The sequence below is a fragment of the Mchenga conophoros genome, linkage group LG7 (assembly GCF_057382185.1).
Source record: "Mchenga conophoros isolate Kocher_MC1m ecotype Shallow Benthic linkage group LG7, M_conophoros_male_GT1.1, whole genome shotgun sequence".
NCBI classification, from domain to species: Eukaryota; Metazoa; Chordata; class Actinopteri; order Cichliformes; family Cichlidae; genus Mchenga; species Mchenga conophoros.
Window position 1 is genome coordinate 48,957,520 of NC_140532.1, and position 120,272 is coordinate 49,077,791.

A 120,272-nucleotide genomic window follows, 5' to 3' on the forward strand; every position below is an offset into this window, starting at 1 on the left:
TTCAGTAGATGGGATTATAGTTACTTAATCTTAAATATTTGATGTCTGTACAACAGAATTTCTGCTTGGCTCACCAGTTTAAAAGCCACTAAATCTGATTGTAAAATCACATTACCATACACAGTACATTCATAACAAGGTGTTTCCATTTAAATTGCTGCACATAACTGACACATAAAAAAGTCAGATATTTGAGAAGATATTTCAAGCTTAACAATGCAAACCAAGACATTACTTGTATTCCACACATGTCTTTATTTGAAGTTTTCTCAGTGTAGCCACCATGTGTGTTTTAAGCGTTTATGAGCATTGCTTTTATTGTAATGATTTTGAAATTACAGTTTGTGCAAATCTGCAAACGTCTCCGCAAATGTGTCAGACACAACAGTTTTTATTACAACTATAATGTCAAAACTTGTAAAGATCACCTTTTGTAGTAACACCGACAGAAAAAAAGACTACATTTCATTAGTTCAACACCATATACAAAAGAAAAATCACCATGGAAAGTGGAAATACGCAGACAGGATTGGTTTAATAAGTCTTGGTTATTTTAATGAACCGCAAAACAATTTTAGAGATTGAACATTTAAATTTTTTGATAAACAGAGAAAAATATAATATATTATATGACAATTACAAATTTCGAAATATATCAGGGCCTGTAGCTTTATGAAGGAGTTATGAAAAGAAATCAACTGTGGCAGTGGATCAGGAAAATGTACTTTTCTAGATTTCTTATCTAAACGGGGATGAGGGGGAGGGAGCGGATAGGGCACTCAGCACATGATTTCAAATAGTATTATTTTGTTTTTATGGAAAGTTGGAAACGATTACCCACCGAGTAATCAGCTGACATGGAAACCTTTAATGTATATTCTTAAATAGATGCAGACTGGTTGTGGTAAAGATATAACACCCTGGTGAAGATAATGCCTTTTCGTTCTTATAAGAAAAATGAATACTTTGCAGGCATTTTTACGTTTTGACTGTATCCCAGACGTGTTTTTTCCCCCAGGAAGTGGTGATATTCATTCCTCTCTTCTCTCTTCTTCTTCTTCCCGACTTTGTGAACACACACGCCCTCTCTGGCTGCTCACATGACGGAACACTTCTCTTCTGCTTTGGTCTTCAGCTCGGTGACCGTCGCCGAGGCCTTCTCCTTCAGCTGGTCCATGTCCATGTTCTGCAAGTTTTGAATTTGACCCAGGAGGGAGTCTTTGCCTTCCTCCTCTGTAGCGTCCTCATCCACCATCTTGAGCAGCTCCTCGGGCACGTCCACGTCATCCCCGGCCATCTCGATCATGTTCTCATCCTGCTCGCTCTGCACAGTGACAACATCAGAACAGAGAGCACGGTCAGAATCCAGGAACATCGGTGCGTTAAGGTGAAAGTTGATTTATAAAGCGAGCTGGATAATGATCACTGCATTTCTACATTTTATGTTGAATTCTTACAAAGAGAATTGAACAGGCTTTTTAAAGATCTACCTTTTACCCCTTTATTTTCAAATTAGGCACATTTTTCTGGGTTTGAAATCAAATTGTAAACAAGCAAAGTTAAAAACAAGGCAGAAGACAAACAGATAGACTCTGATATCTGTCTTAATCCACGTTCAAGTAACTGCACTCGAGGATATTCCGGCTGGCTGTGTTTTTATCAAGCAGGCATGAGTCTCATCTGATGTTATTATCCACACTGCCACACTTCATGTGTCACTGCATCAGAAAAGATGTTAAATTTAAAGCCTTTTTTTTTCAACAAATAAAATCTAATCACTTAATATCTGGAATAGTCATGCAGTAGGCACTGTGCTGTGACTACAGGTACTTTAAAGTTCAATCTGAGGGATTATCGCAGACCTGCTTTATCCTTTCCTATTAGAATCTAAAGATATCCTCTATAGCCTTGCACGAGACCTCATTCCTATTTCTTACCACACCAATGTTTTTATTCATATTGTCTGCTTCACATAATTCAAAGAATGTTTTTGCTTTTTTCTTGTTGCTGAAAAATCTATTTCAAATGCTAATCTCCAGTAAAAACACTTTGACCTTTGTTCCCTTTAAGAGTGATGAGCGATGTAGCCATCATTCTCCAAGCATAATTACATTTGCACGTACTTCTTTCAGCCATTATCCTTATCATAATTATGTGGTTTCAATTTAGAAGAGAAACAGTGCTAAGAAATCCATTTGCCGTTTGAAACACAAACACAAACAATGACATGCCTGCTGCAAGAGATTGTTAGAAACACCTCCGGTAGCCAAGGTCATCACTTCATTTCTTCATTTAGATAAATAACAATCACGATGTTAGAAAACCTGTAACAGAAACTTATTTTGCCATTTCCACCAAAGAACACATAGTTAATCACATGTTTATCAAATTAAAGGTCCCTCTTTTGGTCTTTAGCTCTAAATGGTGTTAAAAAAATCTACCATACCTTTTTTTCTCCTTCCATTACAGTTTCTTTTTCTTTTCAGAGTCCTTGGAAATCCTGGAATAGCTCACTTTGAACACTCTAAAGTAGATGCTGCTGTTTCTTAAAGCCAGATCACTCTGAATAACTTTGGTGCTTCCTGATGAGCCTGGGACACCTGTTCAGTGGCAATTGGCTTTGTCCGACTCAAGGCGCAGTGCGCAACACATAGGTTAACATCTCCGGGACACTGGCTGAATCTTTTTCCACTAATCTACTGGCATGACTTCTACCTCCTGTTGTCCAGGCTGGAGTTGCCAAGCACTACTATTAGAGTAAGATAGCCTAAACTAACCATGAAGTAGCTATTTCTACCTACAGACAGGGCACTTAGCTCAGCCATCTAATTTTCTTTATAAAGCTTAATAAAGGGTTGTCAATTATTATTACCTGCCCTAATCTTTAAAAAAATCCCTCATACATACCTGTAATCTAATTAAAAAATTACATTTAAACAATTTAAAACACATTTATTGTAAGCAGATACAGTATAAGCATGTTTTAATGTTTTTTAAACCAAAACCACCAGGGTCTATTAGGTATATTAATATATTTATATTTGCAATTTTAATTGTACTTACCTCTGTTTATAGCTAGCTTCTATGAAAATATATTGAATGTTAATATGTTTATAAAATGCTTGCAAAAGTGAACTCTTGTATTGAAAGTGCATCTATTAACTCAAGTAAACCAATAGCTGTAATTTGCTATATTAGTAGACAATGGTGTAAATCACCAAAAAGCAATAAAAATCATTCAGATTTCATGGAACCTGACACAGCCTTAATTAATATAATGAATCTGTATCAAATTTGAGTAAGTCCCCAAAGTAAAAGTAAAAAAATGTGGGTATACTTACCTTTGGGAGTCTGTATTTATCTCTGAGGCACACCCTCAGTGTTGCCCTCTCTGCCTTCTTATGCAAGAAATCTGCATCTCTCTCCATCCTTCCGGGACAAAAAAATGTTATTAGTAAACTATCCTTCAGTGTTGGCCATTAGTCATAATTAAAAGTTTTCCCGAACCACGAATGTGCAAGAAATCTGGTTTACTTTTAGATTTTCTTTTAAATTCTGACATAACTACAGAAAAAAAACCTTTAAAGTATTTTATTCTGCTTTTTATTGTTTGGTGTTCATCAATGCTCAGTGCCTTTAACATCCTCCAGTTAATTTCAGTTTTATGTACTAACATGGTTCATTCCACCTACAGGCTCTCAGTATGTAGTTTAATATATAAAAAATAACATTTTACTTACTGCTAGTTTACCTATTAGCTGTTTTTGGAACGCTCATGCTGTATGTAATAGCAGCTTTAATAAAGTTACGTTTAGTAGACATATGTGGTATAGCTGTTCTTTTTTAATATTTAACATGTAATTTTTTTTCTTATTTTGCAGCTTTTAAAAAATATGTAAAATGTGTAAAATTAATATTTCTTATAATAAAAATTATACAATATTTCTTAATGTATGCTGCCCAAGTTTAACACTTATAACTTTAAAAGATGAAGTACATGCTGAGACTGCTGCTCAGCAAGAACATTTGCATATTTAATATAAAAATTATTACACTGTAACATTATAAACAACATTTAAACTTTTTTCTGAATGATGATACTTTGATCTTTGAATCATGATTTTCAGATTATCAGTGATAAGTTAAAAAAAGTTAAAAACGTGATGATCGTGATTGCCAGACTCTGCATATTCCTGCATTTTTGAGACAAAGCTTGTGTACTTTCCCTCAGCCAATTAAAGATGGGATTATTGGGCTAGACTGAGTCAAGCAGGTTTGAAATCCAGCCAAGACACCACAATATAAACTATAGTGAAAAAAACCAAGGTGGTTAAGGTTAAGATTTCCAACAAACTCCCATTTATTGAAATTTTATTCACAGCAGTACAAGTTACAGATGGCCTATTTTTGCTTTGAAGAGGTGCTTTTTATCTTTCGTTTTCTTTCTTTAACAAATTCTGTTTGTGTGTGAATCATCATTTTGGAGAATTTGATCAATGGTAGGATTGTGCAGTTAATACAGATGTAGACATTTTCTGATGCCTTTCAAAATTAAACGGATTTAAGTACCCAAACATGGGAGTAGAGAGGCAGGATTAAACTTGTTATATAATACAGGCTGCATGGATCTGCTTCATGCTGCAGAATCTGTGCATTTAAAAAAAAAAAACTAATTGAATTTAATTATTTGTAAACTCACATTATGCCATTATTTCAATATTTAATGTAGCAAAATTATTAATGTTACTTTATTTTTAAAGACAAGTAAGAAAGTGAAAAGAAAAAAAGTGAGAAAATGCTCTTCACGCGGTAGGTTTTGCTTGATTATTTGTTTAAATTCAAAATTTGAATAAGTCACTCAAAATGTCAGCAATAACTGTTCTCGATGCAGAATCAGATGACAGATTATAGAAGATCACTGAGCTGGGTCCATTATGACATATAGCCCTGACGGATTATATTGTAGAACAATATGAATTAAAAAAAAAAAAAGATTAAATGTTACAGCATTTTTACTGTGGTGGTATGATTTCTGTGACCTTCAATGACAGATCCACTGCTCAGAAACACACCTTGCTTATTGTAAATTCAAAAGAAATAATATCCACATTGGCATTAAGATTTAGTGAGGCTAACGTGTGAAGATTAAAGTCATATATTAAGATTAAAAAGGGAAAACTGTGAAAGAAATGAATGAGATGAAACAGAACACAGCTCGTCAAGGTCAGATTGCACAGTCAGCAGCCATACTGTTTTTGGTGGGCCCGTGACAGCCGTTAAGAAAAAAACAGGGGGTACCCTCCATGTTGCTACTTACTTTTCCTCCACCAACTGTTTTTGGTACTCTTCATACTCCTCGCGTGTCATCCCTGCGGCTTTGGCAGGATCTGAGGGGGTGGCCTCCTCTTCTTTGTCACCTCCACCGCCAAGACCCATTCCTGACAGGGGGTTCCCAATCATGCTCTTGATCAAGAAAGCCATCTTCAGTTCTGGGACTCTTTACCCTTTACGGCTACGAGGAATTTTGAGCTGATGAATATGATCCTGCTCCCCTTCGCTTCAGCTTCCTATAGCTGTCAAATCCAGTGGTAGCTCTCTAGCTAACCTGCTGCTTGTCTATGGACCCAAGGACACACTGGCAACAAGCAACAGAAACATACACAATACACACACACACACTCATGCACACACTTAAACGCACACACGTATTGCCTCGTCCATAATCTGGATTTAATCCTTCCTGCTTCACTATACTAAGAGGCAGATGGCCTGTTTTCTCTCTATTTTTAAATCATGCGGGACTTTCTGGATGTTTTTCGAATAACTCTGACACTGCGGGGATTCTTTGGCAACAGTTGGAGACGCGCTCGTGTCAAAAATCATTTTGGAGTGGGGCGTCTTCAGTTTATCACCACACATATGTGGCTTCCACCCACTGCTGCTTAATCATATTAGTAAAGTACGGGTTGGCCCGTGTGCAGCTCATACTGCCAAGAGCAGAGTAGCAGGGTGGAGAGAGAGGAGCAGGATTAGAGTCTTGTTTATCCCTGTGAAGCCATCCCTCAAGCAGTGCTATTGTTCCGTGGGAGGATGATTGACAGGAAGGGTGGGGACCTTTCATTTCATTTCACTATCACGCAATCAAAATTCAAGTTTGGCGAGGAACCTGTACACGAATGATTGCACGCTGAACATTTTAGGAAAGCTGCTCTGCTGATTTAATAACTCGGTGGTGCTCATACTACCAAAGAGAGTACAGTGCAGATTGTAAGAGTTTATTTTTTTGTTTTTAATTTCATTAATACAATCAAACAACATCATAGAGAACTCCTGCACAACATTTAAACCACCTGCCTGATTGTGGAGGCCTCATTCATGTTGGATTCAAAGCAGCTCTCAGCCATAGGAGGATGGATATGAGACCTGTCATGGTGGCCTGTGATGTCTGGCACCAGAGGATCCGTACAGTTCTTTGAGTTGTAGTTTTGAGCCTTGAGTACTCCTCCAGTCTGCGTATCGAGGTATCCTTGGGCAAGATGCTGCACCTGGAGATGAACCTGCATTCATCAGAGTCTGAATATGGAAAATAAAACCACTTGTGTGAATGCGTGTATGATTGGGTGAATGAGACTTGTTCTTTGAATGGAATGCTTTTCTACTCAGTTGCAGCAGAGAAGTGCTTTATAAGTACCAGTACCGGTGACGGGATGTACAATCCTGCTGATATATTTTTTCAAAATATATTGAACACCATAAAGGAAAGAAACAGTATGATAAACAAATAAAGAGAAATTATTGCTATTTAAAAAATAATGGGGTCATAATTACCCCACTTGTAATCACTTTACCTGCTCAGGAAGCAACCACCATCCCATGTTTATAAAGAGTGTGCTGGTAATGAGCTGGATGTTCCCCCTCATGGTGTCCATCATTTTTGAAAGTGCTTTTAATTTGTTGGACCAGAGAACAGTTTCCTTCTTCACCTTTATTTCATCCTGCATGACCTGCCCAGAGATGGGGGGGTTTCTGTAACTATTCACAGTTGTTTTCAGAAGTTGATGGCAAATATGAGGTTTTTTTCTTCTCGGTTTTTACATTTTTTTAAAACCCAGAGAGGTAAATCTGCTCTTTCTTGCCTCCGAAAGAATTGAATCTTTCACTTTTTATACCAAAATATAAAAATTAATACAATTTGTTTTGGTTTGTTTTTACACAATGTTTTGCTTGTTTTCCAGTTTTGCTCTAGTTAACAAAGTCATCTGGTCAGCTGCCATTCTAGTCTCTGTATTGAAACTAGTCAAATAAATATCCAATTTATGGATGGCCATGAAATTGATCCGAGGCCCACAACAACTACATTTTGTGTCAATACATTTTGCACAACTATATCTAGAGTTTACAAAGAATGGTCTGGAAAGGAGAAAATCTGATGAGTCTCAAGTTGTGCTGCAACATTTGGATGGTAGGGTCAGAATTTGGTGTGAACAACAAAAGCATGGATTTGTCACACCTGTTTCATTTTCTTAGTTGATAGGGGTTGCACCTGATGTGGTCTCTTGCTGCTATAGCGGATCTGCTTCAACGTGTTGTGCATTAAGAGATGCTCTTCTGCATACCTATGAAGGGTTCCGGCTGCTGGTGTCAAAGATGTTTTCTTCGCACACTTTGGGCCCCTTAGTCAATGTCATTTAAACACTATAATCTGAGTACTGTATTGTTGCAGACCATGTCCATCCTTTTATGACCACAGTGTACCTATCCCCTGATGAATACTTCCACGAGCACATGATACCATGTCACAAAGTACAGATCATCTTACATTAGTTTATTAAACATGAATGTGAGTTCACTCTACTAAAATGGCCTCTAGACCCCCCGATCACAGTCCAATCGAGTCCAGTCGTGGATGTGCAGATGTCTGTTGAATGTTTTAAGCATCTTGTTAAATCTGACATTTAGAATTAAGGAAGTTCTGAAGGCAAATGAGGATTCAACCCAGTATTAGCATGGTTAACCTAATAAAGCGTCCAGGAAGTCTTTTGCAATAGGTGGGAAAATTGTGATAATGAGAAATTAACAGAAAACAAATTATTGAGCATAGATGCACCATGTATGAAGTGTGGAACAATAACCAGGCATGGTGCAGTTATTTGTTTACAGTCGTTTATGTAAATTGTTCAGGTAGAGGATATGTCAGATTCTGACTTGTTTGACTCAACTGAAACAGATAAACAGTCCCAGAAATCCAATGTCTGGGTTTACATTATCAATAGTTCTGCCGTATTTTATACAAAATTGCACATTTCAAAACACAGGTTCTGTTTCAGGGAATGGGACTGTGGCAGATTTCTCTCTTTTTAAAAAAAAAGAATCTAAGGATCTGACCAACCAGGAATACTGTAAGTAACATGTTGCATCATGTTGGAAATCCAGAAGTGTTACACTGATCAAATTACAAATCTGCAATGAATTAAAAAAACATCTACAGCAAAACCAATTTTTTAAGTAAAATAACTTACACTGAAAATAATCAAACCCCATCAAAAAAAAAAAAAAAAAAAATGGAAATGGACATTCCCTCATGTATACACTTTGGCTTTATGAAAGTAGGTCATCAAAAGAACTTCTTAGCTGCTGCTTCTTGTTGACTTCTGCAAAAGAAATAAAGAAAAGGATGCAAAAAAATTAGAGGAGTGGTTAGATTTCCAGGCAGATGCAACCCAAATTACAACCTGATATCTTACTTGTACATGACGTAGCAGAAGAATAGGACTGACTGGACCACGACAAAGATTGCAAAATGAACAGTGGATAAGCAGGAAGGCATGGGAGGCAACTCGGGACACTTCAGGACCTTGTCAGCTGGATTCTAAACAACACAATGCAGATCAGCGAGTTCAGTCAACACTTTTTTTGTTGTAAAACAGATCAGAAGAGTTCAGACTCCGATCCATACCTGAGCATTACGCTGAACCAGGTGCTCCACGTCCCTTTTGACGGTGTGCAGATGTTCCTTGATGTCGCTGAAATGTTGCATGGTCTCGTATGTCCCCATAGCGGCTTGATTACCCTGATTCTGGACAGAGCCAATCTGTCTCAGCGACTCGTGAAAGGAGCTTCTGCAGAAGGACAGAGACATCATGCTTACTGACTGGACATTAACATTAAAGAAACCTCAAAAGGACTGAAATAAATCACTGCTGATTGAATTCATGTGGGGAAACATGCTGAACAGTAAACATGCTGTGAGGTGCTGCTTATTTAAAGTCATATAAATTGTCTAAAAATTAATCTTTTAATCCCTATTCACTGGAGGCTACATATTCTCAAACTTTGAAAAAACAGAAAATTGCCATCTGATAAAAGAGGTCATGATTGCTAAATTAATCCCTTATAAAAACATGTTCTTACAACAGATTACAAGTACAGAGGGATAAGAAATGGCTCAGAAACAGGGGGACACCACGTGGATTATGCATCTATGAGAGGGACGGCTAACATGCTGAAGACAAAATTAAAAAATTGTCTGAAAATGTAACAAAGCATCTGATAGCTGGTCCCCATTAATGTGGATGTGCGTGAAATTGAGAGCCTTTCTAACTGTAATTGATCACCCGTGGAAGCATTTTACCGTCTCAATCTTTAAATTGCTCATTTATATCTGGTAGAAACACTCTTCTATAACTCCTGTGCACCACTAACTGAACAGTCAGGGTCAAGAGAACATATGCTGACCAGTTCAGACTGGTTTATCCTGGTCACTTCATCATCTGTCTGGAAGATTTGTGTCAAGCTGCCATTCACCCTTGATTTATCAATGGAAATTAGTACAAATCATTTCTCACATTCACCCCGTCAGATAGCAGAATAAACCAGTCTGAGGTGCTAGTGCTTAGGCCCACCAAGGACTGAATGTGAAATCTGTAAATCTGCATCTTCACTTTCAGATTAATCACTAAAGGAAGACTACATTGAATGCAAAGCATTCCCAGAAGAGAAGAAAGACTTTAAGCCAGGATCACATTTCTCAACAAAATGTAATTTCTAAAAGTTGATTACTTACAGGGAGGAAGCAACTAGTTTCCCCTCTATCATCTTAAACACGTCTAAGGCGATTATGAAGGGGAAAAAAGACAAATGAGCAGAATTCCACTAGTGTAAGCAAGACAGCCCTGAGGGAGATTGTGACAAGAAATCAAAAGGATGGGACACTGTATTTTGCTTGTATATGACAGATGTATTTAAAGACTACTAAGCTGATAAGGGCAGAACGGTGCTAAGAAGGGGCCTTTTCTTGCTCGGCTTGGTCTGAAACAAGGACGACATACAAACAAAATCTAATTTGTTTCACGGACATGTTGGGGGGGGGGGGGGGGGGGGGGGAATCTCCCTTGAGGAAGTAAGTGAGCATTTATTAAACCCTACGTCTAATCTTCGTCTACTCCAAGTGACCCATTTATGAGCAAAGAGCCCTCTATGTAGGTTTGGAGCGAGACTAAGTCCTATCATAAACTCTGTGTTTAAGACGGGTCAGGATAAACTGAGCACTTAATCTATAAAGTAATACAGATCAGTTGCTCACATTAGCACATTAGCAGAAGCTGCTGAAGCCTTTTGCCAGCAAACTTATTTACTGTGCCAATCAGCTTACTCCTGTGTAGCACCCTTAATATTCAATTATTACATCTTCCCACTCACTGCAGGATTAAAAAAAAGAAGAAGCAAAAAACAAAAACTGAGAGTGCTTGGGTAGATTTAGCAAACGAGTAACCAAGAGTCGAGTGCCACGGGAATTATGGGTCAACAATATGATAAAGAAAATCATGTATGCAGTCATCTGAGAATGAATGTCCTGTTGGATTTAGGGCATATAAACAGCTTGCTTTTTTGTGATACATGAGAGATTAATGTTACATAAACTACAATCTTTAATATCTTGTCATTCTGATTAAATCTTTATGCAGATGGTGTGTTAAAATTAACACAAGACAAATATGCATTAATAAAAATAAATAAATCCAGTTTCTTTGTTCGTGCAGCTCGATTTTAAAAACACCCAGATTGAATCAAACTTGTCAATCAAGTTTTCCTGAAAGGAAAATAAATATTTGTGCTAAATGGCTGACAAAAGAGTGAGTAAGACTACGTAGCTGTTTCATAAGTCAGTCATAACGACTCACTCATCAAGCAGCAGACATACACTCAACAAAAATATAAACGCAACACCTTTGTTACTGCTCCCATTCCCCATGGGATGGACGTAGAGACCTAAAATTCATTCCAGATACACAATATAACCATCCCTCCCAAACAGTGGTCACAAATCAGTCCAAATGTGTGGTAGTGGGCACATCTGCTATATTGAGATAATCCATCCCACCTCACAGGTGTGCCACATCAGGATGCTGATCTGACATCATGAGTAGTGCACAGGTGTACCTCAGACTGCCCACAACAAAAGGCCACCCTGGAATGTGCAGTTTTTGCGCTATTGGGGGTCTGGGGACCCAGAACCGGTCAGTATCTGGTGTGACCACCATTTGCCTCATGCAGTGCAACACATCGTCGCATGGAGTCTATCAGATTGTCAATTGTGGCCTGTGGAATGTTGGTCCACTCCACTTCAATGGCTGTGCGAGGTTGTTGGATATTCGTGGGAACTGGTACACGCTGTCGTATACGCCGGTCAAGCACATCCCGAACATGCTCAATGGGTGACATGTCCGGTGAGTATGCTGGCCATGCAAGAACTGGGACATTCTCAGCTGCCATCTGCCCTGAACAATGTGAACCATGATTCATCCGTGAAGCGCACACCTCTCCAACGTGCCAGACGCCATCGAATGTGAGCATTTGCCCACACAAGTCTGTTACGGCGACGAGCTGGAGTCAGGTCAAGACCCCGATGAGGACGACGGGCATGCAGTTGAGCGTCCCTGAGACGGTTTCTGACAGTTTGTGCAGAAATTGTTTGGTTGTGCAAACCAATTGTTCCAGCAGCTGTCTGGGTGGCTGGTCTCAGATGATCTTGGAGGTGAACCTGCTGGATGTGGAGGTCCTGGGCTGGTGTGGTTACACGAGGTCTGCGGTTGTGAGGCCGGTTGGATGTGCTGCCATATTCTCTGAAACGCCTGTGGAGACGGCTTATGGTTGAGAAATGAACATTCAATGCACGGGCGACAGATCTGGTTGACATTCCTGCTGTCAGCATGCCAATTGCACGCTCCCTCATTGCTTGTGGCATCTGTGGCATTTTGCTGTGAGACAAAACTGCACATTCCAGGGTGGCCTTTTGTTGTGGGCAGTCTGAGGTACACCTGTGCACTACTCATGATGTCAGATCAGCATCCTGATGTGGCACACCTGTGAGGTGGGATGGATTATCTCAATATAGCAGATGTGCCCACTACCACACATTTGGACTGATTTGTGACCACTGTTTGGGAGGGATGGTTATATTGTGTATCTGGAATGAATTTTAGGTCTCTACGTCCATCCCATGGGGAATGGGAGCAGTAACAAAGGTGTTGCGTTTATATTTTTGTTGAGTGTATTTAAAAATGCTGGCATGCCCACAATGACATAGTCCATAAAGAGCTTATGGTAAACAATACATAAGCAAAGATATGTTATTGACCTAATATAACATTGAACCTACACACCAAATCAGACTCACTTATTCTAAGTAGCAGAATCAATCATTCTCTGCGAAAAATGAAATCTGAGCACAGGTGACTATTTTTATGGTTTTAAAAGAAGCACATTAGAGCTGGATATCAGTGTGCACTTTGAGCTGTAATTGTGGTATGACAGAATTCCTAATCAGCCACCTTTTGGGTTTCTCTGCTTCCTGATCAGCTGTCAAAAAGTCTGTCCAAACGACTGCAACACTATCCCGCTCATGCGGTATTTCTCTATCATGCAACGGATTCATTGCAAATGAGTTTTTTTTATTAGGTAATTGGTATTAGGTATTTGGGCACTCTTGTCTCTGTGCCAAAACCCAGTTTACACTGGCGCAATGCATCAGTAAATCTGGGCCTAGAAATCGAGCGTTACCAACTGTGGAGGAAGCCGTTACAGCCGCTGGATTATCAGGACACCTGTGATGTCGCAGCCAGCCTCTCCTAAGATTAAATGTGATGTGATGGATTTAAGCGGCAGGATTTCCCTTGTTTTTCTGGAGTATCACGGATGTGTCTTTATGTTGTTTTTTTGAAAAAACAGCTATTTTTTAAGAATAACTGATTGTCAACAACAAACACTGTTGTTACTTACTTCAACTCGTTCAGGCTTTTGAGAACCTCCTGCTGTGTGGCTACGATGGAGCCCAGCTGCTGACCAGCAGAATCCAGCTAAGAGAGAAATGAAGCACAATGGTCTCAAAGTTCATACTGTTACAGCTGTCATATAAAGGGTTTCCTATGTTTTGATAAGTGCTCAGATGAAAAGTTTAATAAGGTAGGAGTTCATAGAAAAACAGTCCAAAGTCCCGACACACATTTTTAAAATGTAAAAAGAAACAAAAAAAAGAAGAAGAAAGAAACATGCTTCTCCATTCGTAACAAAATCTAAAAATCTATCTTGCAGCTTTACAGCGAACACCTTTAGCTTGCGTAAGTTTGCTTCTTGATGACATGCCCACCTGTCCTGACTCAGTGTTTGCCCCCTTTTTGGCGACCTCATCCGTGATGACGGAGACGTATCGACGCTGTTCGTCCAGGATCATAGCGAGCTGCCGGTTGAGCTGTTTGATTTCCAGATGGATCCGGTTCTGGCCTTCAAACACCTGACGAATCTCCCGGTCATTCACACTCTCATACAAATCATCGACTGAAAAAAGAGACTGCAGATTAAAACCTAATTATAGAAAAGAAATTTGTAAACTTTTCATGTAGATTTACAAAAGTAATATTTGGACATATTTGTCTTGAATGTATTCTGATTCATATTTTTCAAATAATTTAACTTTTTTTTTTAGGTAACACGTAACAGATTAATATAGAATATAAATAAAAACAAATGTGTATTTTTCATTCATTGTGTAATTTTACACAACTGTTTGGACCATCATGCTTCAGAAAACTAACTTGGTTCTCCTTGGACGTCCGGGTGCTCCTTCTGAAATTCCTCTTTCTTTTTATCGAGCTCTTGCTGGAAGTTCTGAAATTCCTCCTGGTACTTGTCCTTCTCTTCTTTAGGAATCTCAGATTCAACTGGGGGCTTCAATGGGAAAGACAAAAAACCCCTCTGTGAACTCAATAGAGGCTCTGCTTGGGTGTATAGTGCATATGCACGCACACATGCACGTCCACACACACAGACAGACACGCACACACACACAACTACAGAGTGAGTAAAAGACACAACGGATTGGAAACGTATTAGGAGTTCTAGACAAAAAAAAAAAAAAAAAAAAAAAATGTAGTTACCGGTTGCTGGCCAGGCTCTGTGAGTCTGAATAGCAAGAAGGATAAAACATCGTGGTCATCTGACGGACAAAAGAAAATTTCAATGAGAAAAATCACAAACATCAGAAATAAAATTATTGAATTACCACATTTTAAGACTATAATATAATATCTCAGAAACAACTGCAATAAGGTAATACTATCATGCTATATTAGTAATTAGCAATTACCAATAAGCAGTAAGTCAAATAGTGATACTAGGAACAAGGACTAAAGGTAGCACTAATAGGCAATAATGTTAAGATGGAAACAATTTAACTAGTCAAGACCAGACCAGCAAAACTAGTGACGTCATCATAAGACTGAGGTAATGTTTCAATAATGTTTTAACTACAGAAAATTACTAGACAGTACAAATGAAATTAAGTCTTTAATAGAAGGCAGACCTGAAATATTTCTAGTGCTACTACTGCCACTGCTCATTAATACAAACATCTAATTAGCCAGTTAAATCGCAGCAAGAATTTAGATGTGTAGACATGGTCAAGAGGGCCTGTTTAAGTTCAAACAGAGCATCAGAATGAGGAAAAAAATGTGATTTTTGGCATGGTTGTCGGTCCCACGCAGTCTAATCTGAGTATTTCAGAATCTGCTGATCTGCTGGAATTTTCCAAAAAAAACATCTCTATGTTTTAATGGTCCGAACAAGAGAGAACATCTAGTGAGTTCCAGTTCCAAAAACTGGTGAAATGCCTTGTTAATGTCTGAGGTGAATAGCCAGACTGCTTCAAGTTGATAGGAAGATGACAGTTAACCATTTTTACAACCAAGAAATGCAGAAAAGCATCTCAGAATGCACAAGACATCAAACCTTGAAGCAGATGGGCTACAGCAGCAGAAGACCACACTGCTAAGAAAAGGACTGTACTCAAATGACCTCCACAGTCACTGTTTGGGAAATAGTGGAACAAAAGATTCAAACCGTTTCTGTGCAGCCAACAAATCTGCAGCTGTGGTGTGAAGCTATCACCTCATATGGATGGTTTTGAAGGTAAAAGGAGGAGCTAAGTCAATAAGAGGAAAAATATGCGGCTGATAAAATGCCTGTGAGCGTGGCTCAGTTTAGAAAGTGAGCTAAGAGCGACTGCTGGGTCGAATATGAGTTATTACAGAGAAATCCGTTGCTTACGAAATTTTGATTTTGTAGACAGTAAAGACTTTTAACAGCAAATAGAATAATACCTGCTAAACCACCGGTAGCAGCTGAAATGCCAAAGAAACCGTCAGATGGAATGACCATGTTGTCCACCTTTGTGCAGAACTCGTAGTCCTCTTTGTCCGGAGTGAAACCGTTGTTGATCAAGACCTGAAGAGGAAAAACAGCAAAAACAAAAACACAGCTACATTTTTACTGTCTCAAAAGTGCCATTGTTTTTCTCTTACTTCACATTGTGAATATATACACACTTAATGCTAAAAGGTTCATGTTTTCTCCTACCGTCAGTGTCCTTTTGTAGTATGTTATTTTGGCTCTGACAGGGTAGGGTTTATTGCGGAAGTCTCGTAAACATGTACCGAGGGCCTGCGTGGAGCCATCGCTGCGTGAAAACAAACAAAAAACTATTACTTGCACCTCATAATTACGGTTAAACTTTGAGGAAAACACACTCACGTTTATTAGATAATAACATTCATGCCTGCGTATATACTTTATGGTACAGTAGGCACAGAATTTAAGATTTAAAAAAATGATTTAAAGCTTTCACTCGCCCAAGGGAGATTAGGAAGGAGAGAGGATTATTTACTTTCCAAGCAAATATAATCATATTTCCTAATCTTCTTTAAGTTGGTAAAATTCGAGTTGGTGATGACATCAGAGGAAAGCGCAAGAAATGTTTACTTACTTTTGATGATCATAAACAAGGTTGCCATTGTTTCCCACGATGAGAATAGCTGGGTTATTTTTCTGGAAAGATTCCCAGAAAACAAAGAAAAAAATTAATCCTTTTTGTCATCTAAAGCACAGAAATAGATTTGATGTTTAGGTAATCTTATTTAACTAAGTAAAATTTAAATTTCACATAAACAAAAAGCTCTGGGTTCTTAATTGCTAACATGATTCCTGACTGAGAAATCAAGCTGTTTGTTATAATATAGGCAGAAAGTCTCTCAACCGACTGCTCCCACCACACAATAACAGAAACAAATGTGAATAAAGCTATAGTGCTTTACACTTTACGCTTATTACTCATTAAGGTTTTACCATTATTAAAAACTATAGCTGACACCAACCTTTCCGTCATTGTCAAAAGAATCAAAGAAGACTCCAATTCCGTTCCACTGATCAGCAGCTCCGTACACTGGACCCTCAAGGCCTTGTGTGCTGGTGAACCACACGGCCTGTCAGCCATAAAAATAAGTCAGTAAATAAAATAAAAAAAAACAATAAATAGCTCATTTATGTAAAAGAACTTGTTTGGAATCCATGGGATTAGAGCTGAATAAAGAATATCTGATTTAATATTTAAAGGAAATTTGATATATGGGTGATTACATATATACAAACATACACATATATTTGTTTTCTATTGGAAAGCAATTTTTATTTTGATGGTTTGGCAATATTATTTTAAGACAGTGTGATCAGATCAGATCAGAGCCTTTTCTGCGTGCCCAGCTGAGTTGAGTGTCATACATTTATCTGTTCTCTTTTTGATTTCCTCTCTCCTTTTTCTATCTCTACACTGTCACTATCTAATAAAGATTAAAATGCCACTTACTGACTACACAGTGCACCATTTCTCTACTCCAGTTTCTTGTTAACAACTGACCTAAACGGATACAGTGTAAGTTCATTTCATAAGCTATAGTGTCCTTGTCAGAACACTTTGTTCTCGGAGTGCTGGTTTACTTGCGGTTCCTAGAGTATTTAAAAATAGAAGGAAGCGCACTTATTTAAGATTAGCCTTAAAACCTCTGATAAAGCTTAAAGTTTGTGTCAGATGACGATATGGTGTAACAGGCCAAGGTTACTGGGTCTATTGTGATGCATTGTGTGTTTCTTCTTTATTCACCTCTTTTCACTCTTGACGTGTTTACACACAACTCTGTATTTACTCATTAGTCACTATTAATCTCTGATTGTTGGGGTTTTCTTTCAATCTTTCAATATAAAACATCTTGAGATTATTTGTGATTTGGTGCTATATACATGAAACAGCACCTAACTAAACTGCATGAAATACTGCTACATCATTGACAATATAAAAATCTGCAATTTTACATATTTGTAGCATGCAATTGTGTATTTGGGTGAAGTGCTTCATTTAGGCTCCCCAGAGAAGTTTAACCTCTTACAAGGTTAAACTTGTTTTTATGTTTTAGTTTTTCTGTGAAGCACTTTGTGATTTTTGTCTTGAAAGGTGCTATACAAATAAAATTTTACTTTTATTTTACAAGTAAAATCAATATCTTTATGCTTCACATTACACTTGTTAGGCAGTGTTTGTCATACAACCCTATGGGTATGACACACCTGAAACAGGGTTTGTAGGTGAAACAGGTTTTGAAGCAAGTTTCTTAATATCTACTATTAGATTATCCACAAAAGAAATATTGGCCTGTTGTACAGCAACGGGGAGATTTCTTCCATCCACACAGTCAATACTGGCTATGAGGGAAAAATTATTATTCCTCAACTAGTTATTGGATGTTGATGGTAGTTACAGGGAAAATGATTGCTAAAGTCCCAGTCACACAGACCTATGGACTGGTCAGTGACCCCCTGGCAACCCTTGTTGCTAAGTGAAAATGTGTATTGCACAAGCAGTAAGATAAACCCTCATTGTGACTGCTTTGGTTGCTACCATATTGCTACAGTCTTTGTTTCAATGGAAGTTGCGGTCTTGTCTACAAACACTGCCCAGCTGCTCTCTGAGCAGTAGTGAAACTGTGAAAAGTGGAAATGGAGAAGGTTTGCCTTCAAAGTAAAAGATGTGCCTTTTGAAAAATGCTGGCTGCAGCACTGAGCCAAAACTTTATTTTGAAGGTGAACCTTTTTCATTTCTAATTTGCATTGGACCTTTTGACATTTTACTATCACTCAGCTAGAAGTTAGCAAGTAACTGCAGACAAACGTGAAAAACTACTATTTTGGTGCAGAAGATCTGCAACCAGTTTCCCGAGCAACAGCCATCCACCTCAAGGAGTTACCACCATACGTGGTTGTTAAATGTCCAATATAGAGGAGGGGGTTTAAGCTGAGCTGAGCCAGAAGCAGTGATAATCAGTGTGGGATCACTGAGAGTGTTTTTCCTCAGCCATTCATGTGACTGGTTAAGGTCAGCTAACAAACACACATTTTCTTATCATCTTTGAAAAAAATTGTTTCCTATTGGCTTTAGAAAGATTTCTCTTTATGTTTATGCTCATCATGAGGAAGAGACTGGCACAGGCTAGCTTGGAGTATGCTGGAGTAGACGGTGGAAAATTAAGCTAGACCCTCGCAGCTGCACAATCAGCCCACACTGAGGTTTTTCCCCTTCTTACCAAACCGTCAGCTCCCATTCTTCCTCTTCCAGATACCCTGAATGTCACCTCGGCCTCCCAGTGCTCAAAGTTGACTTTGTTTTTCGTCCAAACAGAACCCCTCTGACTCCTGAGGGATGGCGTAATGCGCACCTGGTCTGCGCTAGGAATGGCATCTAGAACAGAGAGAGGACGCAAAGTGAGTTTACTTACTAATTTATCACAAACTTTCTACTATCACAAATCTGTGGAAAAGAACTCAGTGACACAATAAATGTTGTTTTTTCCCCCACTACTGCTGCAGAGGTGTATTACTGTTATTACACGTCAGCATTATCAAGTTGTACCTACTTGATAAGCTCTTTACTGCCTAGCACCTGATTTGTTTGTACGCTTTTTTCCCCTCTCCAAATGCTACACTGCTTCTACTTTGTACCAGGTCAATAAATAAATAAATGAATAAATATTTTTAGCAGTTTTATATCACAGGAAGTATGGCTTTGGAGCTCTTGTAAGACAAAATGAGCAAAGAAGAGCATCAGCTTGTGCTCTGGGAATGTGTAAAAGGTCATATTTAATATGCATTCAAATGTGACAGTAATCTTTGCAGCTGTTGGGGGACAACAGAAAAAAAGTTTATTCACAATATGTTGGGTGCTCTGTTTTCTCTCTCTTTGCTTCCTGTCAACCTCTACTCACACACTTAATGAAGCCACCAATAAACAGTTCACTGAGGAAATAACCTGCAGAATGCTAATGAAGGTGGTCTTCATGCAGTGTTATTTAGAGAGAATGCAGTGTAAGCTGGTGCAGCTTTCTTGTATCAGCAGGAATACTCACAGTGTGATGCAAGACTCCAAAGGCCTATTTTTGCAAGAGGAAAGTTCAACAATGAGGAGGCCTGTGTCTGCACACTCCCCAGCGCCAGTCAGGACTTCGAACTTAACTCTGACTTATTCAGCTCTGCACTGATTTGAATGAAAATGAGACTGGGAGTCGAGTGCTAAAATCAAAGCATTTCCTAGTGCACTTGTGAATGAACAAAACAAGCCGCTGTCGCCTCTGAACACCCCAGAGCCGAAACAAACCACAAACAGGACATGGCCTCAGCCGTGCTCGTGCCAGCTGGACAAACGGCTGTCGAAGAGATTTGACGAGCAGCGGTTCAGTGATGCTGACAGCTGGACACAAACTTACTTCCAGTGTGGATCCAGAAAGGGATACCGCCGTCACTCTGAGACAGGTGCGGCCCTTTGAAGCTGTATTTGTACTCAAACCGGCGGTGTGGAGCCTCCTCTGTCGTCGAAGCTCCCACGGCGATGTCGGCGACACTGCTGTAAAATATTAGCGTCGTGACAAAAGTTGTTATCAACAAACGAGCGCCGACAGCCGGGCTCTCCGTTATGGGCACCGCCATGTTTCTGTATCACTGCTGACGTAGCGCTGAGTCCGCGAGCATGACGGGATGCCTGTTGGGCCAACAGGGCGTTTTCTCATTGGACGATGTTTGGGTCCTATTTCGTCCCGCCCCTTCCTCTCTGCGCTATCTCAACACAACCAACAAAAGTAAACGACAACATGAATAATCAACGGCGAATATAATAATAATAATAATAAAAAAAGCCAAATAATCAGACAACAAATAAATAAACGGAAAAAAGTTACAATAAAGCTTCCAGGAACAGAGGCAGTATACCACAGCAGAAATTCAAATGGCCACATCCTTGCTAGTGATAGGCTGGAATTGGCAATTTTTAAAAAAAGAGCTGTAATGCAAATTCAATTTAAATTTGACAAAAATGGTGAAATAGCATTTACATGTCAAGGGTGGATTCACTCCGCCAACATGCTTTTGATTAGAATGCCTTTTCATGTGAGATATTTTGACATTTTACCATGCAGTATATTTGTAATAAATAAATAAATAAACAAAACACTGATTCAAGTCACAGAGGCCTATAAACCGACCAGCAACCGTTAGACAAAAATGTGCGTTCACTGGCTGTTTGGTAAGTTGTTGTTGGCAGTTGCTTTGAAATTCATTGCTACAATCTCATTCTGAAGGTCTAGGGAGTGGTCAGAGCTGGTAGCAAGTACCAGTTGCATCTGTTGCAAATAGTTTGCATGGAAGAAACCACAAACTGCCCAGGTGCCACTTTGGGAATGCACAGGCTTTTTATTTTTTCATTTTTATTTATTTATTATTATTATTATTTTTTTATAGATTAATTCTACTAATGACAGCCCAGGACACTCTTGCAGAAGACTCTCCGAATCTCAAGACTCCGCCTTTCTTGTCAAAAAAGAGGGGTATTTCAATATAACTGATAACGTTGTACTTTAGTAGTAATGTTAACTAAATCGGATCAGCTTATTTATTATTAATACTAACTGTAAGACTAGAAAACTTTATTCTTCTTACATGTTTGGATATTTCACTAAATAAACCTCTACTCACAAACACACAGGTACACACATAGAGAGGCAGAGTCCTGCTGTGTGTAACTGCTGCTGATTGCGGGCAAATAATAAAATCATGTTGCACTGTCTGACCGATGCTTAGGAACTTGACACAATCCACTAAGACTTTGGGGCATAATAGCACATATTTACCCCAGGGCAGCATACTGGGTCAATGTGACCTTAATATGTGCAGTTGTCACTACATTAGGTCTTGCAGGTGATTATATGAAGAGGATGAACATGATATAAACTATTAAAACATATACCGAGGCCTTGATTTACTTCAAAATTTTCCCCACTTTCCCCCAGTTGCCTCTATGGGTGCTGCACCACTACAAGGGCCCGTTTGGAGCCTTTTTCTTCCTGTGAGTGAGCCACTGAATTATTTGGCTACCTTTGCAAGCAACATGTGAAAAGTTGGTGAAGCAGATGAAAAAAATTCAGATGAGCTAAAGCTTTAATCGTGTTTTTGGAAACAAGGTTAATAGGAGATCAGCTCCTCGAGCAGGTGAAAGACGTGAATATTGTTTTTCAACTCTGTGTCAACACAACAATAAAATCCATTATATGACAGGTATGCACAAGTGTTGCCAAACCAGATCTGTTTTGCATGTCTTTAAATAGCAGAAAACTGTCATGTGGCATGAGGCTGTGGAAAGAAAACTCTATTAGATTGATCTATTATCTACTATAAAATATACTATTAAAATACATCTGTAAAATGCTCTCCCAAACAAAACACACACGAAGGAGAATATATGAGATTGTGAAAATGTCTGGTGCAGGCTCTTACCACTCGTGACATCTTTCCAGTGGATTTGTAAGGGCAGAGAAAATAGAGACATCTGTCCTTTGTCTGAGGAAGTCCTCATTAGAGAGTTAAACCACACTCTTTGTGGGGAAATGCAGGATTTGAATAACAAAGGCGGTGCTAATAGATCCATTTAGAAGTGGACAATAGGAAACCGTGGATTGTTAATGGGTCAGTGAAACTGTGAATAGCCTATTGCATGAGTCAGAACAAATATTTGGCCAGCGAATTATACAGTACTGTACTAAATATAATCCTGGAAATGACAGCGAGCCTCTGCCGTTGAGCCACATGAGGTTTGAGGTGGCACTTTTTTGAGGGGCATGTTCTATCCTTGTTTTGACCGCTGGATGTCCTCCTATCATTCTGTGTGTTGTGGAACCAGTGGCCTTAACAGACAAAACAAATACCTGTTGTGTTGTGCATGGGGCCATTTGTTCTTGGGGGATCTGGGCATCTAAAGCATTAAGAGGAAAGGGAGAGTGGCTTGTCAACGCCTGGTGTGAACGATGGCTTAGTTAAATGAAGCCTGTTGCTTCATGGCGTTTATTCATACCGGAAAAGCACAAAGCAATCCATTATCACGTAGACTAAATATCCGCTGAGGTGACAGCATGCTAAGGAAACGTCCCACCGGGCTCTTACTTTTACCACCATGATGCAAATCGCTTCTCTCCTTTGAGGACCAGGGCACTCACTGTTCTTATGATTTTAATTACGATCCAGTGAGCCTGATGCTGACCCGATGCACAAGAGACACAGAAGCTTTGCTTATCACGCCTAGAAGCTTTGAATGTTTTATGATCATTTAAGCCAATAATGCATAGATTTGATCTGCCGCTGTATTATTCGCAGGCTTGGCTCTGTGCATACAGGCCACACACTCACCCCGGACAATGCAGAAAGGGGCTAAACCTTCATTTCAGATTGCTTTGACACAGTCCAGTGTGGTCTGGGCAGAAGAGGGGGCACTTATTGTCCACTAAGGACTTTGCCACATTCATTTGAGGAGCAGCCCTTTCTCATTATTAACAGACACACTAAACGATGGGGCCCAAACAATACAGAACAGATCCCTTTATGCAGACAAGTGCTCAACGTTTCAGCAGCCACTGTGTGCCCTCCACCACTCCCGCTCCCTTTTTAGATACCTGCACATGAGTGAAAGATGTGGAGGACACAAAAGATATCCTCAACTTTCCTTTTTCTCCCATTCTGTGAAACAGGCCCATTTTAAAGCCTTTATTTGTGCAAAGCCTCTCATTAACTCCGCTCATGCTGCCTCACTCGGTTTGCCATTGCTTAAGTACCGGGTGTTGTAAAAAAGCTACCAATTAGTCACTCATCAGCTCCAATTAGAGGAGACAAAGCCCGAGTAAAGATAACTCAATGAGAGGGAGAGGTGGAAGGGTGAGGGCTCTCAGTATGTGCATGTGTGATTGTGTGTGTTTTTTTGTGTCTACACGCATAAGTGTGTGTTTGCGTACATGTGTTGAAGCCCGGACCGGCACAACATCGTTTTTAATCAGTGGAGAACTTGTGGCCATTCAGTCTGACCCACCACGGCACAGGTCCATTCACTCTCCAGGCCCCTCAGCGGGCCCTTTTCTCAGGGCCAAGTGTTGTTGTGCTGGGAAGACAGGCCCCCCAGGAGTCCCAGAAAGAGAGCCATTCAATCCTCTCTACCTGTTTGCAGCACATAAAGCACTTAGACCCTGGCCGATCTCTCATCATTGTCTCCTTCACTCTCAATACTTCCTTAAACTTAGGCCTCAACAAGAGCAAGCCCTTTTATAGAGGGGGGAATAGGGGATGTATGTTAAGGGGGTGCCTTTCGCCTCATTAGAATTGAATTTGCACTGTCTTGTAATTACGCTGAAGGGCAACAATGTATTTTTTTTCTTCCATCATAATCTTTGCTGAATGGAAGATTTTTTGGGGCAGTTAATTTGCTGCCCACACTAATGCATTAATTAATGAATTGGGTAGCACTAATTTTCTTTATGCTGCTCCTCTCTGTTTGTTTCCTCCATCTGTTTCCAACAGTCCTGGGCAGCCGCTACTAATAAAATTACCTCATTAGGGCTTTTTAGGAACACAGTAACTCACTCATCCTTTTTGCTACTAAACATTTTCTTTGGGGTTTGTGTGTGTGTGTGTGTGTGTGTGTGTGTGTGTGTGTGTGCATGTTCCCATTTAGTGCTGCATATTTTTTGTGGACAGTTCTAAATAATGAAGGGGGCAAGCAGAGAGATATAATTGGGAACAAGGGGCCACTTCAGCAAATATTTGAAATCCTTTTAAAGGCCTGTCCTTGTACAGTGGTGATTAATTACTTCCAGAAGAGATATTTGAGAAATTTATTGCCAAGATTTCCCCGTGTTTTTGTCTCTTTCTATACGAGAGGAGCCCAGCTTGTTAAAAAGAATCGCCCAGCACTTCAATATCGGTCCCTCTTTAATCAAATGCAAATCATAACATACAGCGTTGTGGGAAAATGGGCTCATTGTGAAACAAATACACAACGTGTTAACAATGATGTAGTGTCTAATGAGGCTGGCATCCAAAATCCAAAACTTCCAACTATCTGAATGGATTTCGGTTTTGATGTTGTCAAAGAATGAACAAATCTGCGTTTGTCTTTTGGGAACGACATAAATGTTTCTAATAGAAAAGATAACGAATGTGAATATGATTTAAATGAGGGGAAAAAAGTTCTTCCAGGAACAAAATGATCACTCTGACGCCTGCAGGTCAATCTTTGAGAGAGAAGAAAAGGTAATGTCACAGAGTCCCAAAATAAACAAGCATGTACACATTACCCATGCTGAGTGAGCATTCCCACACAGCTTTATTCATCACGGTGTTTTGATTGCGTCTGTGTGGATCCCTGTGAACTACACGCCAAAGTCTAATGAGTTCAGTCAGCACTCTGTGCTGTGCATCATTTAATGGGCTGAACTCAAACAGTACACGCAGTACAGGACTGAGAAATTACTGCCATCTAGTGGATTCATAAGGGAATGCTTGATGTAAAAACACAACTAAGTAGTGTATTGTCCTTTTTTCTGGTTATTCTTTATTAAATAAGGAATGGATAATAATGTCATATAAAATCAGGTTAACTCAACCAGAGAGTGAGTGGCACCACATAATGGTAATATTAGGTGGTAATATGTAAGAGTATGCTATCAAAATCGTTCATAGTGTGTGGATGTGGCTGGGATTATTGTGGATAATGGCAAAAAACAAACAAACACCAAATACCATAAAATAAATAAAACAAACAAACAAACATGCACAGATGAGTCAAGTCAGACGTTTCTTTTCTCTTTTTTTGTTTCCTATATGCCTGATCATCAGACAGAATTGATATTGAAATCCACAAAGATCAGGAAATAAAATTCTCGTTTTGGTGATTATTAGTCTCATGATGTTCATCAAGGATGAACAGTTTTTTTATAAATTTTCTGCCAACAAATCAACAGGTCGGTTAAAAATAGGATTTCTTTTTAAACATCAGACTGCTTTGGATCTCTTGCTTTGAGAAGGTCTCCCTCTGGTGGAGAAAAAAATTAAAACATTTTAGAAATTCAGTCAGCTGACATTCACACTGCCCTCTGAAAGTTGCCTGCTTGCAGAGAAGGCTTTACTTTGGTTGGTTTATTATTAGATCAGATATACAAGCGCAGTGGTTTTTATTCCGAGTTTTAAACAAGCCACAAATGAGCTGTAGGCACAGAAACTTTTGTCTGGTGTAGAGATGGACCGATCCGATATTACGTATCGGTATCGGTCCGATACTGACCTAAATTACTGGATCGGATATCGGAGAAAAATAAAAAATGTAATCCGATCCATTAAATATCACGAAAGCACCTCACAAAACTTGCAACACGCCGTAACTCGCCTCAGAACGTTAGCACGTCGGAGCAGTATGCATCACGTGATAGAGCGGCTGTGGCATGCGGGACCTGTCTCGGGACCTCTGGATAGCATTTGGAGCTTCGCTAGCAACCCGGCATTTCATCTCCGACAAAGTTATCCCGAGAGAAGTAAAGCAAGTGTGTAAGTCCATCTCTGAATGTTTGTAAAGCATTCCTGCGTTAAGCTTAACAAGCGACTGCCTCTTCTTGCTGCTACTTCAATGGTGAAACTGCTTAACGATCAGCTGATCGGCTGAGTCCGTCTCTCTTGTTTGCTTTTGGCCCACTTTGCACCAGAAAGAGGAAACCAGCGGCTGAACAACAGCAGCACGCTTAAGCTTGATAAGCTGTTGTTAGAATGTATTTAATATTACTTTCTATTCCAGGATCTTTTTCTACGTAGCTGACAGCTGGTAACTGTGCAGGGGCGGATCTAGCAAAGTTTAGCCAGGGGGGCCGATAGGGCATTAACAGGGAAAAGGGGGCACAAAGACATACTTTTCTTTCTTATTCTCATTTAAAATGTCTAGCTTTTAATAAATAATTATCTGACACCCAAAGTTTTAATTTGATGTAAAATGAATAGAAGTCAATTACTGTATATAGTAACTATTAAGTCTAATATACCCTAGTAAGCTATAGTACTTTTTCCTTTGGGAAGGTACCATCTGTGCAGTCTGCAATTTTGTTGAAGAAAGATGTTGAATCTATTTAATATTTCTTGAAAAATAATTGATTTCTGTGCATTTTTTTTCACACTGCATCAAATTAAGGTTGATTACGTCGATTAAGCATCATGAGGTGGAGCGTGAGGGGTGGTTCCCTATTTTTTTATTTTTGTTGTTGCTGGGAGTTGGAACCCTATTAGTTAGGTTGCTTAATATTTATGCTAAGTAATCTTTAAAATACCAGAATAGGGAGGATGGTGTAGGTTTAAGTTTATTAGATTGATCAGTATTGCTGAACTATGAAATATTTTTTTTTGCATACAGGTATAACAGAATAGCTTTAGTGTAGTTGTTGTTTTGAACTTGAGTATGAACTTATACAAAATGCAGCAAGATATTTAAAAAACAGTTTTGTTGATTAAAAAACACTATATCGGATTCATATCGGTATCGGCAGATATCCAAATTTATGATATCGGTATCGGACATAAAAAAGTGGTATCGTGCCATCTCTAGTCTGGTGTCCATGGCAGGAGATATAATTCAGTTTTAAGAAGTTTACTTTAAAATTATCAAGTTACAGGCTATGGTTAGGCACCAGAAGGCAGCTCTGGTGCCTAACGCAGCCCTCCAACTAACACCTCAGCGCGCAGCGTCACTGCGTATATCAAAGGAAGCTCTGATAACAAATATGCATCTGTTTTTTGTTTTTGTAAAAACTAGAAATAAATTATGAAAAAACAAAACTGTTCTCACCTTGGAGCTCTTACAGGTAGCAAAACATTACAAAACAAGAACCACTGTGACAGCGCAAACCTCCACCAAGACAGCTCACTCTCTGGGCAGTATTCACTTTTAAGGGAATATTTGGTATGTATTCATTTCGTCTTCATCAGAACAAAGTTTTATGAGAATTCATTCAAAACTACACAGAAAAAATGGCACCTCCTTGACAGAAGTCAAAAACTGTAGGAACGCTGTATTAGATAAGGTGCGGTGTCATTTCAGCGACATTTGAAACTTACCGATAATCCACAGTTGCAGCTCTGATCACAGCTGGTACTACAGCAGTATTTCCAAACTTTCTTTGAATCATTACTTTTGGTAAAACAAAGTTTTAAAAATGACAATGGGTCATGCAATAGATGAGACTCAATGCACTAAGGTTAAAAAGTAAAATTCTATATTTTGCTGCTTTAATTCTTCCTGCAAGCACAAAAATGATGCAACACATGCCGATTGTTTACAGTTAAAGAGAAAAAAACCCTGTTTTTATGAGAGACTTCTTTAATGTGCTATAAAGGAACAGTAGGTTTCTGAAAATATGCAATAAAAAAGCATGCGTTGGCACAGTCTACTCATTTTTGTTAAAAAATAGATGAAATTTTGTATATCATACAAAAATAGACAATCTGTAATCAAACAGCATAAAATATGTTCTTTTTTTAAGAAGTTAAATAAGAAGGCAGATCATTTCAATATTCACACCAAAGACAATGTATTTTTTGTACTTTTTCATTCATTCCATTTTGTTCACTCTGTTCTCTCTCGTGTTGGTTTCCTCTTCCTGTTCCTCTTCGGCCCTGCGCCTGTTCGAGGCGGCGCTTCCTTAGAGTCCTCACCCGAGCCCATATCTAAAGGGTCCTGGTTTTGTCTCCCGCTGTCAGGGACTGTGGGAAAGTCATCCTCTAGAGAGTGCATAGGTCGACCGTACACCTTGCTCTGCAGGTCTGCGATGTCATTTCGGATGTCTGCCATCAGCAGAAGCAGGAAATCAAAGGATCCTGGAGGGCCCTGGGTTTGACCAAAGAGATACAGAAAAACTGATTTAGAAATTTAGATTTTTAGCTTATTTGTGGATATAAATATAATTATTACACAAGAGTTTATTGCATCAAGGCCACTGGATGCTTGGACATGATGATAATGAATACTTTCCATGAGATACCATTTAATTTCCCAGCCATGCTGTAGTTTAACTACACTTTTCTATTTGATAGTAACGAGTTACAGTAATGTGGCCTTGGTATAGATAGCCTTAGTCTTACTGGTGGTCCAACAGGCCCAGGAGCTCCTCTGTCCCCCTGAGGAAACAAAACAAATATTTAGCTAAGATGAATTACACTGAAGGAAAATGCATGAGAGGAATTCATGATATTCTGCTACGGGAACTTTCACAAACTGGAAAACTGAGTTCAGGATGAAAGTAAACACGATTGCTTCATGGATTAAAAAAGGAATAAATGGGAGCACATTATATCAAAGAAGCATGTACTGTGTTGTTATACTGTATATATTTGCTAAAAGAGCAATGCAGCTTTCATCAACTCTGTGTAAAGTTTGAAACATAAACTATCTAAATGTCACCCTAAAGCTCATGCTCAAAATGTGAGAATACAAAGTGTGGCTCTCCATAGAGTTTAGTGTAAAATCTTCTTTTCTAGCTTTAGATAACAAATACATTTCTAAGCAAAAAAGTAAAATTAGCCCCTTTAGTAAGCTGGATCCTTTACAGCTTGACTGTGAATTATCATGGCAGCCTGGTGATTTACAGTAGCACATACACATTAAGCTGACTACCCTGTTAACCATGCTCAGGGTCACAAGGGGGCTGGGAGTGTTTTGGCAGATGGTTTGGATTTGTTACTCTGAGAGACATATTACCATAACCCTCCAATCTATCCGCACAAACATCCCAGCTGCACTGAAAAGAACACCAAGGTACTGTGTCAATAAGGCAGATGCACCTAAGTCTTTCCATGCGTTCAATCTACAAGCCAAGCAAACAGAGTTACAAGGTCCAATTTAACATGAGAATCTCTGAAGCTTTCATACCTTGCTCTTGTAAGTGATTTATTTTTCTTTTAAATAAACACAACCACCCTGGTGTCCAATCACGGGCACTGTTAAGTCTCATAATGTTTCAAGGTTTCTGCATATTAGCTCCTTTAACTACTTCACCTGGCTGCTCTCAGTCTAAATTCATTCTGACATCCTGAAGGTTCAGGATCAAGTCCCCAGTGAAACTAAAAAAGAAAATCTTACCTCACTCACTCACTGCACCACCGACCTGCTGTACTTATCACAGGCTAGGGCCAAATCAAAGATAGAGAGAGAGCTCTGTTCTATTTTTAAAAAGCTTTTTCTTTGAGGCTAATCTTAGTAACAACTGCCACAGTCACAAGTGATGTTCATACATTATTTTGCCATATAAAAACCATCATCATCTAAATGAGAGCGAACCACTGTCAAACTCAACTACAACACGGTGCAGCAAAGTGGCAGAGCAAGAGCTTCTGGTTATAGATATTGTAAAAAAGAGCAAGAGGCATATTGTTTAATGCAAAGATGTGAAAAATGCACAAAATAAATCTCACAGTAACTAGGATGAAATCTGCATTGTGCCCACTTAATCTCAGACTTAACCATCTGTCAGAGCCTTCTTTTTTTAACCCTTTGTCTTAGGCTTCACAAGAACGCAAAGCAGAGAAAAGCATTCCTGTTAGCCCTTTAAAATAACATCTCCAGCTGGCCAATCTGAATAAATCCAGGTGATTCCAAACAACCAAAACAGCCCAGAGGTATCTATAGTGTTCACATTGGTGGTCAATGACATTTCTGTGCTGAAGTCACGGGCTCAAGTCTGACTTGAGAAATTTCTTTCCAAGTGAGCAAAATCCTGACCCTCTCTGTAAGAATATGTAACGCATGTTTCAAGCATCGACCAAAGCTTGTGTTCATGTTGTACACAAAACTGTGAAAACTGCCTATAAACTTGTAGCAACTTGCAGTTAAGTAATCCCCTCATGTGCCCGCGCAGCACCCAGGTGAGGATTAACAAGTATTCTGGCACCTGCCTTGTGCTTTTCATCCTGAACAAATCTGGAGAGGGGGGGAACAATTTAGCTATTGAGAAATTTACTTTGATTGATATGATTTTGGCAAATCTATACAGCCGGTGCTTTCTGCACTCACCGCACCGACTTCTTTTTTAAAATAGGATGCAATATGTCAATGGTGATGACTCCTCCTGCTCCCTAAGGGATCAATGTGATGGGCAATTCTACTCTTGTCTATAGTAATTGCCTTGTAGAGGAAATTTATACTTTAAAATTCCCCAAAATGAAGATTTCTGGTTGACTAAATAGCATCTGAACTCACCTTTAGACCGTCTTTTCCTGGTGCTCCTGGAGGCCCCTGTTCAATACAAAAAGTAGTTCAGATATATTTGATTTTTAAACATATTTTAGTCACTTTTGTTTCAAACTCCAAAGGTATGAAATTATATTTACTGCTTTAAAGTATTGTTCTGTGGCGGCTTGTTGAATTCAGTATATTCCCAGAAACAGTTTACCCAAAGCCCCTCAAAATACAAAACTACTTTATTATGCTACATCAAGTGAGAGTACCCACGATTAACTCTGTTCCTGCCTCCAGGCCATTTCTGAGTAACTTCAAACTGACAACACAGAGTGCTTTGATCTCTTTCATGGGATAATAATCTTTGTATAGGGAGTAGCGCCAATATTCAGATCACTAAAAACCTTCTGAGTCACGCATTCATCACCTCTGAAATCCAGACATGAAGTCAAACACACATGGCCTGGTGACCAAACCAAACCTAACTGCACCTAGAGTTTAACCAGGTTGTTGTGCGATGAGAGGACAACATCCTTTCAGTAGGAGATCATCAGCATGTGTACTGATGAAATGTATAAATAAGATAAAAAAAAACGCATCCACGCTCAAACACAAAGCAACAGGTCATCTTCTAAAAAACACTGCTCTACAGCTCTTGTTTTGGCTTTAAGCAGCTTGTGATGTGATTGATGGTAGGTGATGATAGTCTGATTTATCAGTGAGAAGATTGCATAAATACAAGAGCTTTAAAAAAGTAGAAAATATGTCTTGATAGCGACATCCTGCACATTCTTGATTCCAGTCCCACACTTTAACATGTAGGGTTGACACTTGCAGGAAAGACTTGGCACGGCACAAAAACAGCAAGCCAAAGAAAGCAACCGAAGCTGTTGTCCTGCCATTTCCACGTGTTATCCTTATCCACCTCGCAAGAATGAGGGTCTTTAAAAGGGTGCATGACGGGATGTATTTTGTGTCTTTCTCAGGGGGGTTTCCTGTCAATGCAGTTACACTAAATTATCTGATAATATAATAATTTAGTGAATCATTAAAATGAAAAAAGAGATTTTCAAGATTGTATTGCTTTTCATATTAAAACAGCCATTCTTCTATGTGTCACAAAGTAAAATTATAAGATAAAAATAATAATAAATAGAGGTAACTGGTGTAAGAGTGGTGCTATACATCAACTTATTCATAGGTCACAATCAGGACACAAACTTTCTGATTTTTATATTCTCCATTTGACATGAAGAATAAGACTGTTACGTGCCAAGGGGTGTGGCTTTGCTTTTGTGCTCTGTTTTGTGTTCTGTTTATCTTTCAGGCGTCAGGCCTCCTCTGATTGGCCAGTTCGAAGTTGATTGGCAGGTGTCTATTGGCTGGTCTGGGCTCAGTTGGCCAATCACACTCCAAGGAACACTACAAATGAGCCGCTCCCTGGCCAGCTGGGGCTGCTGGCTTCTGCTTTGACAAACATTTGCGAACAGGCTTCTTTATGTTGTGTGTGGTGGGAGGCTGGACAGGTAAGCCGGGGTACCCTATACATTGGTTGTAGATTTTACTCTGTTAGTCACACTAGGTTATGCGGTTGATGCCACCCTTGTATGTTTTCACTGACTTTTATCGAGTAGCTAGGTAGGCCTTTTGTTTTGCACTTTTCTTTCAGTTAGGCTAGGCCCTGGAAGCTACTGACCTCTTTTTGTTTTATTACTTTCTTTGATTTGGATCAACCGCCCAGTCCTCCTCCCCCCCACCTCTTCTCTGTTGTTAAGATTGACTGTCCAACCATTAAATTCTGCCTGATACCTAACTGCTCTGTGGTCTTCCTCCTTCATTGATTGTGGTTGTCCAGTGTTGCTGTCCCCTGCCTGCCTTTGCCCCCGCCGTGGTGGGGGGGGGACGTAACACAAATGGGGGCTCGTCCGGGATCGTTGTATGCGGTGGACAACCTATATTAATGAGGAGGGTGCCGTGATTTTAGGGTGTCTACGTTTCATAGTATCAGCCGGAGATGAGTTTTGACCTGCTTGATTTTGTTAGTCAGCCTAGCGTTGATAAGATTGACTTATGTCGCAAAGACGACCTGTTGAGTATTGCTGCCCAGTATAACCTTTCTGTACCAAAGTATGGAGTGAAGAAGGAGATTAAGCAGGCTTTGTTGGAGGGATTAATCGAGTTGGGTATTTTAATCAGCCCTGTTACAGCTGGGGTGCCTTCTCAGGACCCTTTAGCTCCCCCTGGAGCCTCTGCTGATCCAGCTTCTCCAGAGAGAACTGATGAGCAAGCGCTGCCTGCTACACCTCCGGGTGCCCAAGTTAACTCGGATGCGGCTCCCCAAACTCTGCCTCGCTTTAAGCCTTTCACTCCAGAATCCCAAACATCTAGCAGTGATGCAAAGCTTAAGGTTCGCTTACTGCGTTTACAGCTAGAGGCACAAGAGAAGGATAAGGTGCGTAAAGCAGATTATGATCTCCGGCTGGAGGTCCGTAGGCTGGAGATAGAAGCTGAAAAAGAAGTCAGGTTAAAGCAGCTTGAAGTAGAAGCACTGAGGGTGTCATGGTCCTGCGACCATGACTCAGTGACTTTATGTTTATGTTCTTTATTGTTATTACTTTCATTATTATTCATGGCTGTTTTGGGATGGTTTGTGTTTGGGATTTTAGACACTGGGTTCTGGGTTTGTGCTCCCTCTGTTGGTCCCTGGTGTTAGTGTTCCCCTGTCTCGTCAGGTTAATCAGGTCCAGCTGTTTCCCCCACCTGTGTGTGATTTCCCAGTGTCTCTTCGTGTACTTATAGTGTGTGATTTCCTCTGCTCCTCGTCGCGTCGTCTGTGTTCATACCCAGTGAATCCCCTGCGTGCTCTCCCTGCTGTTCTCCCTTCATGTTCAGGTTTGTCAATAAATCACCTTCACATCTGAGTAAGTGCTGCATCTGAGTCCTCCTTTCCACTCTTCACACGGCCGCTGCCCCGGACCGTGACAGTACGACGCGACCACAACATGGACCCAGCAGCGCTTAACCCGTCCAGGGAGCTACGGGAAAATCTCATCGATGCCACACAGGAGCTCATCGACCGGTGGCTGGAAAACCCGGGTGGCACGTCCCAGCGTGCTATAGAGAGGCGGCTACAGCGTCTGGTGACCGGTCTCCCATGGCTTCTGGGCTCGCTTTGTTCGTGGGAGCGGGAGTTCCTCCTTTTGGACCTCGGACTTCACCCCCCGTCTGCTTTTACTTTCGAGCAGCCCGAGGCGGTGAGCGAGCGACATGTTCTGGCTTCCCCAGATTCCGGGACTCTGTTTTCTGGGGCTATTCAGAGCGGGATGAGAGACAGTGTAGATAGCTTACCTACCTTCGTGGTAACGGATCCTTCGCAAGTGGGCGTCTACAAACCCTCTGTAAAACCGAGAGACTGTTTCTCTGCCGCTCCTTCTGAGCCAGGACTTTATCACCATTCTCCGGCTCAGTTCTGTGTCCAGCCACAAGCTCCCAGGTCTGTGGCTCAACCGTTAGCCTCCCTAAGGGCTCAATTACCCGTTCTGCCGCCGCTCCAGTTAGCCACTCAGCCACCACCACCGCTAGCATCGCTACAGCCCACAGTTCCGGTAATGGCTGAGCCACAATTTTCGCACTGTTTTTCCACCGCTGTTTCTGGGCAGGGAGACAAACTGTTTCGCTACGGACCTGTTCCTCAAAAGCTGGCAACATTAGAGACTGTTGCTCACTCCGGGGCTTCCCCAGAGGCTGGGTTACTGCCCTCAGCTTACTCTGGACCCCTGGAGGCCAAGATGCCAGCTGTGAACTGTACCGGGCTGTCACTGCCTGAGCAGGGTCAGTGCTCTGCGCAGCTGCAGCCCTCCGTACGTGCGCCAGAGGCCCACGTGCCTACTGGTTTTGTTTCACGTGCGCCAGAGGCCCACGTGCCTACTGGTTTTGTTTCGTGTGTGCCAGAGGCCCACGTGCCTCCTAGTTTTGTTTCGTGTGTGCCAGAGGCCCACATGCCTCCTAGTTTTGTTTTGTGTGTGCCCGCTGGTTCTGCGGCTGTTTTCGCTGGGGGGCCCGAGGAGCCCGTCCAGCCTCCTGCTTCGCCTGCTGGGGGGCCCGAGGAGCCCGTCTGGCCTCATGCCACACTGACTGCCACGTCGGCTGGGGGGCCCGAGGAGCCCGTCCGGCCTCATGCCACACCGGCTGCCACGTCGGCTGGGGGGCCCGAGGAGCCCGTCCGGCCTCATGCCACACCGGCTGCCACGTCGGCTGGGGGGCCCGAGGAGCCCGTCCGGCCTCCTGTGGCTGCTTCTCCACCTGTGGCTGCTTCTCCACCCGTGGCTGCAGCGCCGCCTCCTGCAGTACCACCACCTGCAGCGCTACCACCTGCTACTACCACGCCTCAGCCTGAGGACGCAGCCTCGCCTGGCCCGGCTTCATCCTCGCCTGGCCCGGCTTCATCCACGCCTGGTCCGGCTTCATCCTCGCCTGGCCCGGTTTCAGCTTCATCCTCGCCTGGCCCGGCTTCAGCTTCATCCTCGCCTGGCCCAGCTTCAGCTCCAGCGTCAGCTTCGCCTGGTCCGGCTTCATCCTCGCCCGGTCCGGCTTCATCCTCGCCCGGTCCGGCTTCAGCTTCTGCTTCAGCCTCGCCCGGCCCGGCTTCGGCTACAGCTTCGTCCTCGCCCGGCCCAGCCTTCGTGTCTGCATCTTCGTCTGGTCCAGCGTCTTCAGCATCCGCACCATTGCCTGCAGCAGCGTCTTCAGCATCTTCGCCCGCTGCGGCCCCGGCTTCTGTGCCTTCAGCCTCGCCTGGCCCAGCCTCGTTTGGGTCTGGAGCTAAACGGCCGTTTTCTAGACCGCTGGCTAGGCTACTGGCCGGGTGCCGTCGCCTGACTGGCCGCCGTTGCCTTCCGCACGGCTGGCCCCCGGACCGCCATCGCCTGACTGGCCGCCGTTGCCTTCCGCACGGCCGGCCCCCGGACCGCCATCGCCTGAGCGGCCGCCGTTGCCTTCCGCACGGCCGGCCCCCGGACCCTCTTCGCCTGAGCGGCCGCCGTTGCCTTCCGCACGGCCGGCCCCCGGACCCTCTTCGCCTGAGTGGCCGCCGTTGCCTTCCGCACGGTCGGCCCCCTGAACTTTTTGCGCGCCGTCACGGCCTTCTTCGTGGACGGCCTCCCGAACTCTTTACGCGCCGCCACGGCCTTCTTCGTGGCCGGCCGCCTGAACTGTGTTTTGGACTCTGCTCCCCTGTGAGTTTTTTTTTTTTTTTTTTTGTGAACATTTGTTTGGGACTCTGGGGCCTCCGTCTTTGGTCTTGGCCCGGTCCCTCCGTCCTGGGCCCCCTGCCGCCCGCCCGGATCTGGTGGTGTGTTTCTGTGGCTGTCAGGGGCCAGCCCTTGAGGGGGGGGGGGTACTGTCATGGTCCTGCGACCATGACTCAGTGACTTTATGTTTATGTTCTTTATTGTTATTACTTTCATTATTATTCATGGCTGTTTTGGGATGGTTTGTGTTTGGGATTTTAGACACTGGGTTCTGGGTTTGTGCTCCCTCTGTTGGTCCCTGGTGTTAGTGTTCCCCTGTCTCGTCAGGTTAATCAGGTCCAGCTGTTTCCCCCACCTGTGTGTGATTTCCCAGTGTCTCTTCGTGTACTTATAGTGTGTGATTTCCTCTGCTCCTTGTCGCGTCGTCTGTGTTCATACCCGGAGAATCCCCTGCGTGCTCTCCCTGTTGTTCTCCCTTCATGTTCAGGTTTGTCAATAAATCACCTTCACATCTGAGTAAGTGCTGCATCTGAGTCCTCCTTTCCACTCTTCACACGGCCGCTGCCCCGGACCGTGACAGTGGGTGTCATCAGGACAGAAAACAGATGCCACTAAAGAAATCCCAAAAGTCTCCCCGGAAAGTTTTAACGTTAGCAAACATATTGCCCTAGTACCTACCTTTCGTGAGACTGAGGTAGATTCGTACTTCAACGCTTTTGAAAAGGTGGCTACTGCTCTGAAATGGCCAAGAGACATGTGGCCCATATTACTTCAGTGTAAATTAGTGGGCAAAGCTCAGGAGGTAGTAGCTTCACTTTCGCTAGAGCAAAGCATGAAATACGACGTGTTGAAGGAAACAATTGTACGTGCCTACGAACTGGTACCTGAAGCCTACAGGCAGAAATTTAGGAACCATAAGAAGTCCAGCAGTCAAACATATGTGGAGTTTGCACATGAAAAAGGGGCTCTTTTTGATAAATGGTGCGCTGCTAACTGAGTTGGGGATGAGTATGAGTCGCTGCGTGAGTTAATGTTACTGGAGGATTTTAAAAATTCATTACCTGAGAGGCTCATAATGTTCTTAAATGAACAGAAGGTGACGTCAATGTCCAAAGCAGCTGTGTTGCCCGATGAGTTTGTGTTAACTCATAAGAATGTTTTTACCCCTGTTTCCCATCCAGATAGGCCCACAACCTTGCGCTCACCACGGCTTGAGTCTAGTTGCTCTGCTGCGAGGCCAGTGAGGGTGTCCTCGCCTCCCCACGGTGAGCGTGAATGCTTTTATTGCCACAAGAGGGGTCATCTCATTGCAGAATGTCAGGCATTAAAGCGTAAACAGCAACTATCCTCACAACCAAAAGGGGTGGGACTGATTAAAGCCACAGAGAATGGGAGGGCATTTCAACCGAACACTAACCACCCTGACCCCTGTTTCAAACCATTCATTCTAGAGGGAGTGGTTTCGCTGACTGGGAATCCAAAAGATCAACAACCAGTAAAAATACTGAGAGATACAGGGGCCTCTCAGTCCATCATTAGAGAAAACGTCTTACCGTTTTCTGAGTCGTCGTTTTGCCAGTCCAGTGTTATTGTCCAGGGAGTAGAACTCGGATTTGTATCTGCCCCTTTGCACACTATTCACATTCAGTCAACATTAGTCAGCGGAGTTGTTAAAGTGGCTATTCGTTCTGCGTTGCCCATACCAGGCATTGACTTCATCCTAGGTAATGACCTTGCTGGAGGTAAGGTCACACCCATTCCTGAGGTGTTAGACAGACCCGAGCTGAGCCGGGATTCTGACCCAGCCCAAGACCAGCCTGCCATTTTTCCAGCTTGTGTAGTTACGAGGGCCCAGACAAAAAAGTATGGTCCTGACTTGGCCGATTCCTTCATGAGGTCAGATCCTGTTGGTGACGTGATTAACTTTACCTCTGGATCTAAGGTTCAGGCCACAGTTCCACCTGCTGACAAAACACAACCAGTTCTGGATTTGCCAGTCTCCCGAGAGGAGTTCATTATTGCACAGAAAAATGATGTAACCCTGTCCAAGTGTCATTCCTCCACTCTCAGTCAACAGGATGCCAAAAGGAAAAAGCTGGCTTACTTCTCTGACGAAGGTCTTCTGATGCGCAGATGGACAAGTGAGGTCTCGGAAGACGCAGACTGGTCTGCAGTTTATCAAGTGGTTGTACCTACTGCTTATCGTACCCAGGTACTGTCCTTAGCACATGACCATCCATGGTCAGGACATTTGGGGGTTAATAAAACATACACCAGAATTCTGAAACATTTCTTCTGGCCCGGACTGAAATCTGATGTTGTTCAATACTGCCGTACTTGCCATGTATGCCAAATGACCGGCAAGCCAAACCAAGTAATCCCCCCAGCTCCTCTCTGTCCTATCCCAGTAGTAGAGGAGCCATTTCAAAAAGTGATTGTTGACTGTGTGGGGCCTCTACCTAAAGCTAAAACTGGAAACCAGTTTCTTTTGACTGTCATGTGCGTTTCAACCAGGTTTCCCGAGGCAATCCCACTACGGAGAATAACAGCTCAGATTGTTGTCAAAGCACTGTTGAGATTCTTTTCAACCTTTGGTCTGCCTAAGGTTGTGCAAACAGACCAAGGCACTAACTTTAAGTCTAGAGTGTTTGCCCAAGCCCTGAAAACATTAGGCATTGAACACATAACCTCGAGTTCTTACCATCCTGAAAGTCAGGGGGCACTAGAGAGGTTTCATCAGACTTTGAAGTCTATGTTAAGGAAACACTGTTATAGTTCCCAACGGGACTGGGATGAAAGTGTTCCACTTGTTTTATTTGCCTGTCGGGAAGCAACCCAAGAATCTCTGGGTTTAGTCCCAGTGAACTTGTGTTTGGGCGTGAGATGAGGGGTCCTTTGAAGGTTTTTAAAGAAAGGCTAGCTACACCGGTTGACAACGCCAAAAGCCTTCCAGAGTACGTCAAGACACTGAATGACAGGTTGAAGAGGGCTTATTCCTTAACCAGGAAGGTATTAGCCACGTCACAAGCGAAAATGAAGAGACACTTTGATCAGCGGGCTGTTGACCGTTCATTTCTGCCAGGTGACAGAGTGCTCCTTCTCCTTCCGGTGCCCAGCTCCTCTCTCTCCGTTAGGTTCTCTGGTCCTTATGTTGTAGAGAGAAAACTCAGCAAGACTAACTACATTATTCAGACCCCAGATCGCAGACGTCCCACTCGGGTGTGTCATGTCAACATGATGAAGCTGTACAACTCTCGTGAACCTTCAGCTGTGCCATCTGTGGCTACGTTTCCGATGGCTTCGGTGACCAAGGTGGAGATTACTCCAGATGAAGATGGGTTGGTGTTACGGGGTGCTGAGCCTCAAAGTGCTCGACTAGGTAATTCTGTGATATTGTCGACCCTAACACAATACCTGTCCCACCTTCCTGCTGAACAGAGTAATGATATTATAACACTCATATCGGGATTCCCATCTCTGTTCAGTGATATCCCGTCTCAAACCTCTGTCATAAAACATGATGTGGTGCTGACTAACCCTACACCAATCAAACAGCGCGCTTATCGGGTTAGTCCTGCAAAGAGGGAGATCATAAAACAGGAAGTTGAGTATCTTCTTCAGAATGGATTTGCAGTGCCAAGCTCCAGCTCTTGGAGTTCACCATGTCTCTTAGACACAAAAAAAGATGGAAGCCCAAGATTCTGTACCGACTTCCGAAAGGTGAACTCTGTCACTGTACCGGATGCACATCCCTTACCTCTTATCGATGACTGCATTGATGAAATCGGGCCTGCAAAATACATCACTAAACTCGATATGTTAAAAGGGTATTGGCAAGTGCCTTTGACACAGCAAGCATCTGACATTTCAGCTTTTGTCACTCCTGACCACTTTCTGCAGTATACGGTTATGCCTTTTGGCATGTGCAATGCCCCTGCAACATTTCAGAGACTGGTTAATAAAGTGTTGGGAAACATCCCCAACTGCAGAGCCTACTTGGATGACATCGTTGTGTATAGCAGTGACTGGTCAACCCACATGGCTACATTGAAAGAAGTCTTCATTAGCCTAGAAAATGCATCTCTCACTTTGAACCTTGCCAAATGTGATTTTGCCAGAGGCAGTGTCCTCTACCTTGGCCAGCAAGTTGGTCTAGGAAAAGTGCGCCCTGCAGATGCCAAAGTCACTGCGATTAGAGAGTTCCCCCAACCAACCACCAGGAGAGAACTGCGGCGGTTCCTTGGGATGACAGGATATTACCGACGATTTTGTAAGAATTTCTCTTCTGTTGCTGCCCCCCTCACTGACTTAACCAGCCCCTCAAAGCCGTTTATTTGGTCTGAGAGTTGCCAGCAGGCTTTCGAAAGCCTTAAGGGCTTACTTTGTTGCACCCCTGTTTTGTCTGCTCCTAACTTCTCTTTACCATTCAAACTGGAAATAGATGCCAGCGCAGTTGGGGCGGGAGCGGTGCTTCTCCAGGAGGATACCCAGGGCATTGACCATCCTGTAAGTTACTTCTCTCGGAGGTTTGACAAACACCAGCTCAGGTATTCTACCATTGAAAAGGAGACCCTTGCTTTGTTGTGGGCCTTGCAACATTCTGAAGTCTATACAGAGTCAGGTCAGAGGTCAGTCCAAGTATTCACAGATCACAACCCTTTAGTTTTCCTCTCCAAGTTGTATAATCACAACCAGCGGCTTATGCGTTGGTCACTGATTATTCAGAATTATACCCTACGCCGTGGTGGGGGGACGGACGTAACAAAGACAAATTGGATATAAAATGCTGTGAGGCTGTTTGTTTCATCCAAGACGAACGTTAGTTTTTCTTGTTAAATTCTGCGTAAATTTTTAATTGTAAAACAGGGATTTAATAACTGACCACAGGTCCCCGAGGGCCTCGTTTGATGTGGTACAGGTCGGGTGTTGGTCCAATGGGTCCCATTAAGCCTCTGGGGCCAGGTGGTCCAGGGGGCCCCGTCTGTCCTGAAATTCCTGGAGGGCCTTCTGGTCCTGGATCTCCTGAAGTATTACACACTGATATGAGTGGGTAGGAAACAACTGAAGAGATTACACACACAGACACACACAGACTCTGCATAATACATGCTTCTTAGCTGTACTAGAGAGATTTCAATGTTAAGATGATGCCAACAATGCCTATATTATATGAGGAAAACCTGCACTGTGTGCTAACATTGTTTAAAAGAGGGATGACCACAAAAACACCCTGAAGTTTGGATTTTAGCTTTTCAGAGGTTTACAATTTGAGGTTACCTATAGTTTGCAGTTAAATATGGTACAAATATTAATTCTCTATTAACAGGTCAAAATTAAAAGTTGTCCAATGCTTTGAATTGTGAAAACTAAATACTCTTGTATTTTATTGATTATTATTGATTAATGCATTTTTACCATGCTGTAAAAAGTGCATTACCCCAGTGTGGGCTTAAACCTACTAATAGCATAAGTGCTGTCAGTAATATTTTCATGTAAGGTGTGCCTAAATGCATCTAGCCTATCAGTACTTCCAACATTTTGCTTAACGTCATGACTTCTTCATAGAGGCTGGTGTTCTCCCGTAGAAACTGAGGCTGTGTCTTACCTGGGAGTCCAGGGGAACCTGGAGGCCCTGGTAAAGACATAGGTGATAGGAGTTTTTCACTCGTCATCTGCTCAGGGATGCCAGCACTGTTTGACAGCAAAGCCATCTTAGAGGAGTTACGAAAGAAAAAGAAGAAATGGTTGAATAACACTGTAAATGCCATGGAAAGTTAACTAAAAATTGCTGAATTAATTAAGCCCTTTTTTAAGCTGATTTGGAAGTTATAAGATAAGATAAGATAAGATAAGATAGGATAAGATAACCTTTATTAGTCCCACACGTGGGAAATTTGTTTTGTCACAGCAGGAAGTGGACAGTGTATATAAAACATACAAATATCTGACTGTACAATTATGCATTTAGTTTTAAAAACAGTTTTACATACAATGACTCATAAAAGCCTGCAATGTCAAACAGGAAATGAAACTTTCACCCTGGAGGGCCAACATAAACTAAAATTAAGCTAAAATTTTATTCTCTGCCAAAGATTAAAGTTGATCATCTATCTGCACCACAGTATAAGCAGTAACCCAGCCAGATGGAAGGCCAGGCAACCCCTCTGCATTATTCAGCATGACCAGGAGCTTTCCTGCTCCTGTATACTAAGTAGCATCCTTGAGGAAAAAGTTATCTTTGATCTGAGTAGAACATCATGTGGAGCTGGTGACCCCTGGGGGTAATACCTTAAAGACCTCACCATGCTGCCAGGGCTGACAAATCAGAATTCATGCAAGACGCAGAAGCATCTGTCCATGCTGGCGCGCGCGCGCGCGCGCACGCACACACACACACACACACACACACACACACACACACACACACACACACACACACACACACTGAAAGGTTGTGGTTCACCTGCTGATCAGTAAAAATTATACAAGACTTTAGCCTGTGACCTTGGGTACAGGTGTTCAAACTGAGGGTTCCTAACCTTTCCATGATATGAATAAATGAAATCTTTACTTACTTTTTTCTGAAACTTTAAAGAACATCTACATTTTTATGTTTATTTTATTAAACAAAAACAGTTTTTTGAGTTCCACAATGAAAACTAACATACTGCTGTCATGCACATGTGTAGCTCAGTTTGCAAGATTTGTGATATTTCTGTTGAGTTTGTGGGTGAAATGGACCAATCCAATGCGCACTTTTTTACCTTCTGTTTAAGCTGTAGGACAGACATCTTAATTTGGTAGAAATCATCACACGTGGCTGAGCAGGTTCCAGTATTCATGACATTATCAGACTTCTCAAAGAGATGTACTGCTGGGAAATGGGAAAATGTTTATGTTAACATAATGCTTTTCTTAGAAAACTGTCCGGAAAACAGACTTTACTGAAGAAGCTACATCTGGCTGCTCCCTTATTCAACAAGGATCACCACAGTGGGAAGCTCCACATTTTTGATTTGGCAGATATTTATGTTGGATTCTCTTCTTGACGTAGCCCCCAAAGGGAATTGTGTCTCTTCCTGGGACCGAACCACGTATCTTTCACTTGCTTGTCATAAAGTGTAAACCAAAAGCTATGCTTTGGGAAAGTTAACCTAAAGCGTATGATTCAGAGCTGTGTTAAATTGACCACATAAAGGGAAACCACAATTGTTATTACTGTCAGGTTACATTAAATCTGTCGCCAAAACAGTCTAATAATTTAAATAGTGTTGTTATGTTCAGCAGTGCTGCCTTCGTAACTGTTCGATGGGTTTCTGATAAGCTGTGTGAGCAGAGTGAGGGATGAGTGGCTTATGTTCTGAAGGCAAAAGCAGCAAAACAGTTATTTAGTCTTATAGTTCTGTTTGTGCTTTAGTCTTTTCAGAAACAGGTATTAAAACCTGAAATGAGGAAACTATTCATGAACCAGTTCTGACTTTATTCTGATCTGATTTGTACAACCGGATAGTGACTGCTTTCTTTGTGTGATGAATATAAGATTGAGCAGTTTTGTTCTCGCAAACACTCTCTTTTTTAATAACTGGGGAAAAGCAAATCCACTAGCGAAAAGGTACATTAACCATTGTGGGTGATTTACTGAACTAAAGTTGGCAGGGGGCTGTAAAAAATGAGTCAGTCGCTGGAAAGTGCAGAATTAAAATGAGTTCAGAGTTAACAATGTGATTTAATAACATATTGTTACAACTGAAAATAACTACATGTCTTTTTTTTCTTACTTTCCTTTCCACTTTTTCAGCTTTTTGCTCGTTCGTCCAGATTTAAACGATAATATCTTTTTCTTTTTTTTGCCTGTCCCGTTTGGCTCTTTTGCCATCAGAATTATTGTCTAAAGGCCCAACGGATTTACTTTACCAAATGGACCATCCCAGCCTTGCCGTAATGGTCTATTTGATTCACCTTTTTTTTTATTGTTTATTTTATTTTATTTTCACTTGCTGAATACGGGACAGATTTGACTGGGGAAAAGAAAGGGGAGAAAGAAAGAGGGAAAGAAAAACAGTGGGGAAAAGGAAATGTGATAAAGGGCAAACAACAAAAACCAACAAAATAAGCAGACAAAAAATACATATATCAATCACCTCGGGTCCGTTCTTCGTACCTCGCTAAGTAAGTTAGCTGGATTTGATTGTTGACGATTTCGCGTGATCTTGGATCGTTCGGTTCTCCGAAGCTCATCCGGGACTTGCTGTCATAGCAACAGATCCGTAAGCGTAAACCTGCTCGGGAGCAGGCTTACTTTATGTAAACAGGATTAGATCGCGACCACTCAGGTATGTCCGCTTCATTTATATGAAAGCAACAGCGATATTTCACCACTGTTTTACCATAAATAAATATTATCAATGTAACTAAAGATAATGCAGCACTTGATCCATTTATTGATTTCACACAGATACATACAGGTCATTTCCTAAAAAAAGGGAAATGTACTATTAATCATCTTATTACATGTATGTGATTATTACAGATGTAATTCATATTTTAGAGTAGTAATTGGAAATTACTTCGTGTAATCAAGATGGGAGACCACGGCTATAAAAGCGAAGGTGGATTTGGGAAGTCTGTCGCAGCCATGTCCTGTCCGTTTACGCGAGCCACCCATTGCGGAAGGTGCAAGATTGATAAGGAGAGTTTTCAGAATTCAGCGTATATTGCGGGACAGACAGGATCCTTTAGCTCAGCGCGACAGTGTGCTCATAGAGAGATATCGATTTTCCCGTGAGGGTATTATTTACTTAACCAACTTGTTGACGAGGGGGTGCAGGACCACCACCTGTCTTTTTATGCTCTGCCCTTTTCTTGGTTGCTGTTATAAACAAACAGATTATTTCAGGGTCTCTTTTCAAGAGACTAAAAGCAATATAAGTGATAAATATTACCATTCTGTAGAATATTCTTATATATCACTTTTACTTGTTCCCACTGATCAAGCACACACATCCATACATATGCAATAATACTAAGTGCAATAATCCTTTCTGTCATCGTTGTATTTTTACTCAGTTGTATATAGTATTTGTATTTGTATTCAATTTTTATCTTATTGTATATTTATTTTATTTTATTCTACTGTATATAGTATTTTATTTTATTCTATTCTGTACAGTTGTGTACTGTATTTATTCTTATTGTATTCTAATTTTTGCCTCATAACTTTTGCACTGTCCACTTCCTGCTGTGACAAAACAAATTTCCCACGTGTGGGACTAATAAAGGTTATCTTATCTTATCTTATCTTATCTTATGTTCTAGTGGGTCCTGTTGTGGCTCTAATGTGAAAGAGGATATAATGTAATATAATATAATATGATATAATATAATAAATTTACCCTACCGCCTACTGGTGTTGGCCAGAGGGGCCGATGGCGCGATATGGCAGCCTGGCTTCTGTCAGTCTGCCCCAGGGCAGCTGTGGCTACAACCGTAGCTGCCTCCACCAGTGTGTGAATGTGAGAGTGAATGAATAGTGGCATTGTAAAGCACTTTGGGTGCCTTGAAAAGCGCTATATCAATCCACTCCATTATTATTGTTATTATTATTAAATTACTTACGAGTTTAATTTGTCAGCAACTTTCTGCCAGCCCTCTCTCCTTGCTTTTGCAGCCTTTGCAGTGTTCCCTTGCGTTTTAATTAAACTCTGAAACTCCTGAAATCCCTCACTCAAGAGTTCTTGCTCTGCTGCCGAAAAATACTGAGCGCGCTCCTTCGACATTTTCGCCGACCAATCAGAGGGTTGCCGATCAATGTTTCTACTATCGATGCATAGCCCCTGTTAAGCCACCCAGTGATCTCACATTACTTCATCCAGCTATACTAATCGTCAACAACAGGTGTGTTCGAAGAACCGGAATAGCGAGCTCAAAGTTAGCGCGATGATTTGATCTTGGATGTAGTAAGCGAGGTACGAAGAACGGACCCCTGGATCACCTGTTGAGAAAGAAAAAAGAAAACAAGCAGAAGAAAAAAAAGAGCAACATAATAAACAACATCATGATGATCTACACTCAACAAAAATATAAACGCAACACCTTTGTTACTGCTCCCATTCCCCATGGGATGGACGTAGAGACCTAAAATTCATTCCAGATACACAATATAACCATCCCTCCCAAACAGTGGTCACAAATCAGTCCAAATGTGTGGTAGTGGGCACATCTGCTATATTGAGATAATCCATCCCACCTCACAGGTGTGCCACATCAGGATGCTGATCTGACATCATGAGTAGTGCACAGGTGTACCTCAGACTGCCCACAACAAAAGGCCACCCTGGAATGTGCAGTTTTTTTGCGCTATTGGGGGTCTGGGGACCCAGAACCGGTCAGTATCTGGTGTGACCACCATTTGCCTCATGCAGTGCAACACATCGTCGCATGGAGTCTATCAGATTGTCAATTGTGGCCTGTGGAATGTTGGTCCACTCCACTTCAATGGCTGTGCGAGGTTGTTGGATATTCGTGGGAACTGGTACACGCTGTCGTATACGCCGGTCAAGCACATCCCGAACATGCTCAATGGGTGACATGTCCGGTGAGTATGCTGGCCATGCAAGAACTGGGACATTCTCAGCTGCCATCTGCCCTGAACAATGTGAACCATGATTCATCCGTGAAGCGCACACCTCTCCAACGTGCCAGACGCCATCGAATGTGAGCATTTGCCCACACAAGTCTGTTATGGCGACGAGCTGGAGTCAGGTCAAGACCCCGATGAGGACGACGGGCATGCAGTTGAGCGTCCCTGAGATGGTTTCTGACAGTTTGTGCAGAAATTGTTTGGTTGTGCAAACCAATTGTTCCAGCAGCTGTCTGGGTGGCTGGTCTCAGACGATCTTGGAGGTGAACCTGCTGGATGTGGAGGTCCTGGGCTGGTGTGGTTACACGAGGTCTGCGGTTGTGAGGCCGGTTGGATGTGCTGCCATGTTCTCTGAAACGCCTGTGGAGACGGCTTATGGTTGAGAAATGAACATTCAATGCACGGGCGACAGATCTGGTTGACATTCCTGCTGTCAGCATGCCAATTGCACGCTCCCTCATTGCTTGTGGCATCTGTGGCATTTTGCTGTGAGACAAAACTGCACATTCCAGGGTGGCCTTTTGTTGTGGGCAGTCTGAGGTACACCTGTGCACTACTCATGATGTCAGATCAGCATCCTGATGTGGCACACCTGTGAGGTGGGATGGATTATCTCAATATAGCAGATGTGCCCACTACCACACATTTGGACTGATTTGTGACCACTGTTTGGGAGGGATGGTTATATTGTGTATCTGGAATGAATTTTAGGTCTCTACGTCCATCCCATGGGGAATGGGAGCAGTAACAAAGGTGTTGCGTTTATATTTTTGTTGAGTGTATGTGAATATAACAGTAAATACTAAATATTAAACATTATTGTGCAGCACGTAAGATCGACAGTGCACAGTGTGCTTTGAGGTAGGAGCCAAAAAGGGTGTAGTTTGTGTGTGTGAGCTCCCGTGTGTACACCTGTGAGCATGGACGCGCTTGTATAAAAAGGTTCCTTCATGTAAAGATCTGTTAGAGGGTGTGGGGGGGCCACAGCCCCGTCCTCCAGGGCATGAAGCAGGTATGGAGGAGATCAAGACTCCAGACATCCAGAGGCCCTCAGAGCACAAGAGACCAAGGAAGACCAACAGAGGGGCAGCTGCACGATATCCCAGGAAGAGCTGAGGAGAACCCCAGATGAGGGGTCACTCAGCAGCCGCGGAGCAGAAGCCAGGGGGGGTTGCAGTGCCAAGAGGCCGGGGGCACCCCACCCCCGAAGTGGCCCGAGTGAGCCCCAGGCTCCAAGCCCCGACAAGCAGCCACCAGGAGTGAGCCGGTGTGTACCTGGACGCCCACCCCCGGACACAAAGAACCACCAACACACCGATGTTTGAGGGCGTCTGCCACTGGCAGGGGGAGTGGTGGGGAGAGATAGGCCTCCATACCTTGGAGGACCTGGGATGTCCCTAGAGAGGTGGCGTCTGATACCCAACCTGACATATAGACACAGACATACAGGCACACACAGATACAGACATCCATTCCCACCCTCATGCTCTCATATGCAATACATAAAACGATAATATCTAATCAATAAACTTGCACATACTTCACATTCCTATGGAAACAAAGCCCATAAAAAGCACACTGTAGCTCTTCTAGTTTGGTCTCGAGCCTGTGGTTGAATGGTGAAACTGTCTGGATATTATTTTCCCCCACTATATTACAAAACAGCGGGACATAAAGTGGCAGCATGATGTGTACCGCAGTTTCTCATTCTCCAGCTTTTTGCTGAACTATAGTATGCAATGGAAGATGAACACAAGGGAGGAAGTAACAAATCTTTAGCACTTTACTGCTTCATTGCAACTGAATCTGAGGCAAAATAAGAAAAAAATGTTTTTTTATCGCCTAGAACATTTGAGCTTTCTTCAAATACACCCAGCAAATCAGGAAAGATCAGGAGTCAAAGGGGCAGCAGCACGTTGAGGAGACAGAACCATTCTGACATGCACAAGGGTCGAAGATGTCTAATGGCTCCCAGGTGTCTGTGTTTTGCAGTACCCCTCCTCTTCCTCCGCCTCCCTCTCTCGCTCACATACACCAATAACAAGCTGTCAGCTTCACGTCACAGTCAGAGGTGCCCTTGAATAAAGACAAAATGTCAGTCTCTTTATTCAAGGGCACGTCTGACTGTGAGGTGACCTTGGCTGAAGAGAAAATGTCAATCTCACCTCTCTCCCCCTTGGTGCATGTTTTCCCATCTTCTTCCAGGAAGTAGCCTTTCTCACACTCACACCTGTAGCTCCCCACAGAGTTAATGCAGATCTGAGAGCATGCAGTCATGTTTTTGTCTGCGCATTCATTGATGTCTGCATCATGCGGTGACAAGAGGGAGATAAAAGAAAGACAAAGTGTCACTTCGGGTCACTTGGGTTTTACTGACAAGCACAACCTCATGATAATTTAAAGAAATATATATAAAAAATATTCATCATAAGGTATTTTGTCTTTGTACAAAAGGAGCACAGGCTTCTTTTAAATGACCGTTAAGATCAAATAATCAAACATTATTTTAAAAGATGACACTGATTAATATGTATGTGGTGTACCCACCCAGACAATAGGGCTTCTCTCGCCTTCTGTGACGCTCACGGTCATAGCGATAGCCGGGGTAACAGGTACACACCACTCTGCCGAAATGATCGGTACACTGCTGCTCACAGGGGGCGCCGGCGCATACGTCATAGTCTGGACATAAATGAAGCGCTTTGTCAGTATGAGCAAGAAAACAGAAACTGAGCATCTCAGATCCATCTACCATTAAGTTTTTATTATTACATATTATAAGACTAAAGACTGGATGGGTTTGGGAAGAATTCCCAAAATAATCAGAGAAGCACAGGAGAGATATCCAGTTTCATACCTTCAGGAATGCACTGGCCCAGAACAAACTTAAAGCCCTTGCAACACTTCTTTCTGTAAAATATCAAAGGAACATGTGCATAAGAAGACAAATTCACTACTTTAATACACAAAGGTGTATTTACATAAAATATACAGTACTGTGAGAATATACAGAAATGAGCTCCTCTTTTTCTCTTTGTATTTTGCTTCCAAGGAACCAGACTTACAATTCTTTTAAGTGATCTTGAGCAACACTTCTTCAGGTCGAAAAATGCTTTTCCGCTCATGTTCAGTCCACTCCTTGTACCCGAACATTTTCAGAGGAATGTTTTCGGTGTGTTAAGCCTAACACTGACCTATGAATAATTAAAGTATTACAAAAGGCCCCTAACATACAGGGATGAACCAATGTTTTCTCTACAGATAACAAAAATATTAACAAAGAACAACATTTAAACTGTACCTTTGGGCACTTTAGCAACCTGTCCCAAAAGATATAATTTGTCCCTTTCCTTAGCTGAATCGACAACAAATGCCAAAGATAGCACAGTCTGACGGGTATAAAATACTGTAGTACTTCAGCACCAATAAAACAATTACTTAAATGGAATGCTTATTGACCCTCTTAACACTGACCTATGAATCACTGAAACATAAAAAAGGCTCTTAACTTACAGGATGAACCAGTGTTGTTTTTACACATAACAGAAAACTTAGCAAAGAGCCAATTTCAAATTGTATCTTTGTTACTAGTCTGTTGTAAGAACACATAATTTGTTTCCATTTCTTTAGCTGATTGAATCCATGAAACTCCCAAAGATAACACAGTTTGACAGACATACAATAGTATTTTTTGCACAATCAAGTTGATTCCCAAAGAGCTATTAGCTGAAACGCTGCCATATTGTAGCATAATGTACAGTGTGGACTTAAAAAAGTGGACAACTGGAGAACAAAAGAAGATGTGGCAGGCCTTAAAAATGATCTACAGCAGATGAACAGTATCTAAAAGTCATGTCCTTAAGAAATAGGAAAAAATCCAGAAAACACATGACACAGGTCCTGAGAGACACGTCAGGTCCTTCAGTTGATCCATCTACTGTTGACTAAAGCCTCATTAGAAATGGTCTCAGTGTAAGGGTGGCTGTTGAGAACCCATTCCCCCAGGGAGATGGGGAGAAAAGGCTGAGGTATGCCAAATTACCCAAGAACTAGACTGAAAATCATCGGTAACAGGTCTGATGGAAAGATGGATCCAAGTGTAAGATTTCTGGGTCATAAATATATGGAAGACATCAGGAAAGAGGTAAAACAGTCATTTTCTATAGCCATCTGCTTGGCACTCTGTCATGTTTAGGACTGCAACAGCGATCTTGTGAATGCTGATGGAACGTGTTGACAACACTATTTAAAAGCATCTGATTGGCGACACCTTCATTTTTCAGCAAAATTATCCCAAACACACTGCCAGTGCAGTAAAAGCATACCTGGAAAAAAAACACACACAAGGAGCACTGTCAGTCATTGATTAGCCGCCTCAGAGCACAGGCCTCAGACTTATTACAGCAATGTGGGATCATCTTGACAGAGAATGAAACAAAAAGGCAGCCAACATCCAAAGGAGACATTTGAATGTCCTTTAAGAAGCTGGGAGAACTATTCCTGAAGACTGCTTAAAGAAATTAGAAGAAAGCTCGCTAAGAGACTTCAGGCTGTGTTGAAGAATGAAGGTGGTCATACCAAACACTGACTTTCAAGCTTTTAAGAAAAGTAAAAACTAAACTGTTCCAATATTTCAGGCTGTTTATATGAACGTGTTTGAAGAAATCTAAAACTAATTTTGTTATGCACGCACATGCACACATAACCACACACACACACACACACACACACACACACACACACACACACACACACACACAAACAGCTGTAGGCAGATCTCGTTGCTGTGTCTGTTTCTGCATGTTTGCTCAGGTCTAATTACACTTCTTTGAATTTCAACATAATTCAGAGGACTGTAAGTTGACTATGGTAGTTTTTTATTTTAAAAAAACATTTGTGACTCTTCAGGTTTCCACAGGAGGAAATTAACCTGCAAAAACCAGATTTGAACCCTTACCTCAAACTTAACACTTTAACTCATGCACAAGTGATTATCATACAAAAGGAACACTCACCACTCAAGAGATTCTTAATGGGGAAAGAGCAGGCCATGTGTAACGCATCTATGTATAAATTCAAATATGGTGCACTGATGTATTTTTCACTGAGTACATATGATTTGCTGGGTTGTTGAATTGAGTGCAGTGATTCTGAACATCAGAGAGAGGGGTTTTAGCACATAAATGAGGTACTGGTCAGTTCCTGAAATCAGTCAAGATGACCACCATTGTTGATCTGCATAGTATGAAACATACTGACTGAGGAACAGATCTATGCATGTACCACACACACACACACACACACACACACACACACACACACACACTGGACGCTGTCACAGAAGCGCTGATTAAGACAACTGGCAACTTCAAGAGCTGCTACTCTTATTAATCTTTCCTTGTCATATTTGTACTGTAAATCAGTTTGTAAAGCAGGTATGAAATTATTGTACAGAAAACATATACAGCAGATCTGTGCACATCTGTCTTTCAATTTATGTTGATTGCATCCCAGCATACTGAATGTTGGGAGAAGCTTGGATTTAGACACCCCGAGAGAGTAGATCTGAGGATGGCTTCCTGCGTGACCCAATATCGCATGTCGTAATAACATCCCCCTGAGGGCAGAAGGCACTTATAGCAAATAACCAGCTTAGCAAAATAACCAGGGTTAGCTGAACAATCATGAGAACACAAACATCTATGTCCGTCTCCAAAGGATCACGAAAGAGGCAACAGCATCCCATGGAAACTGGATCCCAAGCTGTGTTCAAGTTCATTTTTACTGAGCTGCATCTTTTGTTTTATTAAATTAGCATCCAGTGAAATGCTGATTATCTCTATCATTTTATACCTCACCGTACTGTCTCTCATTATATTATTAAATAAACATGTGTAATTGCACTGGTATTTGGTTTCCTTGCTGATAAAAAAGCACTTTAAACACAACTAAGTATTATCTGACATTTTCCATTTTTACAAATTGGCTAAATGTAAATTACTGATTTATTATGACACCACTTGGTTAAACATTTGTATTTTGACATGTGTGGACACAAAAACTAGGAGATAAAGGGTGATGGTAAAGACATGACCTGTCTAAAAGTTAAAACAACATGCTTTGTAAAGACATGGGATGATAGATGCTTGGGTTTAAGGTTGGTGCACTAAGGCTATAAAATACCCTCAAACTATCCACATGATTTATTTCCTGATTGTGAAAAATCTGCCACAACTCCTTAATGGAAGTCCTCAGAGATAAATGGATAATACATGACAACAAAAAATGTACATGCCATATAGTGAAGTACATGCTCAAAAACGAATGCACTGCGTTGATATTACTGCTCATTTCTGTCAAATTCCTACATTGTGTAGTGGTTAGGGTTGTAGCTAGTGTTTGTAGTCTACACAAGTGTAACACTGAAGCGCTGAAGTGCTGGGATTAAGTGTGATGACGGATACCTTAACTGTTATAAATGCAGCATGTACCAAGACAACTCCTGATTCACCAAAAACTATTTAGCAATTTACCTCTGCTCCTCTAACACTGTTTAATAGCAGAAAATGCTCTTATCCTAATCACGCTCCACACTTGGGGAGAGTCAGGGATCACGACATGAATGCTTCTTTGCTCTCTTACCAACAACAACTATTAAGGAGTTTGTGCACGGCCACTTAACCACAAAGCACTTTATGATTCAGCACACAAAACAAAACCCCGCCGAGTTTTGACGCACAGAGCCTTGGAACTTTTCGCAACAACAGCTTCTCTCCCCTGCAAGCCTGCCGTTCGCTCATGTGCTTCATGCAAATCGGCAAACAAATTTGAAACACATGTGGATTTCATTCATATTCATGAGTGAAAGAACAAGGGAGAAAGATTTCCCAGGTGCATTCATGCCACTTTTCTACAAGAATATCAGGGAGTCACAGGCCTGCACACGTACAATGCCCGCATGTTGTGACTGACACTTGATTTCACACACACTAGACTGTGAAAACCTGCACTTATTCAGAGTGATCAGGACAACACACAGCCTGTTTGTTTTGTCACCTGTGCCTTTTTCTTCACCACAAGGTTATTTAAATGTGCTAGTAATGCATATCTTCTTACAGGGGGGCCCCTGAAATCTAGACATAAACTAGTCTGACCTCAGTTACCCGAGGTGAACCATAAGCACTCTAATTACCTTATAAACAGAAGCCCTTCCCTGAACCAACACGGTGCACCCAGCTTGGCCTGGCAGTGCCTTGTGACACACTAATTCACCACAGCACACAGAAGCATCAACGTCAACATTTGGATACAGCAAGAAGTTCGAAAAATAAATCGATCATCGCTTTACAAAAAAGGAAAAATAGCAAACTGAATGGTAACACACTCACACACAAACACACAGCTGTGAGACAACACATGCACTCTGCTCCATGGAGGCTTATTTGTCTAACATTGCTGCCAGTGATTCTGCATTCCTCACAAGAGAAGAGGTTTCTTAAAGTGAAGAGGATGCAGCTTCTGTACTCAGATTAGCCTGATCGTGCTAAAAAGAGTGGGACATAAACGAAACCACCGTTATGACCATATAATGACTACCAGGATTTTCTGTTTTTCTTGGACTTGTGTTTATATTAATTAAAGTCTCGGTAGCTTGAAGAGACAAAACAAACAAACTGAAGACACTGATGACATTTTCAATAGTGGAGCTTTTACAAATGACTCATAAATAAATAAAAGGATGGCTACAATCATAAAAACAAAAGAACACGCTAACAGAAACATATCATTAATATACAAATGCATATAACCATCCACAACAAAACTTATTTCATCATCTACCCCATTTGACGGACTTCTGATGCAGCTATGGTTTGTTCTATGAGGTTCTTCCTAATTAGTTTAGATTTTTAGGCAAAGCTTCAGAGTAGAATAAAAATATTATGACTGTGGATGTGGGTTGTGAGTCTGATTGTGAGTAAGGTTACCTTACACCCTGACCTTCCAGAGACTCTCTGTACTTTGAAAACATTTGGTGATAAAACACCGATCTACAGTTTCTACATTAGAAACTAAAATTATCTAAAAAAAGGCAGAATTTCAGGTCTGAACTCAACACGAAACACAAAACAAAACAGACTTTATTGATTGTTTATATTTCCACTCTTTTCAGATCTTTCACACATTGACCAGTTGAATATGTATATATTATTTACACGTGTAATTTGACATCTGTGAAGGTAGTGTACATAGGTAAGGTAAACTACATAGGTTAGTGTAATTTGTTCATCGATGTTGTGTTTTCATGTATTTCTATTTGTTATTTGACCTGCCCAGGGACTGTTAAATTAAGTTAAATCTGGTACAATGCATCGTTTTCCTTAGGAGATTAATGTTTTTTGTATATGGTCCCTGACAACTAAAGAGGGAAAATTAAATGGAGTGAACGTGAGTGGCTGCCAAAGAATAGCTGATATGCTGGTTATTCTGACAATAACTTTCCCCAGCCCGCTGAGTCCGTATCTGATGATCAGTCTCAAAGGCCTCTGATAATTTGCCACGCTAACTGAACCTTCAGACTATTTATTCTCTCTGGATCGCAGACATTTTTCCATTTTTTCTCCTTTTACCTCACTCTTTGGCACTTTGGCACAGTCCTTTCAATTTCTAGTTTCTTTGAATTCTCTTCACTTTTTACTTGTTTCATTGCACCACATCACCGCCATCAGCACCGTCTATTCGCCTCACAGTCTGCATGAACGTGCTATGTGTCGTGAGATGCTAGTGTAAATACAACAGGACCTCCTGTTTATACTGCAATGAATCTGGTGTGAGCTTTAGTCAACTGATTGTTGTGGAAAACCTGCAACACAGGACTTTGCGTGGTTGCACAAAACCATCTGTTAAATCAGACGTTTCCTCATCAACAGTACCTCTGCCCAAATTCTTTTTCAGTCTTTCAGTCTCATGTTTGGACCGCAAGAGCTTCCTCTTGCAGTTCTTTCAGAAATATTCTCCTGCAGCCGCCAGTTTCTAATCTAGATCCCAAACACAGACCTCTGAAATGTTCACAAAGCAACTGTTCTGCAGACATATTACATGCTTAGTATTCCATGCCGTTCATTAACAGCTCACTTTCACCTTTACTGCAGGATCCTCTGCTGTTTAGCAGAATTTTCAAGCTCTAGCCGATATCATCACTCCCTCACTCAGCTATCAGATGCTTTAAAAATAAGCTATAATAAGAAGTTTCCAGTGAGCACTAATTTAACAGTAAGTGTAGGGGTTGTTGAAGTGTTCTGCAAAGACACCAAACTGAGCAACTTGTCCAAGTGTTTAACCCTTATCTTGAAGAAAACCAGACTTGAGTGAATGATTGTGACATGACAAGAGTAATAATTCTCACAAATTAGCAGTCAGAGGTAGTGACATGAATGTTATGAATGACATCTTTTGTTAATATTAATGTTACTGAGGTAAACTCTAAGAAATGTGTGAGGGTCAGAACTGGAGCAGTAATGGGTCACATTTCTTTGGATCAAGCTGACAGTACTTGAGCTTTGTTATGTGCATTTATGAGCAAACTCTTGGTATAAATATCTGTCCTTCGAGGAAGGAAACAGAGGACAAGGGGATAGAGTCCTCTTTAAGCCAGAAACATTCAATGTGTGTGCTCAGATGTTCGACCTTTACACTCGAGCTTCATTTTTATGGCAAAGGTTTAGCTTAGCAGCTGTTTGGGCTCTTGTGTGCTGCAGACACTTCCTGGATGTTATATCACGATTCAGTGTGTTTTTCATTTAAGTTTCGCAGAACAGTTAGAAGAAAGAGAGATGGCATATACGTAGGTCCTGAAAAACTCTTGCGGATGTTTTCCATATTTGTATATTGCTGGGAAGGTTGGAGCATTTTATTATGTCTAGGATTCTCTGGAATCTCTGTGTATCTAGCTTCCTCCAAATATTTTAACGAAAACAGCCACTCCCTTCAAAATATTCCAAAAAAATTCCCTCCCATTGATGAAGAAACAAGGAAAAAAACAACAGTAATACCAGATATTGCCTCAAAATGAAGTGAAACCTCAGGTCAACCGAGGCCTGCTCCCTTCATGTAGTCATCACAGATTATAGTTACAAATGCAGACAAATTCAGCCACGCAGACACAGGCGCACAGATAAAGACATAAGACTCTCTCTGCAGCTTCAGGGACATCACGGTGTAATATAAACCAGTTTTTTAAGGCCTCCTGGTTTGGACGTGTGTTTCTGAGCTTCATTTAGATTATGTCATTTAGAAATAAAACTCCGGCATGTCACAATGTGTCTTATTTCTGCAAACATGCAATAGCTGTCAAGACAAACAGTGGCTAAGGTTCAGCCAATGCGTTACAGCCAGACAAAACTAAAGAACATTAAGAGAGACAGTTCCGTCTGCCAGTGCTGTATCCAAAAAAGGGGGGAAAATTCTCCCTGATGAAAATGATTTCACAGGAACACATAAAAAACAAACTACGGAGTGCATCTTCCAAATGCCTGGATACCTTTGTGTTTTCCAAACCTCCCACTGAGAAAACAAAAGACTCTTGGAAAGGTCATTCTTTCTGCTAAAAATAATACACTCAGAATGAAATAATCAGATGGTTGCAGACCATAATTTTCTCTGTAGCAGCGAGCAGGGGATCTTAACATTCTTTCTTTGCGTCTGTTGCTCTTACTTCAGCTTCAGCTATCTCCAATTATTATCACTTATTATAATGTAATTAAAGGCAACTGTTTGGAAAAACCATAAAAGGTAACTGAGCTTGGAAAATGTGTTTTTCCACTAGCTGATATATGTCTGGTAGAAGGAGGTTATTACCAACAGCAGTTGGAGCATGATAACCTCTAAACCCACTGTGTAGTCTAAGTTGACATTGCATAGACTGTGGCATCCAAGAACAACTCAGCTGTTCAAGGTTACAAGAAAAATAAATTAACCATGTATGGACTATACTAGGGTGACAGATGTGCAGAAAATTATTGGCCACTGCACTGTTTTCTGCTGACACACCTATAGCCTAACAAAAGAGTTCACTTTAAAATTTCCCTAACAATTCGGGTTTAAAGATTCACCTGGAAGAGCAGGTATCAGGGCAATGCAAAAGAGCATCCGAACAGACGCCCAGACACTCAGCCTTGGCTTTTCATCAAATTATGTGTTTTGGCTAAAACCTTTTTTATAACAATGTGGCACACAATCAACCCTCTGGAATCTGCAAAACTCTAAATATGAGCTTAAGTATCACAAAAGAGCTGTGTTATGTATTATACAAGAAGCGCTATGTTTGGATCTTCACTGCAAATTGCATGATGTCATATAAAAACACTGCATTAAGTAAGCTTGAGTGCGATGTCCTGCGCTTACTGGGAACGGCCTAATCCAGAGCTTGAAAGGGAATGGTATTAAAACCTCAAGCATATCCAAGACTCAGAAATAATAATTTCACTTGTTTTATGGGAAGCTAAATCCTAATGCTACAGAAAAGAAGGGAGCAAGCCGCATACAGAGACTGTGAAGGCTGAAACTTGGAGGATAAGTAAGAGCAGGTCTGAACATCAATTCAACCGGGAAAATAAAAACTGTTTAGATTAGACTCACCAGCCAATTCAACCCAGTACTTGCTAGGTTTAACGAATTAAGTCTATCGTCCACCTGGGCCTTACACAGAGTTTCTGTCTGATTTCTCAGACTTTATATCTAATTTAGTTCTGAGCTCAGATAAAATAATTATTGTGGGTGATTTTAACATCCATGTAGATGCTAAAAATGACAGCCTCAACATGGCATTTAATCTGTTATTAGACTCAATTGGTTTCTCTCAAAATGTAAAAGAACCCACCCACCACTTTAATCACACCCTAGATCTTGTTTTAACATATGGCATCGAACCTGAACATTTAACAGTGTTTCCTGAAAACCCTCTCCTGTCTGATCATTTCCTGATAACATTTACTTTTACAATAATTGATTACACAACGGTGAAGAGTAGACTTTATCAAAGTAGATGTCTTTCTGAAAGCACTGTAACTAAGTTTAAGAATATAATCCACCCACTGTTATCATCTCCAATGCCCTGTACCAACACAGAGCAAAGCAGCTATCTGAACGCTACCCCAACAGAGGTCGATTATCTTGTTAATAATTTCACCTCCTCACTACGTACGACTCTGGATACTGTAGCTCCTGTGAAAACTAAGGCCTCAAATCAGAAGTACCTGACTCCGTGGTATAATTCTGAAACACGTACCCTAAAGCAGATGACTCGTAATCTGGAGAGGAAATGGCGTGTCACAAATCTAGAGGATCATCATTTAGCCTGGAGAAATAGTTTGCTGCTTTATAAGAAAGCCCTCCGCAAAGCCAGAACATCTTACTATTCATCACTGATTGAAGAAAATAAGAACAACCCTAGGTTTCTCTTCAGCACTGTAGCCAGGCTGACAAAAAGTCAGAGCTCTTTTGAGCCAACCATCCCTTTAACGTTAACTAGTAATGACTTCATGAACTTCTTCACAAATAAAATTTTTATCATTAGAGAAAAAATTACCAATAATCATCCCACAGATGTAATATTATCTACAGCTACTCTTAGTACCATTGATATTAAGTTAGACTCTTTTTCTCCAATTGATCTTTCTGAGTTAACTTCAATAATTACTTCCTCCAAACCATCAACGTGTCTTTTAGACCCCATTCCTACAAAACTGCTCAAAGAAGTCCTGCCATTAATTAATTCTTCGATCTTAAATATGATCAACCTATCTCTAATAATCGGCTATGTACCACAGGCCTTCAAGCTGGCTGTAGTTAAACCTTTACTCAAAAAGCCATCTCTAGACCCAGCAGTCTTAGCTAATTATAGGCCAATCTCCAACCTTCCTTTCATATCAAAAATCCTTGAAAGAGTAGTTGTCAAACAGCTAACAGATCATCTGCAGAGGAATGGTTTATTTGAAGAGTTTCAGTCAGGTTTCAGAGCTCAGCACAGCACAGAAACAGCTTTAGTGAAGGTTACAAATGATCTTCTTATGGCCTCTGACAGTGGACTCATCTCTGTGCTTGTCCTGCTAGACCTCAGTGCAGCGTTCGATACTGTTGATCATAATATCCTATTAGAGCGATTAGAACATGCTGTAGGTATTACAAGTACTGCGCTGCAGTGGTTTGTATCATATCTATCTAATAGACTCCAATTCGTGCATGTAAATGGAGAGTCCTCTTCACACACTGAGGTTAATTATGGAGTTCCACAGGGTTCAGTGCTAGGACCAATTCTGTTTACATTATACATGCTTCCCTTAGGCAGTATCATTAGAAGACATAGCATACATTTTCACTGCTATGCAGATGACACCCAGCTCTATCTGTCCATGAAGCCAGATAACACACACCAATTAGTTAAACTGCAGGAATGTCTTAAAGACATAAAGACCTGGATGGCCGCTAACTTTCTGCTTCTTAATTCAGATAAAACTGAGGTTATTGTACTCGGCCCTGAAAATCTTAGAAATATAGTATCTAATCAGATTCTTACTCTGGATGGCATTACCTTGGCCTCCAGTAACGCGGTGAGGAACCTTGGAGTCATTTTTGACCAGGACATGTCCTTCAACGCACATATTAAACAAATATGTAAGACTGCTTTCTTCCATTTGCGCAACATCTCTAAAATTAGAAATATCCTGTCTCAGAGTGACGCTGAAAAACTAGTTCATGCATTTATTACTTCCAGGCTGGACTACTGTAATTCATTATTATCAGGATGTCCAAAAAACTCACTGAAAAGCCTTCAGCTAATCCAAAATGCTGCAGCAAGAGTCCTGACAGGGACTAGAAAGAGAGAGCATATTTCTCCTGTTTTGGCTTCCCTTCATTGGCTTCCTGTTAAATCCAGAATTGAATTCAAAATCCTGCTCCTCACATACAAGGTCTTAAATAATCAGGCCCCATCTTATCTTAATGACCTTGTAGTACCATATCACCCTATTAGAGCGCTCCGCTCTCGCTCTGCAGGCCTACTTGTTGTTCCTAGAGTATTTAAAAGTAGAATGGGAGGGAGAGCCTTCAGTTTTCAGGCCCCTCTTCTGTGGAACCAGCTTCCAGTTTGGATTCGGGAGACAGACACTATCTCTACTTTTAAGATTAGGCTTAAAACTTTCCTTTTTTCTAAAGCATATAGTTAGGGCTGGACCAGGTGACCCTGAATCCTCCCTTTGTTATGCTGCAATAGATGTAGGCTGCCGGGGGATTCCCATGATGCATTGAGTTTTTCCTTTCCAGTCACCTTTCTCACTCACTATGTATTAATAGACCTCTCTGCATTGAATCATATCTGTTATTAACCTCTGTCTCTCTTCCACAGCATGTCTTTATCCTGTCTTCCTTCTCTCACCCCAACCGGTCGCAGCAGATGGCCGCCCCTCCCTGAGCCTGGTTCTGCCGGAGGTTTCTTCCTGTTAAAAGGGAGTTTTTCCTTCCCACTGTCGCCAAAGTGCTTGCTCATAGGGGGTCATATGATTGCTGGGTTTTTCTCTGTATCTATGAAGCGCCTTGAGGCGACTTTTGTTGTGATTTGGCGCTATATAAATAAAATTGAATTGAATTGAATTGAAAGTGTCCACTGAGTGTATTCGCACATACTGTATATCTGCTCAAATAAAAATGATGCCTCATTTGATCACTAGCATGGTATGTTAACTGTCTGAACTCGTTGCTCACAGCCTGTTACAGTCGCACAGATCTGGTACACAGCTAAGGTCTCTCTGGATTGGATTTGTGCAAATGTATTGCTCAATTTCATGGCACTTATTTCAAACAGCTTAATTTTTGCCCTTTTGTTTTCATATGCTCTCTTGTGACACGCTGGTAACAGAGAGGCTTAGTAAATGAAGGAAAAATGCGAAAATCTGCTTCCAGAGCTCTGTGTAGCAGCAGAATATGTTGCTTTTAATTACATGAAAGTGTTTCATTGTGGTTAGAGGAAACTTTCAACATTTTGACAAGTGCACTTATTTATCTATGTGCGAATAAATGAAGAGTGAGACATCTTTGAAGTCTGTACGAACATGAAGCTATAGCCAGCAGCCTCTTAGTTTTCACTGACTGGAAACATGTAAAAAAAACTTGTTTGGCATGTTTAATTAGCAAAAATACAAGAGAGAAAAAGCCCCCAGTCACACACAGCCAGGCTGTTCTCCCCTATTTCCAAACAGATTTTAAACCGAGTAAGCTAACGGCCCCCTGGCTCCAACTTCATTTAGTGCATCTGTTAGAGTAGTACTGATCTTCTTATCTCACTGTCTGCTACAAAGCAAACACGCATGTTTCTTAAACATTAGAATAACCTTAAAACAATTCATTGTATTCTTCTCCTCTGTAAGAGTCTCTTTTAGTAACTGCATAACATCCTGAATTAACAAACAATAAACAAGTGCTCTGCCTGTCATGCAGCCATACTAGGAATAAGATACAGCTGTTCATTGACTGCTTTTGTTTGGCTGTAAAGGTTCACTTGAAATAAGAACTTCTCTCTGTGGATCTATCTGCTGTCAACAGTTATAGCGACTACGTACAGTCATCCCGCTGTTCTGGCATCTGCAAAATAATCCAACATCTTTTTTTTTGAACAAGACTCACGCAACAAAACACTAAGCTCAGCTAAGCCACCAGCTGGCTGTAACAGAGTCAGCCCAAGCTCTTTACTCTCTCTGTAGCTTTTCCAAAGCGGTGTCTTTCTCTCAGACAAATTAAACTGAACTGTGATCACATCTTAAAAATGTTTAAATAATTCAAAACACAACACGATGAAATCGAGCTGAGAAACATTTCAATTACATGAGCTAGTAAAAGTGACACCTCAGGAAATTATAGCGAGCGTGGCTATCTGCGGCCTGTTACAGTAAACCTGATTACACCTCCATGTGTTTCTAACTCAAACCATTCTGATGGACAGAGGCCAGGTATTACGAATCCCCTTCAAACACAGATATTTCTGTGGAAGCATGCAACTTTCACTTCAGGGAAATGCTAAAAGAATCTTGCGGGGAATGATAGTCATTTAATTCCTATGCTATTATTCACAGATTTAACAGCTCATTACTTTAACTGTGAGGAAAAATCTGCTGAAAAACAAACTCTGCACTGCAAAAAAGCCATTCTACGTAAATGATGCCATAACAAGATGAAAAACTTATCTAAAGAAAAAACTGTTTTAAAGAACTAAGCTCCTGAAAGGTCAACCGATATCAAAATGTGTCTGAATTTTTGCTTTTGAATGCTAATATAGTTGGATAAAAATGGTGATGTATAAAGCAGATTTTCTCTGTCTCTCTCAGTAATACTGCAGAACCTTCACCTCATACAAAAAAACAACAACAAACTATTAATAGAAATACAAATACATTCCTCTAAACTCAAAAGGGTAGAATGGATCTTTCAGATGATAAGTACCGAATTGCTGTATGAGTTTGGCTAATAAATAAATGCTGAATTCCAGCACATATTTACATGTATTTACAGTCATGCTTCTAGTGTAGCTCTAATAAACTTTGGTTTACACTGAAAAACACAATTACTCTGTATAGTTCCATGAAATGTTGTACCACTGCCGGGTTACACTTCCAAATGATGCTAATGTGCTGAAGTCAATTCAATTGGACCGCACTCGAAAGATAGTTTGCAGTGAGTAGGACTGAGTGAACGTAAACAACAGTGTCCGCAAATGATGATGAAAGATGTTTGTGGTGCTAGGAAACTCTAGATGTTTTACTAAAATCGAAACCCAGTAAAAAATTACCAGAAAAAAAGATCAAACGTGAAAACATAACTTGACTCTGAAGCAACATCGTCTTCCCTGTAATGCTAACTCTGCACAGTGTGCTGCAGATAGGGCTGATAAACATGTAAACATAGTGCAGAAGCTGCTCTGATAAACAAACTGTGTGTTGACGCCACCATTAAATTACTCCGGCGTCGGTTTTAGAATGACGTTCTTCAAAAATGAATACAATACACATCTAAATCAATGGATCTGTGACTGATTATATGAAGCCAGAGCAATATATCACATGGTTCTACATAACTACTAAACATCATGACATTAGCAATTACTTCAAAAAACTGTTATACCTAAATTATTTAATTATTATTTATTTAATTTGTTTTGCTTTTTAACAACTGTAATCCATTTTTTGGGTGTCTTGCGTTTTTTGCCACGTGCTCTTATACAAACACAGGACTACAAGCGTTTGCCCTGGAACAACTTGTACTATTGCCCGTTTTCAAAAACTCCCGAAAAAAGTTAGGGGGAAGTGGGACTATCCAAACTTGTCTTTTCTCCCAGGGTGCTGCCTCGATAGTGCAGCCAGAAAGCACGAAAAGAATTACTACTGTACCTGTGCTAGTCTCATATCACTGGAAAACACACTCAGTCATCACGCAAACGTTGTTCTAGGGAGCGATCAACGTTAAAAATCGTGCCTGGTCCAACTTCCTCAGATGTTTCTTCTCATGTGCTCCTCAGCCACAGCGCTGCAGTGTGAAAACAGCTACTGACTATTACGTGTAGGTGTTAAGTAGTTACTGTATTTTTTTCTGCTTTCAGCATATGTTCATGACAAGAAAAGAGTAATCAAATGGAGATGTGAGGAATGTGAGGTTAGCCCGCTCGAGGCTTTCTGGTGTTTGTGTTATTTTTATGTTGCAGTGAAACGGAATTTTCCTTCCAGCGACTGCACATAGAAATTAGCCAACAATGGCTTACTCATGTTCTGATTATTGCTGGGCGCTGCGTGTAAATGTGCAAATAAAATGCACATTTATGGGGAGAAGAAGGTAAGATGAGGACAACGATAAAGGACAGCAAATTTAGGCGGGCTGGTATTATGTAGCTCCAAAACTAGTGTAATAAAGTCTGCAGAAAGGGACTGAGCCACTGACGGCGGCGGCAGTGATGATTATCGTTAAAATAAATGACATCTGACTTACAAATATTGAAATTCAGTAACAAATGAAAAAAATTCTCAACGGAAGGGGAAACATCTGTCGAAAACCACAAAACCTGAGGTCCCTCTTCCAAAATGTGTTATTAACATCGCGCGTTGCAGCTGTTTACAATTTAAAATGACTGGTATGGATGTGTGTTTTTACTGAGGTGGTGTCGAGCTGCTGTCCTTCAGGACTGACAAATTAGTTGCATATTATTTCCACTAATGGCAGAAGAAATTGCAGCTTCAAGTGGTCTAACGACAAATAACAAATGATCAAAAAGGACATCAAGGTGAAACATTCAAACTACTTTAATTATGTGATGAGCTTGTCAAGAAGTTCCTGTTTCACTGTAATAGGTATACAAACATCGTTTTAATGTATAGTGTGCTACAGTGTAATTTTTATAAACAACATCAGGGTATTTTAAAATAAGATACTGAGTAAAACTCGAGCCAAGAAATGGGGCAGAAAAGCCACAGCATGAGGTGTACTTATCACCACATCCCTTAACCAAAGCAAAACCACAGCGTGACCAAAGCGTGACCACACTTCGGTTCTCTGCGGAATGAGCCAGATGCACGAATGAGCATCCGCCAAGAGAAACAAGAGCAGGCTTTAAAGAAACCAAAATGTCGAGCAAAAAATGGCTGATACGTGTTTTAGAGGAGGAAAAAAGTGCCTGTGATTTGCAAAATTAGGCTGAATGTGAAAACAGACCACACACAAAAGTCTTAAAGATCAGCTGACAGGTCATTACATGTAGAATGGATTATCATTTAGAAAAAACCCGTGCAAAATGCATTCTTTAACACCTGATTTATTCAAGCAAGAAAAAGGGAGATATTCAAAAAGATAATCAGCCAGTACATAAGAAATACTGATGAGAGCAATCAAATTTAAGTGTCCTCCATATGCTTTGACACGCTCTCCAATAACTGCTATAGTGTTTAAGTCTTTAAAAGAAGTGAAAATGCTCCACATGCTGTTGTTGAACTATTCAGCAAAATAAAATAAAAATAAAAAGTCTACAGGCTTAAGGACACATTTTAAATTATTTGAACTTTCGGGTGAGGCATGTTTTGTGTTACAGTTTTCTTTCAAATGGAAACAGATGGTAAAATGCATGTAAGGAACCAAATCAAATTACAATCTGTCCAGTAATGCTGTAAATGTTGAAATAAGTCTGATCAGAATCGGGAAAGCATGTTTCTAATTATTCAAAGAAAGAAAATAAGAGAACAAAGGCAATGAACTAATAAAGGGAGCCTCCTAATTCCAAGTGTATTTAAAGATCATGTGTCATGAATGCTGATTTGAACCTTTAGCACATGACATTTTTTATATCAACAGCAACTGAATCAACACATAATCTATAATACTGATATAACAGTTTGGTGTTATGTGCTGAAGACAAAGGAGAGGAGAAAGGATGTTTGTTATTGCTGGTGCTTTACATCTGTCACTAAAGAATGCTCCTTAACACTAACATGTCCTCCCCTGCAATCACTATGATAACTTACACATGACTGTATCTACCTAAGCGCTAAGGAACGGGACCGGGACACTTCCTTTACCGTATAAGGCGCATCACTAAGCTGCTTACCCTAGGGTGAGCTATTAAATACAAATACATATCTATAATACTTGCATGGGACAGAGAAACAAAATAAAGTAGAGGTAATGATAACATTGGTGGAAAAAATTGATGCACAAAATACATTTACTGGGTTTTGGAAAATAAGCATTCAGACAATTGTATTTAAGTAAATATGTATTAAAATTCCTTGAATGACGAGGACAAGCCAACAGAACAGATAGGCTGTGTAGGTCACAAGGGGGCCCTACGAATAGGGAAGTAGGTTCAAAGCAAATGCAGTGATAGAATCAGCAACAAGAGGGACAGGATACAACCTACGAATATCAGGTTATCCACGGCAGATTTATTCAATGATCCCCAGCAATGATGATACAGCACACTAGCATTATCTACTTTGAAACACCAGATGATTAAACATGAGTCATCTACAAACAATAAAGTTATGCAGGGTCCAATGGGAGCAGTACGAGTCAAGGCACATAACTATGGTGACATGAGTGAAAAGACCTGTCCTCTAGTTCGTATGCTAAAAACATGCGCCAATAATGTTAAAGTGAGGAAACCTCACAAAGCAAGCAGGACATGCTACAGATTTCTTTCTTTCTTTTTTACCACTTTGTGGTTGAGGTAGACACACGCACCTACATGTCCTTCTAAATCGAGTTTCTTCTCCATAAAAAAAAGTACCCTGGAGGTCCTGGTTAGAGTGGCCCTCCAACTTGCTGAACATACTTCTATACTTTACGTCTCCGCGTTTCCACTAGGGTCCCAGTGACGTAAATTTTGTTATTGGATGGTAAGCATTAGAATTTAACCAACTGTGTATGTACCCAGGCAACGGACTTGAAGAGGACTTCAAAGAAGTATAACAGCAATGTCTGTGTCTGCAACAAAATATGGCTAAGAAAGCAGCTAAGAAACCCCCTGAGCGACCGTGGCTCAGGGGGTTGGGAAGCGTATCTGTAACCGGAAGGTTGCCGGTTCGATCCCCGGGCTCTCTGTCCTGGTCGTTCAATTCAATTCAATTCAATTTTATTTATATAGCGCCAAATCACAACAAAAGTCGCCTCAAGGCGCTTCATAGATACAGAGAAAAACCCAACAATCATATGACCCCCTATGAGCAAGCACTTTGGCGACAGTGGGAAGGAAAAACTCCCTTTTAACAGGAAGAAACCTCCAGCAGAACCAGGCTCAGGGAGGGGCGGCCATCTGCTGCGACCGGTTGGGGTGAGAGAAGGAAGACAGGATAAAGACATGCTGTGGAAGAGAGACAGAGGTTAATAACAGATATGATTCAATGCAGAGAGGTCTATTAATACATAGTGAGTGAGAAAGGTGACTGGAAAGGAAAAACTCAATGCATCATGGGAATCCCCCGGCAGCCTACATCTATTGCAGCATAACAAAGGGAGGATTCAGGGTCACCTGGTCCAGCCCTAACTATATGCTTTAGAAAAAAGGAAAGTTTTAAGCCTAATCTTAAAAGTAGAGATAGTGTCTGTCTCCCGAATCCAAACTGGAAGCTGGTTCCACAGAAGAGGGGCCTGAAAACTGAAGGCTCTCCCTCCCATTCTACTTTTAAATACTCTAGGAACAACAAGTAGGCCTGCAGAGCGAGAGCGGAGCGCTCTAATAGGGTGATATGGTACTACAAGGTCATTAAGATAAGATGGGGCCTGATTATTTAAGACCTTGTATGTGAGGAGCAGGATTTTGAATTCAATTCTGGATTTAACAGGAAGCCAATGAAGGGAAGCCAAAACAGGAGAAATATGCTCTCTCTTTCTAGTCCCTGTCAGGACTCTTGCTGCAGCATTTTGGATTAGCTGAAGGCTTTTCAGTGAGTTTTTTGGACATCCTGATAATAATGAATTACAGTAGTCCAGCCTGGAAGTAATAAATGCATGAACTAGTTTTTCAGCGTCACTCTGAGACAGGATATTTCTAATTTTAGAGATGTTGCGCAAATGGAAGAAAGCAGTCTTACATATTTGTTTAATATGTGCGTTGAAGGACATGTCCTGGTCAAAAATGACTCCAAGGTTCCTCACCGCGTTACTGGAGGCCAAGGTAATGCCATCCAGAGTAAGAATCTGATTAGATACCATATTTCTAAGATTTTCAGGGCCGAGTACAATAACCTCAGTTTTATCTGAATTAAGAAGCAGAAAGTTAGCGGCCATCCAGGTCTTTATGTCTTTAAGACATTCCTGCAGTTTAACTAATTGGTGTGTGTTATCTGGCTTCATGGACAGATAGAGCTGGGTGTCATCTGCATAGCAGTGAAAATGTATGCTATGTCTTCTAATGATGCTGCCTAAGGGAAGCATGTATAATGTAAACAGAATTGGTCCTAGCACTGAACCCTGTGGAACTCCATAATTAACCTCAGTGTGTGAAGAGGACTCTCCATTTACATGCACGAATTGGAGTCTATTAGATAGATATGATACAAACCACTGCAGCGCAGTACTTGTAATACCTACAGCATGTTCTAATCGCTCTAATAGGATATTATGATCAACAGTATCGAATGCTGCACTGAGGTCTAGCAGGACAAGCACAGAGATGAGTCCACTGTCAGAGGCCATAAGAAGATCATTTGTAACCTTCACTAAAGCTGTTTCTGTGCTGTGCTGAGCTCTGAAACCTGATTGAAACTCTTCAAATAAACCATTCCTCTGCAGATGATCTGTTAGCTGTTTGACAACTACTCTTTCAAGGATTTTTGATATGAAAGGAAGGTTGGAGATTGGCCTATAATTAGCTAAGACTGCTGGGTCTAGAGATGGCTTTTTGAGTAAAGGTTTAACTACAGCCAGCTTGAAGGCCTGTGGTACATAGCCGATTATTAGAGATAGGTTGATCATATTTAAGATCGAAGAATTAATTAATGGCAGGACTTCTTTGAGCAGTTTTGTAGGAATGGGGTCTAAAAGACACGTTGATGGTTTGGAGGAAGTAATTATTGAAGTTAACTCAGAAAGATCAATTGGAGAAAAAGAGTCTAACTTAATATCAATGGTACTAAGAGTAGCTGTAGATAATATTACATCTGTGGGATGATTATTGGTAATTTTTTCTCTAATGATAAAAATTTTATTTGTGAAGAAGTTCATGAAGTCATTACTAGTTAACGTTAAAGGGATGGTTGGCTCAAAAGAGCTCTGACTTTTTGTCAGCCTGGCTACAGTGCTGAAGAGAAACCTAGGGTTGTTCTTATTTTCTTCAATCAGTGATGAATAGTAAGATGTTCTGGCTTTGCGGAGGGCTTTCTTATAAAGCAGCAAACTATTTCTCCAGGCTAAATGATGATCCTCTAGATTTGTGACACGCCATTTCCTCTCCAGATTACGAGTCATCTGCTTTAGGGTACGTGTTTCAGAATTATACCACGGAGTCAGGTACTTCTGATTTGAGGCCTTAGTTTTCACAGGAGCTACAGTATCCAGAGTCGTACGTAGTGAGGAGGTGAAATTATTAACAAGATAATCGACCTCTGTTGGGGTAGCGTTCAGATAGCTGCTTTGCTCTGTGTTGGTACAGGGCATTGGAGATGATAACAGTGGGTGGATTATATTCTTAAACTTAGTTACAGTGCTTTCAGAAAGACATCTACTTTGATAAAGTCTACTCTTCACCGCTGTGTAATCAATTATTGTAAAAGTAAATGTTATCAGGAAATGATCAGACAGGAGAGGGTTTTCAGGAAACACTGTTAAATGTTCAGTTTCTATGCCATATGTTAAAACAAGATCTAGAGTGTGATTAAAGTGGTGGGTGGGTTCTTTTACATTTTGAGAGAAACCAATTGAGTCTAATAACAGATTAAATGCCATGTTGAGGCTGTCATTTTTAGCATCTATATGGATGTTAAAATCACCCACAATAATTATTTTATCTGAGCTCAGAACTAAATTAGATATAAAGTCCGAGAAATCAGACAGAAACTCTGTGTAAGGCCCAGGTGGACGATAGATGATAACAAGTAAGACTGGTTTCTGAGTTTCACAGCTGGGGTGGACAATGTTAAGCATCAGGCTTTCAAATGAATTAAAAGTCTGTCTTGGTCTTTCATTAATTAATAGGCTGGTGTGAAAAATTGCTGCCACACCGCCCCCTCGGCCTGTGCTTCGAGATTTCTGGTAGTTAGAATGGCTCGGGGGTGTTGATTCATTTAAACTAACATAATCATCCTGCTGCAACCAGGTTTCTGTAAGGCAGAGTAAATCAATTTGTTGATCAATTATTAAGTCATGTACTAACAGAGACTTGGAGGAGAGAGACCTAATATTTAATAATCCACATTTCACTGTTTTACTCTTTGGTTCAGATGTGGATACTGTATTGTTCTTTCTTTGTGATTGTTTATGTTTAAGTTGTTTGTTGCTGGTTTTTAGTTTGTTTTTTGTCTTTTTGGAAGCTGACACAGTCTCTATGGAGATGGGTTTTTGGGGGGGTAGCAGGAGGAGAGAAGCTGCAGAGAAGCGTGTAAGACTGCAACTCGTTGTGTCCTTGGGCAAGACACTTTACCCTACTGGTGTTGGCCAGAGGGGCCGATGGCGCGACATGGCAGCCTTGCTTCTGTCAGTCTGCCCCAGGGCAGCTGTGGCTACAACCGTAGCTTGCCTCCACCAGTGAGTGAATGAATAGTGGCATTGTAAAGCGCTTTGGGTGCCTTGAAAAGCGCTATATAAATCCAATCCATTATTATTATTGAATAACAATCGCAGTGCAAGATTCTTCCTTGGGAAGCTGCTGAATGATGAAAAGGACCACCACAACAGGAACAAGGCCACCAAGTTAGTCAGCAGCGAAAACATGAAACAGGAAAGACCAGGGCTGGCTGATTAGCAGTGACTGAACTTTCACAATAAGGAGATTTTCCACTAATAAAGTGATTGTGGTTGGGACTGGAGGGGTGACACCGATAAAAATGTTAACGCATTTTGGACGATCATTCATATATGTGAGTGTCCTGCCCAGGTACTGTCTATATGTGAAAAACTCTTAATATTCGGCCGTCCACTATAAACCTGCCTCAGCTCAGTCAGGCAATGTGTGAACAGAGTGAATGAGAGTGAACAGGGCACAAGTATAAGTTACTGGGTTGACCATGCAAACTATGTGCAGTAAGGCTATTGTAGAGGCCTGGGTTTGAATCTGCCTCAAGGCCATTTACTGCATGTTTCATCCTCTCTGCTCTTACTCTCAGCTTTACTATCTAAATAAAAGATAAAATGGATTTGAATAAACTCCAAAGCAAGATCATATTGAATTTTAGAGACACAGAACTAATTGCTGTTGATATGTTGCATTTTTTATTTTTTCTGAGAAAAGTGTACGATTACCTGAATGTTGCTGTTAGAAACATTCTCTGTTGGGGTTATTAGTGTAGAGGATTTCTTAGCCTGCACATTTTTTAAATCTCGTTTAAACTATATGGATATAGTTTGTCTGACATCATCCTGTATCCCATGTGAAAGTGTGTCTTAAAATCAGTGGCATAGAGTCCCACGCAACACATCTAGCCAGTTTCTCAGACATGGATTGAAAATCATTTTTAGTCTCTAACCAGCCTTAATCCATGTCTGGGAAACTGAACAATATTGGTTTTTTTATGTATTTTTTTGGCTTTGATTTTTAATATCAAACCAAGAATTTTAAAGAACTCTTTTTCCAAAAGAGGATTGTTTCAATGAAAATTACTCTTAATAGGGAAAAGCCTTTCTTCAAAACAACAAACATCAAGGTAATTTATCTCTGGCAAATGACCAATGAGCTTCTTATGACGTCAGTTTGATGATGTCTACACCAAAACCTACTTTTATGATTTCCCAAATCATTATGTTTTTTTAACCATTATGCTTCAGTTCCTCCAAGGGGTGGAAACCATGATTTATAATTGAAGAGAAGAGAGACGTTCTGGATATTCACTTTGCAGACATTGTCATCTGAAGGACTGAATGATGAACTTGTCCTCATGTAATGTTGTAGTTTCGTGATGACCTTATATAGATGTACAAATGTGCATTAACACCGCTTCTCTATACCTGACGCAGGTCGCACAGCTGGATAAAAATAATGGTGAGCGGGGGCAGTGTGAGGAGGTTATATGATATATTTCTCTACTCAAATCATTATGTTAAAACTGAATAAGATTAGCAGCATTGGCTCTTCTGGCCCACAACAGAAAAAAGATTTGTTTCAGTTCAAAAGAGAACTAAGTAATGAGCATAGTTGAATAAACAATGATGGATTTACAATTAGGTCTATACGCACAGAAAAGTCCATGCAGGTGCACCTAATCCCTCCTTTTCAAGAGTAATGTATTTACCAAAGTGGGACATGCACACAAGGAGATAATTCATCATAGCTGTAGATGAGCAAAAAGACCAGGCAACAGAGCCATGCACACAACAACCTACCGGGTACACTTTTAACTTTGTACAACATCTGGCAAAATTGAAATTATTTATTCTGAAAAGAAGAAGAACTGGCACTATTGTAAACTTTGAAAGCTGTAATGTTATAAAATCATAAAAGAATGTGTTTGTAACAGGGAACATCACGTTTTGACGATTCCTGTTGTTGAGTCTAAATAACAGACAACCAGCTTATAAGAGTGGCTATGAAGGAATATGTACAGATTGGATATTCTGGATCATTTCTAGGACTTCCATGCAACCTACAAGAAAAGAAATCATGGGCCATGAATGTGCTGTCAGACTTGGTGAGAAGGTAATTTGCTGGAAAAGAGAGACTTTTCCAGCAAATTACCGGTATAAATTAGAACTTATTTTATACATCAACAACACAATTTATTTCGCCAGCCAAGACCTAATTTTCTGTTCCGTATCAGGAATCAAAAGTGCGTTGGGTTTACCACAACTTGTAGTGTTATGACTGTGCTATTTTTTTTGTTATCATTGGCAAGCTCCGTTTCAAGCTTGTTAATCTAATAAAAGTTGCAACTGTGTTTTTAAAGTGCATTAAGTAAATCTGGAAATACATCAGTTTAATTAAGATTTTTTTAATTTTTACAATTACATTTTTTCCCCCGAAGTGACCATACCTAAAAACCAAAAATATTTTTTACTCGTTTTTTATATCCATGCCCTCTACAACCACCAAGAAACAAATTCAAACCACAATCACAAACAAGCCCCGACTTAAACCAAGTGGTTATTGTGTAACAATTTCAAATAAAGGTCTTCTGCCTTTGCAGATCTACTCAAACCAAAACAAAGTCTTAACCATCACTAAGTAAATCATGTTTATGCTGGAATAAAAAATTTTCAGTTTCAGTTTTTGAAGTTATTGTATAGCTAGCAAAGGTACCAGTTCAGCTGCTTATACTTAATTCTGGAGTACAGTTTGTTGGTTTTTGGAGCTTTGATTGAAATAAATTAGGAAATAAATGATAATTTATTTCTACCGCCTCACTGAATCAGACAACAAATTATTGGCTCACAAAGATCCAGCATTCAAACAGTCGACCCCAGAAACAAAAAAATAAATAAAAAGTTATAGTTACTAATCATTCATTTGATTTCACTTAATATAAAGCAGGGTTTAAATGAGATAGACTAGGAGCTTAACAGGGCAGCTGACTTCCTCCTCCTCTTAACATCTTTTTAATGTTCAACAGTGTGGGAGCTGTCACTGGAGAGCAAAAAAAAGCAAACAAGAATTCACAACATAGTGTGCATTAAAGCAGTCTGCTACACTTAACAGGCTTCATACCCACTTTCTGGCTCCTGATACAAAGCAGATGTTGATATCTTTTTCTCTGACAGGACATTATGCATCATTTCAGGCATTTGGTTTATTATTATGGAATATATCTAACCACACTCTCATGACTATGTCAGTCATAGAGATCATATATTCAGTACTTTTTAAAGGCAAGGGTTTATGACATTTTAATACCAGAGCTTGTGGTCAAATACCCATTTTACAGTGTAAAATGGGTATTTGAGTTGTAGTTGAGGTAATACAATGTTTTAAATGATTCTCTCTCAGCTTTCCACTTTATTGATGGTGGTATATTTTTAGAGTTTTCATCAACTTGAAATTACAACTTGTTCCCCTAACTTTCTGATATTATTTAATTGAAAACATGCAAGTAAAGTTTCACTGATTGTGCACTGTGTGAAACTGAAATCTGTTGGGTTGATCTGGCTTGTTAACTTAAATAAATCACGTGTTACCCACTGACTTAATATAGGTTGTTCTTCTAACTTCCTCTTTTCTCTTACCTTAGTATCAAAATATGACAATATGGAGCTGGTTAAGGTAAATAATTTCAAGCATCTGAAATTATTGAAATCATTTTGAACCATCTTATCTATAGTTTTGCATCTACTGGTTTCACTGCCAGTGCTGATGAGAAACAGCTTGGACGTGTTTCATGCTCTTTCCTCATCAGAATCAGAATCAGAATGGGTTTATTGCCAGATGTTGAGGTTTACAACATTAGGAAATTGCTGCGGTGCTTCAGTGCAGACAATAAGAATTAAAGTGCTATGTAGAAAGAAAGATATGTGCATGAGATATACATGAGATATATACATGAGAATAAGAATTATGAGTGCTACGTAGAAAGATATATACATGAGTGCAGGTGGTGATCAGTGCCAAACATATATACATGAGAGTAAGAATTATGAGTGCTATGTAGAAAGATATATACATGAGTGCAGGTGGTGATCAGTGCCAGACATGAAATGATGCAGTGACACAGCGTAGGGTCATGTGTTAGTGGCGGGGACAGTCATGTGGTTATTGTTCATGTGTCCAACAGCAGAGGGGAAGAAACTGTTCTTGTGGCGAGAGGTTCTGGTGCGAATGGACCGGAGCCTCCTGCCTGAGGGGAGCAGGTCAAACAGACTGTGTCCAGGGTGAGAAGGGTCAGCTGAGATCCGGGCTGCACGCCGCAGTGTCCTGGAGGTGTACAGGTCCTGCAGAGATGGGAGTCTGCAGCCAATCACCTTCTCAGCAGAGCGCACAACACGCTGCAGTCTCTGTTTGTCCCTGATAGTGGCTCCAGCGTACCACACGGTGATGGAGGAGGTGAGGATGGACTCGATGATTGCAGTGTAGAATTGCATCATCGTCCGTGTTGGCAGGTTGAATTTCTTCAGCTGCCTCAGGAAGTACATCCTCTGCTGGGCTTTCTTGATGACGGAGGTGATGGTGGGCTCCCACTTCAGGTCCTGGGTGATGGTGGTACCCAGGAAGCGGAATGAGTCCACAGAGGTGATGGGGGTGTCAGTCAGGATGATGGGGGGGAGTGGGGCTGTGTGCTTCCTGAAGTCCACAATAATCTCCACTGTCTTCTGGGCATTCAGCACCAGGTTGTTGTGGCTGCACCAAGACACCAGACGTTCAACCTCCCTCCTGTAGGCAGACTCATCCCCGTCCGAGATGAGCCCAATGACGGTGGTGTCATCTGCGAACTTGATTAGCTTGACAGACTGGTGGGTGGAGGTGCAGCAGTTGGTGTACAGGGAGAAGAGCAGAGGAGAAAGAACACAGCCCTGAGGGGAGCCGGTGCTGATGGTCCGGGAGTCCGAGACATTCTTTCCCAGCCTCACGTGCTGCTTCCTGTCCGTCAGGAAGTCAGTGATCCACCGGCAGATGGGATCAGGCACATTCATCTGGGAAAGCTTGCCTCGGAGATGGTCTGGAAGGATGGTGTTGAAGGCAGAGCTGAAGTCCACAAACAGGATCCTGGCGTAGGTTCCTGGGGAGTCCAGATGCTGCAGGATGAAGTGTAGGGCCATGTTGATGGCGTCGTCTACAGACCTGTTGGCTCTATATGCAAACTGCAGGGGGTCCAGGAGGGGGGCCGTGAGGGTCTTGAGATGGGAGAGAACTAGGCGCTCAAATGACTTCATGACCACAGATGTCAGAGCCACGGGTCTGTAGTCATTTAGTCCAGTGATCCTAGGTTTCTTGGGGACAGGGATTATGGTAGAGGACTTGAAGCAGGCAGGCACATGACATGCCTGCAGTGAGGAGTTGAAGATGCCAGAAAACACTGGGGCCAGCTCGTTTGCACAGTGTCTGAGGGTGGCAGGAGACACACCGTCTGGGCCGGGAGCTTTCCGAGCATTCAGACTCCTAAACTGCTTCCTCACATCTGCTTCATGAATATGAAGCAGATGTGAGATATGAAGCATACGACTCAATTTATTGTAATGCATTTTTGTTTTTGTTCAAAGACAAATAGCTTATTGTGTTGTCATGCCTAAAAATATTTGGCTTAAATATATAATATTTACGCCAAACCTAAAACTGTTTTGTGTTTCTGCTTTAATAATTTATAACGCGCCTCTTTTGGAACAAATGGAGAAAAAAAATAGAATAACAACAAAACAAGATGTGGTTGTGTGCTACAGTTCTCCAGTTTCTGGAATTTATCTTCCAAAATCCTTTTACTTGGACTTCTCTTTAGTTTCTGGTATCCATAAACGAGTAGGAAGACTTGATTAGTCCCACATAGTATACGATGGATGGGTTTGTAGGTAATAGAGAGACAACCCAAAACTAGGTGTAATGATTCTCAGCTAGCCTACTTTTTTTCTGTCTTATTCATCAGTTTTCCATCGCCGGATGTTCATTCCTTAGTCTCAGAATAATCACTGTGCAATTAATGCCTCATTATATTGTATCAATGTGTTGTTACAGATAGAAGACCGGTATGCAAAGACATTCAACTGTTGGAAAATTGAAGTAAAGACATATATCCAAAGGGCTCTACCCAATCAAATAGTTTACAATAGTGAATGTTTGCCTGCGGCTCAGTTGACTTTCATTTAGTAATATCCTAACACGGGGGCTTTTCTGAGTCACATTTTTTTCCATCATGGAAATTTCCTGAATGACACTACACATATGTTGTCTATAAATCTAGGTTCATTCTGTTTTTCAGTCCAAAACATTTACAACATCATAAGAACCATAGTAGCCCAGAAGAACAAAACATCATTTTACTAGGGTCTGCTAAACTGTGCTGCAATATATCCTTCATGGATCATTGGAGGGACAACAGTATGGAAACAATGCCCTGCAAAATGTATTTCTTGTGTTGAAAGCTATTTGAATTGGGAGACGGAACAGAAGTCCAAGTGAGAGGATTATTCCAAGGTGCAGAATAGATTTAAATATGATGTGAAAAACAGATTTAAAACCAAAGGAAACAAGGGAGACTTAAGGTCTTTTGGCCAAGCTGAATAATCAGGCTGAAGTGATCACTTCACTGGAGCTGAGCAGCACCCCCAGCTGTGCCCGAATATGACTTGGAATTACAGCATAAATCAGGAACTGATTTATGGTGTAGTGAGTAGACAATGCTTCTCATTCCTGTTGGCACATTTGTGCATTTCGTGATTCACTAAAATACAAGGAGTAATTGATACTTACAGGAAATGCAACCAAAAGAATCCAGAGAAGTTAACTGGAAATAAATGACTGGACATTTATAGGACACAAACAGCGCTGTTTGGATCAGCCAAGTGCATATGTCATGACTATGATGTCCCACTTGGGGGGGGGGGGGGGGGGGGTTAGACTCAGTTTTATTGCTGTGTAAGGCAGAGTTTCCCCGGACTTCCAAAGTTAACGACTACAAAAAGGAAGAAAAGGTAGAGGGAACACAAACTGCTAAGTACCACCAGAATTGTTTGGAAAAATAACAAAGCAACAATTACACATGCCCCACATCAATTATATGTAACTGTTACAGCTGTATAGTGGAACTAAAATCGCACTGCCTGTGTTCTGCTTCTTCTCCAGAGAAGCATTTCCTTTGCAGGCTAGGCAGGGTTGACATCATATAGACAATAAATCAAGCCAATGTTATAACTGTTTCTTGTACCTTCTTGTCACCCTAAGAAAAGTTATAAACAAAGATTATTAATGTGTCTCAATCCTATGATGTTTTACATACTGGACCTGGCTCTCTTCTTGGATTGTCAGAGAACTCACACTTCAGTATGGAAAAACATCTACAACCTGAATAAACGTATGAATACACGGTACAAAAACAATCAAACAACCTGCCTTTGTAGTTTGTGAATTGGCCTAAAATAGTGCAAGCTCAAAAGTTATACTCACTAAGAGCTTCTGTAAAGTATACATCTACTGGGCACTTATTAAGTACGTGTTGCCGATACTTGCCTTCAGAACTGCTTTAATTCTTCATCGTCCATATTCAATAAGTTTTGAAAACATCCCTCAGAAATATTGATCCAGCCTCATAGTTGCTGCACATCCATGATGCAACTCTCCCATTTTGCAACATTCCAAAGCTGCTCTGTTAAACTGAGATCTGGTGACTGTGTAGGGCATTTGAGTACAGTAAACTCAGTGCCATGTTCAAGAAACCAGTTTGAGATGATCTTCACTTTGTGACATAGTGTGTTATCCTGTTGGCAAGCAGCCATCAGAAGATTGTTATGCTGTGGTCATAAAGCGATGGACATGGTCATCAGGAAATTATCAAGTATGTTGTGGTCTTTAAATGATGCTCAAGAAAATATCCCCGGCACTATAACAACACAACTAGGTTCCTGAACAGGTGACACAAGGTAGGATTGATCCATCCATTCATGTTGTTTATACCAAATTCTGGTCTTACCATCTGAATGTTGCTGCAGAAATTGTTGTTGAATTCTGGAGAGGCTGTGTGAACTGTGACCTCAGTTTTCTGAGAGAAGACATACACTGATGGGAGTGTGGTCTTCTGCTGCTGCTTCAGACATGCTTTTCTGCATATCTGTGTTGTGACATGATTATTGGAGGTATTGTTGCCTTCCTGTTAGCTCGAAGCAGTCTGGCTATTCTACTTTGACCTCTGGCATCATTAAGGTATTTTGCACAGATCTGCTGCTCCTTGGATAATTTCAGACCATTCTCTGTAAACTCTAGAGAAAACAGTACGTTGTCTTAACTGTGACTACAGGTCTAAATGCACTGAGTTGCTTCCATGTGATTGGCTGATTAGATATATGCATTAACAAGCAGTTGAGCAGATGCACACAATAACGTGACCATCGAGTGTATTTTTCCAATGACTATGTCTCACAAGACATTATTTTCAACTGCTCAGCAAGAACTGGAAGGCCTTTAAATTTGTAACACTGATTCAAATAAAGCACGTTGCTTGATAATACTCCATGCAGTGTTCCAATAAATCAGAAATCAAGCTCAGCTCAAGCTAAGCCACAAAAAGAAAAATGACCTAATTTAGGAGAATTGATGTTTGAGCGTCAACAACTGTGGTTTCATAAAAAATACAGTATAACAGAAAACAGCACTGCTAAAAGAAACAAAAAACTTTGTCAACATAAACCCTGCTACTGGCAACAATTATGACATAAATTCTGGGTGTTACAATGTAACAACACAACAGGCAGAAGATGCTGCCAAACAAACACAAAGCTCAATGTATCATGTTAATCAAACCCTTGTCTGTTATTTTGTAAGGCTTTTATGTTGCAATCCTATGTATTTTTTATTCAAATGCAACTCTACACAGCTTTTCCTGCCTTAGCTTTAGTATGAGCCAAGCATATCAAACGCTATGACTAGAAATGCAGAATCCTAATTCAGTACAACCCATAATATTGAAATCTTAATGTGAAACAACTCAAACAGAAAGTGAGAGAAGATCAGACCAGAAGCGAAACTGAGAGATATATGTGCAGAGACAAATGAGCCCTGGTACCAATTCTCCTCTGGTCCTGTTTTCTCAGTATGATCAGTGGTGCATCAGTGTTGTGCATACAGTGCCACTGCATGAGGAAAAATAGGTCTATTTTTCTTTCTGGTAAAAAAATTCACTGTAAAATGCAAATTAAAGTAATACAATAGCTTCAAAAAATATATTGTGATGACTGCCCTGAAAAAAATCTTCATTGAAAGCATATCACGTTGACTAAAAGCTAGTCATACACACTACTTCTTTGTAACTTCTGCAACACCTCTGCTCACAGCCTTGTGGACTGTAAATTTCTGTGGTACTGATGCCCATCTAGCAACACCTTTTACATAAACAGCTCTTTCAACAGTGTTTAGCAAACCAACAAAATGTTCCGAGATGTGCAGACACACTGATACTCTACAGAGTGCGTAATGAATGCCATAAGCCTTTATTTTCCTTTGGCAGCTGAATCCTGCCAACTTAAATGGTGCTTGGTTCCCTTTGAAGAATGTCTCATTCATGCCAAGGCATAATAGCACTCTGCGACTGTATTTTGAGAAAAATGCAGCATGCAGGTTCATGCTATCAAATGCCAATCACTCTAGTCTTTTTTCCTAATAATAATAACTCTCTAGCATTATATTCTAGCATTTTTTAAAAGACGCAGTGACAAAGTGCTCCACAGTTTGAATAAAACCACACATTAAAGATAAGCATACATATTCCAGCTACAGTCACACATTCATTTAACATAAATACTTCCATCCATATTCCTTAGGTGTATACCATGTTTAAAGTAATGGGAGAAAGTGTAAGGATAGGCTAACCTATACAAATTAGTTTTCAGCAGTCATTTCAAACACACGACTGATTTAGCCGACCTGATAGGCTGAGGAAGGCTGTTCCAAAGTTCAGGAGCTACAACCTGAAAAGCATGACCACCTCTGGTTTTAAAATAAGAGTGTGAAACAGTTAAGAGACTGATCAGGCGATTGGAGAGGCCAATTACTGGAATAAGGTCTCAGTAGCGCTCATATACACACAGGGGCCAAGCCATGTAGGGCTTTATATGTTATTAATACTTTTTTTTAAAATTTATTTCTGAATTTCACTGAAAACCAGTGAAGGGCAGCAAGAAAAGCGGCGATGTGTGAGTGCCAGTTTGTTTTCATAAGCACTCGAGCTTGCTGCATTCACAACCAGCTAAAGATGGGCTTAGAAGGAATGGCCGATCTCCTTAGAGAAGCTGTCAGGGCCAAACCTGACAACCTCAGCTGACAGTGATTCACAGAGGTAGGAGCATCTGTTGAGGCTGTTGGGTTTAACAGAAATGTACAGCTGTGCATCATCAGCATAGAAATAGCTAGATATGTTTCTGAAGCTGTTAAGCAGATGATCTAGGGGTAACACATATAACCCTAATATTATGAGCAGTGATGACAGCAGCTACAGTTTCAGTTATTAATATGAACTCTGAAGTGTCTGTGTAAGTATGATAAAAACTGTTTGAGAGTAGTGCCAGAGATGCCAACCCAGCTTTGTAATGTTATTGGGAGTGAGATGATCAGTGGTGTCAAAAACTGACACCACCTTTATCCAAGTGCATCAGAATATCATTAGCAACTTCCAGTAAAGCTGTTTCAGTAGTGTGGTTTTGATTGGAATTTGTCAACGATACCATTTCCTTTAACCAGCTGAAGGTGCTGATGAGCGACAGTATTCTCAAGCCTTCTAGAAACGATTAGCAGTTAATAAATGGGCCTGTAAAATGTTATCTAAAACACTGAGATCTAGGGAGGTTTCTTTAAGCAGAGGGAAGATGCTGAGTGTTTTAAACTAATCTGGTGTGCAGCGAGATGAAAGGGTCTGATTTATAATAAAGAGAAGGCAGCAGTAAATGACAGGCAGAACCATCCATCCATTTCCTTCCGCTTATCGAATTCAAGGTCAGAAGGGGCTGGAGCATATCCCAGCTGACAAGAGGCAGGGTACGCTCTGGACAGGTCATCAATCTGTCACAGGGCTAACACGCAAAGACAGACAACCCGTCACGCCTCCAGTCAATTTAGATTGAACAATTAACCCAACCTTTGAGAGGAACCTTGAGTACCCAGAGGAACCCACACAGACCTGTGTCAAACATGCAGACTCCACAAAGAAAGACCCAAGGCTAAATTCAAACCCAGGACCTTCTTGCTTGCTAACGACCACACCACCATGCTACTGCAGACTGGACTTCTTGAATAAATATGTAAATGATAACGTCAGCTGGGCAGGACGAATTGTACATGTGTGAGAATATATCAGTGAGCTGTCGTGGAAATCAGATTAAACTTGGGCAACGGGACAGGTTGAAAGAATCCAGACTTGAGCTAAAACCCGATGCCCCTAATCTTGCCAGCTAAGAAAACTTATAAATTCTTCACAGTCATCAGCAGACATGACAGGGAAAGCAGACTGAGCAGGATTAAGTAGTCTGTTAATGATGTTAAACAAGAACCTTGGACAGTGCAACTCATCTTATTCAGCAAATGAGATGCGAGTGGTTAGTAATTCCTTCGTGTGGATGTACTGAACATGAGATTGTGTTTATACATCCCCATTCAGCTATTCTATCCTCTTTCCTATGATGACTACAATGAACTTTGCTATCTGACCATTTTTGGCTGACAGACAGTTATCAGCTCACACTGTGCATGCGACCTGAAATGCACCCAGGACGCATTATCTTGGCTCTTAGCTAAAACAACTTTTCTTCTTTAAGTAAACATTGTGGGAAACAACTGTGGCTGCAGCCAATAACCGTAAACCAACATCGTTATGTTAAGAGTGTGTTTGAGATTTGGAGATCAAACAGGATGTTACTGTGTGCTTGAACCGCGGCCAGCAGTTTGTCAAGTGATGCAAAAATGGACCTCTCTAAAGTCTGTGAAATGTGGAGGAGACATCCAAAAGGCTGCCATTTCTTTACTTCTCAATGTTCTTTCCCAAAAGCACATACAGCGATAGAGGCTTCTATAACTCAAGCTCACTGACAAAATGTTTGAAATTACTTCCCTAAATAGGTCGTATGATTTTGCTTCCAAAGCTGCAGCACACCCACATTGTGAGCTCGAATCAAAACATAGAGCATTACCAAGGAAAGTGGTGTTTGAGCATTTAGTATCTGTCCAAGCCAAAATTAAATAAATTCTCAAGCATATATCTTAAAGGAACACCCTAAGGAGGTTTGTGTGGGTGGCGGTGCAGTAGCACGTCTGTAGTTGCCGCTAATTAAATGATTCAGCTTTGTGGAAAACTTACTCACACCCATGATGAACACTAACGGCATTTATTACACTCGGCTGCTTACATGAAATCTGCCCTGTCTCTTACACATTTTTAATATGACCATCTCTTTAAAGTATGTAGTGACGAGTATTTTTTTTATTATGCCTGTGAGGCACCCCTCGCAGTGAAGACAGATTAACTTAATCCAAAGCCTCTGACAGAAGTTTTGCTGCGGGGCATAGCTGTGTCCACTATGCCTGTGAACTGTCATAATTAGAGGCAGTCTCTGAGCACAGACAAGGCCAGTCTAAAGGCTTGTGTATGCCTATGATCCCTTTAATTCACAAAGGATGATAAGGTGGAGAATCCACATCTGTCACAGGAAAACTCTTCAGAGCATAAATACATGCCTACAAGCGCAGATATGATAACTTTTATAAACAGTAGATAAAATGAAGAAGACGTTTAATTATTATTAGCCCCAGGCAGTGACAGCTTACGCAGTCTTCATTTACCATTCAGTACTTCATAAAAAGAGAACTGCACCCACTGTCTACCAAATCAAAACCTTTTTATATGTCACATTAACAAATCCGAATCTGACATCATGCTGAGCTACGTGCATTGGCGCAGATTATAATTATAACCCTTTCACTCAAACATTCCCACAATCACAACTGCATAGAAGTATAAATCACTCCGCTGACAGTCTCTGCTGTACCTGTAACACGTCGTAACCTCTCCCGTTGACTTCACGCAGGGGTACTTTGTGGTAGAAATATTATTTTCCGAGCATTTCTCACTGCGGATGAAACATTTCGAAAGTAAAGTCATAATTTCATTGCACATAAACTGCAAGGACCTTTCAAGTTATTTTGGGTTCACATACACACACAATTTTACCCGTCAGTGGCATCCTCTTCTTGGTAGGACCAAAGCAAACCTCCTGAGAAGCACATGCAGGTGACGGTGAGCAGAAGAAGACTCCCGTTGTGTTTTAGCAGCATCTCCTCGGTCCGGTCACCTGGCGTCTGTTGACAGTCCGCACTTTTAGGGGTAATCTCCTCACTGCCGCAACTTCACACACACACACGCCACACACACACACACACACACACCAACACACAAACACACAGTGGAGCGCAGAGAAACCCACCCACTCACCCAGCGCTTGTCGGTGTATAACCGCTGCTCATTCTTGATGTGCCACTGCAGGACCTGAACTCACTTTAACTTCCGCTGCTTCTATAATTAAAGAAGTTACGTTTTAAGACTAATTTAAAGTCTTTTAATTCTCCAAAATGTGTTTTAATTAAAGTAGAAGTAGTTTGTGCACCGAGGTAAACCTCTTGTAAATAGTGTCTCCTCGGTTAAATGTTGAACATTGACTGGCAAAACCCTAAACTCATTCAACACTTTAGAGCGCGCAGGCAAATGCACGTGCGCAAACACGCGCTCCGGAGCTACTGAGCGTTTTGAGCTTTGCTGCCACCACGCGGCTGTAAATAAAATAACACCTAATTAGTGTTCATCAGTTCAGTCACTTTAGGTAGGTGCACCTAATGTAGTATGTCTCTGTTCTCCTAATGTTATAAAGTTTTAACTGTAAACCTTCGTGATATTGTTTTTCTTTTAACTTTTATTTCACCCCATTTTGCCTTCAGACTTGTCTTAATTACTTGAGAATCTAGAAATTGTAATCCATGTTGAAATGATAGCATCACACAGTTGCAGCAGATGTTTTTAGTGAATAATCAATTACATTTTATTTATATAGCACCAAATCACAACAACAATCACCTCAAGGTGCTTCATTATTGTAAGGTAGAGACCTTAAAATAACACAGAGAAAACCTCGACTGTTGAACTCCCTTTTAGCAGGAAGAAACCCAGGGCAGCCTGTCCTGAGCAACCTCCTAGTGTGCCTAAAAGGTGGTCCAACTGTAAATAATGTCCTGTCTATCAGAAGATGAGCTTCAATATCTGAAGAAAAGTGCGTGTCCGTGATGCAAATTTCCCATTGCACCACATCTCAAAAATAGATGAGTTGGACCGAGACTATTGGCTGTCACGTTCAAGAAACCAGTTTGAGATGATTTGAGCGTTGTGACATGCCGTGTTATCCTGTTGGAAATGGCATTTTGTGAAAAATGCTGCAAAACAAACAAAGCTACACTAACTTTGTGTTTTTGAAATGTTGCTTTAAAATCCTGGGTAGCTTTGTCCTGGATAAACAGGTTAGCTTACAGTACTGTGGTGAATTCACAGTAAAGCACTGTGTTGGACTGATAATACAGTGGCTGTGTTTAGGTTATAGGAAGTGTTGCAGAGATGAATCTCCATTTAAGCTGATGATGATTAGATTAATTAACTGAATTCCAACTTTATACCAACTGCATACTGTCAGGTATAAGACAGGATAAACAGTATACTGTCAGTGTAGAGGATGGACTTCAGCCAAGATAGCTGTGAAACTGTATACATCTTGCTAAATTCAGTTGTGTAAATCCAGAAAGAGCCGCAGGTCAGCTGATCATAGCCTGTACACTAAGAAAATCTATTGATGCTCATGTTAGAAATTATTGTGAGCTGTGATTCTTTTCCCTACGCTGAGCCGCTACACAGAATCCCACTGTAACCCCTGACTGTACTCGTTTTATTGCTTAGGTGTGAAGGTAAAGTGACCATCTACAATGTAGGCAACAATGTAGATGGTGACTTATAACTGAAATCAGACAGCTATTTTTAAAAAATCCCCTTTCATCGCATGTATCATGCATAGGAATTTCAAGATTTGTATTTATTTATTTATTTTGGGGATCACGGTGGGCCCCCTGGACCACAAATGCAAGCCCTGACTTTTTGTCGTAAACACTATAAATATGAATTTCAGAAATGTTTTTATGTTGCTTATGCCAAATCCTGACCCCACCATCTGAATGTCACAGCAAAAATGAAAACTCACCAGGCCACGTAACATTTTTCCTGTCTTGAACTTCCCATTTTGGTGAGCCTGAGTGAACTGTAGCCTCAGTTTCCTGTCCTTTAATGACAGAAGTGGGAACCAGTGTGGTCTTCTGCTGCCATACAGTAACACATCTGCTTCAAGCTTCAGTATGTTTTTTGTGGAGAGATGCTCTTCTGCAACTCTTGAGTTACTGATGCTTTCCTATCTATCCATGGTCTGGCCATGTGTACATGTCTAAATCTTTTGAGTTGATGCCATGTGATTGGCTAATTAAATATTTACATTAACAGGCAGTTTTACAGATGTGTAACTAATATAGTGGCCACTGAGCGTATATAGGTTTGTATTATGCATTAAGTAGTCGAACAATCCCCACAATGGGGGGATAGGTTAATTGAACAATCTAAATTGCCCATAGGTGTGAATGCGGGAGTGAATGTGAGTGCGACTGGTTGTCTGTCTCTGTGTGTTGGCCCTGCGACAGACTGGCGACCTGTCCAGGGTGTACCCCGCCGCTCACCCTATGACAGCTGGGATAGGCTCCAGCGCCCTCCACGACCCTGAAAAGGATAAGCGGAAGTGAATGGATGGATGGATGGATAGTCAAACAAGTCAGTAGCATTTGCCTAGCACTTAAACCCCCGCGGAGCCATCATTTTGCGTTTCCACCTTTAAAAGCCGGAGAGCAGTCAAATGCTGGAAGTGGAAGCTAAATTGGCTAGTCATTCATATGTATATTAGGTTGTTACCTAGGAATTCTGGAGGGAGGAGAGTGGGGGTGTGTGAGCTAAAAGCTGTGAACTTCCCTTTTGTGTTTCATCTTGATGCATTCTCAATCATCCAGGGAAATAAATCTCCAAAAGTCACCAACTTGGAGTGTTACAGTTTGCCATCTTAGGGAGAAATCAACACACATGGGTGTATTTCCTTTGTTGCTGAGATTTATTGATAAAAACAGTACAAAAAACCAACCATTTGTACACATATTTACAAATAATAATAAAAAGCGAGTGAGTACATTACAACATTTTCAGCAATCACTCACAATCCTGGCATCCATCACATCCACGCCACACTTTGTTTTGTTGTAAAGGGTGACAGTGTTTGGCTTCCTTTTGGTAGTGTTATCAGTCTGAACCACGCTTTGTTGCTGAGATTTATTGATAAAAACAGTACAAAAAACCAACCATTTGTACTGTACTGTACTGTATCTGAACCACGCTGTGCATGCTGCTTGACCTTCCCATTGCTCACAATTTGAATTTGTTCACACTGCAGATAAGGGGACTGCTTCTCCACCGAAAAAGAGAGCTTGTTTGGGGACTGAGACAGCGAAAGATGGCACAGTGTGGCGTGAAGAACAGGTGGGGACCTGTCTCCCTTTCACCCCAATAGAAGGTTTTCCGTCTAAGAAGTTTTTGCGCAAGTGAAAGCGATGTGAAAAAATTGTCCGTGGTAACATTTCTGCCCTTGTCTAGGAATGGTTCCATCAGCCTCATTACTACATTTTCAGAAAGTCTCTCCCGAGTGGGACGATTGGGGTCCTTGCCAAGATATGGGAAGACATTGCAAATGTACTTGGATTTTAGGTCGCAGGCCACCCAAAACTTGATCCCAAACTTGTCAGGTTTACTTGCAATATACTGCAGGAAACAGCACCGAGTCTTTGATGGGAAAAGCTGTTCATCAACGGTGATATGTAGATCAGGGTTGTAGCACGTGATGCAGTTGGTGACAAATGATCCCCACACACTGGAAATTGCAGCGAACTTGTCAGTCTTTGCTCGATCACAGCGGGTGGACTTGTCATCAAAGCGTAGGTGTTGCATGATGTCTTAGAAGCGGTTTCGTGCCATAGTTCCAATTATCTGTGGGTTCCAATTATCCATCCAGCAGTCATTTACAGATGGAACCCTGTAAACCCCCCGCAAGATGACAATTGCAATAAATGCCATTAGTTCAGGGAGGTCCATGAACCAATGAACATGCTCCGTTTGCTGTGCATGTTGAATAGTCCATTCTTGAATGCTATGAAGCATGTCAAGAGTGACAAAACACAGGAAGCTCTGAAGGCGACTCGAGATACTTCTCCTGGCCTTAGCCGTTGGCTCTCCATCTGCAGCGTACGCTTCTATTGGGGTGAAAGGGAGACAGGTCCCCACCTGTTCTTCACGCCACACTGTGCCATCTTTCGCTGTCTCAGTCCCCAAACAAGCTCTCTTTTTCGGTGGAGAAGCAGTCCCCTTATCTGCAGTGTGAACAAATTCAAATTGTGAGCAATGGGAAGGTCAAGCAGCATGCACAGCGTGGTTCAGATACAGTACAGTACAGTACAAATGGTTGGTTTTTTGTACTGTTTTTATCAATAAATCTCAGCAACAAAGGAAATACACCCATGTGTGTTGATTTCTCCCTAAGATGGCAAACTGAAACACTCCAAGTTGGTGACTTTTGGAGATTTATTTCCCTGGATGATTGAGAATGCATCAAGATGAAACTCAAAAGGGAAGTTCACAGCTTTTAGCAGCTCCCCCACCCCCTCAATCACACACCCCCACTCCCCTCCCTCCAGAATTCCTAGGTAACAACCTAATATACATATCTTCCACTTCCAGCATTTGACTGCTCTCCGGCTTTTAAAGGTAGAACGGTAGAAGCCTGGGACTCCAGGTGCCTAGATGTATGCCTACCTGACTCACACCTCAGTCATGTGGCTTCTGTCACTTTGAATGGAACTCACTGAATACAGAAATCAGACAGCTTTTTCACTGGAGAATGTAGAAGTGTAAAGTTCCTGTCTTAGATAATGTTTTTGTACAAAAGAGTTTTACCAGCCAGGAACTTGTTTAAAAAATCCTGAATTATAACTGAGTATCTAGAAGGAAAAAAATCAACTGAAGTGCTGCAGATCTACCAGTCCAATTTCTACTTTATTAAATCATGTTAAAAAAAAAAAAGCTGACTTAGGATTTAAAACACCGCTCATTAACAGGTGTGTCTTTTTCCTGAGAGCAGAGCAGCCTCTCTCATCCTGACAGATCATTACACAGAAGAAAAACTATTCCCAGTGTGCCTCCATCCCATCAACTATGTAATGATTCCCTGGAACCAAGTTGTGACGCTCGTGCTCTGCTAAGTGACCTCGCTATCTAGCTCATTCTTTGGGTCAAGTGATCTACGAAGACGGAGGAGAAACCCTACACTAATAATAGGCTGCTGCTGACTTCACTTCTGATTGACCTCGACCTCGCTGTAACCTCCAACAGCGGGCCTGATATAAGCACAAACGCCGCTCTCCAGCACCTGCGAAGCTCAAGAGTTCTTCAGTTTCTCAGGAACACAGTGTGGCATTACAGGGAGTTGGATAGCGGAGTCACTGAGGCGTCTGTAAAGGATATCCCAGTGAAACAGCAACTGTGGTACCTTTGGGGAGGTCAGTCAGGTATGATTGAGCTTTATTCCGGACATTATTTGAATTTCTATTCATGGGAAACTTCTTTTTCCCAACTGAAGCCTGTCAGTCACACCTCCTTCAATATCACTTAGCAGAAAATTACACCTGCAGCTTGCCTAAATGGGACTGCTCAAGTGTGACCATTTCAAGTTCAGTGGTAAGCACTGTTTCGCTTGTCTGTCTTTTGGAGTCATTACAGCAGAGCCTGGGTGCTCCAGCACTGAGCTGACGGTGCAGTTCAGTTCCCGGCCACTTGATGGCCCTTTCAACCCAGAGATCTCACCCCCACCCACCCCCTTTCGCCACTATCGTCATCATTGCCCACAAAATGGATGACAGCTTTTAGCAATACCAGGGTGCGTCACGACTCTGAGGTGCACATGCTGTGCCATTTATGTTCCACCTGTTTTGATGCCTCAGCAGCTCGAGAGCCAGAGAGTGATCATGCCTGCAGCAGCACAAGTATCCAATTAATGCTGCAGCCTGATATTGTATCAAAGCTCCAGGGCTGATTCTTTATGTAATTAATTTGTAGGAGAAAAAAAATGACAACAGAAGAAGAGTTTTACCCTTTCTCTGTTCTACTAGCACTTTATTGCCTCTTTCAAAAAGGTGTTTTGCCTTATGACCTCTATTTATGTGTATAGGGCATAGGGGCTGTTTCTTCTTACCTCTATCTTTACTACTGATTTCATTTTTTCTTTTCTTTTTGTACTTTTAATCCCTGTTTTCCTCCTGTGTTATTTTAAACAACAAATTCCCAAATTAATGACACGTTAGAAGTCACTATGTGGCCTTTAATGGGAACCATTCTCACTGATCAACTACAGTGTTGTTCGGGAAGAACTGGGGTTTTCTGATCTAAAAGGATTGTTTAGACCACCTGTTTTTTCTCAGCAGACACTTTTTGGGATGTTTATTGCCTGGAAAGGGGAACAAATAAAAGCATGGGGAAGACAAAAATACTGTATAGACACAAAATAAAATCACATTAAAAAAAGAGATGAAAGGAAGCATTTTCTATTGGAGCAAACAAAGGCCAATAGGAAGAGCCGCCTGTGAGTGGACTTGGTTGTTTCTCTTGATCAAGGAGCTGTCCTTGCCTGGCTAAAACTGTCTGCGTTCATAAAAAGGGTAGAAAATACATCGCTAATCTTGGATGTGCTTCTTTAAATTATGCGGCATCAAATATACTCTGTTATTTGCTGGCAAGAGCAAGATCTGAAAAGGAACATGTTGCACTGCACTGATGAGCTATGAAATCACAATACGTACCATGAAAAGTTGTTCAGTGCCTTGTAGGTTCCTGACAATGACATTAACCTTTTCTTGCTTAATGGATGCATTATAATGCAGCAGCCGACCATAGCCTTTTATCCTCTAAATGCTCCCTCACACATGGGATAAAAAAAGAGTATGTTGCAGGGAATGAGCACCCTACTGTCAAAACTCCTCTCCTTCTGTCTTTCTCTCTCTCCAGAGTGCAGCACTGCAGTGCTTTCCTGCACATGCCCAGACAGACTGGGAGAGTGCCACAGCAACTTTGAGCACACTAGAAATACTAACAGCCTGCATCACAGACACATTTGTGTAGTCCTGCAAGATGTATTTGCATCCAGAGAAAAAATCTCTAAATCTGTAAGATTATATTTATATATATATGTATCTTTTGTTTCCTTTTGTTCCCTTTTTTTGGAAGGTCAAGGTGCTGTTGACATGAGCACATTCACTGAAGCAAAGAGGGTTGTCTTTGGGTGTCAAGGTCAACTCTACCTCCCGTCATCATTACACCAAGTCTTTTTTTATGATTACATACGCTTTAGCTTGAGGATGAATATAACCCTCATTATATGCATGTAATTCTGTGCTGTATGAGCTAATGATCCGACCCCTCTGGATCTCAATAATGTCTCAGATTGCATGTGCCATATAGTAGCTATTATTCTGAGTATATATATTCTCCTAACCTTTCCTTTCTCAAACTATCCGGTAGCTTAGCAACTCTAATGGACAGACTTTCCTTCTAGGAAAATATTGATGTTAGCACATTATGTTGCTCTTCTAGTCTACCTTTTCCCTTAGCAAGATGATAGCCTCTATTTTACTTTTTGTTATAGTAGTTGGAACAATAATAGGTGAGCGATAAAATCAAAGAGCAAACAGACTGAGTCATAATTCAGTTAAAGAAAAGATCATAAATGTAGAACAGGTAAAAATGAAGAGGATCTATTGTTGTTTCTCTAGAAAAATCAAAGAAAAAGTGAGAATCAGTTACACCGAAAATATTTCTTTCTTGAACTCTTTCCTATAATTCGTCAAACACGATAGGCCAGGGGATGGATGATGCACTTATGTTAACCGAAAGTGTCTATATTGTAATAAAATGGCTATTTATACACTCATTTTAAAAATTAGCTACAAAGATCTTTTAATCTTGTAATTCCAGTGTAGGTTAAGCCTGACTTGAAAATTGACTGAACATATGTCAAGTCATATTCATACACAGAGTAAAAGACACAAAAAATTGTATATTTGTTTTTATGCCAAATATAAAATAGCTTTTTAAGTCCATCGTTTCCTTTTGGAAGTGTTGTATGAGATGCCATGTAAGGATGTGGCGGGCGAGCCGGTGAAGCTCAACCTTCAACACTGTGCTCTCCACTGTTGTGGCAGCAGGTTAATGTAGAGTTTTCTTACTGCCATCTCAGTGATGGTGACTTGCTTCTGAACATGTCACTTTGGCTCTGCCTCTCCCTCTCTCTTTCTTCACCAGCTGTTCACTGCTGAGTCACATAAGGATAGCAAGAGATGTGCTTTGCTTTACAGTTGCTGTGAAGTTTCCCATCCACACAGAAACAGCCTTGGCTCTGCATGGAACTGAGGAGGAGAAAGAAAGACTGTGAAAAGCACTGTTTTAATGTACTGCTCAAAGAAATTAAACTCTTTGAAAAGACATCAGATCTCAATCATCATAGAGAAGAAGACAATCATTCACAGACAATCTGAACTCACAGATTAATCTAACCCTACTAACTACATGTCATTGGACTGTGGGAAGACGCCAGAGTACCCATGTGACATGTAACATGCAAACACCACACCAAATGACCCCAGCCAGATAGTAAATTTAAACCCTTCTTGCTGTAAGGCAACAGTGCTACCTTATCACCATGCTGCTCCCTTTGACCTGCACCCTGCAGATCAAAGGATAAAAATGATGCACCTGACACTGGTTGAACATGAGGCCAGGCACTTTCATGATCCTGGGACCCACTGCACCAGTGTAAGGTCTGACAGTGGGTCCTGGGACAACCGTTTCATCCTGATACCTAACGCCAGTCAGGGTCCCGTTGCTGAGCCTGTAGAGGTCAGTGCATCCCTCAATGAAATACCTCATAAGACCATCAGTGACCCACAGATAAACTGGCCACGCTGAACGACGTAACAGGCAGCACAATGCTCTCTACGGTTTCTCTTTCGTGTCTGTCACATGAGCTCAGGGTGAACCTGCTCTCATTTCTGAACTCGACAGACTCGAGCAGTAAGAGCTATAAAAATCTCAAGTAAGCTGCGAGAATTTAACCGATGTCAAAACATCACTAGCATTTATAGAGAGATGAAAACATACATGGAATACTGTACATGTCAGTTCATGTGTCCTCATCACAGAGCTGTAATCAATAAATATAACCTTAGTGCAGTATCCTTGAGATGGCCACATTTCATTGCCTCTCCAAGCCATTATACTCCCATCCCCAGTTGTCCTGGCTGCATTTTTTTTAGTTCATGACAGACACACATCTACATGTACAACTGCACATGTGCAGTGCACTACAACCGTCCTTGAATTAATTCTCCTTCTCCATCCTTCTATCAGAGCTAGATATGCATTTGATAAAGGAAGAGATTTACTGACCCCTGTAACAAAGTAATGTCAGGGAAAAGGCAAGATGGTCAAAACAACTTAGAAAATTAACTTTCTAGAAGTGAAGTCGGCAATGCTAAATTGCCTTCAGTAAAATAACTGACATGAATGTTCCAATATCAGATGGATGGTTGAATGTTTTTAAGATATTAAGAGTTCTGGTATTTTTTTTATATATATTTGGGTAACGTGATGCCAGCGAGCAGATGGTTGGACTGTGGCAGCTCATGCAGCAAAAACAGGCAAAAGAAGGATTCTTTTTCATCAGTGGACCCTTAGAACGAATGTGACATTTATAACAAAAGAGAGCTCGATGTTATTATGTTACCACTGTAACTGTACATGTAAACACAGGATTTTAATTTGGCATTCACTTTTGCAGTCAACTACTTAAAAAAAAACCCGGTGTGGGTGTTGTGTTGGTCAGAACGTGTGCTGGTTTCATAATATGGCTCATCAATATTTAAATTAGTTCTGAAGCATTAGGCACTGGGCCTGCATATCACTGATTTTATGGCACAGTTGAGACAACATGCACCACTACACCGAGCCACATTGTTGGGTGGGTGAAACTATTATCACACCCATTTCTTTTCCTGTCATGGTCATGCACTATATTTATTTGCAGCTGTAACACCGCTCACTAGTTTTCCATTCCAGTAGCTGTTAGTTAATGATTTCATTTCCTTATAAACATGGTGTTGCGTTCTGAAGTTGCTGTGCCATATTGTGGCTAAAGCCAAAGCCTTAATACCGACCTAAAAATATAATGCAGAGGTGCAGCTATCACTAACACAGTGACCATTCTTGGCAAGGTGTAAGCACAAATGTGGGGGTATTGCCTCAGGAGGCGTTACTTCCCTGTATGTCTTGTCCGGTCTATGTCTGTTAAAAGCAATCTATGTTAACAGTACATGCTTTTCTACTGGAGGGAATCTCAGCATGTGCATATACACCAGAAAGCAAGCCTAAAGCATTAATGGTCAGTTTAAAAACATGTATTTGAAAAAAAGCTAATGCACAATAAACATATTTTCATGCATTTTTTTCTTGTTGCAATCTGTTTATCAACAATACACTACTCTTGAGCTGCTAGTCTGAAACCTTGAAGTCTCCAACCCTATTTGACAAATAATGACATATGTGACATTGTAATTAGCTAAAATGCATTTTTACCATGACTCCATGCAGTCCTGCCAAAAACTAATAATAAGTATAATAATACAGTACTTGTTTTCTGCATGACCTTTTCAGTCGCTCACATTGCTGTGGAGAACCTTTTGCCCACTCTTCGTCACAACGTTGCTTCAGCTCACTGAGGTTTGTAGGCATGCACAGAGAGCTGTGCATAAACTAATTTTAATCATGCTGAGGTCTGGACTTTGACTGGGCCATTGCAACACATTGATTCTTTTCATTTAGAGTCATTTTGTTCTGGATTTTTTTGCTGTGCTTGAGATCATTATCCTGTGTTGGCTGAACTTTAACGGTCGAACAGATGGGTTAGAAGTCTGGTATACAGAGGAGTTCATGGACATCTCTATGACTGTGAGTGGCCCAGGTCCCGTGGCTGCGAAAAAAAAGAAAAAGCTAAAATCATCAACCCTCAAGCACAACTGTGCTGGGCAGTTTGTAGGAGGTGTTCGTGCTGATACGCTCTGTTTGGTTTTCTATCAACATGGCACTGTGTATTAGGACCAAGCATCTTCGCAATGTGTCAGTAGGACATTACTCCACAAGTCCAGTTTCTTTAGATGCAATTTTACAAACATAAACTGTGAAAAAAACCTCTTATTTTACAAAGAAGAGCTTCTGCATCCCTTCTACAGCCCTTTTATTATCATGATCATTATGATTATTACTAGAAGTGATACTGTAGTAGCAGTGATAGCTATACATGGTGTAACAGTACCAGATGGATAAACATATCTGTATCTCTAAATGACATACTAAGGAGAAGTAATGATCTATAAATGATGAATTAATCACTCGCTACTACCTTAATAATTATTAATGGTGTGACATTATGATAAAGTACTACCAGTTGTTTTTTCACATATGGAGCAACTCTCCAAAGCACCTGAAAACATACTAATAAAATAAGTGCCATTCTCTCTGAATGAAGAATTAGTACTGTGAAATGAAAGCAGTCCTGTTATCAAAGTCTAAGATACTCCATGTTAAGCAAGTTGATACGTGACTTACTTTTGCTTTCTCACTGATGATCTGTTAATGTTTAATGTTGGGGTAAGATGACACCTAACTTTGCCTGGTAGTTGCGCCCAGCACACATCTCCCTATACTTGTCTTGTAAGCAAATGTACGCAAAAGAAATTTACTGTAAAGCAAAAGGTCCTTAGTGGACTTTTTGGCAGAGAAAGACTGTAGCTTGCAGAAATCTTAACAGTTACAGCACAGTGACTGGCAGCTTTCACACTTACAAACACCCGATAATATAATTACAGCCAAAACCTTTTGACAGGTTGGCACTTTGCATCATCTACTCATTTACATTTTTCCTCATCTGGTGTTTTTCTACCTATCCAGCCTTGTGTATTCTTTCAAATGTGTCCTAATGAAACATTTTTCAGTCCAATATCTCATGCAGATTACTGCTATGCTGTCCAAACTGATGTACTGCGAGATGACCTGCTGACTGCATTGGCTAATTCTGTTTCTGACCCCAGCTGACCAACTTGTCAGTCATAGACCACAGTCGACCAAGGCCCTGGCAGTTTTCTTGGCATGCTTGAGAAATGAAATGTAAGTAAGATTGTAATAATTAAACAAAGTTACTTTATCTACATGGGCGATCGTGGCTCAAGTGTTGGGAGTTCGCCTTGTAATCAGAAGTCCCGGCTTGGACAGTCTTGGTCCGTTGTGTCCTTGGGCGAGACACTTCACCCGTTGCCTACTGGTGGTGGTCAGAGGGCCCGGTGGCACCAGTGTCCGGCAGCCTCGCCTCTGTCAGTGCGCCCCAGGGTGGCTGTGGCTACAATGTAGCTTGCCATCACCAGTGTGTGACTGTGTGTGTGAATGGGTGGATGACGGGATGTGTAAAGCGCTTTGGGGTCCTTAGGGACTAGTAAAGCGCTATATAAATACAGGCTGTTACATAGTTGTTGGCTATAGTTTGAGACTGCTGTGGGTCTTGCAATGCGTGACTTTGTCCTGCTGTAAGAAACTAATAACCAAAGACAAACATGGCTTATAGCAAGTTAGTGCACATCCACCATTTTATATTAAACAGAAGTATGGGCATGTGATATTAATCATCTATGTACATGAGACCAAAATCGAAGGTTTTGGTCTCATTGTTGGGTTAATGTTTCAGCTGTAGAGTTTTCCCCTTGGTCATTAACTAAGACTGCTTTACTTACGTCATCCCAACTGATCAAGTCAAACATACTGAGTTAATTTGGGGGGGGGGGGGGGGGGGGGGGGGGGGGGCTAAAGAGACACATCCTAAAAACAAGCACCATGTTGGCTTGTAAAAAAACTACAGTTAACTAAGCAGTGAATATATACATGTCTTCACTGCTGCAGAAATATAAAGTATAACTCTTCTGATAGTCTGCAGTCAGTTCAGAACACTTGAAGCCCTCAAGCCTTTTTAATAATGCATTAAACAGTGGCTTTCAGGTCAGTGCTGGGAGGCGGTGATGGTAAATACAGCATCAATATGGATAAGACTCATACAGCCTTGTCACTAGAGTCTTGGCCACTTTGCCCTCTCTCTCCCACTTCAGCCACATAATCATCTCAGTCATTCAGCACCTCTCACAAACCAAAGCACATTTTCACATATACACAAACGCACACACAAAAACAAAGTAACACATGATTGCATAGAAATGACACTTTTGGTTTATCACTTATTATTACCTTTTTCACTCACATAATTTGGTTTCCTCTATGTGGACAGTGATAATTAAAATGATGTGCTGTAAAAAGGGGGGATGGAACAGGAAATGGACCTAAGTACATTTTGGAACAGTAAAGACTTTTCTGTCCTTCACTATGCATCAGAAGTGTCAAATTACAACTGAGACACACACTGAGTTTCTAACCATTCTCCATGTAGTCGCAAAGGGTAGAAAAGCTTACAAAGCTATTTGGAAAATAGTGTCGGTCAACTTTTAACTTTTAAAAATATATAAATTGGTTTAAGTACCTGCACATGTCATCTGGCTAATTTAATTATCAAAAGTAGCCAGACTCAAGGACAAGCTTGAAATTCAGAACAAGGCAAAAAGAGACAGAGAGGAGAAAGAGAGAGAAGGGATGCATACTAACAGATGACACAATGAGAAATGTGTTCTTTTTAGTCCTTGACAACCTTTCTTAAAACACAATTAAACATAGAATAAATGAATGGAAGGCATTTTGCTTCTGTACCATATCCATTACTTTAGCTGCAAAGTCTAGCTGCATGACAAAGTACAAGCACGTGAACGGTAATCTGCACTAAATCAGCTGCTAAAAGATAAATGGATGGATGACTTTTACCAGGTCAGAACAAAAACCGCTCCTTTCATCTGTTCATCAAAACAAATAGGTTGTGCACGGGATGCTATTTATCCGGGCTTACAAGCACAGGCATCCCTCGGCAGCTGAGTTCAGGTTTTCCAAGTCTGCTATGTCTCTGTTATGATATAATGCATAGTTATGGTCAAAGGTTTACATACACTCATGTCGCTGAATGTCACTGTAATTTTGGGTCTTCAATGATTTCTTTTTCCAGGGTGGAATGAATGTTCAGGACACAGCTTAAGTTTAGGATTATTTTCTAATCCATGAAGAGTAAAAAAATATACATCCAGGCTCAAATATACAGATACGTTGACCAAATGCCTTCTGGAGAAAAGTTTTATGGTTGCACGAGACATAAATGGAGCTATTTGGCCACAATGACAAGAGGTATGTTTGGAGTACTAAAGGCGAAAATAAGGCTCTCAAACCTAAGAAAACTGGACCAGCTGTTAGGCATGGTGGTGGTAACATCATGATCACAGATCAACATTTTTTTTTCATTTGATGGTCTAACATTAAGCTTCTTGAATTGCTTTTATAAAGTCCTGACTTTAACCCTTTTGAAAATGTCTGGACTCTGCTTAAAAGCTGGGTCCATATTAGGAAGCTCATTGATTTTAAGGAAGTCAAATTCAAAGTTATGCACCCAATTCTCCTTTTTTTTAAGTCACAAAGAGTTATGCTGGGCAAAAATTCCACCCTGGAAAAAGAACAGCTCAAAGAAACCAATAAAAGCCAAAACTTGTTACTTTTGACCACAAATGTTGTAAAATATAAAGTCTTCTGACCACAACTCTGTCTGCTGTATGCAGAAAAGATTCCCCTAACTTAACTTAGAAACTCACTCTGGCTAATATATAAATAAAGGATACAAAGAAATCTTGCTTGGATAAGGTGATTAAAAAAGTTTTGACACAGAAAGTAAAAATATTTCCCAGCTTGACATTTATTTGAAGAACCCAAGCAGAGTCTGTTCTCAGATCTACTGCACTTCTTTGTGGTATCAAATAAATCTCTGTGACTCGCTTGTCACCTTTGCTTGACGCTAAATGAATATCTGATCAACTCCTCGTGGTTAAAGGACATTGGGGGCTGATCTAGAGAAGGTGTTGAAAAGGAAAGAGCTTGCATGGAATAAACAACACAATATGTCTGTATCTGGTGATCTTTTCTTTTTTAAACATCCAAGGGGGTAAGGTCATGCTGTGAGTCAGTCTCGTTCAACCAAGTCTTTATACACCACTCAATATACTGACAAGAAAGTTAGTGAGTGGGCTAAAATGGTATGAAATTGAGGATGTTTTATGGACACTTAGGAGCTGTTTTCACTTTCATTTATACAAGGAAAAACTTCTCAGCTGCAAAAAATAAAAAAAAGAACCAGTGAGTATACATAGTCAATGGCATTTTGTGACTTCAAGCAACTAATGGAGAAGAAAATGCTGCCAACATGAGGTGAGCAGACCCTAAGATCAAACTACCAAGGAGTCCAGGATGCTGGTGACTGTCATATCACAAGGCAGCAATGCACAATAAGCGATTCATTCCCTGTGTAGACACAACTTAAAGGGACTTCCACATGTTAATATCTTATATAAAAAACTCTCCTTTTCATGTCATCAATGTTTTCTTTACCTGTTATTGCTTGAAAATACTAAATTTCATTCACTTTCTATGGTCTCTGGTCAGCATGTTGCTACAAATCACTTCCTGTGTTGACCTGCGTGCCTAGGCAAACCTGTAATGTATTTACCAACCTCTCATATGTCAATCACTGGTATCCTGTGCTCTCATTGGTAGTCACTTCAATTGCTGGCCTTGAAGTTGAAAAAAAAAATCTCCAGACCTGCCCAAGTCCAGTTTTCACCTGTTGTTGCTTGAAGTCGCTGCTTATCATTGGCTTCTGGTTCTGGTTGCCACGTTGTTGCAAGTCACTTCCGGTGTGAATGCAACTTCTGTTCACTTTGATATGTGTGGCAAATAATAAAAGTTATAATAGAAAAGAGTAACCCAATCTCTGTAATTGCAATTGTGTATTTCCTCTCCATGAGAAAAACTAAACGAGAGGATAAATGGGTTTATTTTTAGAATTTCACAGGGAAGAGGCACTATATAACCAGAACCAGGGCCAAAGCGCTATCCAGTCTCTCATTTTATGCCTCAGGACATGCAAATAAATAACTAAACAAACAAAAAAAGCCATGAGGTACATGCCAGGGCCTTTTTCTCCTATAGCCACTTGTCTATTCTGTGTGATTTTAAGATGATAGAAAAAAATGGATATCATTCTATACGGTAGATGAAAGAGGATACTTTGCTGAGCGAGGCAATAATGGCAGACAGAACAGGCTTTGAATTGTATTGTGTGTGTTGCAGTAGAAAATGTAAGACCGATGACTCGCTGGACTCAGCATTACAGGAAAACGATGCATCCAAACGATCTCGAGCAGCTTCTATTTCATTTGTAGTTGGTGTTTATAGATGTGTCATGATGAAGGATGTCCATCACAACCATAAAGATGACCATGAACTTTGAGCAAATCTCCGTGTACTATGATCATCAAACAGAGAAACATGGAGGGAGCTGATTATGACATTACTAGCAGAGAAAATGTCTCTCAAGGAATTCAGATTCAGTAACCTCTGTGAAATGCCATTAACCTCAGGGGTAATGCAAGCTTTTAAGAGACAGATCACCACTCAGCTAGTTGTCAGGATTCAGGGACCACAGACCAGCTGTAATTTGACAACAGGGCAAATAGAAGGTTAGATAACTGAAACAACCCTTTTATCTTTGTAGGCCACTCGAGAGAGCAAAAACATCCAAAATTACATTTATCTTGCTCTACCTTTTATGCATTTGTGCCTTTTTATTGTAGACTACAAATGTCTGACTTAATTCTGTCCTCACCAGAGTATCTACAGAGTTCTGTCCTCTCAACACTTCATTAGGTGTACGTGTTCAACTGCTCATATAACACTTAGATGTAATCAACCAATACAACGGCAAGAACTCAGTGTATTTCGGCTTGCTGAAATTAAAACTGAGCATCAGAATGGAGAAGAAAGGTGATTTGGAATGTGGCATGGTTGTTAGTCCCAAGATGGGCTGGCCTGAGTAATTCAGAAAAATGCTAATCTACTGGGATTTTCCCACACAGACATTTCAAGGGTTTACAGGGAGTGAATAAAAATGTTGCATTTAGATGATAGAGTCAGAATTAAAGCAGATCTGAAAGCAAAGAAGGCTCTATCAAAGCCATAAACTATTGTTTTCAAAGTAAGCCACCAACAGAGTGCGGTGAGTTTAAGAGAGGCAAAGACAAATGGTTCACAAAAAGGACATGCGTGTATTTGCATGTATTTGTGAGACAGCAGAATGAATCCAAGTTCTCTAGATAAAATTAAGCTCTGGAATCCATAAGAAACTTTGACTTGTCTACTAAAAAACATTGATTTCTCTCCTCTGCGCTCATTCAGGTCATTGGAGCTTTGGCCAGTAGTTTACGTCAAGTGGCCCAACTGTTTCCCTCCTGTCAATAAACCACCGGGACGCCAAATCAGAATCAACAAAGCACTGATCCAGAAATAGCTCCCTCCTACGATGCTGACAGGAAGAAACTTTGCAGAACAACACGCAACCCACCCTCAAAGTAGGGGAGGGAGAGAGATCATCTGGCCTCTTTGTTATGTAAATTGACTGAATCAATATGACAAATGTACTGTGAAAGGGAAGAAATACAATGCTTTTTCATCCCCACCAGCATTCATCACAAGCCTTGGTCTTATCACCACTCCCAGCCACGTGGAAACACCTGATTAATGACTGTCACGTGCCACCTCCGTGAATCATCAGGGCACGAGTGAATGAATAGAGCATGAATTAGATGGTGACACATAGAAATAAGGCTTTAGGATATACACTTGCAAAGGAGTAGTCTGTGCTAATTAATCTACTCTTTTAGTGATGTAATTTCTATTTGAAATACACCGAGATGGCTGATTATTAGCAAAAACATTGAAAATTTAATAAAAATCATGAGCTCTTTGTTGGACTAAAACATCACTGAAACATAGGCAACATAGTCTTGACTTCAAAGGACTCTATAGCTGCGCTAATCACTTTGAAGGAAACGCTAACATCATTATTATAACATGGACGTAATGACTACACTAGCTATTTTATGGATACAGTCCTGTATACCAGCATTTCATAACGAAACGGAGCCAAGCCTGATAATGCTTTGACAAAATAGTATGGTTTACGGACAGATACTAAATTTTATCCGGAAATGTTTTTTTTTACCATATTTCAGGGAAGTCTACCCTAAAGCTGTTCAAGCATTACTCTTAAATGCAAACCTGATGGTGGCTCCAGAGTAAATGTTAGGAAGAAAACAAAGTTATTTTAAACTTTAAATATCAGCATGTCATTCAAAAGCGGATGCAGAAGATGAAATTCTGCAAAGATACAGTACTGTGAAAAAGTCTTGGGTCACCCCTCATTTCTTCATATTTTGCTCTCGAGGACTGTGAAAGAGAAGCGCTGATCTGACTTCCAAGGAGCCAGATTTCTTATAATGTTTAAACTAGTCCTGAGCAGTAGTTCTTTCAGAGTTTTTTCTTTGTATGTTGGCTGTTTCTTCACTCAGTTTTAGTCCAGTCCTTGTACCTGATCTGTCATGTCTTAAAGATGTCTAAGTTTAGTGGACTCTACAGCGTGACCTAAAAGAGGAAGTTTTCACAGATCACAGATTTATTTACACAAAGGAATAACTTACACAGGGAAGATCACAACAAGAAGTATTTCCAGGAATCAATGCAGGAGATTGGGCGTGAATTCATGCCTAGAGAGGAGAGGGAGATTAGTCCAGGTGAGTCTGTCAGAGGGAATTTCACAGTGCTGCTCCAGAAGTGTTTGGTAAGTGTGAGTGAGGAACAGCTTACTTTAGAGTGTCGAGGGAGAAGCTCCGGAGAGAGGCACTGGTTTTCTCGAGGTAGGTGCTGGAACATAGGAAATTTAGTGGTAGGATGGGCAGCAGGTGGGTGATACCACACAGAAAATTTGGTGGAGACTACATGCAGGAGCTGCCTCTTGACTACAGGCAGATGAGGCACATGTGTGATGGCTGAAGAGCGCTAGCCTGAGGCAAGAGTGGGAACCATGTCTTGAGGAAAGAAAGTCAGAAAGTCATGTCTTAAAGAAATAGGAAAAATGCAGCAAAAACCTGACACAGGACCAGAGAACAGCATCTGGCTGTTCAGTTGATTCATCTACTGTTCACTGAACCCTCATCAGAAATGGTTTCAATAAAAGAGTGGCTGTCAAGAAGCCATTCTTAAGGAAGGGAAACGAAAATAAAATAACCCAAGAACTGAACTGAGGACCCAATACTTATGCACTTTCATAAATAACATAAGAACAGAAAACTCTGAACTGCATTTTGCAATGTAGAAAAAGTAAAGAGACCATTAGTCAAGCTATTAGCTTTTGTTTTCACAAAGAAAAGCACCTTTGTTGATGTGGCTTTAAAAGCCACGTGGCTATCCAGTGTGTAGAGCACTCTTGATCCTTAATTTCTGGTTGAGTACATTTAAATCTGTACATCTGTACATGTCGGTTCATTCTGTGATGTAATACTTTCCTCTAATGAGACTGGAAACCATCTGATTATCACATGGCTTCTGACAGAGTCTGAAGGGCAGGCCTTGGATCATGAGGGCAAACAGATATTTTTCTCTGAACTTTTCAGCTTACTGTTCCCGAGTAAATCTTAGACTTATTTATGCACAAAATGGCAAGATACTTTTATCTGTGCAATGTTGCTTTCCTTTACTCTTCCCTCGTCTTTAGTTTAGTCTGTTTGATTTGGATAAATATATATTTAGAAATGTTATGAAAACAGAAATAAAGCTTTTTGGAACGTAAATAAGATTGCAGCAGAGTGCGGCATCACTTTGCAAAACAAAATATTTATTCTATCTTTTTTAAAATTTACAAATATGTGACCCAGTACTTTACTGCATGTGAAAATATTCACATATGAGGAAAAAGAATCCATAAACCTATGGTATGGCCCTTTAATGTAAACACTTAATTGCCCCTGACAGCAATTCAATATAGGCTCTGAGGAAGGATGCAAATCTGCACTGCAACAGCACTTCTCAAAACCTGCCGAGCTTGTGTGCAAAATAGGCCACAAAGATGTGCTTCTTACAATGATAATGATGATATTAATAGTTGAAAAAGAAAAGGCTCTAGTGGTCCAACTTAAAGCCAGATTATATCAGGATTGCATCACACGTCTGTCATGCAAAGTACGTGGCTGTCACATGATTCTGTTGACTTTAGAATAAAGGAAGAGGTTTAGAATTGTGTTTGTATGTTTGGCATACTATAGCTTGGTAGTGAATGAAGATAGTACTGTCCAGCTTTCCTGCTTCTTGAAGAAAAAGTTATAATAATATAATAAATACATATATAAATATATACAAATGCATATTACTGTTTCAGTGTATGATTTTTAATGTACATTGTAAAGTCAGCGTAACTGAGTTTTAAAAGCAGCACATGGAAAAAGTAAAAACTCAAACTTGTTACTTAAAGTTCAGTGAGCTGGTTTCAGTCATTGTGCAAATGTATCGTTTATAAGATTGGGGAAACCTGCAGTCAGCTGAGACTGAAGACGTCACTTGAATGAGTGACGAAATGTTTCTCCCACTGAAAACGCTACGTCCAGATGAACAGAATCAGGAGGTATTAAAGTTGAGAAGGAAAAAATAATTTATTATTATATTATATGATATTATTTGTATATCCCTTTCATCAGCAGTGTTGCTCATATGTCACCTGCCACTGTTGCAGGGTCAGTACCAAAGTATTTATGGGAATTAAACTTGGTTTAAATGATTCTTTTAGCTAACATATAAAATAAGAACTAGATTAAAAAGGAGAACTAACTGAAACTGGATTGTGGACTCTTGGAAATCCCATAAGCGAATATTTTATTCCCAATAGGAAATTTAAAAAACATTTCAAAAATGTTTAAATTGACGAACTGATAATATTTTAAGAAAAAATAAAGTAATTTTGACTTTGATGTCAGTATCATGTTTCAAAAAAGTTGGGATCAGGGCAGCAAAATGCTGGAAAAGTAAATGGTGCCAAAAAGAAAAACAGCTGGGGGAACTAAAACCTAAGGACTTAAGAAAACACCTAATAAATCACTATAAAAAAAAAAAATACTGCATTACAATTAACATATCGTCTCAGTTACAGCAGTTTCACCATATTAACCATATTAACGGAGTCGGGTGCACTAGTAATAGCACCACCGGGGGAACTAGCGGTAGTAGCAGGACCATAATAGAATTACATCTGATCCCTTTCATTTTTTATTATGGGGAGGAAAAAAATAAAATAAAAGCTTATGTTGTCTAACAGATGGGTCGGGATTCCACAGCTTAGACTTAACAGGCTGCAGAGGTCATTCGCTCCTTAATCCACAAAATTACAAATACATATTTTTTTATGGATTTGTTTTTATGGCTGGAACTCAGGCTGACATCGCCCATAGCAGTTTTACTACAGTGTGATGGATGTGCAGCTGAGTCTGCTCTATGTGTAACAACCACAACATTTTGTGGTCTATTTGAATTCTTGTCCTGATGAGAAAGCGTGCGGAGAATCACAATATCGTCATTAGTATGGTTATGGAAACTACAACAAAAAGTCAATTCATGAGGGATTTTCTTTAATCTGGATGGCTTTAACGATGGTAGGATTATTTACTGTTACGCAGGAGGCTTTAGGTGTCACATGTCTGCACGGAGTATATGGATAGGACTCTATATCAGAGGGAAACCTCTGACATCCATGTGCCCTCCAGCTGACCAGATTACATTTTGCTTCAGCGATGAATAACTGATACAGAATGAGCGGGGATTTGAGTTCATCTGTGTACACTTTGTAAGAAAATGCATACATGCGACTTTCCTGCAAACCTAAGCACCCATGTTTAGATAATGCATTTGTACAAAATGCTGACAATTTCAAAAAATAGCATCATTTTGTTTGTTGATGAATGGAAAAGTCCTTTTATTTGGAAGAATGCTTTAGACACAACACAACTGCCATGACAGACAAATGCTTCACCAGGAAAGAGGGTGAATGATGATCATGTGGCAAGATTGATGAGCATACACGCAGCCCTAAATATTTTCACTTTGCAAATGAGCAAAAACTGAAATGACCTTTCATCAGTACACTGTATTAAAATTGGATGCCCTCACATGTGCCAGATTTTAAGACCAGATTCAGTTCATTCATGCTTGAACACAATGCAGACGTAATTTCCTCAGATCAGATATAATCCAACAGCATTGCGCTGTAGTTATTAATCGTTATGAGTAGTTCTCTGAAAAAAAGGCCTACTGCCTACTGGCTGCTGTGTTCATATGTAAACTGGTGATATAACACATAATGTCATGGTGCGTGGTGTAGTTACGCAGTCATATGTAATATAATCACATGACACGCTGCCTGGGTAAACACCATATGGATAAACCTTTATTTATTTATTTATGTTGGTTGGTATTCTTATGAAAGAATGACCAAGTACTGTACTATGTTTTCAAAGTACTAACGCCACTTTATGGTATTTATTTACAGTACCTCGACTCTTGATTGTTTGTTCATAGGCAAGCAAATAGAGATTTTGAGTACTATACTACAGTACCACAATAGGTATTTCTATAAACTAAGAACTTTTGCCAGCTTTCTTTGCTTCCATCTTATGAAGTGTGAGATCTGCTGCTATTCTGAGTCTATGGCTTACATTTATTCAAGTACAACTGTGGGCTGCTTAGACTTTGTTTCAATATAGCCACATCTACTACTCTCTAACAGACTTTGAGCTGAGGGTCTTTTTTACATATTACTTCCACATGCCTTTGAAAATGCATAAAAATGCATGCCACTTAAAGAAACATCCAGTGCACAATAACAATAACAATATAAGCAACAGTCTTTTCTCTCTTATTCTTCAGCCTCACAAAACTTTATTTCCATCAGTTTGGATTAATAGTTGGCCTAAAGACAAGAAAAAATGTTCAGTATTGCTGTGAGTACAGAGAAAGGGTGATCAATCACCTCGGCCTTGATCAGTAGCTGGAGCTTTTAGTGCTGACGCTTATGTTTGGCCATGTTAAGCCACAGAAGAGTGCACTTAAATGTAAGGAGAAAAAAGACAGATGAAGTGCAGTGATTTTTCTCTTGTCAATGCTGCCCTGTTCAAATGACAGCACACTACAACAGTTTTGCATCACTGCTTCTGAAAAACACTCAATGTTTAATCAGGGACATTCAGTTCGGTTTAATTTGCTGGGTGTGATGCAAACAAATCCAGTAATTATGTAACAGTTACTAGATTTGTTTGATCAGCCAGTGACTGATGCCACATCCTTAAATGATTGTGTGTTAGTGTCGATCACAAATTCAACAATAACTCGCACTCAATTATGTGTCACTGACACATAATTGAGTGCAAGCAGGTGTGACAAAATAACAAAGGGGTTGATTTTCTGCTTAGTGCAGTTTTTACTGCTATTGTCATATAAACTCTTCTCAAAGGACCAGTTTAGTTTCAAAGTCGCCATTTTGGAAAGATGTGAGTAAGGCAGGGCCTTTAAAGCAGTTATACAGTATCTGAATCTTTAGGCGACCTGAGACCTTTCAGACTGTTTGCATTTTGAGCAATGAAGTATCCAATTATCCAGAGAAAGCTTTTCATACAGTCTGCAAATTCAGGCTGTGGATTGCTGGCAACCAGAGGAAGTGCAGGCATGATTTTGAAGCTGATAGGAACTAAATTTGCAAACAGTCAATACAGCAGTTACACTAGCAGCAGTATCTTAAATTTTGGTGACCCTCAGTGACCACAATGGTGACCCTCAGTGACCACAGGGCCCTCCTTCTTAAACGGCTAATGGATGATGTGCGATGGCATCTTTGTAGAAAATATCCCTCTGGCATGTTCAGTGTGCTGTGAACTGAGCCTTTCCATATGTGTGTGTGTGTCTGTATGTGAATGTGTTCAAAGGAGCTTGCAAAGAAAAGCGTCTGGACTTCTTTAAGTTGCTTGAAGATGTTTCACCTCTCATCCGAGAAGCTTCTTCAGTTCTAAGGTCAAATGCTGGGGAGTCCCAGAATTAAACCTAGTGGGAGTATCCCCCCACAGAGGGACAAAAGGACCCCCTGATGATCCTCTAATCGCCTGAGCCAAGGTGTGAAACTGGGTGTGGGTCCCAATCAGCCAGGGTTTCGGGTGAGCTCATTGTGAAACCTGGCCCCACCTTATCATGCGAATTCCTGAGATCAGATGGCCCAGGATGTGAGTGGGCGTTAAGGCGTCTGGGGAGGGAACTCAAAACTGGATTATAGATGGCAGAGAGTTGGTGTCGTAAACCACCGCCTCTGTTCTTAGATGGTCGCTCACAGTGGACATAGATGGCTTCTTTCACTCCTCTTTCAAACCATCTGTCCTCTCTGTCCAAAATGTGAACATTGGCATCCTCGAAAGAGTGTCCTTTATCCTTAAGATGCAGATGGACTGCTGAGTCTTGTCCTGTGCAGGTGGCTCTTCTATGTTGTGCCATGCGCTTCTGAAGTGGCTGTTTGGTCTCTCCAATGTAGAGGTCTGAGCATTCCTCGCTGCACTGTACAGCATACACCACATTGTTAAGTCTGTGTTTTGGAGTTTTGTCTTTCGGGTGAGCCAGTTTTTGTCTGAGTGTGTTGCTGGGTCTGAAATGCACCGGGATGTCATGCTTGGAGAAAACTCTCCTGAGTTTTTCTGATACACCGGCTACATAGGGGATGGCAATGTTGTTGCGTCTGTCCTTCTTATCCTCCCTCGCTGGTGTCTGGTCTTCTTTTCTGTGCCTCTTTGCTGACTTTAAGAATGCCCATTTATGTGAATGTGTATTCAGTAGCACATTCGCTGACTTCATTTCATATTAAACCCAGACTGAACCCAAACTTATTATACCCCTACTGCGAAGTTGTTTTGGACAGCTGCCATTAACTGTGACTATCCTTTACAGTACGGCCCCTTTATTACCGCAGTGACAGCAAAGCATGAAAAAGTGAAGATTCCTTTGGAGTATATAGTAAGTGCTGAGCCGCCAAGTATTAGTTCTGTTTACTGTAGTGACACACTCACATTTGGACTCTTACTCATTTCAGTTATATCTTGGCAGCCTGAATCAGCTGTGTGCTGTTGCTGATACACTCCATGCCTCCTCCAACAAATGACTTAGCAGTTCCACCTGCTTTGAAGAAGCATGTTTTTAGTGGACACTGGATTAAAAAACAAGAGTCAAGGAAACTGCTTTGCAGACAGACATCATGTTTTAAACTTAATTAATTTCACAAATGAACCCAATTTTCATGCTTTCAAACTCAAGCTCACCTTGGTCTGCTGTGTTACTAAAAGTCATGCTATGGGTCTTTTCATTGCAAGAAGGGCCAAATCACTGCATGCAAGTATGTGTGTTTGTGTGTGTGTGACTGTCTTCACACATGATCTTATTTTCTAATTAGCTAAGCCTGCTCAATAACTGTATAATGTAAAACAGTCCAGAAATGCAGTATGTTAGGTTTCCAAAGTTGATTACCACTTTTGCAATTCAATAAGAACCGTTCATCTTTTGAAATTGTCAGTAATTCAATGTGTGTGTGTGGTACTCCACTCACTCACTCTAATGCGAACAACCGAAATTAATCACTACACTTATTCTCTCTAGAGTTAAATGGGACTTTATTATACCTCAAAATTACAGATGACATCAAGATTCCTGACTGGTGAAACTCTCCTTTCTGTCTGTGTCAAGAATTTTAACTGTACAATTTGTCTAAAATAAAGAAATGATGTTGTAGTAGATGAAATTTGATGGCACAACTCAATATTTTTTAAACTGTAAGAAATAAATGTCTAAAGGTTCTGATTGCCCAAACTGTCATGTAATTATAAGTTTTCTTGTCAGCTTTGTGTATGCAATTTTCTGTTTAGTTATTGTTGCTTACTTAGTTTTACATAGTTGTCGTCCATGTCTTGTATTCAGCTGTACTTCCTCACCTGTGATTGTCTTAATTGTGTGGATCTGTCTCATTTGTAATCACCATTAGCTCTCAGTGTGTGAGTATATTTCTGTCATTCCTGTGTTCAGTGTTCATCCTTGCGTGCTTGTCTGCTGTTCATGGATTCTTGTGGTTTTACTTTTCTGTTTCATTTCATGGACTTCGTAAATCTGAACCCCGTCATTTTAAAGGTTTGTTTCTTTGTTTACGTTTGTCTGCCTGGGAGTCTGCATTTGCTTATACATTTTGCAGGTTATTGCTGTCTGGTAGGGCTGCCACAAACGATTATTTTGATAGTCGACTAGTCACCGATTATTTTTGCGATTAGTCGACTAATCAGATCATCATCCATTAGACGTAAAACTACAGCTTATTGCACCAGCAGCATCTGCTCTTATATAACTATCATTAGCTTACAGCTTTAAGTGTTTAAGGTCTGTGCTAACTAAAAATAAAGACAAGATGATAGTTTATTAAATTTTAATGAAATTTGCAATTGTTTCGGTGAAGTTTAATAAACTCCTTGCCATCTAAAATATAACAGGACACTGGAGTAAATTCTGGAGCATCTCACACTTCTGATAATCAGCTGTCTGCTTGACGTTTATTCAGCTGTGCAAAAACTATAACTTTAATCTCAGACAAACTGATTTACTCAGGAACAAATAAAATACTAAAAAAAAAAGCCAAACAATAACATTTTAAGTTATCTAAGTGACTCATATATATTTAACCTGAGTAGCGAAAGACAGCGGTGGGTTTGACAACGATTTGCGGGGAGTCCGGTGTTCTCACGGTGCTAGTGAGCCTAGCCCCCGGCTCGCTAATGAGCTAGTGGGTAACAGACGTCTCCGAAAACGTCGGAGCGCTTTTGAAAATATGTGGTGTCTTGATAAACTGAGCCGATATTTGAGGTTTACACAGCTACATTCTCGCCTGAAAATATGTTAAACGTTTATTTTGTGACCCAGAAAGAATAATAAGAGTAACATTAAAACTAACTAGCTGCCGCCATTGTTGGAAACTGCGCTGGGCCGCGCTATGAATTCTGGGACACAGCTGCTTCTTCTTCTTCTTCTTCTTCGGGGTTTAACGGTAGCTGGCATCCTTGTACATGCAGTGCTGCCATCTTCTGTTTCAGTCCGTTATTACACTCTTAAATCCTACTACTTATTCCTGCGTCTTTTGGGATCTTACAAAGCTTCAAACGACGCGTCGACTATTAAATCAGTCGTCGACGATTTTGATAGTCGACGTAATCGTGACTAGTCGACAAATCGTGGCAGCCCTACTGTCTGGTGAAGGGATATTGAATGTTGTCCTTGAAGCAATTGTAAGATAATGATCTGATTGAGAGTGCTTAAGAGAAGACTCAAAAGGTGACTACAGAGAGATGACTAAAGAATATGACAGGCATTTGGCATCATAAATTAAACCAAAAGACAGTGTTTGGATAAAGATCTATGGTTAGTTCTCATTAAAATGTCAGACATTGATTACTACAAAAGATGCAAGATCACAGGAAGGAAGTCACTTCTCAGATACACATTATTACACACTGAAGGACGACAGGGTTCATTCAGGTGCACATGAAGATTTATTGCGCTGAAACACAGCAAAACAATTCAGTGTTACTGGCAGCTTCCATTGTAATAACTGGCCTGCGTTACTTTTGTAGCATTACGTGTAATGGCCATGTATTAATCAGCCCTTAACACACAGAGAAAATGACCAGTAAACAATAGACAACATAACATGTACTGGCTGGTCTATTTCCTATAACTTTAACTAAAACCAGCTAACAGTTTCCTTTCACCTTACTGATGGAACAACACGGTTACAGAGATTAATGCAGGAGGCTAACACGACTTAGCTAGCGCACAAATGTTACTAGCATTACCCACAGATAACGTGAAACAACTCCCTTATTCGCTCACATTAAACACCATATAAACAAGAATTACACTCCAAACATGTTAAATAAGCATCGACTTTACATAAATGTATGTAGTTCTCGTATATTGCTCTCACCTGAAACACAGCAAAACAATTCAGTGTTACTGGCGGCTTCCATTGTAATAACTGGCCTGCGTTACTTTTGTGAAGGATTATTTTGGCAGTTACCCGTTTGGCTGAGCCGCCACTGCCACCTACTGGCGAAACTAAATATCGCCCTAACATCACATCAGGTGGGAGCAAATGAGCTTTTCGCTCTGTGTTATGATGCAAACTATTGTCACAACAAATAGCAAAAAAAGATGATGGGGGGGTGGGCACGAACACATAAGGAACACATCTGAGACTTGTTCTTAATGCTCAAAATACTCAGGGTGCCACAACATTACTCAAAAATTAGGGCAACACTTAAAGCAAACAAAAGTGACAACAGGTGCACGGACAGACCATAAGAAGATACAGCTCCCTAAAGGCAGCAGTTTGGCAGATGTTGGCCACAGACAATTGCTCTCTCTTTATCCTACTATGTGATTCTGCCTTTGCTTTTTGTCAACGTCCTCATCACCGCTGGTAGCACGAGACGGTACCTGCAGTGCATTTAGGTTGCAGGGTTAGCCCAGCTTAGGATGGCACGTTCATAGGTTTGTTGGGTCTTGCAATCAACAATCTTGAGAGTGTGGAGGAAAAGCCAGCCGATGCGCACAAGGAGTAACAGAACCTCACAAAAGTAGGATAGTAATGCGCATGTTAGTGACCAAACCATCATTGCCAGGCTTCATGAGTGCTGTGCTCACAGCTCACAGGTTGAATGGTATTCTCCAGAGAACACCAGAACCAGCAGATCCACTGTCCTTTTCATAGGTCAGAGCAGGTTTGAATGGTAGCCAGCAGTAATATGTGACTATTGATGCACGTCACCCTAGTGGTGCCACAGACTGAGAGGAGATCCATCAGGACGCCATTCATTCACCATCTCATCGGAAGCATGCCCCTGTTTCAGAGGTGCTTATGGTCACATGGGGGCATACACACTACTGAGCATCATTATAAGACAAAATTTAATCCATGTATGATTTCAATTTTTAGTTTCGCTTTGTGATTTTCAGCCCTCAAAGTTTTGGATAATTTTGTTTTTACTGATTGCTGTTATAGCTTTTTTTTCTTGACAAATCACACAGTATATCTGTAAAGATATCCATCTGCAATAATTGGCTCATCAAGATTCGATGCATGATTGCAGTGTTCTTTTAATTTTTTGGAGCAATTTTCCATGCAATTAGTCAGCAGACTAATATGTGTAGTTTGCGAAGCACAGTTAGACTATAAAAGCCTATGTGCTCAGTAGCTTTCAAAGTATTTGTCTTTTCAATTGAACATGTTGATGGTTCAATTTGTGCTGGTATTAGAAATTCGAATGTTGCTGTAGGTGTTGCATAATAAAAATGGCTGGAAAAGTCCTTTTTTTCTATCTCCACTGTAATTTTACCACTTTTTTCTGTAAATTCCATAATGAAAAATAAATAAACAAACACATAAATAAATGAATAACTCAGTCCCACTGACTGTAAAACTTCTCAACTTCTTAACTTTGCATAAGCTTGCATATTTCCTCAGTTTTCCTCTGTGTTACGAGGACAAGAATGGAAAACAAGGCTGCACTGAAATTGGCTTAGGAAAAAAATTCTCCATGTGTAACTGATGGAGAGATGTGTTGCGTGAAGGAGATGGCAAACACCATCTGCTTACAGTTCATCAATAGGCCTTTGAGTGCTACATTCTAGGCAACATCAGCAACGTAGAAAGCTTTCATAAAAATAAATCCGAGGTAATTTTACCACAGGGCTTCCCCCTGCGTTCTTATTTATCTCTTCTGTCTTTGTTAAGGAATCAGTTTGTGGGTAAGAGAGCATTCAAAAGGCTTTATCTGTCATTCATCATTCAATCGCTAATGCTGCGTATTAAGGGATCCATCCAGGGAGAAACGGGATATGTGTGTTTGTTTCTGCTTGTGTGTGTGTGTGTGTGCGTGTGTAAGAGTGCATGGGTGACTTACAAGAAACCTCTAACCTCTACCTTAAGGTCAGCACAAATGTCCAGCAGTCAGATTTGAGGTTAAATGCATGTGAAGCAAAGGTTCTTGTGAAAGGCTGAAGTGACTCACAGCACATCTGGGTACCAGAGAGAAGTAAAACAGAGCGGTTTATACAATACTGTACAAAGGTCTTGAGCCACCCATTTATATTTTGCTTAGAAAATAAGTGCAGTGATTTATTGAAACGTGCAAACATACATGGAAGTACAGTATTTGTTAAATCTAATGAGCTTGAAAGTCAAAATTGGGTATAAGCCCCTTTATTCTTCACAGCTGCACAGCCTTAACTCTCTTAGGCAAGACTTCTTGTTGCTTTACAAGATGATCCTACACGGTTTCAGTAATGTTGATGTTTGAGCTCTGGGGAGGCCAATCCATGACTGATAGTGTTCCATTGTGTGCTTTTCTGTCAAGCAGGGAGCCTGAACAAGTGGTAGAGCTAAAAGCCAAGCTTAGGAAAGCCTTCCCTGAATAAAAGCTGATTTTGGGAACAAGGTAAGATTACAAGTGCTTATAGTCTCACTGGTCTCAGAATAAAATAAACTGAGAGGGGAAATAAACAGAGGTTAACATTGTGGTTTTACCACTGATTACTGCTGTCACATTAAGTTGCAGAAGGGCAATGATGTTGTCTTGTAGTAGACGGTGTCTAGTATAACATTAATTATATGTCTGCAATTTCAGCATTTTACACAAACTCACACCAAGACTTTTTTGTCCCATTTGAAACACAGACAGACTCCACACTGTGGCCGTTTGGCTTTTCTTTTGCTACATCCTTTATTGTTGATTTCAAATCACTGCATTGTCTTTGAAAAACATTCGTAATATAATGACTCAATTCCCACTTTAGTGAACAACAGCCACCGACTTTTATTTTCTCTATATTGGATTATATAAGAGGAAACAAAATGTTTTTCCCTAAATTTAGACAAGTGCTCTTTTCTTTTAAACTTCATCTGAACCTTTTAGAGCCAGTTTCATATCTCCATATTTTATTTATTTGCCTACAGACGTGGAGCATCATCACAGCACAGTGGTGCAGTGGTTAGCACTGTGCTTCACAGCAGGTTTGGGGTTTGAAACTTGCCTGCTTTCCCTTTTAGAGGTTGCATGTTCTCCCTCTGTGACTTTGATTTCCTCCCACAGTCCACAGCACATTAACTGGTGTTTCTGACACTGACTCTGGATGTGATGTAGCAGAAAAGAGCAAAGAACAAAATGAGACAGGGGCAGAACAGTAACCTTTTTACTGTAAGGCAACAGTGCCCTTTTTTGTAATTGTGCAAAACGTTCATGTTTTATCTCCTTTTCCTTATACTGACGTTTGCATCAGCAATGGAACATAAAACAAGGATGGAAGTGTTAATGATTGGGCTTTAAACTTAAAGCAAGCCTCTGAAATATTAGCTTTTGTTGAACTCAGCATTTGAAAATCTCATGCTTGCCACAGTGCTAGCAAATAGGGCTTGCAAATCTTGTTTTAATAACATTACATGTAAAAAGTTGGGATAATTTTTCTTTTAGTTAAAAGGCTCAGGCAAAAATCCAAAAAATGAACAAAGTAAACTGCATCATTCATCGCCCAGTACTTTGGTGAAATTTTATTTTTAAATTTATTTATTAGGTTGGAATGGGACTGCAGTGCTGTTCAGGGTATATTGTTAAGTTTTTACTGTGCCGACTGTCACGCTATAAATTTCGCATGCACATCTCAACGTTTGCATTCATTTTCTTGCTTGATGGTAGAAAACTGAAAAATGCAATGTGTGTGTACATGTTTAGACATCTTTGTGAGGACAGAAAATCGGCATCCCACTATACAGGGAGTGCAGAATTATTAGGCAAGTTGTATTTTTGAGGAATAATTTTATTATTGAACAACAACCATGTTCTCAATGAACCCAAAAAACTCATTAATATCAAAGCTGAATGTTTTTGGAAGTAGTTTTTAGTTTGTTTTTAGTTTTAGCTATTTTAGGGGGATATCTGTGTGTGCAGGTGACTATTACTGTGCATAATTATTAGGCAACTTAACAAAAAACAAATATATACCCATTTCAATTATTTATTTTTACCAGTGAAACCAATATAACATCTCCACATTCACAAATATACATTTCTGACATTCAAAAACAAAACAAAAACAAATCAGCGACCAATATAGCCACCTTTCTTTGCAAGGACACTCAAAAGCCTGCCATCCATGGATTCTGTCAGTGTTTTGATCTGTTCACCATCAACATTGCGTGCAGCAGCAACCACAGCCTCCCAGACACTGTTCAGAGAGGTGTACTGTTTTCCCTCCTTGTAAATCTCACATTTGATGATGGACCACAGGTTCTCAATGGGGTTCAGATCAGGTGAACAAGGAGGCCATGTCATTAGTTTCTCTTCTTTTATACCCTTTCTTGCCAGCCACGCTGTGGAGTACTTGGACGCGTGTGATGGAGCATTGTCCTGCATGGAAATCATGTTTTCCTTGAAGGATGCAGACTTCTTCCTGTACCACTGCTTGAAGAAGGTGTCTTCCAGAAACTGGCAGTAGGACTGGGAGTTGAGCTTGACTCCATCCTCAACCCGAAAAGGCCCCACAAGCTCATCTTTGATGATACCAGCCCAAACCAGTACTCCACCTCCACCTTGCTGGCGTCTGAGTCGGACTGGAGCTCTCTGCCCTTTACCAATCCAGCCACGGGCCCATCCATCTGGCCCATCAAGACTCACTCTCATTTCATCAGTCCATAAAACCTTAGAAAAACCAGTCTTGAGATATTTCTTGGCCCAGTCTTGACGTTTCAGCTTGTGTGTCTTGTTCAGTGGTGGTCGTCTTTCAGCCTTTCTTACCTTGGCCATGTCTCTGAGTATTGCACACCTTGTGCTTTTGGGCACTCCAGTGATGTTGCAGCTCTGAAATATGGCCAAACTGGTGGCAAGTGGCATCTTGGCAGCTGCACGCTTGACTTTTCTCAGTTCATGGGCAGTTATTTTGCGCCTTGGTTTTTCCACACGCTTCTTGCGACCCTGTTGACTATTTTGAATGAAACGCTTGATTGTTCGATGATCACGCTTCAGAAGCTTTGCAATTTTGAGACTGCTGCATCCCTCTGCAAGATAGCTCACTATTTTTGACTTTTCTGAGCCTGTCAAGTCCTTCTTTTGACCCATTTTGCCAAAGGAAAGGACGTTGCCTAATAATTATGCACACCTGATATAGGGTGTTGATGTCATTAGACCACACCCCTTCTCATTACAGAGATGCACATCACCTAATATGCTTAATTGGTAGTAGGCTTTCGAGCCTATAAAGCTTGGAGTAAGACAACATGCATGAAGAGGATGATGTGGACAAAATACTCATTTGCCTAATAATTCTGCACTCCCTGTACTTGTGTTGACCATCATCACTCATGGGGACAAAATGCCTGTTCCCATGAGTCTGAAGGCTTAAAATGTGGCTTTAGTGTCAGAGTTACTATTAGGTTATGGTTAGGTTTAGGCTGAGGGTTAGGACTATACATTCATTTTTGATGGTTAGGGCCCAGGGTAAGCCACTAGGGTAAGCTTCATGTCAATCAGATGCCATCACTAAGATATGAAAATTAGTGTGTGTGTGTTTGTGTGGATTCTTTCTATGAGGCCAAAACAAAAGCAGTAGTAATTTCTATTACAGCTTGGTAATAATGGATGGAAACAAGAATGTGATGATATGGAAAGTTATTACCACTTAGTTAACAAAGTAATCCAAGTAATTACTTGCATCAAAAGTGGTTAAAACTGAGTAACATGAAACATATGCAACTAGTTAACAACAGGCTAGCAATTGAAACAAATACCATGGCTAATGTTTTGGCTTATTACCTAGAGCCATACGTGGTAGTCTTTGTGTAATAACCTTGAATCAGGGCTGAAAAATGCAAAATAGAATAAAATAATAAAATAGCTGTTTCTATCTAGGTCCATGTAAACAAGCTACTAAAACAATCTTTAAGAAGAGTGATAATTAGCTGGAAATGTATGATTGCTTCTGTGTAATAACCTAGAATCAGAATTTGAGGTCAAACCTGGACACCGGGACAGCAGAGTGGTCCAGTTCCTCAGTTTTGCTGGAGAATATGGCACCAAATTGGTCCCGTAATATTATGCAGGTCATGTAGTTTTGCTGCACAACTACTTTAAATTCATGGTTATAAATAATAAGAAGAAAAAAAATAAAAGCAATTACAATTAAAATAAAGCGACCATCTGGTGTGTGTGTGTGTGTGTAATCTGTAGCTAAATAGCAGATGCAAACAGAGACAAAACAGCAGCAGGGCAGCACTTGCATTCCAATCGTGTCCACTGTTTTGGCTCCCAGGAAGCTTTCATCCAGCAGTCCAGAACACTGTGCATCTAATCAGTGCTTGCACAAATACTGAGTAAACACAAACATACACACAGACATACACGGGCTGACTGAGCGAAATGAGCCCCGCTCAGAACACAGGAGAAATATCAGATGTGAAAGAAAGGGTAGACCACAGGACAGCAATGACCGTTCTGCGGTGACTTTGAACCGCTCTTCACCGGCGCTGTCCCCTCTTTTTTGTTTGTTTATTCTGACTTCTGTGAAGGCATGCTCAGCATTCGCCTGGATGGCAAAAACACATATTTGACCTTTGCATGGCGGCATGCGCAAACATAGCAATCAGAATGTCAACATAAGAAGACACAGCATGGCCATACTTAAACAAACATGTACTGAGATGCTGACTAGCTCCACAGTTTGTACTTGACAGGTACGTAAGTTGAGACTAGCAACATCATACAGAGTCAAAGCTGACATTTCTTAACTTCGTTCCCATAAATATTGGGTCACTTTGTTTTTTTTTTAGTCATGTGTACTTCGGGAATCAGAGGGTCATTTTGCAGTGAATTGTGGAAAATGATGGGGTCATTGTCATTGTTTTTAAAATTTCCAGCAGCGTACTCCAAACTGCTCCAAACTCCAAACCATCATCATTGTAGCTGTTGTGAGCGTCTACTCCGATAGATGTGATGCAGACAGCATACAAAGTAATCTAAAAAGCATCTCTAAATGACCCCAAGCATTATGCAGCTCCTTTGCATTATATTCTGTATGAAAACAGGACAGCACTGGTTGAGCTTAATATCTGTCGGGGACTCAGTCAGGCTGTTCGCTACAGCACTCTGTGCTTCATGCTGTTGTGCCCTTGGTAGAGTTTAATAATGTAGTTTAACTGACATGGCCGTGGACTCGCTTGCTATTGGTTAAACCAAAGACTTTGATATTTAATTCCCCTGTAAATAAATTCAATCAAGTCACGGTCATACCAAGGTTAAGGCACATGTTCTCCCCGTGTAATGCTGAAACTACGGGCATCTGTCATTTATATGGATGTCACTCGCCCTGTTGTGTTTCCTTCTCTTCCCCCTTCTCCTCCTCAGGGGTGGGATTAAGCAGCTCGTGTCATTCATGAATCCTTCTGAGCAACTCCTCAAATCCCATGCCGCTTTCAAAACACAACAATGCTGAGACCAGTGTTTGCAGATAGGAGATTCAGAGCATGACCTGTGAGTAAGTGATGAGGGGCACGCCATACCATCAACTAGTCAGTCCCTGGTTTGATGCCTGACTTATTTGCACCCTTCATGTTAATCTTCCTGCTTTGTGCTGCAGCTAACCTATAAGGCAAATAAATAAATAAGAAAATTGTTATGGAATTTGGTCCTCATATTGAGTCTGATGTAAATAGGACACGTGTT

The 120,272-nt window shown here is 40.7% G+C and overlaps 3 protein-coding genes across 6 annotated transcripts; all 3 read right to left on the bottom strand.

The window, feature by feature from the left end:
- Positions 1-235: 235 nt before the first annotated feature.
- On the bottom strand, positions 236-5,688 carry cplx4a (complexin 4a). The gene is made up of 3 exons (XM_085279850.1): positions 5,318-5,688; positions 3,342-3,429; positions 236-1,324 (listed from the first exon to the last, which is right to left on the bottom strand). The coding sequence occupies exons 1-3, from the start codon at positions 5,479-5,481 to the stop codon at positions 1,097-1,099; spliced, it is 480 nt and encodes a 159-aa protein (XP_085135976.1). The 5' UTR covers positions 5,482-5,688; the 3' UTR covers positions 236-1,096.
- A 2,458-nt stretch (positions 5,689-8,146) lies between these two features.
- Positions 8,147-20,426, bottom strand: lman1 (lectin, mannose-binding, 1). Of its 2 annotated transcripts, XM_085279853.1 has the most exons (13): positions 20,136-20,404; positions 18,960-19,114; positions 16,704-16,811; positions 16,316-16,377; positions 15,910-16,009; positions 15,654-15,777; positions 14,433-14,491; positions 14,091-14,223; positions 13,646-13,833; positions 13,279-13,355; positions 8,957-9,119; positions 8,745-8,869; positions 8,147-8,651 (listed from the first exon to the last, which is right to left on the bottom strand). In XM_085279853.1, the coding sequence occupies exons 1-13, from the start codon at positions 20,353-20,355 to the stop codon at positions 8,615-8,617; spliced, it is 1,551 nt and encodes a 516-aa protein (XP_085135979.1). In that variant the 5' UTR covers positions 20,356-20,404; the 3' UTR covers positions 8,147-8,614. The 2 variants fall into 2 exon arrangements, with proteins under 2 accessions (XP_085135979.1, XP_085135978.1); XM_085279852.1 differs by lacking the exons at positions 8,147-8,651; positions 8,745-8,869; positions 8,957-9,119 and adding an exon at positions 11,427-12,131 and having other exon boundaries at positions 20,136-20,426.
- A 7,576-nt stretch (positions 20,427-28,002) lies between these two features.
- On the bottom strand, positions 28,003-84,814 carry ccbe1 (collagen and calcium binding EGF domains 1). Of its 3 annotated transcripts, none has more exons than XM_085279855.1 (12): positions 84,604-84,814; positions 84,343-84,470; positions 84,161-84,241; positions 49,692-49,744; positions 49,382-49,516; positions 49,000-49,137; positions 42,960-43,066; positions 41,801-41,906; positions 41,078-41,217; positions 30,968-31,003; positions 28,855-28,890; positions 28,003-28,600 (listed from the first exon to the last, which is right to left on the bottom strand). In XM_085279855.1, the coding sequence occupies exons 2-12, from the start codon at positions 84,444-84,446 to the stop codon at positions 28,340-28,342; spliced, it is 1,197 nt and encodes a 398-aa protein (XP_085135981.1). In that variant the 5' UTR covers positions 84,447-84,470; positions 84,604-84,814; the 3' UTR covers positions 28,003-28,339. The 3 variants fall into 3 exon arrangements, with proteins under 3 accessions (XP_085135981.1, XP_085135980.1, XP_085135982.1); XM_085279854.1 differs by having other exon boundaries at positions 42,960-43,069; XM_085279856.1 differs by lacking the exon at positions 84,161-84,241 and having other exon boundaries at positions 42,960-43,069.
- Positions 84,815-120,272: the final 35,458 nt, after the last annotated feature.

Excerpts from the sequence above, each read along its gene's own strand:
- cplx4a (XM_085279850.1), bottom strand. The coding sequence starts at position 5,481 with ATGGCTTTCTTGATCAAGAGCATGATTGGGAACCCCCTGTCAGGAATG. Across the intron at positions 3,430-5,317 it reads AAACAGTTGGTGGAGGAAAA|GATGGAGAGAGATGCAGATT; the intron begins GTAAGTAGCAAC and ends TTGTCCCGGAAG. Across the intron at positions 1,325-3,341 it reads ATAAATACAGACTCCCAAAG|AGCGAGCAGGATGAGAACAT; the intron begins GTAAGTATACCC and ends GTCACTGTGCAG.
- ccbe1 (XM_085279854.1), bottom strand. The coding sequence starts at position 84,446 with ATGCTGCTAAAACACAACGGGAGTCTTCTTCTGCTCACCGTCACCTGC. Across the intron at positions 49,745-84,160 it reads GAGGTTACGACGTGTTACAG|AAAGAAGTGTTGCAAGGGCT; the intron begins GTACAGCAGAGA and ends GATATTTTACAG. Across the intron at positions 41,907-42,959 it reads TCCTACAGCTTAAACAGAAG|ATGGCTTTGCTGTCAAACAG; the intron begins GTAAAAAAGTGC and ends AACTCCTCTAAG.
- lman1 (XM_085279852.1), bottom strand. The coding sequence starts at position 20,355 with ATGGCGGTGCCCATAACGGAGAGCCCGGCTGTCGGCGCTCGTTTGTTG. Across the intron at positions 16,812-18,959 it reads GAATGGGAGCTGACGGTTTG|GCCGTGTGGTTCACCAGCAC; the intron begins GTAAGAAGGGGA and ends TATGGCTGACAG. Across the intron at positions 12,132-13,278 it reads AAAAGCCTGAACGAGTTGAA|GCGTTTCAGAGAATATGGCA; the intron begins GTAAGTAACAAC and ends CCGTCTCCACAG.